Source organism: Diadema setosum, chromosome 5 (assembly GCF_964275005.1).
Source record: "Diadema setosum chromosome 5, eeDiaSeto1, whole genome shotgun sequence".
Taxonomy (NCBI): domain Eukaryota; kingdom Metazoa; phylum Echinodermata; class Echinoidea; order Diadematoida; family Diadematidae; genus Diadema; species Diadema setosum.
Window position 1 is genome coordinate 40,377,079 of NC_092689.1, and position 138,909 is coordinate 40,515,987.

General features: G+C 38.2%; 4 protein-coding genes and 1 pseudogene across 4 annotated transcripts in view; 3 read left to right on the plus strand and 2 right to left on the minus strand.

Annotated features, from left to right (window-relative positions):
* Positions 1-16,025: 16,025 nt before the first annotated feature.
* On the plus strand, positions 16,026-45,645 carry LOC140228707 (G1/S-specific cyclin-D2-like). The gene is made up of 5 exons (XM_072308982.1): positions 16,026-16,532; positions 19,099-19,314; positions 26,590-26,749; positions 31,408-31,535; positions 41,358-45,645. Exons 1-5 carry the CDS (start codon positions 16,311-16,313, stop codon positions 41,562-41,564), a joined length of 933 nt encoding a protein of 310 aa, XP_072165083.1. The 5' UTR covers positions 16,026-16,310; the 3' UTR covers positions 41,565-45,645.
* Positions 41,970-109,144, plus strand: LOC140228916 (uncharacterized). The gene is made up of 11 exons (XM_072309184.1): positions 41,970-42,051; positions 66,225-66,391; positions 70,556-70,674; positions 95,982-96,135; positions 99,047-99,152; positions 101,957-102,128; positions 103,070-103,258; positions 104,004-104,245; positions 105,558-105,776; positions 107,277-107,475; positions 108,778-109,144. The coding sequence occupies exons 1-11, from the start codon at positions 41,970-41,972 to the stop codon at positions 108,944-108,946; spliced, it is 1,818 nt and encodes a 605-aa protein (XP_072165285.1). The 3' UTR covers positions 108,947-109,144.
* A 6,561-nt stretch (positions 109,145-115,705) lies between these two features.
* LOC140228278 (late histone H2B.L4-like) lies at positions 115,706-120,043 on the plus strand. The gene is made up of 4 exons (XM_072308503.1): positions 115,706-115,876; positions 116,831-116,981; positions 117,604-117,741; positions 119,433-120,043. The coding sequence occupies exons 2-4, from the start codon at positions 116,838-116,840 to the stop codon at positions 119,529-119,531; spliced, it is 381 nt and encodes a 126-aa protein (XP_072164604.1). The 5' UTR covers positions 115,706-115,876; positions 116,831-116,837; the 3' UTR covers positions 119,532-120,043.
* A 9,998-nt stretch (positions 120,044-130,041) lies between these two features.
* Positions 130,042-131,021, minus strand: LOC140228917 (uncharacterized; annotated as a pseudogene).
* A 6,574-nt stretch (positions 131,022-137,595) lies between these two features.
* Positions 137,596-138,909, minus strand: part of LOC140228279 (uncharacterized) — a 16,145-nt gene continuing 14,831 nt past the window's right edge. Inside the window, exons 11-12 of the mRNA XM_072308504.1 lie at positions 138,852-138,909; positions 137,596-137,914 (exon numbers count right to left, since the gene is read on the minus strand). The exon at positions 138,852-138,909 is cut by the window's right edge and continues 83 nt beyond it. Of these exons, the coding sequence (XP_072164605.1) occupies positions 137,846-137,914; positions 138,852-138,909 (127 nt within the window). The 3' untranslated portion in view covers positions 137,596-137,845. The remainder of the gene's footprint in view (positions 137,915-138,851) is intronic.

Below are 138,909 nucleotides of genomic sequence, written 5' to 3' on the forward strand. Positions count from 1 at the left end.
GAGTTTTGGGGAGGCGAGTTTCATCTCGCCTCCCTGCTCGAACAGACTCGGGAGAACGCGAACGTCAGTGGTCAGAGGATACCGGATGTGACATTTTTGCAGGATGACCAGACCTGGGCGATTCCTCAAAGGGGAAACAGATACAGACGATTTCCTGGTTTCAGCAAATATTTTGCATACCAAGATGGTTGTTCTAAAGATTGCCCAACATTATAATGCAAACTGATAATGAAAGAAAGTCCAAGTGTTGAATCGCGTTCTTTAGATAGGAACAGGTCATGAATAACTAATACCGCTATACTAAAACCTTGCTCTTGGCTTCACGTCGATGTAACACCGACGCTCGTTCTGCATGGTATTGTTCTATTATGACCTCCTTCAATCTCAGTGATACCATCTCGAAATGAAGAGCTAAGAGCGAGAGAACTGCATCTCAGCACTATTGTACAAATTTTATTATTCTATACTAAAAATATTGTGCACACGTTATAATTATTTATATGCAAATTATTTTCAGAATGTAAAACCTTTCTTTGATCATTTCATTTCCTTCCTCCTCAGATGGGAAATTAGGCACTCGCAGAGGATTTTGCTATACATTAGAAGAAAAGTTTCCAGCTTTGATTGTTGACCATCTGGGTATCACGTTGTGTCATATTATTTTGTTTACGGCTTATAGTATCAACGAAAACATTGTAATGCAAAGTTATATGGAAAATCTATTTGGACCCTTCCGTTATAAAAGACGACTTGCCCATAGACCTTCGACCTGACTAGAGAGAGAACAGATCAGAAAATAGATTACATCCGCTTCCCTTAGTCCAGATGAATTCCAATATACCGTTTGAAGAAGTGTAATTTGAAAACTTCAATCAAATCGCAGTGATCGCGTTCATCGTTTTACAGATCACTCGAACAGATCGGTATACTGCAGATTACTAGCATGATCTGGCTGGAAGAGAATTTGCAGGCACTGCTATATCAGGCAATCCTTCCACAAACCTTCATATTATTACACTTTGAAATACAATTACCTTTGCCAATGAAGACGATGTTATTTGAAGTCACATGTGTAAGCTGGTCTGCTCATTAGAATTCTTCAATCTCCTCTATAACCCCCCCCCCTTCTCTCCTCTAATATTTCTTGTATAAATCAAATGTCTATAATAAAACAGACAACGCCAGCTCTTCATTGATCAATGGTATACTGCATATAAATTGGTATAAAGTGGGTCTCTGCGGTCAAGCTGGAAAGCAAGGAAACGGGATGTAGCCACTTGACAATTCTGGTTCCAAACAGCCGTCATCCGCACCGACAAACTGCATTTTGAAGAGAAAAGCACCTCGATTTGATTATAGCGCTCCATGCACATTATTAGTCTGTTAAAGCGATTTCTATCATGATTGTCTCATATGAAATATGCACGTTATGTGCAGCAACTAATTCCGTTTTAGTTTTAAAGGTAAACATTACACAGTATCCATTTATGAATCACGTGCATTACTATTAGATAAGTGATCACTATAGTTGTGATACTCACAATTTGTAATCACAGTAAGTTATCGCATGGTCTGTCCGAGAAACGCGCATAAAGATATGAGCTAATCCACTCCGACCACCATTTCAGGCTCCATCGAATCAAAAAGTTTGTAGCCATTTATTTATTTCATTTTTATTTCTTTACTATTTAAGTTTCCTGGAGGTGCAATAATAAAAGGAGTAACTGAAAAAACTATGTGTTATAGTAAAACGTATAGTTATAATCATGATTCAAAGCTATCAAAACGTGATGCAAGGAAAAAATGTAAGAAAATGTAAAATTGACAATAATATTGTTAAATGAGATGATTTATTCTATACGCTTCCAATTCAATTCAATAATAATTGTGTTTTATTTCTTTTCAACAATAGGTAATATCAACCGTAGATAGGCCTGCATCGTTAACAATTTACAAAATATAAAGTTTAATACAAAATATAAACGAATGATCGATATTTGCAATGATGATTCAAAGTAAATGCATTCGATGGAAAAAAGAAATACTGAAAAGCGAAATAGTTGTAAAACGTGGATCACTTGTTAACTATATCTTGCACGAAACAAAACTGATATTAGAAAAGTTAATGGCAAAAATAACTGCTATAGATAAACATTACAAAACATAACAGAGTCAGCATCATGCCACAAAGCAGAGTATTGTGCATGGCAATTCCGTGAATGACGAGTAATATTGGTTCCAGGTTATGTGTATAATCCAAGTCCATTACCCCTTATGGGTTGTGATACGAGTGCATATAAAAACAACTTTTAAAGCTGTGAAATTTATAATTATAGGATTATGGCTGCGTTTATGTAAAAGAGAGAGAGAGAGAGAGAGAGAACCACGATCCTGTACGCATTTCCAAATGCAACCCTGTTTTCAAACACGTTTAGAAATGCCGATTTGAAATGCCATTCAAAGGGCGTTTTGAAACGCATTTGAGACCACGATCGCATTTCTGTGAGTAGGCCGTTTTAACCCATTCATACATCTCAAGGTCAAATCCCAGCTGTTTCCGGTTGTTTTCTCTGCCCATTTTGTGTGCAATAGGTAATGATGAGGCATGTTTGGTGGAACACAGTATAATTTGACCTTCTATACTTCCCGGGTCCAACGGCGCAAAGCATGCAGTTGCGCAGTGACAACACACTGCACAGGCAGGCAGGCCCGAGAATTGCGTTTCAAACCACGTTCGCAAACACCGTTCCAAACGCGTTTTGAAACGTGATTCTCTCTCTCAAGTACAAATAAACGCAGCCCATGTGACCGTCGCATGCTCCCCAAATCGCGAGAATTCACGATTTACACACACACACACATACACACAAAGGGAGAAATAAAGTGTCGACCCTGTCCTCTTTGCAGTTTTTGATATATTTAGCGCTTTTAAGACCAGGCGTCCACTAGGGCGCGGACAAGACGCGGACAAGTCCCGGAATGCAAATTTGGTATTCCGCACTCCTTCGGGAACCTGTCCGCACGTTCCTAAACGTGTCCGCTCACTGTCCTAAACATGTCCGGGCGTTTCCGCACCTTCGGGAGAGAGAAAAATTTCCGCGTCCAAATTTTGATCGAGACCAAAATTTGGACGCGGAAATGAACTTCCTGACACCTTCGGTGACTTGTCCTGACGTTGTCCTGAGGATGTCCCGCTTGTCCGGAACCCTTCCGCTCCTTCCGCACACGCTCCGGAAAGAATCCCGCGGTGTGGGGAAGCTTCCCGAACGAAAGCGGAAGACACCAGGAATGTTTTAGGACAGCGCGGAGCCGATGCGGATCTATATATGCAAGTGTCCGGAACCGATGCGGAAATTTTGTGATCCAGACACGAATGTCGACACTTTCCGCGAGCGTCATGCCAATGAAACGCAAAATGAGCAAGAAGGGAGGCGAGGCTCCCATGCAAATATCCCCATCACAGGCACACCTTTCGTCTAGTGATGAAGAACAGGTAAATCTAAGGAATTTCCGGTCCCAGAAGGCAAAGAAGAAGGTAGTAGAGACTGTGCTAAAAGCAACCAGAAAGAAGTGAAATCAGCCCCCTAACTTCCTAGTAAGTTTGTTTTGATTTGATCTTTTCAGAGATTATTTTTCATCTGAGTGACTTTCCTGGTTCCTATTACTTACTATAGTACATTTTCCTTTATGTTGTTTTCGTATTTTATTTGCAGACAAACTAGGTTGTCCCATGTGACAGCCCAGCTGAAAAATCACAAAAGTAGATGGAAGTACACTCAGAAAAAAAAAGCATAGAATTTTTGGCTAAATGTTAATGTATTGTATAAACATGAACAAGTTGTTATTCATACGTAAATGCTTTCTACTGATACAACATATTAGAACAAAAGACAAATTCATCACACTACAAAGCATGAACTCAATTGCAAAGATATGCCTGTGGTCTCATTACAACGTAATATCTTTGAAGCCCAAAATAACAATGAAAGCTATAGATGATTGAGGAAAATGAAGAATTTTCTGTCACTTCAAAACTCAAGTGAAATGAGAGAAAAAGCAATAAATCATGAACTCGAAAAAGTGTTAAATTTTTGTCTTTCTTTTGCTTTGTTTTTTGCTGAGTGTATATATTTAAGTACACATTAAGCATCACAAATCATTTCAGAAATATTCTTTACCTGAATGATTTTCGTAGTTGTTATTTCCTATTTTTTTCTTCTTTTTGTTTTAGTTGCAAACAATCTCGATGGTCCAATTTGACAGCCCAGCTGAACCCCCCCCCCCCAAAAAAAAGTAAAATAAAGTAGGTTACAAATATTTCCCCATTTTTACACTTCATTGGCAATAGGCTAGTAAGCTCTAAGCATGAAAAAAAAAATTCTCGGACTTGAAAATGTTCAAAAGTGATCAAAATAAGAGAGGGTTAGAGATGCACAAGGGTAAAAATCAGAGAAAGAAAAACAAATTTAATGATTAGGATCATTTTGGCATGCTCTACAGAAGTATCAGACAAAACATGTATATACTTCACGATGGATAAAGCACATGTCTAAAAAAAAAGGGAAAAAAGAATATATATTTATATATATACATACATATATATATATATACATATATACATTTATATATATATATATATATATATATATATATATATATATATATATATATATAGTAACAGTTAGCAATATAAGTAACAAAACTGCAACGAAGTTCATGCTGTATTCACCAACGGTTTATTTCTTGTGAAGAAATAAATCGTTTGTGAATACAGCATGAACTTTGTTGCAGTTTTGTTATAATCTTTTTATCTTGCCCACACGTGGACTACCTTCTCAACATGATTATATATATATATATATATATATATATATATATGTATATACATTTACATTTTTATGCATATTATATATATATATATATATATATATATATGGTTAATTCAAAAAGTTTGCGAATATCATCCATGTGACTGTAGGCAGAAAAAAAAATTGTTCTCCCAGATGAGACAAATCAGAAATATTAAAAAAAAATGAGTCGTCAGCCGACATGCAGACACTCCTATTCTTCGACTTTTGGTGGTCACATTTATCAAATGATATTGACCAATCATATTAATATAATATCAGCCGCTACTGCGGAAGCAAAACAAGGAGCATCAATGACGGCTAGCAGTCAAATGAGGAAAAGTCAAAGTCAGCGCCAAATTTATACCTTTCCATTTTCCTGGTATTGTCCGCAGTTTGTCCGCATGCCTAACTTTTGTTGTCCGGAAGGCATCCTGATTGTCCGCGTTCATTCCTGGTGTAATCCTGAATGTTTCCGCGCTGCCCGGCTACAATTAGCATATTCCGAGGTATTTCGCGCTCTTCCGGAGTGATTCCTAGGAATGTCCGCAGTCAGTCCGCGGACAGTCCGCGGACAGTCCGCGGACAGTCCTAGGAATGTCCCAGGACAAGCCGATTCACAAAGTTATTCCGCGTTTGTCGCGGACAGGATGCCGAAATAACAAATTTTGCTTCCGCAACCCTTCCGGAGCTTGTCCGCGCCCAAGTGGACGTCCGCCCTTACCTACAAAAGTTTACCTCAGAATGCCTGATAACGCGATGTGATCACTCTAATAGTCATTTATCGTTTCATGCCATTTTGTAGTGATAGCATTTTCGCATGTTGAGTCATTGCCGAGCTTAAGATCTGCGACGCGAACGCTAAGACGACGCTAGTATTATAATAAAAAACGATGTTCTGCACGTGTGAGACAACAGTTTTGTCACTGCTTCTACTGTCCAACACGGGAGGCTGCGTCGTCTCGGCGTTCGCGCCGCTGAGCGAGCTTCAGATAGCTTTCGCGTCGCAGATCTTTTAGTTCAGCGAGTAATGAATGAGCAGGAGTGTAGAATGAATGGTTGTGACTGGAGCCTGTCATCATGATCAAGGAATAAGTGATCCTACAGCATATTAGTGTCATTGTTATCTTGTCAAAATAGGCCTATATGTGTCCCTCGATAACAACAACAAAAAGTTTGATGTCAGTGTACAACCCATTGTCTTAACAAAGTAAAGGCACAACGCTACACATCATCTCATGGTCAACATACAAAACTCTTATTTTTTCGATTGATACCACAACATAAACATATATAGGCTCGGCACATGCCAAACACCCATCTGAACAACAGCATCACTCTTTCACCCATTATACGATCATTGATATTCAGCATCACGCCCTTCGTCGCAACGTTTTGCTGAAAATATCCTCTCATCATTATTTTCAAGACGATAATTAAAGAAACCAAAGTCTTCATGAGTGAAGGAGGCAGTTTAAGAAGAAGAATGAAGAAATGAAAATGCTATATTTACAAGAAAATTAACATAAGATTTATAGAATATTAAAGATTATTATTTTTCTTTTCTCTCAAAATGTATTTTCCTTGCTTGTGTTATTATACAATACTTTAGAAATGATTTAAGTTTGTATGCCATTGGTTGAAATTATTAAAACATATTGATAAAAAAAGAATGACTCTTGGTGCTAATCCAGTCAATGATTGTTTGATATTAATGCGCCGCATGCAAACCACATTACCGCTATAGATTTTGTTTAGTTTTGTTTACTTTGTTTATTTTCATTTCCACGGGGGCTATTATTAGACCTACAACGCGAACGTCGATTAAAATCTATTGAAACAACAACATCAACAAACATACAAGAAAGCATGGTGGGCGGGAAGGTTATATCCTTTATGAACAAGCATAATTAGACTATTATTTCACTTCGTTTCTTGACTGAATCATCCAGTTAAGGTTCCAAAGTGATTTGTTTTGCAGACTTTGATAATTATGTTGTGATCTATGTCGGGTTTGTGGTTTCTACAAAGTACGTCACTCGTGACGTTGCAACGTGGCACTTCAATCAACTCGCATGACCACAGGGGGACAAAATATGAATAAAACAGAAGAGTGCATGCCTTATTTTAAAAGAGTAAATCTGGCATTTAGCATGTGTCATTCATCCCGTCATTGTTTCGGGGGGGGGGGAGTTCCGTCCTTTCCTTTATGGTAAAACGAGAGTGCTGTAAGTAATTTTTAGAAAGACAGTTCTGATTGAATTGAATAATGTAACTCCTGATTAAAAAAAAAAAAAAGAAGAAGAAATCATCTGAACGTCCATCTGGCGTCGACTGGGTGATGCCAGTATAATAACATATATCCGTTTGAAAGGACAAGAAAAAAAAATGAGAAGTCAACTATCATTAAATGAGGATTGATTTCATTTAAAACAGACCAAAAAAAAACACCTGATACTAAGTGTCCCCATGCCACGAGATGCTATTATGACGTCATCACACGTAGAAAAATCAACAGAAGAAGAAATGTACAGAATTATTCATCTCAAACATAACTTAGAATGTGATTTAACTGCTGTACAGGGCACTGCATTTTTTTTTCTTTTTTTCTTTCTTTTTTTATTGAGGACAATCATTATAAGACAACATTTTTCCATCCATAAACCAAGTTCTCATCTGTCATTATAGACCGATTCAATTTCGATGACCTATTCACCTACCGCCGCTAGCGGCGCTATAACGGTCGCCATAACTGGGGGCCAACGGGGGCTTCCAGCGAGCTAGCTACCCAGCGAGTTGCACTTGCAGCTCAGCAGCCTAGCGTACCCATCGCGCATAGTTAGCCGGGCGCGGCCGCTGCGCCGCGGCCGGCGACTGCCGGCGCCGCGCTAATATTGTGATTGTTTACTCATTGTGGAAAAGTCATTCAGCGGCTTTTAATACCTTTCTTTTGGACAAATTGAGTGATTCAGACATATTGATCTACTTTGAAAGCTTCAAAGGAAGGATCAGGAAAACACATTATGCAGTTGTTGGGTGCACAAATAACAGAAAAAATGGAAGTGGAAGCTGCACGGCAGTGTATGAAATTCAGACACCGCTGACGCATGATAAATTAAGGCAAAATTAAAGACAATGAAGTGAAATACAACGGTATAAAAATGCACAGATTTCGAAACAAACTATGTCTACTAGATTCTCTATTTGATTAGGTTATCACTGCATATTCGTAAAATATGTTGTTCATCTTAGAAGACAAGTTTAGGTCAAAGAATTTGATAATTCACTATTTTTTTTTTTTTTTTTTTAATCCTTGGTGTCCTACTTGCCAAAGTTAGAATACACTTCCTGGATAGACTTTATTATTATGACAAACATTTTTCAGCCTACACTACGGCTAAATAAATGTTTCAAGATGCGTTAAATTCTTATATTGTTTTTCACTTCTTCAATGTTCAGCACTGAATTGACCATAGGCCTATTCAGTATTCAATTTTGACCTGGAACTCTGAATTTGACTTTTGATAAAGTGATACTTATAAATTTTAAACCATGGATGGTGGCAAACCACTTTTGTAGATTATAATATTAATTAGACGTTAGCGTGATGTTATGCAAGGTTACTTCGACCTAAAACAGTAGAAGTTTTGGTTGTAGACATCAGGCGACGTAGTCGTAACTTAAGTTTAGGCATATACGGCCTAGAAACGCCTCGAGCATAGATTTATATTCCGTCTGGTTTACTTAGTTAGGCTTGCCTGCAGTTATCGACAACCGAAAATGATATTGGATGTAGGGTTCTAGAAGTCAATAGGTCTAGATCTAGTCTGGACTCTTGCCTAGATTTCTAGACAAGATCTAACGTTAGACAGATTCTACCCTGCTGGCCCGACACTCCCGAGTAAAGGCAAAAAATCCTGCCCTAAAAAGGTTAAGTTAACTGATAGCTTGCAATTCATTGCGCCACATCTAGCTCAAGATTCTTATTCATTATTTGTATTTAATTATATCAGTTAACTTGTCAACAGCCTAGGCCTATCAGCAAGACGTCTGCCTGTGCCTAGCAATAATTCTCCCCAGCGGTTTCTATTCTCTTACACAAATGTAAATATATACGGGGCTTACACGCGAGTACCCAAGTCATCGCCAAAGAAATAGAGTCCACAAACATTCACGGATCGTACCGATATTTACCTTGAAATTCAAGTTTTGGCTACAGCCGTATGTCCTCTACCCATTCGCTCATAGTCGGTGAAAGTTGTTTAATTTTATTTATTTTTAATTAGCGAGCGAAAAAAAAATGTAGACTCTAGTTGTCACAAAGCCAGTTGCGTCGATCGCTGCCAGCGCCAGAGATAGCTAGCTGGCCGGCTGGCGCCGGGTAGTAAGAGCACTGGCTGCCGCTGGCACCCTTGCCACGCACGCAGGGCGCTTGCCGACCCGGCCTGTTTGGCCCCCAGTTATGGCGTCGCCTTAAGAGGGCGCACTTCCATGAACAGTCGCTTGAATCGGTCTATACCCGTCCTGCATGCAACTGGAGCACGATACGCATTCCGTCTATACGGGCCTATATACTATTACGTTGCTTATAGATTTACACTTTCTTTATAAGATGTATAGCCTACACTCTGCTCCATGATTATGAAATTGACTGGATAATAGATAACGTATCTAATCCAGCAGCGTGTGCAACTAACGGCTTCATTCAAAACAGACATTATAGTTTTTACACAAAGATAATACGAATACGAACACTGCACTTTGGGCGATCAATATACTGGAGCAAGATTACTGTATAACCCCTTCCCTTTCCAAATCGTTGTGCAGCATCATAACAGAACGGCTGTCACGTCACCCATTAACTTGTCTGATCTCGAGTGAGAAAGATCTAAATTCCATTTTTCCCTCTTCCTCGCAACAAAACTTACATGATATGGTGCAAACGCTTGTCTTTCAATTTGGTGTATTACTACTATAGGCCTACAAACAAAAAGTGTGATCTTACGAAGCCATAGCCACAATGACATACTAGTAATCATGTGTAGTTATATTCGTCGGCGATATGTGATTGCACACTAGTCTCTCCCCGCGAAAGTAGTTGTGTATCATTTAAGTATAGTGTCTTCCTGGAGACTTTAACGACGAATTAGACCAGAGAGAACAAAGTTTTTAAAAAAAAAGGAAAGAGAGTAGAATGGGGCTTTTTTTAATTCTTTGATTTCCTCTTCATTTATAGAAATCAAGGTAAACATAGGCTGGAGTTTCCCCCTTCAAAACCGAGCTTATAGGAACATTCAAAATTTAGTTCTTGGTAACAATGTAATGTCATGTCATAACGTGTGGTACTATAAGAGTACACCAAAGAAAACTGCTATTAGTATTAAAGACAGTGAACAATCTCATCGAGTTCCCCCCTCTCTTCCTTTCCCCCCCTTCTATAGTCGATAGTCCAAGGATGATTTCGGATGAAACTTTGGAGAACACATCGCTGAATACCAAAGTAGCATATAATGTTGGTCTTTCCATGTTCACTTTTACAAACTCAAATTGAGTGGCAAAGGTGTTATCATTACGATTTTCGTATACCGTGTGAACACGGGTAACGGCGTGATATTGAGACTACATTACACTTTTCTGTGCCTTTCCGGAGTTGGAGTTTCATCATGCGTTATGAACAATCAGCATAAACTCGAGCATGGTATAGGCCTACGAGAAGTTCGCTCCCTCTCATAATATTGCAGTTGATGCAAGTGCATGTGATAATAAGTATCCATGAATAGGCCTGCATACATTTCTTCTAAAATCACTTTTAAAAAATATATTAATGTTACGAGTAACACTCGCAGGACAACTACCCCCCCCCCCCCACACACACACACACACATCCACAGTAACGCTACAGAGGGCATGACAACAACGACAACAGCAGAGCTTACGGCTCCTCACAACAGAAAGAAGACACCCTCCCGTTCCCGCCTGCGTTGTGCCAGTGAACGAAGAGTAGGTTTCTCGCTCCCTCTGCCAGACGATCGGAGTGTACAGTGGGCGACCTTTTGGACTCTTCGTCGCATACCGTGCATTCCCACACGTAAGAGCTCTTTTTTTTTTCTCTCTCTCTCTCTCTCTCCCGTCGGTTGTTAAGGACGCCTCACCGTGACCAGAACATCCGCCATCTTTGTTGTCAACCTCAGTCGAGACGTAGTCTTTTCACCATTCGTTGGTAGACGATAATCGCACCAATTTGATGATACTTTTTTTCTTTTATTTTTTTTAACCTCGTTAATGATACGACTCGGATAATCAGCTAACTGCTGTTACAAAGCCTGCAATAAAGTATCCACGCACCAAGTTACCAACAACTAGCTTGTGCTAGACTTATTTGCAAAGGTTTGATGCGGGACATTAGCTGAGTTTTATTTGTGTTAATGGAAAGGAAATATTTTACAGAGGAAATTACTGTGCATCCAAGCAGAAGTAGGAGTAAAATCACAAAGTCAATGTGTCAAGAAGTTGCAGTGCTTTCAGTAGTTTTTTGCACCTCACAGAGATCCTAATACTTGCGGTTACCGCGGCTGAAACAAGAAATTAACCATTTAGTAGAGAGCAAGTAAAGTTGACTCAACTTTTACAGAAATTACCGAACAATTTGATGTAGTTTATTTAGTATTGCAGTCCAGTACAATTTGTGAACAGTAGGATTCACAGTTCCAGTCTGTCTCAACCCACTACATGCCTAACTCCGGTAATAGCAAACTATTAAAGAGAAGCTGATGGTCAATTATAAAGATAATGCAATAAACGTCTGACCGAGGTTTCATGTTCCGTCTCGGAAACTCTAAGATTGATTGATGTTCTGTGATATGCAATTGATAATGTTTTAAAGGCGGTATAGGCCTATATTCCAGTGGTGTATGTGTCCATAGTTAACAGCTGTTGAAATGTCAAGCTGACCACATTATTGCAGTACATTTTTTGTACGGAATCCAACCATACTGCAATGATTACACCCCTTTATTAGCCTCGAGCCTTTATTCTCTGCTTTGCAAGAAGTGTAGAGTTTACACTACCCTTTAACCTTCAAAGAACGTCATACGAATGTGTGGTGTGATGGGCGTTTTCTCGCTGGGGGAAAAAAGTCTGGACAAACGAGAGCGTATAAACCTTTATAAATAGCAACTTCTGCTAGGTAACACCGCGCTAGCAGTGAGTGCATGCATGCCACCAGCGCAGCTCAGCGCATATAACGCCGTCGTCCCAATCACAACCTGAAAGAGCGAAGGAAACCAATGCAGTTCCCACACCGATTCTCTCAATCATGAAATATGCATGCACAGCGCGGCGGGAACATAAGACTTGTGTCGTAGAGTTTTCATGCACAGACCTTTATTAACTCTGTATGCATTCAGGAATCGTGTCGAAAATGAAACCAAGCTAGGATTAATCGAAAATTTGCCAAGACCGGAAATATCAACAACAGTCCACCAGCATACTACTGTGTATATGTGTGTATGTGTGTGTGTGTGTGTGCTCTCTCAACTCCCTGCATATAGTCTATATACCAAAGAGATCATAATGTGCACATACGCGAATTCACGTGCGTTTATACGTATACAGTACACCTAGACCGTCATTATGTGCATTCATTACTAGACGTATATTCCTGTTCTTCTCTGCTACACAGCTGGTGTACGCTGTTCGATAGTCACAATCCAAGCTGCGCGTATGCCCTTTAATTTTGAAGCATATCCGACCGTCCCCACCTTCTTCACGAGGAGCCTACGCCTCTCTAAACCTAGAAAGCAATAGGGGGCGCTTGCATGCAGTTTCTTATGAGGATCGACGATGCCGATGGAACTCGACTCTCCTTGATCGTCAAAAGGACTCTAGTCTGTAAAAGCGCGCTAAAAGTTTACCCGCGTGATTTGCAGCCACTCTATTGGGTAGCAATGAAAAGGAGAGGAGGAGCACAACTATCCAGGATCCTGATCGCGAGCCAAAAGACGGGACGTCACTTCGCATACACAGTTTAGTAGTGTAGTTCTATGCTAGTAACAACACTAGAGACTGTGACAACGGGAGTTAAATACATAAAATCATGTAGGCCTATTGTATTATCATTTCCAGTTCGTTGTACGTTACTGGACATAATATTCTCTGCTTTTGTTCGCAGTATTTCAGTACTTTCGAATTCATGTTTTCGTTTTTGTTTTTAGTCTGATATGTATGTGTTTTATGTATTGTCCTGCGAGAACCCTGTATGATGATGATATCGACTTCGTACGATCTTAAACTATTGGTGTCCATTCACTTATTGCGCCGATGTAAGTTGCGTGATTTTTACGAATTTCTGCTTCTCGTGAAATAATTGTATAAATATTATGTTCTGAGAAGTGACAAAAACTACATGCACGCCAAACACCAGGATCTGTATTATGGCGCCATCAAAACCGGTAGCCTAAGGGAAAGTTCTCCAAACACACATAAGAAAGAATGGGGAAACATTCCACTTGAAAGATGAAGGAAAATTGCGCAATTCCTTCATTATACGATAATGATATTTTGTAACATCCCCTCTAGATGGAAAGGCTATAAATTGTGATATCACGGCACTGGAACGAAGAAAGACGTTGCAAAAAGAATTTCATAAATCTTGTATCATTTCTTTTTTTTTTTAAATGAATTCCCCAATAAAACCTCTCTTAGACACATTAAGGCAATATTGTCCATGCCTTCTGGGATTGTATTGAGGATCGAACGATGTCAAGTCCTCTGTTGATGTCATTCTAAATGAATTTTTGCGAAGTAATTTTCAGATTTTTCAAAAAGTCAATATATATATATATATATATATATATATATATATATATATATATATACAATAAAGTTTGCTGACTTTTTGGAAGAAAAATGAATATGGTAGAGCTTAACTGAAATGATAGAAGACGCTTCTTTCAAAACTGTCTTAAATACTATGAGCTTATAATGAATACAGCTGTACTTTAATAGACAACTGACTCTGACACGTTGTGAAGGACGAAATGAATGTATATACTAGTACTTGGTGAATTAATTCGAAGTCCATCAGTAATCAATGCTCCCATGGCTTGCATTTTATCGTTGCTAAATACTCTTGTAACATATTCATTCGGCACTGGAGTTATTCATTCCTGCTAAGAAATAACTGATTCTAAGAAATAACAGATATCATTGATAATAGAGTATTTGCTCACACGGGGAATTCCAATTCGTTAATTTAGTGGATACGATCGAGATTCCCCCTACCCCATGTTAGTGTGCGCCGTCACCAGCCATGTTTAGTACAGGTACGTACTTCCAAGGAGATACAATGTACTACTTAGTAGTCCTTGATACTTCGGACTATGATAATTGAAGGACCATGGAGTTACAACGAAGGTAGCTCCATTATCATGGTACGAGGCACCCCTACAAGGCAAGGTATTATACTCGTACCATCAATGAGGTACCTCCTTGTTACCGTGCAGCGTGTTTGAATGCAACCAAAATACAATGACTTCTGCGACATTGATTACAAGATTCAGTACACTACATGAACACAGACCGAACGGCACGCCCAGGCTGAAAGGTTTCTGTTCAAGTTGGGAAATACGTGTACATAGAAGTAGGAACCAACGCCGACTTGGCAAGCTGTCCTGTATTTGTACCAGCGTTGTAGTATCTGTCTCGTCTCTCTTATTTGATCTGTGATAATTACTCGGAACATATTTATGTTCCAAAGAAATCATTTCACAATAGGCCCTACCGGTACATTAATGCCTTTTTTCATTATTTATATCGCAGATGCATGGACTTTTGTTTCGCCATGACATTATCATCAACAATGCATGTTCGAAGAGGTATATCATTAAAAAAAAGAGAGTACCAAAGTACCAATGTACCAAAGACTAATGATACACCTTCAAGCTAGTAACTAGAACTCAATGGCTTCTCAAGTAGTGAGAGACATGTCATGACGATGTTCTCCATTAAACCCAATGAAGTAATTCTCTTCATGGTCAGGTATATTGTCCGCGTGATGCATAATATAGGTCCGCGCCCTAATTATTTCATATTTTCAAATTCACCTTTTTTTTTTAAGAGGCTGTACAAACAAAGCTTGATATCCATACTCGGCGGATCATTCTACGATAGAATGTGCAGCGACGTTAGGATTTTTTGTGGGGTTTTATTATATTATTTGGTGTGTTTGGGTTTTTTGTTTGTTTGTTTGTTTTGTTTTTGTTTTTTTTTTTGGGGGGGGGGGAGGTAAGTAAGAGAGGGGACATCGGATCGGACGTTTCTGTGATGCGCAGTCCTGCACAGTAAATATGTGGGCGCAGCAACAGATAGCAATGTTTAATATCAATTAAGTCGGTGTTTAATTTAGATGTAACGAAATTCGGGCACATTGTCATAAGAAAATGGCTGATGACAGAACCGTCCTTTTTCCACGCCACTTCCTACATTTTCTACCTTATGCATTATTCACCACTCTTGACAGTCTGCAGTCTTGAAAATGAAACACGATGCCCTCGTCAAATGTATTTGCAAAGACTAAGGGTGACAAAATAAAGAAAAGGCATACTAGTAGAAGTGGAGGTTTTTTAACGTCAGTAGAAGTGCATGTGTACATGTAATTATGTAGTTTTATATCGCAGTCATGTTTCCTAGATGATACACGAGAAAATCTCAATTAGTCTCCTTGCACTGATCAATGATTTTTGTCGTTTAGTCCCTTAGCAAGATTAGTGTGTGTGTGTGTGTGTGTGTGTGTGTGTGTGTGTGTGTGCCTGTGTTTGTTCATTTCTTTTTCTTCTTTACGCGTACGTCTTTTAGTTTCCTGACATTCTGTCCATTATTTCTTCTTTTTCTAACAAGACCTCGTGTCGTACTCCTAGCGTGGAAGATCGCAGGGAGGAATGAATGAAAATAATGAAAGAGATTGGAGGGGGCGGAGCTAGCATTTCACTGGCAACTACTTACCAATCAGGCAGCGACGTATGTAATGGTTATTCATGAGTGCCTTGCCGACGTGTAATGCTCTCTGTACGTATCGCGCTACCTACGTACCGTAATGTACTGGTGGTGGTGCGCTGTGTTTTGGAACCGCGAGGAAAGGTTGACCGAGTATCTACGGATCATTCGGCCAGGGTGAGAGGCGAGTAGCACAGGCCAAAGTGACGACCCCGCAGAGAAGGAACGAGGATCACATTTGGTGATAATAAATATATTTCGCCTCTTGTTTTGTCGTCTTGTTTTGGGTTTGGCATTGGTCTGTTGCTGTTCTACCCTTGAGCCTGGTCAAATATCGTCGATTTCTCCTTTCCTTGGCTGAGACGTGGATATCGTTGAGGATTAATATACCAACCACCTTGACAACTTGTTGCGACCAGACAAGAGATTGTCGGTGTCAGTGGAAGGGTCTCTACAGTGCTCTTTTTGATCATGGCAGATCTTTTCTGCTTTGAACATGATGATCAGTGCCTTGGGAGACCACCAAAGTCGTATGTGGACACTGTTTTACTAAAAGACAAAGTACTAGATAACTTACTGGCTGTCGAAGATAGCTATGTTCTATCCGCGGACTATTTTGGAAGACAAACCAACTACTTCCAGCAAGAGCTGCGACCGTCTATGAGAAAGCTGGTGGTAGACTGGATGTTTGAGGTGAGTGAAAACAATTTGAATTACGCTTTTTTCATCCGCTTTTACAAAAATCTATCCATATCATTCCCGAGATCAACTCTTTATCTTTCTGTTCATGTGCAAATTGTGACTTTATACCTTCTGAATTATTTATGCCGAATTTAACATGAAACCCGTCCCTTCGAACATGAACTCACTTTGAGCGAAGTTGCTACATGCATTTTCCCGTTGAACTGCGCTCTCGCTGTTACTCGTGTGGGGATTGGCGTGTTAAAGTGCTCATTAATATCACTTCTTGGAAGAAATAACAAATTGTGTTCATATGAAAACTTAGATTATTAATCATTCTTGAGCTTCATACTTTAAAAAGTGATGATTTCTCTTTATGGACAATTTTTTCGAATTTCCCCATATGACTTGTTGAAATGCGACTTTCTTCGCGGAAGGCCAAAACTCGCCCGCCCGCACTGTTGTATGTAGGGGCCTATCTCAATGGCAATTGGTATCTCCACTTCTTCGAGTGTGTGAGCTGTCGTGTGACTTCTGGGTGGTAGAAAGATAGACTGCATGCATCATGCATGGGCTGTGTACATTTTAGTCTAGCCATATAGATTTCCCTTTCTTAATCTTATTAATCTTGTTATCTTAACTTATTTGTGTGTGGGGAAATTCAGGGTCTATTTAGCAATGAGGTGATCTTTATCGATTTGAAATAATGTAGGCCTAGATGATCTATTTATTATTTTTAAAGTGAATTAGAGGTTTCTAGGTAATGTAGATTCTGAATTTAAAAAAAAAAAAAAAAATTTTAAATAACTTATATTTTAGAAATCTAGGTGACGAATCGCCGAGACTGGCCCACGCCCACTGAGACAAGCATGACACTGCGTTCTTAACTTCAAGTTCTAATTAGGCCCCAGATATTACAACGTTCTCTACCTTAGTCCTTAGATTCTAGAGCTCTAATTGTAATGACTAGACATAGGTCCTACTATTTGCCTCTGTTTGAATTTGTCAAGATGGTGTGTAGAATTTTAGAATCCTCTGAAACTTAACAAGGGGGATATTGATTGCACCGAAAAGTGATGGATGTTCCAACGCCACTATCTATTCTAGTCTACTAGTCTATGTATATGATCAGACAAGTAAATTTTGTAAGAAGGCGAGGATATTATGCTTGGCGACCGACTTTAATCTGCGGAATAGCAACGCAACGGCACAAAATCTAAAATCAACCATGTGACGGGAAAACGTGTTTAAAAATTAAATATTTTACCCATTAGGCCTACTTTTTAATTTAATTCAATGTTGGGGTGATAATAATATTCTTTTTTTTTCTGTCTTTGGCTCGCATTTCCATGTAACTTGCCAGAAACTATTTAATATTCCCATGTTCCAATCAGTCACTATTTCTATTTTACTGACTTTTGAATTTACATAAGATAAAGAGTCTAGAACCTAACTAGCTGTAGGTTTCTGATTATAGATGATATCTTCTAGTTTCAATCACAATAACTTTAACCCAAACTGAGAGCGTTTTACTTTAACAGAGGTTTTGGGAGCCCGTATAGTGTAGAATTCTATAAATCCCAGATTAAATAGAGGGCTCTAGACCTTGTATCAAGTTGTGTATTTACTAATGTTAAGCTCCACATCGACTTTGGCGTGGTTTCATCAAAAAGAAATAGAGTTTAGATATATCTAGATATATGTGTGCTGCCAAGAGTCAAAATATGAGGAAGAACTTCTTTGAACCATTTTTTTTTTCTTCTTTTTTTTTTCTTTTCTTTTTTTTTTTGGGGGGGGGGTCTATATTCAACAGGTAAAGATCTAAGCCTAGCGCAGTTTCAGTCAGTTTTACTGTAGGGACTGCGACTGTAAACCACTGACTTCCGCGGTCTCAAAATACATTAGGAGTCGAAGAGCCCTTTCTGAATAGTAGAAAGATGTCGCTTTTTTATTTTGCAGAATTGACCCGTAGGCACCCATTCATTGGATTAGAATTTTCTATAATTCTTGTTACAACCAAACTAGATCGGTGATGGCCGCAATTTTGAGTCAGTTTCTAGTAAATTCTAGACCCCAGCAGATCTACGACCTGAGACATCGAATGCAAAGGAGAAGAGATCATGAAGACTACCATAATGGGGAAAAAAAAACTGCTGAAGATTGTGCATGCAGTGGGCGTGGGGAAGTGTCCGTTTCCTAAATTTGATGATTTTTTTTTTACTGCTAAGCGGCTTTTTCCCAAGGATGTCCCCTCAAATAAGGTAGATACCCTATAATTTGGTGAAACTACTACCGCCACCGGTAAAGGACAGCGGCGCCTTGGCCGTGTTGGCGCGCTGGCTTGTGAAGTGGTTAACCCATTGTTTGTGTATTAATGTGGCATGCTTTACCTCGATTCCACATACCGAATCAGCTTGGTTTGGAGTGTGAGACCACATTAGTATAGTACGCGTAGACTGGTACTTCAGACTGCTAACCAAACCGCATGCTTATGTACTGTTAACATGAGCTTGAAGCAAATTCCCACGACATTCAAGTGATTTTTGCTCTTTTTTTCTCTCTTCCCATGTTCATACAGGTATGTGAAGAACAGCAGCGCGAAGAGGACGTGTTCTGGTGCGCAGTGAATTACATGGACAGGTTCCTTTCTATGATACGGATACGCAGATGTCAATTCCAACTCCTTGGTGCCACATGCATGTTCCTGGCCTCAAAACTCTTGGAAACCGTGCCCCTCACCTCCGAAAAACTGATCATCTACACAGATCATAGCATTACACTGGAACAATTATTAGTAAGTAGAATACCCAAGACCAAAGAAAAATAAAGAAAAGTTTGGATTGTTCCGGTGTGAGGGCATAGTTGGTTTATTATTTATAATATCGATATGGTGTATGCTTTGGTCGATTTTGAGGCGTGAAATGCATTTTTTTTTTCTTTTCTCCGCGCATTTCAGTGCAGTGGGATTGTCCGGCAGAAGCGGGAAGTATTGAGAATGGGTGGATCATGGAGCTAGCTCCATGGGTGGATCTGCAAGAAGAGCGGGAAGCTAGTGTGTGAAGCATTCATGCCATTGATTAGTGCAGTTTTTGACAAGATTTCCCTCTCATTTGAGTTGAATGACGAAAAAGGGAATCCAATACGAAATGTGTCCCCAGCCCACGTTCCGAGAGGAATCAGGTTTTTTTCTTCTTATTTTTCTTATTTATTTATTTTTTATTCGCGACTGGATTTTCGAGTCTCTTCATCAAGCGCGTGAGTACCTATTAGTTATCGATCTCTCTTTCTTTCTCTCTTTAATATTACTTCTAGTACAAGTTTTACTTTTATTTTATTTTATTTTTTCGCTTGTGGTTATTATGTTCATAATTAACTAAATGTCTATGGATTGCTTTATCTTTGTACTGTAGAATTCATGTCGGGTCCACTTTTAGAGCAATGTGTATGTTGGTAAACTTATGTAAATGGAGGCGAGGCTCCGGCTCTATTTGAACACGTTGTCGAAGATTTATAGGAACAGTTCAGAGTCGAGTTCGTGTGCAAACGTGCGCGAATGTGAGTTCGTATTTCGTTGAGCGAGAACAGTGAATACAGAACTTTGCGTGTGTTTGTGAGCTGTCCGTGGTGTGCATGTGTGGTTGGATGGTGACAGCGCGCGTTTTGTGTGAGTATAGTTACATGTACATGCATGCAGCATGTTGCTGTGTTCCCAGGTGAGAGTAGCCGAGTACACACACACACACACCGACTGTATCGTGTGACGATGGCAGCGGCATGCCAGTGCCCACGGCCAGCTAGCACGGCAAGTGGGTAGGTGAACTGCAGCTTTTGCCGGCGCGGCATGCAGCAGTTCGCCTGATCTCCCGCGTGTAGGTACGACACGGAAAAGAACTGGTGAAGCGTCTGATTGCGGAGGCGTGCGTTAATGGGTTCTGCATGCAGCATGCAGGCGGCGGGTGTGTGCATGTGTTGGAGTGTGTACTGTGTGGTGTGTCACTGCACCCTTGCTTGGTACATCAGTGGTATTCATGTGATCATCCGGGCATGATTGTGTGTGTCGGGCGCTTTGTTGTGACGGATGTGAAGGCATGCGCAATTAGGAGCTCTTCTATTGGCTGCGCCGTTCAGTTTGCCCAGGGGCCGCCAAATGCAAATTCGTTGTTGACGGTAGCTGTTGCGTTATTTCCGAAATGTATTACTTTATAGGTTCACTCATTAGAAAGTTCAACTGCTCCCGTTCACACACAATCAAAACAAGGTCACGCACGGATAGAGGTACATAGCAAGATTAGAAATGTATCATTCCGTGCGCGACTTCCTTCCGTAATTGTTTTGCTATTTACTTTTTTTTCCCTTGAGTAATGTTTGATGACTAGCACTTTGCTTTGGTATAAACTCCATACTACATGTTAAATGTAGTCCTACGGGAGGCATGTTAGAGTGTTACGAGTGTCAGATCTTAGAGTGCTCCGACTACAGGGATGATTGTACATTATTATGTACACTGTATTGTTGAATTCTTTAGATTATTTTTTAATAATTTTTGGTCGGGTTTCTGTAGCAGTACATTGCAGTTAATCAGGGTGATAAATGTGAACTTTACTTTCTTGAATCACTGCCACTGGTAAAATATACAGCAAATATAGCAAAGAAATGATTTACAGATGTAGGTTTAATTTGGGAATTAAAGTCTTACTACTTAGCTTAGATACTAAAAGTTCCTGATTGAGCAATTTCAGTTACAATGGTCACTAGATTATGTTACATATAGTTGAATGTAATTCATTTTTCCTATGCTAGTTGTCTTTTTTCCTAAGTAGCTGTCCTTTTCAATTTCCAGATCATTGTTTTTTTTTTGTTTTTTTTTTTATCCCCATACAAATAAAACATTATGCAGGTTGTTGGGTGGTGTGGTTTTTTTTTTTGGTTTTTTTTTTTGGTTTTTTTTGTTAACTAAGAGTAATTCAGGAAAACTCCCAAATTTATTAAGAAACTACTGAGGTATGTAAATAATTTTATGCGATTTGTACCTGGATTATTAGCTTATGAAAGTGCTGCAGTCCAGAAGGTTCCATACTATTTATTTTCAAATGTGGACTAATACATCAAAGAGATAGGAGTTCTTCCTTGCAGGTTGGTTTAGGTATGAGAACTAAGCTCTTTCTAAAGTTTGCCTGGCTTGACAGAAGAAAGGAAATGGCTTTTGAAAGAGCATGATTGCATCTTTCTCATGAGAATTGTTTATCTTTGTGTCTTGGATAAATGCTGATTATTGGTGTCCAGTGACTAGAATGCAGGAATGGTAAATCAATGATTACTCTGTGTGCTTGTGGTTGCTTAATTGCTTCAACTTGTAGGTGTCGATGTATGATACTGTTATTTCTTTGAGATTGTTTTGTTTCCGGTTCGTATGTGTGTGAAGTGTGAGTGATATGAACCCTACCTGTGTTTCCTGCTTCGTTGTAGCTATAGAGAACATTACACACACACACAAAAAAAAAAAATGTATATATATATGTATATATGATGCACCACGCGTTACCCCGGGGTACCGTAGTACCCCGGATTACCGCGTTGTGTAGCGCCACCTCACGTCCATTCGAAAACAGTCAGAGAAAAATGCATGCACTGTGTGCGTGTACATAGTCCTTCCCATGCCACTGCATGTTATACTATGCGTGCATGAAAGCTGCGATACCACTAGCGTGTGCTTTAGTGTAGTGCAGTGCAGTGGCTAGCGCGCGCCAGCTCCAGCACCAAAATAATTTCCTCTTTTTGGCACTCAGGGTACAACCTTTTTAAAAAAATAAATAATTCAACAAAATGGCTGATTTTTATTTGGTACCCCGGGATACCATTTATGTCATCATATGTATATATATATATATATATATATATATATATATATATATATATATTTATATAATTTCATCAAACGTGTATACTGTGGGAAAATACATTTCTGCAGAAGTCCCCCAAGCAAGTTAAAGGTTTTGAAGGCTTGTTTTACCATTTGTCATACCTGCTCTGTGAATGTTTTGCCAACATTGTGCAAAACTATTCAATTATTCATAACAGTAGGTTTGGTGGTTGTTGTTGTTGTTTTTTCAATCCCAGCAAAGAGTGTCGCATATTTCTGAAGATACTTTATCAGTAGAATTTTGTTTTGTTTTGATAAATATTTTGATTTTATTTTGATTTTGATAAATATTTACTGGTATGTAAGCTTATCAATTGCCAGCGAAGCAATGCCCAGTTTTGGATTGATTTATTAAAGGATTTGCGCAGTAAATAGATGTAATATTTGACAACTATGTACCAGGAGTCAGAATGTGTTGTGGGTTTTCCATGAACCCTTGCTGACCTGTTTGATCGATGACTGGTTTTCTACTTCAATGTAGCCTGTATTTTACGTCTGGAGTCTCTCCAAAAAGCACTTAGCATAGCATCCTCCTCTTCCCCATTGTATCTGCCCCCATAGAGAGACCCATTGATGCACCAAACAAGAGATTATGATGGCTTAGCAATCCTTAATTACTATTGAAAAAATAAAACTACAAAGCCTGAACATTCATTCAGCTGGAGTTGAACCTTCTGGTGACCACAACACCTGGCATTGCTTACTGGTCAAATGTGCTGCACCCCCCCCCCCCCTTGCCCATTCATGGCGAAGTTGAAAGCCAAGGTACAAAGACAGTTGACTCATGCAAGGAGGGCTATTATCAGCTACCTTTCATACTACTTAGATAACTTGCTTCTATTGAATAGACAAGGCTTAGCAAGGAAATCATCCAGTCTCTTCTTGTTAGGCTCATAAAGAAGGAGAGCAGACAAAAGAAGAGCAAGAGAACAACCTGATATGAAAAGAAGGTTTGCAAACGGCGAGTACACCAAATTTTTGTTGCAAAACTTAGTTGTACTGACCAGTGTTTTTTGATGGTAAGAGGCACATAACAATTAACATTGATTGTAATCAAAATAAAAATGCCTAGATTTCTTTTTATCAAGTGGACTATCATTTATCTCATTTATTGAACACTTTGATCTATAAGAATGCAAATTAAATCAGCAAGAGGAGAATGCTGTATGTGAAGAGAAATCTACCAACTTGTAGCACATACACACACACACACACACACACACCACACATATACAACCAAAGTTATGATTTACAGTCTTGTATACAACTTGCTCTCAACGCCAAAATTGACTTGTGAAGTAACCTGAAGGGGAAATATATCCTAAACTTCCCAGTGATCCCACACCGCCTGATATTCTAAGATAAAAATAACTTCATAGAACTGTATCCTGGTTAAATTTTATTTTCAGAGTGTCACATAATTATCCTGGTCTGTTCTCATATGTATTTTGTTCTCTGTTGCCTCGTGAGCCAACAGCTAAAGTCAGGCACTTTGCTGTAATTGGCAAGCACTGCCACTAAATACAAAGATTGTAATGATGCCACGTTGTATCACAGGCGTGATTGATGGCATTAGAAACAGGATGCCGGATGTGGTGGTGCACTTCGTATTCAGGTTGCTGTTTCAATTGCCGGAGATTTCCTACTTTTGTGTGCCGCCTCGTGCCAACATTATTCCTCTTGGCAAAGTCTGCATTAGAAGAAAATGGAAATATTAAATAGCATCTACAGTGTAACGCTCTGCTATACGACACAGACATTTCTTGAGGGATTGTGAAACAAAATGAGTCTTGTGTCTGGAAAGTCATTAACACGTGGTGGCTGCAGCATGCAGGATCTTCGTCTTAGTTCACCTTAGGACATTTAACTCCTACCCTCAACCATTCTGTCTCAGTCATCGGTCTCCAATTCCACGCCAGGATTTTTTTTTTTTTTTTTTTTTTTTTTTTTTGAGCAGAGACGAGAGAGCTGGCTTCCCAGAAATGCTCAGACACATTTAGAGTATGATGGAAGGATGTGTAGTAAGAATTTTGCTCCATTGCCCTATTTAAAGGAATGGTATGGTTTTGGTTGAGGTGGGGGCTTCAGGTGTCCAGTTTTCGTGACATAATAAATCTTTTACAAAATATTAAAAAGCATACAATTCTAAGAAGAATTCAATATTTATTTGATGAAAATCAGTTTTGAAATGGCTGAGATATCCGAAAAACAAAGAGCTCCTAATAAAAGGTTGGACTTGCCTTTTATTAGGACCACTATGTTTTACTTTTTTAATATGTCAGCCATTTCAAAGCCAATTTTCATAAAATAAACCTTGGATTCCTCTTAGAATTGTATCATGCTCTTTAATGTTTCATAAGTGGTTTCTAATTGTCTCACAAAAAGTTAGATTCTAAAACCCTGTCTCAAGAAAAACTGTGCCATCCCTTTAATGACCAAAGTATGTCAAGATCAATTTCATTCTTCGTCATGAAACTATCCATGAATCATATGGCCTAAATATCTTTCCATGTGTGGACTTTTGTGCCTTAAGGAGTCAATGGAGGAAATGCTAAATATACACCTTGTGTAAGTTTTCTGCCAGACACAAATAGCAGGGAACTGGTGGAGATTTTCCGAGGTCCTCTTGAAAGCTTACCTTGTCCAAAAGCATATCCAATTCAAAACTAGAAATTTGTCACGAGAAGTATTCCCGAAATTCAGAGAAATAGAGGTGCCATGGTTAGAATAAAATAGACATTTTTGCATATATGAACTCATTGTTTATCCTTTTCCATCATAACTTGGGTGTTCAGTGGCATTGTAATTTTGTTTCTGTCTTTATTTTTATTAGATATTTTAGTGGGTGTTGGAGTAATGATGTGAACTGTGATAACGCATGCACTTTGTTGTACAGTGTGATCAGTCTAAACACTGATCCCACATGACTAGACACCACAGTGTGTGTGTTGTTAGTAGGCTTGTGAACTTTGCTGTCCTTTGTGCACACTGCCTTGGTCCCTGTGTAGAGAGCGCATCTTGATACCCGTTGCCTGTGGCCGGCAATCCCTCTTCGCCTTGTCATTGTATCTGAAACACTGGACACCAAAGTACCAGTATCTGTTTGTGCTCTTCCACCCCCTCCCTCCCCCCCCCCCCCCAGCATATCAATTGAAGAAAAAAAGAAAAGAAAGTATTTACATGTATAATTGCGTACACGTATATATATATATATATATATATATATATATATATATATATATATATATATATATATATATACAGTGTTATAGTTACAAGTTTTGAGAACAATACATGCAAGTAGTTTTATGCAGGGCTGTTCCTGTGTGGCAGTGAATTTCACATTTTGCTCAAAGTCACCATGAGGTAGGCATGCAAACCTTGAGCAATGAGTGCAGCCTTCAGTTCAGAACTAAAATGTGAGAAGTAGCAGGCTTTTCATGTACGTGTGTGTATTAGGAGGTCGATCAGTGGTACATGTCAAATGTCCACAAAAAGGATACATTTATTCCTTGAACACTTAAGCAAGAGAGTTGCACCCCGAAGGGTCATGGTTGACTCATGGTCATTTTTTAATTTGTTTTTTTCAACATCATGCTTATGTATCATTGTTCTATACCTTTTTATTTCTGTTCTCTTTTCTGTACATTTGTTTAAATTCTTTTTGTCTATAGAAAACTATGAATAGTAGTAGTAGTAGTAGTAGTAATAATAATAATAATAATTATTATTATTATTATTATTATTGTTGTTATTATTATTATTATTATTATCATCATCATCATCACCATCATCATCATCATCATCATCATCATTATAGCATTTTTGTCAGTGCTTACTGGATTGGCATGATTTGAAGGTAACTGTTTTCCTCATTAGCTGCTTCCCCTCGGCTTATCTCATACACTGTACCATGAATTTTTTATTGATTATATTTTTATGATTATGTTCATCATTGTCATTGTTGGATGTCTTTTTTGTAATGCTGAACAAGTCAATTCAGTTCGATGGTCAATTTATTATGAGCTGAGAAAAGAGTATCATCAGTTGATCGGTCATGGATTGTCACTTGCCCATGTCCTGAAGCAGCATATTATTAATCTGTTTTCTTCTCTGCCTCTCTCTGCCATTTCTTCTCTTCCTTTGCAGAGTTTTGAGCAGCTAGTACTAACAAAATTAAAATGGGATCTGATGGCAATCACACCAAATGCATTTCTTGAGCACATTCTCCACCGACTTCCAGTCGACAAGGAGCAGGCCCAGCTGCTCAGGAAACATGCACAAACATTTATCGTGCTGTGCGCGACAGGTGAGTCCTTCTCTGTTATTTACCGAGTAAATGTACAGTGTACTCCCGTTATGACGAACAGGGTTGTAACGGCTGGAATTTTGATATTTATAGCAAAATAAAACTGGTGGTCCCGTTGGCTTCATTATAATGGGAGCTGCCTGTATTTGAACCCCTGCCAGAGCATTTGTCCAGTTTGAATCACATTTTGATGTTGTGGACAAGTGTATTCATATTGTAAAACAGTGCTTAATGTATTTTTCACATATTTTAAACAGGTCTTTAAGAATAAAATGAGAAGGCTAGTTGACTAGAATTACTTGGGGTCCTGTGTTGTAACATACTAGTACTTGTTTCACACAGAAATCATAGAGACTTATCTTAAAATAATTGCCAAGATGTCACTACAGCTTGCTATGAGTTGTCAGTAGCTTTGCACTCGTCTCTTTCCAAATACTGCTATTGAAATTGAAAAACCTTGTGGGCGAGACTGCTCAAATACCATGTGGCAGCAGCTTCAGCAGCAGGCTTATGACAGAGTGAACAGCTCCCTCTACTGGCAAGCCATGTCCTAGTGTGTTCAGGCAGAGCCACGGTCAGTCCATTCTTTCAGGAAGACAAGCGCTGTGGGGTCACTGCTGGCCGACCTCCCTCCCCCTTTGCTAAGCAAATCTGACAATTTGATTGAAATATCATCCCCTCAACTTCCTGTGAACTTGGAGATTTTCAGGGGCGACCACTCGCTATGTTGAAAGCTTCCTTGTTGAGCTTCTAAATTGGTGTCTGCTTATGGTGGGAACCATGTCTGCTTATAGGCAAGCCACTTGTTCATCTCTTTACAGAATAATTCCTCACTTCTTTCAACTTTCCGAGGCAAGGAAAGTCTTTTTTTTTTATTGTTATTATTATTTGTGTGTGTGTGTGTGTGTGTGTGTGTGCACACTTGTATGTCAGAATACTCGAGACAGTTATAAAATTTATTTGACAGCATCTAGTTTTGAAGCCCAATTATGCGGAGAGGAAAAAGTGGGAGGAGTGTCATAGAACAAGAGAACAGCTTGACAACCTTTAATCGTCGGCGAAGAGAACTCCAGAGCATGCTGGGAAAGTAATTGCCCAGGCGTCGATCTAGGGACAATGCCCGCCTCTGGAATTTTTGCCTTGGAAGTTTTTATACTACAGTATGTACAACTGAGGGTAGTTATAGGTGAGAACAGAGCAAGTGGGTGAAATACCAAGGGGAAATGTGCCACTTGCGTTATTATACCTCCGTCCCTGTAGTGCCTGAGGCATTATTAAGCTGTTATGGTGTGTGAGTACTTCAATTCATATTTGGTATGAGGGCAGTTGACATTAAGTGAAAGTACACTTGCATTATGATTACAAGTTATATAGCTGCTTCTGCCAAGCATATCCCACCAATAAAAATAGATACATGATTTATAAAAACATATATTTATTCATGTATTATGTTCAATTCTTTAAGTGATATAAAGGTATCATCAAATTTGTAAGCAAATTGAACATCATGTGTGTCCAGTAGTTTTTTCGGGGAAATGAGACCCAGGTTAGGCCTTCGGCTGATACCGTCAGAATGACGCGAGCCCACTGAGCGTGAGGTCCAGCCTGGGATCTCATGACATGGCCCGGGTAACTGATAGGGGCGGGTGGTCCTTTAGAAGTGTGCGCGGAAGTCCTGAACCTGGCTTCCCTCCTGCAGTCAAACTGTGCTGCAAGGCAGGAGTTTCCGGCTGCTCGTTCTCCGCTCTCCCCTCTCTCCTCCACTAGAGCTCTCCATTGGAGTGCCGCCAAACTCTAGCTGGATCCACTGAGCTCTTGGCTAAGAATTGATGACATTGTCCGTTTCTATTTGTGTGTGTGTGTGTGTGCTTTTTTTTGGGGGGGGGGGGAGGGGAGTACATTTTTAAAGCAGGGCTTAACTGTTTAAAAAAAAAAAATGATAAAAGCCTGTGGAAAATGTTGCAAATTTGGTAATAAGAACAAAGACAAAGAAATGTTCATTATGAACCATCCATGTTCACTCCAAACTACCATGGAATGACACAAACTTTTTTTTTTTTTTTTAAGGACACCATGACTTTTCTTGGATCATTGTCTCTTGAACATATCAGTGTTGCTCTTTTCTCTCATTTTTTTTTCTTACTTACAAAGTACCAGCATAAATATGATTCATGCAAGCCCACCCACGCACACACACCAACACGCACACAGAAAGAAGTTATCAATGCATAAAGTAAAAATCCCAGGACGGAAGAGGAAGTCAAGGTAGAATTCCAGCCTGTGTAGTGAAGCAGCGATGCTCCTCAGAGCCATCGACAGAGTTAGTTTTATTATTTTATGTATGAGATATGAGCATCTTCTTACTGTACAAGGGGATGTGAGAGACATTTTTTTTTTTTGTTTAATGTTTGAAGGTAATACATTATGTGATCATTAACAAGATTGTGTTTTAACAAATTCTATTTCCGTAGAACTGCTTTTCTGAAAGGCTTTCAGTGAAAAAGTAGTTGCCATGTTTTGTATGTGGAATGAGTCTGCATGGATTTTTTTCTTTTCTTTTTTTTTTTTTTTTAGATGATAAGAGCAATTGTCTCATTAGTTCTCAGCCTTTTCCCTATGAATGATTTGCCTAAAGAACTAGATAATGTTTACATTCTAAAATATCACCTCCAATCAGACTGCTCTTTGCTTGGTCCCAATGGCAACAGTACTCAAAATATTACAGCAGGAGTAGCAAATGGTGATGCCTAACTGCTCCCCCCCCCCCCAAAAAAAAAAAAAAAAAAAAAAAGAAGAAGAAGAAGATAAAAACAGCAAAAAGAACTTTTTTGTTAACTTCATCTTGTATGCAATCTGTACTGTCTTCCCTCTGGCCATCTCTCTGATGCTTTGTTCTGTTTTATTACCTTTTTGCCCATCCATCCTGCCCTTCATATCCAATTTGTTTCGGTACTCTAATGAAAGGAGCGATCCCAATGAAGAGGAGATAATAGAGCAAGTAGACAGGCCCTCTCACCTTTTCTTGTTACTGGCTATGGGCTCTCTAGCCCTTTCTCCTTTGGGCCTCTTGTACCCAAGGAAGTGGTCAAAGGGTTTAGTCCCCCCCCCCCCCCCCCTTTCAATCTTTTTGCTCTTCCTCTCTGGAGGAGATGCCATGTCACATTCCATGCCTATTCAAGTTGGCTTGTCAGCCATTCTTAAAGGAATAAAAGAGGGATCGGTGTAAGTGTGCTGTGTGCTCGATGTTGCTGGATGTTTTAGTGTTCCAATGTTGACCAGAATCAACCTGATACTGAACACTCATTTCAGGGTTCTTGTCTTCTTTTTTTTTTATTTTAGATGCCAATAATCATGAAATATTTAACTGTGGAAAAAAAGATCCAAAAACAGAATTATTTTTTCCCTTTTTCTTTTTACAAACTGCAGCCTTTTTGCTTGAATGGTTTGATTGAGGAAAGAAGAAAACGAGCTAGTGGTGCATTTCCAGCACATGCATAGTCTTTGTATGTTGCTATTTTCCTTCTTTTGTCTATCTGTACATCAATTGCATTTTTTTTTTTCATTGAAAAGACACTAAAAGAAAAAAAAAAGCTTTCGTTTTGATTTTCCCACGCTGGATGGTGGTACACCTAACATTGAAGTCAAATATTTCTTTCTTTGTGTGTACAGTATGTGTGTGTGTTTGAGTGAGCCTTTTTCTCTTCTCTGCCTGTTATATTGGTTTTCAGGGTTCAGCATAGGAATGTGGACTTTCATTTTGAATTGTGATCATTCACACACAATTTTCACGGACTGCCTGTTAAAGGCATGAAAATGCCCTGTCATCAATGATTTCCTCTTCCATTGCCATACACAGGGCTTACTTTCCCACCTCCCTGCTGAATTAAATGCTGTCATGTCCGCAGATGTTCAGGCAACATTTATGCTTGTAGATGTAAGAGTGCAGTTTATGGTAGAAAAATACTGGGACTACAGCATGTGATGTACATGTCTCAGGAAGTGCTCGAGCATCCACTTTGTGAAAACTAATATTCCATCCATACTGGTCAGAACATTTATTAAGTCTCACCTTAAAGGATGCTAGAGGCATCATTTGATTATATTCATAGCAAAAAATAAGTTACTTTGATGTGATAAGAGCATCGCCTATGTCCAGGAATGCCAGTTGTTGGATTTATTTATATCCCATGTTTAAAAGAGAGGAAATGAATTCATATTATGCCTCATTAGGCCTCCATTAGCACGTCTTAGCTATTTTGGGTGGATGGTTTTGAGTTGGGTTGGGATTTTTTTTTTTTGGGGGGGGAGATGTTGTTGATTTTTGTTAGACAGAAAGAAAATGCGCATAATAACACTTCCTTCTGATTCACTATCCAGTTTTATATAATTTGTTCCAAGTTTTAACAATTCTAACTGATTATTTGAAACTAAGTGGACATTGATGTGGATGACATTTGCTGTGTAATCTATATACTGTAAAAGTGGAAATTTGTGCAGTGTTGAAATTTTCACGCAATTCTTGCAACCGGAAACTAGCGCAAAAATAAAAGCACGCAAATATTTTTGCTTGCCATACCATGTTCCATTTAGTTTATGTCTTGATTCTGTTGTGCCAGTGGTTTTTGAAAATGTGTCTTTCGCATGTCTCTCCTGTACAGACTATAGCTTTGCAATGCAACCACCATCACTGATTGCGGCTAGCAGTGTGGCGGCCGCTGCCAATGGTTTACGGATGCTCATCCCAAAAGTCATGGACAGACTGCATAGGATAACAAAGACTGAAACCGTAAGTACCAATCTCTTGGTTATCTTCAGTCGAATGTGCTTCTAGAAAAAAAAAAAATGAAGAAAAAAAGTGATTTCTGAATGCTGTGGTTCAAGATCAGTAGATATATGTATATAATATATGACAAAGAGCAAAGTTAAATGAGCATTATTTTGAATGAAATGTCTGCGCTAGAATTCTTTCCCTGTGAACAATTGCTTCTTTTATTTTGAACATTTGGAAGGATTGGGCAGAGAAGTATGGACTTCTTGTGATCAGGGTTTTTACTGATGGAGAACTCTGATGCCTAGTGGTAATAACAAAATCCTGAAATGTATCAAGGGCAAAATTGAATGTTAATTTGTGTAGCATCATCGAATGGACAAAGATATCAACTCAAACAGCTATATCTACCCCATCCCACCCCCCAGATGGTAGAAAAAATGTGAAGAAACATTACTTAATAAACCTAATAGTTGAAATGAAAGAAAGAAATTATCTACGGTAGGAAATTGATGGAGTGATCAGCAAACAGCTGAAAGGGTCAAGAGATGATTTCATTATTCGACAATATTCCAGAAGTCTTATCTTCTGCCATGTAATTCTTTTCCAGGCAGGTTCAGGTAAACACTCTTATAAACAATGGGTTGTTACTGAAGGTATTTGTCCCCCTTTATTCATATATTTATCTCCATTTTGAAGTGATGTAACAGGGGAAGGCAGAGTGATAGAATTTGCGACATCTTGGAGTCCGAGTGAAAAAGGAAGTGTGTGTCCAGAACAAACTGACATTGTGTTCAGTCAAACATGCTCTGTCTAGGGGGACGTAAACCCCTAGCAACGAGCCTTTATCAAATGAGGCCTGAATGATGCCAAGTTAGTAAACAAAGGCAAAGGGAACCTAGTTCTTTTTCTTTTTTTCTTCTTCTTCTTTTTTTCTTCTTTTTTTTTTGGGGGGGGGGGGTTGGGATAGGGGAGTAGGAGGATGGCACAGGGCAAATTCGAGAGAAGACCATTTAAATAGGACTTTCATCAACTGTTTTAAGTCTTTAGAAATCTTGAACATGTGAGATATAAAGCATTAAAATTAAATAAGGAATACCCAGCTAAGGCTCCATTTGAAAATTAGAAAGTGATATTCAATGATTCCAACTCTTTTGTTTGCAGCGTTTGGAAATTTATGCAACAAAAGTTAACTAGTTGATTGAGATACTTCGCGAACATGGCCCCACTAGCCAGGCCTATTTGGATGTCACATGCCAATGTGGTGTTGTTAGCGAATGATTCTTGATTTTTCGTCACAAGTGAATATACAGCCGGGAAGGAACAAATCAAAGTGGAAACAACAAAAAAATGACAACCGAAGACCTCTTGTGGTAATCTGTAATCAAATAAGACCCCAATTTACAGAGCATGCCTTTCTTCTTTTTTTTTTTTTTTTTTTGTAGATTATGGTAGGACAGCTTGTACCATGATAACAATAAAAAAGAGGTGGATCACTTAAAGGATTTTTAGTCTCCAAATAAAACCAGCTACCTGGCATTGAAGCATGGTCTTCCCTCCACCTACCCAGTAATTTTTAATTGAATCGCAAACCAGGGAATTAACTAAACTGGATATGGACCCGCCTGATGGTGGCAAGCACTTGCTCCTGTTATTAGCTCTTGTTCTACACTTCCTTTCCATGTTTGTCTTCTAAACAGGAGCCTTTAAATGCCCATGTTTGCAATAGTTCTTCACAGTTGGTCGCTCTTTGTGTAGAGTGAATTGGGCTGCGTGTGAAATGTAAAGGGAGACATACTTAGTCTGGGATATACGCTACAGGAGGAAAAGTGAATGGATAGGCACACATTTGTCAATATTGCAGTGTTCCTAACACACATGTGTTCGTTTGTTTATTAATCATTTATTTATATATTTAATTATTTATTAGTTATTTATGTATTTATTTATTTGTTTACTTATCTATCTATTTATTGTTGGTTTAGGTTTATTTTGTATTCTGACTAATATTTATTTAGTCAGTAATTGTTTGTATCCATATAATTGCTTATTTTCTTCAGTGATAAGTGTGTGCATGTGAGCTGTTAAGTTGCAACAACCTCTGCCATTAGAGCAGCAGTAATGAATTGACATTGTTAATTGTAATGGGGTATTGACCGGAATGTAGGTAGCCCAAACTTACTGTATATCCAGCTGATACAAACAATTCAAATACCAATGAGTTGATATAGTGTGAATGTTTGGCTATCACGCGACATGTACAGTGTAGTGATATTGATAATAGGTTGGTTATTTTTCACTGAAGAATCAAAGCACTTCCAGTTGATATACAAACCTTTATGAAAATAGAATATGTGTTTAGGATGTATCAATTCCCAGGGCCGGTTTCCGATTCACATGTGTCAGAAAAAGAATTATTGTCCATACTAGTGGCGAAGTCTTCACAAGTATAACTGAAACAATGGCTCTCCAGAGAGAATCAAACCACTCCTCGGCTTTCAGAACCCGGACCGGCTGTACCGAGAGTTACTGGTCATGGAGTAGAAAGGAGTTCTTCAAGTAGGGGGAAATCCCGAGATTAAGGGAGAGTTCGTTAATGATGGTGTGAAACTCAAGCATGTCCATTTCCCTGAAGAAGCTGCCCTTTTTTTTCTTTTTTTTTTTTCTTTCACATTTCTCACCCAGTGCTCTTTATCCGCTGCCTAACCTCTCCCTTCCTTTCTCTGTCTCTCCCCCCCCCCCCCCTCACAGAAATGAAAAGTTTAGATCCAATAAAGCTTTTAGGATGTGGCTGGGCACTTCATGTCACATCCGATTTCTCGTCAGTGTTTGTCAGTGTTTACAGAGGATGGTGGCCTTCATGTCCTCAAATGCTGTATGAAATGAGAAAAGCTTACTAAAATCAAACGAGCAGCACAAACAAAGCATCATTTGTGCCTCTCTCTCTCTCTAAAGGAGCGAAGCAAGAGGTCAGAATTGTAGACCCCTGATGGTGTGGAATCCCATCTTTGTTTATTTAGAAATCCATATTGACTTACCACTTCCTACAGAAAGTATGCTTCAACTTCCCCTGCATTAAAAAGGGATGCAACTTAAGTCCCAAGAATCAGCGTTGGTAGCTAAACTGGTTATGTCTTCGGCAAAATTCACAGATATTTTTAGTGTTCAGTAACATCATTGTCACTTAGGTAGAGAAGGTGACGAATCCTGGAAACGGACCTATCGCTGGGTATAACCCTAAGAGAGGTAAACTCTGTCTCCTAATGTGAGCTAGTGAGTGCGACTCAGGGGAAAATTCCAGGGTGTCAACTCAAGCGCTGAAATTCTGCAGATTGTGTTGCTGTTTTTTTTTTTTCTTCAATTTTAACATTCCATTGTACTATAAGTATAGAGAAAAAATAATCTGCTCCACCACTTCCCATCCTTACCTGTGGGCAAACTCACAGAGATTGAGGAAGAGAGACGAGAAGGAATGGATGACCACACAGAAAGTCTTCCCTGGCAGTACCCAAAGCATTTTGATCTGACGCAATAGGCTCTCGGAGAAACCCCCCGTAGGCAACATGCATACAAATTGGTGTGAGACTGTGAAGTACTACTTTCAGGTGACAACCTCGGGAAGATTCCAAGAGGGTAATCTCCTATGTATGCCCTGGCCAGGATGTACAGCTTTTATAGCAGGACATCCTTTTCGTAGGTCTGCCTTACATCCACCATCTTCTTGACTCTGAGGTGGCCGCTCATGTGTATGGTGTCGTGATTTAGTACAATATACGTGGCAAACTGCTACGTTTTCTCTTGATAATGTGACAAAACTCGTATTCAGTCTAAGGAAGGCTTTTCACATGCACTCTGAAGGATATAGAGTATCTTTTTTTCTTTTTCTTTTTTAGCTGAGGAAAATGGGGAAAGATAAATGAGTTTATGAGAAGAATTTAAATACCCTCCTGCAGTCTGGGTCTCTGTGCTTGTGCGAACAGAATCTAAACCAGGAAAAAGGGGAACGGCTCTTTTGTGTGAAACTCTTGTTGCGTGAGCCGGATGGAAAATCCTTTCTGAAGCATGGGAGGGTTACCGGTCAGTGACACAAAGACGAGAGGGCAAACTAAGTGCAGGGGGTGACAGCGAGGGAGGTGCAGGTATTCCAGTTGGTTTTTGTTATTGTTGTTTTAAGTCAATACTATGGTGGTGTTAAGTAGCTTCTCTTTCTCTCGTGCGTGAGGAATAAGGACAGAAGAACAGAGTAACAGAGGATGGAGTAACGGGATGACCTGAACAAGTTTTATTAGAGGCTCTGCAGTGTCTTGTACCTTGCGCGATGTTGAGCAAAATGTGCTGGCAGTGCCCACTGTTCACATGATAAGAGTGCTACAAGGACTTTTCCTGTGGAGCAAGGAAAAAAACAGAACAGAACAAAACTTCATACTGAGTGAACTCTGCCAGTAGAGACAGATCTCTGACTCCATGCTGTGTAGACCAAACAAAAAACATTTGGGGGAAATATTATGTCCACCTGAGTGGCCCCCTAGAAAAAAATAAATAAATAAATAATAGAGGGAGCGTTCTGAGGGAGGGCATGTGATTTTTGTGGCTATTCACTGTTTTCATACTGTTCAATTTTTATCTGTCCTTGTCTGTTTTCTTCCCCCCCCCCCCCCTTCTCTTTCACTTTTCTGATTTTGTGATTGCTGTCACATTTTAATCTGTAAGAATCGCTTACATGTGTCTGGGAAGACTGCTACCCAGAGCAGTGATACATTAGAAAGTGCTTGAAGTGGGAGATATGCATCAATATTTTTGCTCAGCTTTGGCATTGGTCTTGCCTTGTAAACTGGTATTGGCAGAAAAGACCTTGTACCAGCTTTGTATGTGATGAAAAATATGCTACAAGACCTAGACTTTATACTGGGTCAAAGTCCCCTGTATTCATGATTACAAAGATATATCCTCAGAAGTTTTTTCTTTTGAAAAGGGGATGGGGGGGGGTCTGGTCTGTTCATGGGTTCACCAAAGGTTTGGCCCACGTGAATCGGGAGGACTTAGTTTAAAGGCAAAGATGACATATTTCTGCTCAAAGCATTCATAGTGGAGAGGCAGGCTTTGTCAAGTTTCCAATAATTAGAAGAAAGGAGTGCTCAGCATACTCGAGCAATCAATGGGTGTGCTTTCAATGCAGGCAGGAAATTAAGTGACAAAGCCAGGGAAGCCACACAAAGGTGACAAGTTCTTCATTCGTTTGTTGAGCTTAGAGCAGACAAAACCCCATAGCATGGACCCCAGGCCAGGGAGCCATCATTGGGTAATGGACAATGACCGTTGGCTGGCCATGTTCTCAATCCCTGTAGGCCTCATGGGACTTTCTTGCAGGAATTAGTGTCCCCTGTATTGGAGATCACAGCAATTTATTTGCACCCTACCACTACATGGCAAACGTCTCTGTGTATGCTGACCGTCTCTGCGTATGCTGACCGCATGATTTATCTTTTTTTCCTTTTTTTTTTACAATTATTCAGGAGTAAACTTCAAGCAAGTCATGAATGGTACTCTGTCTCTGTTGTGGCAGAGAATTATTCTCTTAGTTGAGGCTACCACTATAGTTGAGGCTACCACTGTCCAAACCTTTCTTTCTTGCACACATATCAAACCCAGTCCCACATATTACAGATTTAAGATGGCCTTTTGTGAGCATTAAGGATTTTGTGCAGTACCTGAGAGAGAGAGAGAGAAAAGCTACTTCATTTCATATGGACAACAGAGACATGACACCCTGCCGTGTTTTAATGCAATCTCATCTTTCATGTGTAAGAGAGAGTTTGTCTTTCGAGAGCCTATCCCAGACTCTGCAAAAGCATGTACTCGGGCTTGCATTTATCATGGAACAATGTAAATTTCTAGATCAATGATACATTGGGCCTCAAATGCCTGAAGTACGGAGGGTAGAATTAATTGCCCATTTCATTGCATTCATTCAGTCCCATGATACAATCAAGTCTGTTGGAAAGATTTGCCAGCTTATGCATGAACATTTGTAGACATAACAGTGAGTGCGCACAGGTAGAGCTTGACTTAAGCCCTCTTGATGTTTGGTTTTCTCATGGGGGGAAATTGTGTAGGTCCAAAATCCAACGAATCCTGCATATTTTCAATGGCCTTAAGGTTGAATTTATTCCCAGTTTATGATTGTGAAACAGATGATGAATACAGGGGTGGAGTATAGAATGGTTATCTCCTGAGTGATACTCTATGTCCACAAGGTAGTGTGTAGTCTGATTCCCAGGCTGTTAGCTATTTCATTCATCCACTTTTTAGTCATGCATAAAGGCTTGTCTCCTTTGTTGTATACAGCATCGTGACACCCCATTCATGACATTGAATAGAGTAGTATAGCCTTCGCTCAGAGCTTTTTCACCTTAAAATTGTAGAAAAGACAACACACAAGGCTAGCAGTCAGTGTACAATTGGTATTGCTCTAGTTGCTTTGATTTATCCTGTTATTTTTGTGTTTTCAGCATGACATGAAAGCTTCCACATTTTTTGTTGCAAAGAATGCATTTTGTTTGTGTTGTATAGGATATTATATCCATTAGAATAGAGTTGAAAAGGTGTGTCTGAATTGTGGGTTGTGTTGTAGGGCATATTCAACTAGCCAAACTGGGGAATTCATTGTGTTTTTCATCACTGTAGAGCTCACCTCCCATCCCCTTAAGTTCCTTCCAACCCCCCCCCCCCCCCCCATTTAAATCAAGAACAAAAAGAAAAAGTGCATTTGGGAGGTTGTTGAGAAAATTAAATCCACAAGTGATTGATGTGCTATGTATATTTTTCACATTTTGCACGTCCTCCTGCCTGACAAACTGTCCTTTTCATGTGGGTACCATGTACCGTCTGTCCAAGCTTCAGATTCTGTAACTGAGAAATGAAACATATCCCCTTCTCCCTGGGCTTAGCTCCCATGCACATTCCTTTCTCACTGGGGTCTTATTTCTGTAATCTATCTGAGAGGAATTAAGGCAAAAGAGGGTAGAACAAATAAGCCTGTGATTTTGTGCCCCTGAGTCGTGAATATTGTAAGTTTTTTTTTTTCCTCTTGCCTTTCAATGATCTCTTCACCCCACCCTAATCACATTTTTCTTTTGCTTTTGCCCAAAAGAGATTTTTTTTTTCTTTATGTAGGTTTGTTCTTCATCCTAGACCATTAGAAGATGATAGTGCCTACTACAATGCATTGATTACATGTAGTTACTGGTTCGTTGTTGTTGCTTTTCTTAACTTCTCTGCAGTAGAGTTTTGTCCCTAAGAATCTGGACAGTGAGCTATTGTAAGACTGTCTCACAGAATGTAGTGTTCATAGGCTCACCAAATGTTGCCTGCACAAAATAATGATGCCTTGAATGATTGTGCTTGAGAAAAAGCTGCTGTATTGACAGGAGACTATGTGATAAGAGTTCATGCCTGGGGTTTCCACACAAGGTATTGTGGGAAGGAAGGTATGCAGACAAGATTTGACCTCAGTTGCTGATTTCATTGACCTGTTGTATAGAGAAACTATGTGGAAGCATTTTGTGCTAGGGTTGTGTGGTCTACAGGCAAGGAACTACCCCCCCCCCCCCCCTTCAATCATTTCAATGTGTTGCTGCTTTAGATGCTGTGTTCTTGATAGGTTGTTTTTGTTGTTTGTGTATTTTTTCTTATGCTTTTATATTTGAGGGCCACTTGAGAATGATGCAACTGCTGCAGAAAGGAGCATGATACTGTGTCTTCATATTCTGAGCAGTCTTGTATATGTGGTTGCTACCAAAGCGGATTAGAAATAACTCATGTTACAGTGAATGCTACAGGTGCTCCTACAATTAGACTCTTACTCTACGCATGTATGAAATACACGAACAAACATTCACTGGTATGTTATGCTTGTCCATCATGATCCTGATGGGCTCTATATAACATTTGGTAATGATCAAAGTCAAACAAGACAAGAGGTATTTATCAAATGTTTGTGAACAGTGAAGAAAACCCCTGCCCCAAGCCTTTTCTTAGCAGTCAACCCTTCTGAAAAAAGATTTTTTTTTCATACTTTCCAATTTTATATTCAAGCAGAAAAATAAACCGTAAGGTGATATGATAGTAACCCAGATACATTGTTTTCCTGTTCTGTAGTGTAGGACTGATAATCAAGAGAAATAAAAATAAGTAAGGAAATTTCCTGTCGCTCCTTAAGTTCTCCTTAAGTGACTCTCAATCTTCCTGCCATAGAATATAGAGGACTGTGGAGTCAATGTTGTAGGGCCTTTCACTGTCCAACTTAGTTTAACTTTGTGTATAATACATATATGCATATTTATGTAGCCTATAGAAGATATTATATGTAGACCTATTCTTTGAATAGGGCAAAACAATCACACAACAGGAAAAAAAAAAAACAACAAACAACTTACCCCTTCAATGTCACTTACAAGTCTGGCAGAGGCTTGTGAGTAGAAAGCTATACATCTGCATATTATGGCTTTTGTTATTCCTCACCGCATCCGGGGTGCCTAGCCGGATCCGATTTCCAAAATATTTTGAATCAACTTGGTTGTCGTGTGTTTTAAGAGCAGGATGTTGTTCCCCCCACAGTTTAATTTGTGAAAGGAGAGAAGGATTCACAGCGTGGTGATTTGGAAATGATGAAACTGTTATGTGTTTTCTCATTTTCTGCAAAAACAGTGAAACTCCCAAAGATGTACTGATTTTATACAAGAAGAGGTACTTAAATCTCCCTTTACAAACCACTTTTAGTGTTCTGTTACTCTTCCTTGAGTGGTAGAATGAATCTGACACCTGGGTCAGAATGGAAACAAGAACAGACGTGTAATTGCTTGAAACCATCAAATACAACTGATGCCCGTTCGCCCTTGTTCTGGAGAGACTTTTTGGAAGACTTTAAGTGTTGCATTGTTTTGTTTTCACTTGTTTCACAAAAGATAAAGATAATAGAAAATGAAGTAGTTGGCAGAGGTGAATTAAGATGTGCCAAGTGTGCATTTGTCTTTGCTCTTACGGATGAATATGGGGGACATGTAAGCATGGGAGGAAAGGACTTGAGACCAATACCGCAAGCAGGTGGTAGAACAGGAGGTGACCAAGGTGAAATGAATGGTCTTCTGTAGAAGCTCAGTGTGTGTTGGAGCTAGGAGTTTGAAGGAGGCAGCAGTAGTCATGGCATACGTGTGTATCCAGCAGCCATCGCTCGCTCCTTTTCCCACCCCCCACCCTTCCAAAGTGTCACAAAATGTGTACTTTATTGAAGAGTAGAGCCCAGCAGTGGCACTCTGGGTCATTTCTAGGTTCCTATCGGGTGAGGAGAGAAAAGGAAAACAGAGATAATCTCATAATTTTGATAAAATTCTCACAACTGCGGTGCACTTCATGGAGATACTAGAGAAATATGACTCAGTGTGGGTCTCCGCCGAGTTTGTTGTCATCCGTTGCCATGGTGACAGCAAAGTATTGGGTTATCTTTCCCCCTGTCTGCCTCGAGGGGAAATCATTGCATCTGATTGGACGATGCATACATACTTGACCCAATGCTGACCTCAATTCAGTTCCTAGGCATACCTGCACGCACGTCAGTGGTCTGCTTAAAGGCATGCAGTGTGTGCAGTATTTCAACCTGACCCAAGTTGTGTCAATGATTTTGATATTCTTTACATGCTTCTCTCATATGCGAGAAACATGGTGCTTAAAAGCAGCAGAAGATGCTTATGATGCAATATATGTCACATTTGTGAAAGAAAGCTTTTAAAAATCTGCACCATTTTATTTTCAACATATTCTTGTCTTCTTGTCTTTTCCTCACAGGACTACCTCATATTGTGGCGTGACCGTATGGAGGCACTACTAAATAAGAACCTGGGCCCAGCAGCTCCCAAGGATGTGGACCATTCTGCTGTGACGAAGACGCACACTGTGGAGGGGGAGGCAGAGAAACCAAGCACCCCAACGGGAGTGGACGAGGTGGAGATTGTGACCAGCTCCATGGCACAGCACCACAGCCCCCTCTGTTGACGGCCGGAGTGATAGCGTGTGCCAAGAAGGCAGTTTGTCCCAAACAAACTGAGATCACAGAACATGGCAGAAGCCTCCGCATCCAAGCAACATCTGTGGCAAGCACCCAGGGAGATGCCCGGCGGTGGGATGTTTTCACCGCAGCATTTCACTTCTCATCATCCAGACAACTTCGGAGAAGACGGGGGAAAGAAGTTTCTAAGATCAGTCAGTGGCAGGCCCTTGAGGAAAGCACTGCGGCATGGGAACAGTGTCTTTGGCGAGATAGCTCATGACGATCCCTACGCTATCAGAAACATGATCTTGTCATAGGAAACGGGTACCATTGCTCCAGAAAAGTGAGCAAAAGAGGGAGGGGCCAATGTCTCGTCACCTGCATGTAGCCACACCCAAATTATCTGCAAGATGGCTGCATTCCGTCAGTCCTTTCACACCCTCTCCCCCACTGAGAGTGAGGTGGATGCAGTCTGTGACTACATTCAGCACAGTACTAATCACAAGTCTTTTTGATCTCTCAAACCTTTCTGATATCGCAAGAATCCACCCAGCAATCACCCAGAGGCCGTCATGTAGTCGACAAACCATCTGGCCCCTTCCTCACAGAGGAGAGTAATTATAATAGTGGCAGCTGAGACATATATTTCTTATAACTACTCTCAAGAATATTTGTACACAGGTGGATGCAATAAACCTACCAGAAGTCTGTGCTCCATTGTCAACATATCTTTTGAGTGAAATTGATAATATACGCTACTTTCAATGCAATTAGGAGATGAAGAAAGAGTTGGAAAGATAGATTTGCAGGCGTCCGCCTGCAGACATTGGCTCACCAATGTGCCTTGACTGTTCCATGGTTTTAAAAAGTGGTTTACTAAGGAACTGTAATGTGATAATGATGATGAGAATGCTGATTGATGTGTAATTGTGGTAGTTGTGGCAGTAGAATAGCACATCGTACATGTTACTGTTGTTGAATTTTCTTTCTTATCCATTGAAATTCGTAACAACGGTAATCAGATGCTGTTTGAATGGAGGAATGTGGAGATGTCTGGATGAAACTGTTTGTGTAAATGGATTGGATAGTTGATGATGGAGCATAAACTCTCAAAATGTCTGTGATCACTACACCTGTTCAACTTGGCAACGCAAGTACTCCTGACAGACTGTCGGTGAGGTGCTCTCTATCTCTCTTATTAAGAAAAAAAAAAAGAAAAAATGTGGTGGAATGTTGTATGCAGCCGCTGAAGTCTGAAAATTGGTGTATTCCCTTTGGAAACTAATTGACTTAGCTTTTAGTGGAAACCTCGTTTGCCTCATTTTTCTTTTTTTTTTCTAGAAAATGTATTTTATTTTTTGCAAGTCAGATCTAGGATTTTTAAATTTACTATTAAGAAAGGAAGCTGAAGTTAATATTTGTATGCATGCTTGTATGAGTGAAAGGAAATTGGTTTCATGAGTAATGGTGATATTGAGTAATAATGCACTTGTCAGAAATCTTGCTATTTTTTCTATTTTTTTCTACTACATCTCTTTAGATGTGGATGGTATGTCCCTTCATTTTGATATGAAAAGTAAAATTGCAATAACTTTTTCTTCCATGAAGCATTTCTGTTCACTGTAACAATGTGAAGGAGCATGCCAATGTTAAAGTTTTGACTGCATTGAATTTTTAAGATGTACCAATGTGCCATACTGTCATGACACTTGTTGGGTTTGTTGTTCTTTTTTTTTTACCTTGTGAAATCTTGATTATGAAGATCTTTCTGAAGGGTATAAGAGTGTCACCTCACAGATTTTTATTCCGTTATTATTATTATTATTATTTTAATATGTGTGTGTGCCAGCGCTTCAATCATTCCACACCATAAAGGGGAGCAGTCCCCATTCGCCTTCCAGTCCAGTACGCCAACACAATATCATTCCAAGTATGGTCGCTTTCAATTCCCAATGACATATGAATTAGACTTGACACAAGTAGAATGTGTTTTGTCTTGTGTTTGTTCCAAGAGGAATGAGCAAGATCCATGTTCTGTTGTGGTACACCCACCCCCTTCTTTGTCAACGGGAAGAGGAATACTATGGATGAGTATTTTGTAGTAGGTATGTAGAATAACAAAGCGTAATCGCTTTACCACTGTGCCTTAAAAGTTAAACAGCAATAATGGAGGTTATATTCCTTGTTTTCTGTAAGGAAGTTACTCCATGCTTTTGTATGCAAATAAGTGCCCAAAGATATAGTCATGCAACTGTATTAGGTCATGTGTTCTCCATTTGTTCTCTTCTTTTTTGTACGTGATGAAATTTTATGATCTGTAGCTGGATTGAGGTGTAATTAACTCAGAACCTGAACAATGCAGTACTTGTAATGTAAGAATTATCTTGAGCATCAATTGCATTTAACTTCCATTTGAAATAGACATATCATGAGTACTAGATAATGGATTTTGTGGTGTTTTGCAAAGTATTATGCTATTTGGTGTGTTTATAAATTCTTGCAGGCTTTTATAACTCAGTTTTGAACATTTCCATTTGTATGTGAGAACAACAGATCATTCAAACTTAGTTGTTACGACTCTTCTTTGTAAATCAAATTTCTCAAAATTAAGAAAAAAGCACAAAAATAATAGTTTAGTGACACTGAAGATGGTGATAGTCAAGGCATAGTTGAGTATAAGAGTTTTATTTTTAAACTAAAATCCTGTGTGCGAGATTGAGTGTGAGTGACAGAAACATATACCCTATTAAAGTTTTGCAGTGGCCTATGTTAGATTCTGTTAAAGTCTTTGTTCTTTTTTTCCCCTTTATCAAACAAAAAAAAAAAATCAAAATAGGAACTACCACTTATGAAAAATGACCTTGGCTGTGTTGTGAGTTTTGTTTTGTCCTCTAGAAAGTATTGTTCATGAGGGATTTTGTGTGTCTTACATGTATCAAAATTTATTCTATCTTGTCTGCTATGGCTCTGAATATAGTTCCTCAGGCAGTTTTGTGAGGGGTTGTCGAAAGAAACAGTAAAGAGAAAGGAGATATATTGTGACGAATTGAGTAGTACTTAAAATATATATTGCACACACACACACAAATACAAGGTAGCCATAAGATGTAATGGTGTGTTGTGAAACATGGAATGTTAATTTGTTATGATGTCCCGATTTTATCCTGTACGTCTTGTAATTGTTTAATTATGCATTCCATCTATATTGAATGTTTATAATTTTCTAACATGACTATAACACTCAAAATGCTAAAAGCAGAAATGGATCCCATTTTAAATTCCTTTAAGTTATTTTTATATGTGTTATTTTTTCACCAGAATTTTGTTAAGTACCGGTGGTTCAGTTGTAATTGTACTACATGTATGAATAGTAGGACCAATTGAATGGATGCTTTCGAAACAATTTAATCACAAAATTGACTGTGTTCTATATGCATGGGTACTATCAGCTATCTACTTTCTCTTACATGTGAGTCTAAAATACTCTTATATCTTATTTCACTTTTCTTTTGTCTCATCACCTCACTCTCCTTTTATCTTTTCTCTTACATTATTGAATTAGGTGGAATTCACCAGAACTTTTTCTTTCCTACCAAAATAATTTTGGTTGGAAGATTATTTTGATCAAATTTTTGTCTTTTAAGTTTTTGTTCTTTTCCCGTCTCTTTTATTTTTCTCTTCAATTTTTTTTTCTTCCTTTTTTTTTTCGCTGAATTTAACCATCCTATCATTTTTTTTTTTTTTTTGTTCGTTTGATGATACTGGAGTGCAGTTTTTCTTTTTGTGAAATGTCTTCAGAGAGACTAAGACAGAGTCGAAATGAGTTTACATCCAAGAGAAAACAATTCTGTATGTATGGTTGCCATGATACTTTATGTGCAGAATGTTAAATCTGCGAGAAAGTTTTTATGTTTCATTTGTCCTTCTATGTCTTTTATTATCATGGCAACCATAACATCTTAACTGGATTGAAAATTTCAGGATGTGATGGTATTGGAAACAAATGTGTGCAGAGTTTTTATATTAATATGTGGTTATTACTTGTGAGGCCTTTTGAGTGAGAATTAAAATAAAAGAAAAAAAAAACAAATATGCAGATTGACTTATGATTTGTTATTAAGCATTGTGACACTGAAAGTAATGATGGGATGAATATGTAAAAATTATTCGCTTCATTCGTTACGATAATTATGATGATGATGTTTGGTAGTGTTGCTTGGTGTGAGTTTGATGGTGATGGCCTTAAAGGCATTTTACACAACATTTTTTCCAGAGGTTTTTTTTTTTTTTATAATCTGAGCTAAGGAAATTTTAGACAGCTTCGTCTGTGAGATTTCGTCATTCTAAATTGCAAGTAGACAGATTATTTTCACAAAGGAAAATGCCCCCTAAATAAACATGAAGAAAGAAAACGCTCAGTGTACTAGTACGGTCATGTAGTTTGAAAACAGAACAAAGCAGTATAGACAGCATCATACAATGTGAGAACACACATAATATGTGTATGTGTATGTTATATATATGTATATATATATGTGTGTGTGTGTGTGTATGTGTGTGTGTTGTGTGTGTTCACAACAGTAATGATTAAAAAACTCCATGAAAGACGAATTTTTGCCCATAGGGTTTTGTCAAGTGAATGGCAAGCTGTATTTTGAAGATAGTATGAATCAAAATAAAAGATGCTGTTATTCATATATATTTATATTATATATACAGTATAAATATATATATATATATGTATATATATATATATATATATATATGTGTGTGTGTGTGTGTGTGTGTGTGTGTGTGTATATATGTCTGTAATGTCTGAACAATACAAAAACAGTAGGCTTACACACAAAATGATAGATAGTGAGAAACACGCAGGTACACACACATTAAATTACTTCTTGATTAATCTATTTGTATACAATATGTATTGTTTATACATCTTTCTATGCAGTGTATAATATACACTTAGATTAATGATTTATTATATAAATGATGCACAGGACAGAGTGGATCGGTGAGAAATGGATGCACGAGTTTAATTTTGGAACTGTTTAAATCCACGAGTGCAGCGAGTGGGTTTTAGACCATTCCAAAGTTAAACGAGAGCATCCAATTCTCACTGATCCACGAAATAGGCCTGTGCATCATTTGTGTTATAAAATGGGGCCGTTTATTCATGAAATACAACCATTTTCCCCATCATGCGTCCGGTACACCTACAACACTGTACAAGACTTGAGCCATGCGTTCGGTTTTTACCGGACGCAAGGGCATGCGTTCGAATTTTACCGGACGTTTGGCTCAGTGTGGATCAGTAAAATCAGTAAAAATCAATGCATGACAATTGACCTACTAGTATCAGATTGCAGAGATTCTAAAGCCCATTTCATAATCATAGTTTTATACACTGCTCGGGTTAGGGTGACTTTATCGAAATCTCTGTCATACCATTTATGTCTTCATTTGCTTCGGTACCTAGAAAAACAACAGTCATCCCGACAGGTTAGCAATAGCATTTTGAGCAGTAAGTGCTTTTTGAACATACAGTGTACATTTTTTTTTTATTGTACACACAACTTTCAAATTTCGTCAAAGTGGTAAAAGTGTTATTTTGTGAAAGAGCATGGAACGGCACAATCATTTTGTCCGATATCTATCATTTTTTGTCCCTTTCGTAGCAGAAGTTCTTTTTGCATATAGCATCATGGATTTGATTCAAACAGAAGTAGACTCATTCCAATACGATGCGCGTACGAAACAGTTTCTTGACATGAACCGAGGATTGACTCAAACATGAAATTAGGAAGTAGAATCGAAACTCAACAGGCATGATCATTTCTTAACGACGAATTGAATGAGAGCTCCATCAGACAGCCTTTTTGCCATTTCCCTTTTTTCTTAATATGATAAAGCATTAGAAATGGGGTTATTCAAATGCTATTACACATGGATTTTAGACCGTCACTATGATGCCTTTGTCATTTTTTTAATTGTCATCGCTACATATCCACTTCAAGCATTTTCGCGATGTGCGCCAACACTTATCACTATTATTATCGTCTTCTCGCTGACATGACTAGATAGAGACAGCCATACCAGGTTTTGTGTTGTCCGGATGTCTTCAAACAGAAGGAGATAAATCAACTTGTTACTGTTCTCTGTCCTCTTGTACTGTGAATATTGTAACTACATGATTTTTATGTACATTTCCACTAAAAATGTCAGCAATCATTTCAAACCCAGGAATGATTCTATTTCTGTTAGGTCACGAGACTTCTCTCTCTCCCGTTCTTTCTCATTGCCTGCGGCGTTTCTCACCGACAAAACTATAGTTGCGGCATGCCTGAAGTATAGAGAGCAAGAGGAATTCCGTAGTGGGAGGTGTATTCGCGAGGAAGTGCGGAGTACGCGAAGCGCATCGATGCGCAGCGTGTCAGAACGCCGCTGCGCATCGACATTCAGCGATTCACACAGGCGACAATAGCGACTGTTATCGTTTTCCTTTTCTCCTTCTTTACGGCAAACAGGAGCATGGTGGTTGCCCCTTTGATATATCGGCGACGGAATGTTTGATCACGATTAAAGGTAAATTGGGCATATAAAAGTATAGTCTACAGAATTTCATGTAAGCTCTCGCCAGGAGACATCAGTGAAACAATTAATAGCTGGTGATAATAATACAGATCCCACACAGGTACATTACACAAGGGGTTAGGATCGGTCACTTCCATATTCAAATCGACTAAAGACCTACACCCCTGCCTCTCCCGCAAATCAGCAATCGTAATCACCTCTTACAATGACAAAAAAAGAATAGCCCCTATTTCCTAAATAAGGTCGTTTTCTTGCCCACGTTTTGAGACTACTTAAGTCTGAACTTGATATCATTTTCATTAATATCTTCGCTTGCACAGAAGCCGTTGAGTCACGATGATGAGAAAGTATAAATGACATTCTACTCCACTCTTTCAAGACTGGGAAGCAGTTTGATACATTATTCATTTTCTTCATTTTAAAATGAAGTCATAAACAGTCTTGCAAACTGTTCCCACCGTCTCTCATGGCCTAATAAAGACTTGTACACGCATGGATCCCCTTACGACAACACCCACCCTCTACCCCACCCCAACCCCTCAAACACACAACCTGTATAAAAAAAATGTATGGAAACACCTTGGTCAATGTGTTCTGCTTGTTACACATTATCGCACCATAATGTGAGGGAATAATTTCCACTCGGATGCAGGCTGAGTTATGAATACAGCAAACTGTAACAAAAAAGATTGGTAGAAGTTTTTGTTATACAAGATTGGACAAAATGGAATCAGAGTTTGATCCCTGAAGCGAAAATGGCGTCATAATCTCGTCTAATTTGCTCTGTATTGTGACTACTGTCAGTTTCAAGAACATTGAGCTATGAAATCTTGAAATTCAATTACTGCCTTATTCTATGTCTGATGTTAAAAACTGCCATTGGTCTTTAGGTTTTTTTTTTCTCTCATAATTAAACTTTTACGTCAACGTGGACGTACCGTAATATATATATATATATATATATATATATATATATATATATATATATATACATATATATTATACATATGTAACTTATATATAGGTATATATATATATAATTACATATATATATCTTATATATATATATAAGATATATATATATATATATATATATATAATTATATATATATATACCTATATATAAGTTATATACATAATTATATAGATACCTATATATATTAGTTACATATGTATTTTATATATATATATATATATATATATATATATATATATATATATATATATAGTATATGAAATAATTATATTTATATATAACTTATATATGGGTATATATATAATTATATATTATATATATCATATGGCCATTTTACATCTTCATCATTCTTTATCGCTTTTCTGAGACAACATAAAAACTTTGAAATCTGAACAGCAGGTTGCACGACGTAAAGAGGGGGACCTGATTTTCAGATGATCGTCCATCACTGACGTTCATACCAGCATGACATGATTGTGTATGTATGGGAGGAGAAGATAGATCATAATGGATAAGACTTTGAAAAGCAAATAATGGGAATAGCTCACAGTGACTATAATGAGTCCTAATAATATTGAGCTACAGATGTGAAAACCAGATAGTAACTCAAATGCAATCTCCTCATGGTGTTATTTTGAGATTTTATCGATTAGTGCATGTGGGATTATCCATATCGAGATCAGTAAAGGAGTTTTCTTCGCTCCAGATATCTTGTGTGAAGTTGTTGACAATGGGAACCAAACCATACCCATTAGGGGCGGAGTCATACTTCTCATGATAAAGACGGCATGAGGAAAGGGGCAGGGTTAAGTGTAATCTGCCGATGATCAGACAATAACTGCGCTTTTTATTGGACGAACTTAAGTACAGACACAGTGAACTGCAAATCGTTACCGACTCGTTGCCTGGATGATAATGACAACGCAGGTATACATTGTTTGAAGTGGCATTCATGTGACGTATATGGCTTCTTTCTCTAGCATCAAACGTTAGACTAAAACTTAAGTTATAGATACAACTTTGCGAAGGACCACAGTCGTTCGCTATGAATTTGACTTCTCACACAGATGCCATGAGATAGAAAAAAAAAAAAAAACCAGAGAAATGCGGCTGAATCTAATCTGACTAATATCATCTTACACAACAACGTTATTTACCAAAGTAATTATTTTTCATTATGAGAATTATTGCTTCCATAAAAACATCTAACGATGATGTTCATTTCATGAAGGACTATATTCTATCTGTTATACTTATAGGGACCTGGTCAACAGATCTCAAACGGTATGATAAAGAGCTTCTGTCTGTTTCGGCATTAGTTATTGTAGTCCTGTCTTTTTATACAGGTTTTATTTTGCATGACTGTTTTCATGACGATTGTTATACAAATTTAACGCTGCCCCCGTGCGGATGATCTTTGTTGGGCATTGTGTAACGATGATTGTTTATTTGCACTGATCTCGTTCAATGGACAGAATGTTATGAGCAATTCATTGAGTAAATATTTGATATCGAAAGTCAAAATTTGAAAGTCAGTTATGTTTTCCCCACATTACCAGGTAAATGTTCTTTGGCACATTATAGCCATTGTTCGAACTTTAAATAGTGTTTAAAGGATGATGATTATCTTTGATTTGTGTGTATAAGCACCGGAAGGGAAAGCGAGCTTTGAGCATAAACAACAAATTCTTTCTGAAAAGCGGCATGAATAGACATTGGTACATGCGTTTCATGTGGGTAGTCATGAGGATAGTATCCAGACATTCAACAAGCACAATGATACGCCTGATGGTAAAAACTAAACACCATCCAACGTTTTCCAAATTCATAATAAAAAGAGGAGAAACGCATTAATACGGAATGACGACACAAGCACTACTCTGGCTCCTTTATTGTTCGTTGTTTCAGTTTTCGGTATAGTCAATTTCATACTTCTCATAGTATATCAATATTACATCAAGAATATTAGTACAAATTCTTGTATCTTGTCAATAATAAACAAACAAAAGGATATACATGATGATATCCTGTATAGTAATTATAATGATATCGGGGCCCTGTTTCATAAAGCTGTAAAGTTAACAAGCGACTGGTGATCAGTTCTTGTGCTGAATTATTGAAATTCTGTTAAGTATAGCACATCAAACTGATCACCAGTCGCTCGTAAGTTGTTCGTAATTTTACGAACAGCTTTATGAAACAGGGCCCAGGTTGTACAAAGAGAAGTATGAGATATGAGTTGTTATTGTCATGTACATGTCCACAAAATTTTGAGCCCGTTTCCAAAATTCCTCTCATTAGGCGTATCAAACCCCTCTCCGGACTTCAATCTCCATATAAATGCTTTAAAATTTCTCAAAGAAACATGTTGTCAGTCGTTGGGTCAGAGTGGAACACTGAAAATCGCAGCCCCACATGCTGCACAAAGCAAAATCCATCGCAGATCCCGATGAAGGGATATTAATATGGTCACGCTTCATTCCACAGACAGGCTGCAGCAGTTTCGTGATCTGCAGGAGAACGAGTGGGGGATCTGATTTACTATGGGGAGTATATTGGTGTCGGAGACGCTGAAACACGTGTAATTTCAATATTATTCAATTGCGGCTGTGCTACCACGAGAGTTATCTCAAAGAGTGATAGTCTTTGCTCATAAGACACAAGAAAATAGAAGACAACTGAGAAAGATGAGAAAAGTTATCCCGATTTATTTACCTATATTAAGAGATAGTACAAAGTTTGATCGATCATTCAACAGCATCTCGGCTGCTTCGTTAGAATTGTCGTTTGTGTAATACTTAATAATCGATATCATCAATAATCTAATGTTATGGATATTCTTGTCAGGTAATTACCGATAAACTTGGAGGGTTGGAAAGACAGTTTTCGTCACCATCTCTCGGCGAAGATGATTATTCCATATAATATTTGGACGACTATTACATGAATTATTATAAGATGACGTCAGGAGTATACATGATTATATGCCTGTATGTTTCCAACAGGCACCATGCAGTTTCGAAAATTTACTGATGTTCGTTTGCAAAGTTTTATTAACAAATCAAAAAGAACCAACAAAAGAATTTGTTCTACAAATACACATCGACGAAATATTTGTTCCACAAATACATATCGCCAGAACAGCCTCATTTAATCTTCCTCGTCCAATTCCTGAAAGAAAACCGAGGACAAAATATAAAGTATCTGTGGATTTCTATTATATTGAGACTTTCTTCATCTGAGTCTAGCGAGCTGACGAATAAATCGCCCTACACCATGTGCAACCTTCGCAGTTGTTTCGATAGTGACACTTGAGTAAAGACTAGACAAAATTGTCTGCTATGACGCCACAGAATCTATTGATTAAGGGGGAAGAGAGACAAGAGAGTGTCGGAGTAAAGGAACAAATAGTCGCTGAATGGGCTCACGGTCCAGGGGATGAGCGCGTTTGATGATCTGTGAAAAAGGTTTATAAAAAAGGTGCTTTATTGAATATGTAGCATTTTTACCATTTCTGTGGAGAGATCAATGAGTTTAAAAGGATCACAAACTCGGCATGAGATCGTCTCCCAAGGTGTAAAGTTATTGGTATATATGCCACTGGCGTCCCTTCAGGGAATATCGACCCCCAATAGAGGAATACTGGTCTTTACAATGAAATCGTCAAGGAAAGGTGTCATTGAGGGGAATAAGTGAACAACCTGTATTTGTTAAGGTATAATCATCAGAGTTCGTATGATCCTCAGCTTTTTCATCCTATTAATTCCCTGACTTTGACGTCACGTATTTTACCCCCATCTCTGTCACAAATCTCTTTATTTTCACGGAGACCAACAGAAAGAAAGACGGATAAACAGATGGAGAGAAATATTTGACTCTGAGTGATAGCTGGCTATAACAATGATTAATATGCTTAATAGATAGATAGATAGATAGATAGAAAGGCAGCTATGATAGAAAGTAATTATCTTTAGTGAGATAATTTTTGATTGTTAATTACGACATTAAAATAAGAAAGAAATTAAATTTAAAGTATATACCAGACAGATATTGGAATAATGGATTAACAATTTGAGATCTAAGAAATGAAAAGAGAGTGTGAATAAGGTTTTCAGTAAGCAAAAGCCCACATCACCATCCACACACACACATAAACACACATATACACACAAAATATATACGTTATATATTTATATTCAATTATTGTTATAAGTGCAGTTCCCCTGCAAGCATAACAGCTAAAATGTCCACACTCGATTTTGCTGTCACTTTTGTAACTACATTGTTACGGCGCAATATTGTACTGTGGCATGGTTTCTAAAACGAGTGTATATCAATATTTTGAATGTGTCCATCAGTGCCTTGTGCTCAATTATCCAAACACAATTATGATATGCCTATAAATGGCCCTCGTATCCGTAAACATTTCGAAAATTTTACTTTTCTTTTGCACATTATATAGTTACAGTGTTTACACTCAAAATCTATACACAAAGCTCAAGAGCTTCTCCCTCACAGGTCAACCCAAGCCACTCGTGTATACACCTGTATCACAGGACAATGAAACGGAAAAAAAAATAATATGACTTATAATTACTGATCATTCTTTGTCACGTTTTGTTTCATTTTGACTTTCCCTGCTTTGTTTGGTTTGTTCTCATTCACTGACAGTACCTTCTGCTCCAATGGCTAGAATCGCTTTGCTAGCATACACTATACCTATTACACCGTTTTGCATATTCCTTGAGCTCGTATCCACCTATGTTGAAGTAGTTGAAGGTACATAAAGTGAATGTTTTCTTTGAACATGTGCGATAACGCATGAGGAGAGGTGGTGGTCCCACGTCACTGTTCTTCCCCGAATTATGACTGCAACGTAAGCAAGTATATTTCCATTCGTGAAACCAATACCCATCAATATGTAAACCCACAATGAAATATCATCTTACAATAACGTTATCAAAATCATTATTTTAAGATATCATGCAGTATGCGCTTGTACAACAAGGCGAGCATGCAAGACGAATAAATCGTTTGCAACCGGCTCAGCTATACATTATGATCATTGGCCTCAAAAACATGGTATATAGCCACCAGATTTTTATGGATTTAATGTCCTGAGATGATATGAGCATTTTAGGATACAAAGCCCTTTTTTTCACTTATGGAAATTAGACACTGATCCACCACTCAAATGTCAGGAGCCTTTAATAATATTAGAAGTATAGTAGTAGTATAGTAGCAGTAGTAATAATAATAATAATGAATAATGAACGAGGCGATATGCTCATTTTCTTTTAACCCATTCTGGTAGGCAAGGTAACCAATCAATAAGAAGCAAGTTGTTTTTAGAATTTTAACCCATTTTAGTTTGCTGGGGGGGGGGGGTTCTATGCAAATCATGACAAGGAAAAGTCACCAAACTGGCTCATTTCTATTTCTATAAAAAATGCATTTAGGCACAGAATCAGTGCTCAGATAAAAAAATATTATTGCTTGGTTTTCGTTGTTTTCATTTCCAACGTCTATTTAAGTTAATATTTTGATAAGAAAGAACACATTTTGATTTTCACATCGTTTGTGAAAGAAATATTTCACATATTTTTTGAGACCATAGAGAACAGGAATGTGAATCACATAAAAACCACACGAGTTCAAAGGATCGTATAGTTTTGGTTGAGACCTAGTTTCAAGTTTTTGGTGAGATAATGAGAAACATCTTATGAAAATCAAAAGCGCACGTAATTCTATGAGGAATTCAACGTTTATTTTTTTGATGAAAATTGGTTTTGAAATGGCTGAGATATCCAAAAAAGAGCGATTCTAATAAAGTGTGGGACCCACACTTTATTACGATCGCTTTGTTTTAATTTGGTTTTGGATGTTTCAGTCTTTCCAAACCCGATTTTCATCAAATAAACTTTGAATTCCTCTTAGAATGGTATGCTCTGTACTATATCATAAGTGTTTTCTTGGTATCTCGCAAAAAGTTAAAAGCCTAATTATTCTCATCTCCACCAATACTGTACCATCCCTAAGATCTAGCTCTCTGTTGTCCAGCATTTAAATTCTCTTTCTCAATGGATCTCACCATCACTCTCCATAAGTAGAGAACGTCCATTTATTATTATCATGGAATACGTTGACCAGAGTATGGAATAACAAAGTGGTCAGTACTTACGTTGACCTTTACCAGTTTGGAATTATAAGTGGTGATAGATTTGAATATCTTCCCGTTTGCCTATATCAATAATATTCATTGAATCTACATGGCACACCATGTTCCTTTCTCTGTTCTTTGTTGTTGCTGTATTTTTTTTTTCAGTCATAAACCTCACTTCCTATGATGTCGATTGAGTTTGCATGTTACAAGCACGGTTCTTTCGATCTAATCTGTCTGACATGTCTTGCACGTCACGACCTTGAAATTATACAGGTATAAGTGCTGCCTATGGAAAAATACTTGTTCTGCATTCCCTTAAATCGTTTATTTAACGGGATGTGTCCCATTTTTGGACAAAGTTCGTTCGTCAACTTACGCAAATGAAATCTCTATCGTCACAAAAGTTAACCTTCGTGAGAGCACATGTAGCATGGCAATTTAACGCATGAAAATAATTCATTTTGAGGACATGCATAATTGTGTTGATACTGCGCGAGTGTGGCACGGCCTTATACTGTGAAGAAAGTACGTGGTGAACATGATTGTTTAAAAACTGTTCCAACATCGTCTCAATTAATGTAGCAACAGTGTAAGCAACTCCTTTCCTTGTCTATTATAGCATCATAAAGCCGTGATACGTGCACAGACGAGCACAGACTTATCATTTTGTGATACGTAGATAGGGGCCTGGTTGATTAAATCAGGAGAAATATTAAAACTGCACACAATATTGATATGACACCATGACGACAAGGGAATTAACCCCATGCAGAGAATGATAATTGTGTAAATAAAAATGTATGCGTTTTATATACATTACACAGATGGCGCCTGCGTTAGACACAGAAGGGCCAAGGTACAGACCCAAGGGAACCGCTGCTGCAGGTGGGGTGGGGTGGTTACTTGAAACACCCCAGCATGCATATAGGCCTATAACATAAAACTTGCAAACCATGTATAGTATACTTCGCATGCTAGGAGTAGGGGCCATACAGAACCGTTAGGAAATGATTAAACCAAACCGAGTAGATTGTATAATATATATTCTTACTCTTTACATGATATTCAATAGACATTATTGTTCTTGTTGTTTTAGATCTATTCGCAGCTAAGTAGGCATATTCGCAATTAACTTCTATTACTAACTTTGTAAAGCGGTATGAAACTACATTGTATTATTTCAGTATTAAGACTAACAACGGTATGATTATCATTTTCCTCCATAACACAATAGAGGACGACTAACAAGCCGCAATGACCCAAGCCCCATTCCATTAGATAAATACTGTAGATAGATAGATAGATAGATAGATAGATAGATAGATAGATAGATAGATAGATACAAAGTGTGTAGATAGATAGATAATAGATAGATAGAGATAGATAGATAGATAAAGACTCTGTGAGCAAGTAATTTAAAAAATGGGTTCTAAAATTAAAAATTACATTATGTTCATGTTCAAACAAGGAAGCTATATAGGATTGCAGTTTCACACGTTTCTTGTGTAATAGTAACTTTATCATAACCACGCACGCGCAATGGAAGACTTGTGTGGCATTGAATTTTAACACCATCATCGCATCTATAATTATTTGTGATTATGCCAATCATTGTTCGAGAAAATTATTTGAAACTTTGAATTTCCATAACTTTTTTATTCTATACGTCCTAATTTACTAAAAGCTCCTGTGGCTCTACTGCGTTGTTTAACTGTATTAATTCAATTCAACTTTAGATTGGGATTTGAATTCAATTTGAGTTGAATAGTACATGACTGTGACTTGGTCATCGTTGTGTCTTGTTTGTCACTCGTATTTACATCTCCTGTTCCTCTTCGGTTAGCATTTTCATTTTCAGTTGTTTTGCAATCTATGAATATAGGCCTAGATTGGAAAGAGATAACCAAATTATATTTCTAATTCGTATTTTCCTCCATATATACAGACAGGCAGTACACCATCCAGTGTGAAACAAAGCGCCAGAATGGTTATTGTTCCGGAACGTTACACGCTCCATAGTAGTTGGTTTTTATAGTTTGAAGTGGTTAAGTGACGTCAAGAAATCTCTCTGAGTGGACTCTAATATACTATTACCTCCTAATAAATGCCTCCTGTTCAGCAGCATGTGATAATCTGCAATAAATGACCAAGAAGTTCTGCTCACGAACAAAATTGGATAGGGCCTAAGCTACTGTACCAAACAACGAAGCGAAAATTAAGCTCTAAGAGAGAGAGAGAGAGAGAGAGAGAGAGAGAAAGAAAGAAAGAAACAAACAAACAAACAAACAAACAAAGTTGAAGAGGAAAAGGTGAGTGGAAAAAGAAAGATGCAAGGAACGGGAAAAGAGGGGGAGACAGCGAAAGGAAACGAAATTGCTGATATTTATGATCGTATAGGGCGACATACGAGGTGTATGTGAGCTCACATTAGGCAATTAATGTTCTCAGAATGCGAATGCGAATTTCATGCTGTTTTGTAAAGTCGAGTCATGTGAGTACCGAGGACATGTCTTGTCGATCTTCCTTCGATGATTGAAAAGGCGTCTCGTGAACGGAAACGGAAGGGAAACGATTTTTTTTTTATTTGAAACCGAATAAAATTACGAACAACAGCGATATCCCTTTCATTACTTGATTTTCTTAAAGACTGACCATCAGAAAGATCATTTCCCATTGTTGGGTAAAGTTTCCAATCGTCTTGGATGTTCTATGGTCAGTAGATCAATACGATATTGATGGAGTGGAATCATCACTAAAAATATTGTCTACTTTGCGGTAAGTCGCTGTTTTGTCCGCTAAAGAGATTATGAATGGTGACCCCGAGTAGCGAGGTTATTTTGCAGGAATTAAAATAGGCTAACTGAGAGAGCGAGGGGAAATCAAAGGTGCAAAGAAAAATCACCATAAAACGCAACGATTTCTGTTATCAAAGGGATCGTATAGTTATGGTTGAGACCAGGTTTCTAACATTTTTGGAGAGATAATGAGAAACCTCTGACTATGAAAGAGCATGTAATTCCAAGATGAATTCAATTTTATATGATGAAAATTTTTTTTTTGAGTACTGAGATATCCAAAACAGAGCGATCCTAATGAAAGGTGGGACCCACCTTTTACTACGATGGCTTTGTTTTACTTTTTTTGGATGTCTCAGCAATTCCAAAACCGATTTTTATCAAATAAACTTTGAATTCCTCTTAGAATGGTATGCTCTGTACCATTTCCAAAGTGTTTTCTTGATATCTCGCAAAAAGTCAATAGCTCAATCCTCATCTCCACCAATATTATACAATGTACCAGCCCTTTAAGCGCCCTCTATTGTCGTGGCTGTATCAGCACATCGTATCGCTCTGAAAAAAGAAAATATAATATATTTTCTTTTATATACTAGTAACCAGAACCTCGACTAATGTCTTCATTGCAAGCAAATTATGATTTCTTCCTTAGTGTCCAACCTGTTCGGAGAAGCTTATGTGACGTCAATGTGACGTCAGGGGTGTCATGTGATCTTCGTTCAAAGTTTCCATATTCATATTTTATGATTGATATATTTTGTTGGAAATGAAATAAACAAAATGAAATAAAATGAAAAGATCTATGAAATATCGTTTAAAAATGGATATGACTATTTTTAAAAGATAGGCCTATATCAATATTGCTTATAAATGCATGTTTTGTGTGCTTTCTTTTATGATTATTTGCAAGATAAGAAACTTCCGACATTACTTCCCATTCTGAAATCTGATAATGTATACAAAATAATGTGCATATCAGTATTGTGCATAACTCTCTCCCTTGCAGAATATTTATAACTGTGCTGATTTGGTTGTGTAAAGTATAGTACACTGTCTACCTCCAAATGCATCATGAACTGGTGACGATAATTATACTCTGATGATCTAGAATACAGGTTCATTAATAATTATTAACAATTCATCTTTGTTATCATGCGCTTATTGTCGGAGCAGTCAAAAAATGCAAAGGGCATACGCAGTGTCTGTGCAATTAACAACCCTGCATAATTCCATCGGTCGAAACCCGGAAGTTGAGAGAGAAAACACAATCACAACATGCCCGTCCAAGTACAGCATTCCACACGAGTCGAATTTAGAAAAAGATAGATAGAGAGAGAGAGAATCCCAATCTAGTTCATGCACTCTTTTGCATGTGTCTTATGCCAAGAACAGAGTACAAAATGCGTCTTGATTAAGTTTGCTGAATAATGATAATCATAATTATATTGCGAATAGCTCATGAACAAAATCAATGCAGGTTCATAGGCCTATACACTACCCATGTCTTTGAGAATACGTTTCATAATATCAGCTAAGAAGTTCTTGCCTCTACAGGGAAAGTATATCATAGCGACAAAGATATAGATATACCCCAGTAATTTGCAAATGACTTGGCGTGGTCACGTAGATCACCACAAGTCTGACTTTTATCTCGTGTTTTTGATTGGTATGCAAGACTTGGTTCTTCAGAGTAATGGTACAAAATAAAATGTGATCTTCACACATCTATTCACATGGCATATCATTTGTTTTTGTTCTCAACTGGATGTGATATTATTCAGAAGCCACTAAACAAAAACAAAGAAACAAAGAAAAAACCTCAAATTTTTCCCCTTCTCATCTTACGGAATACTGCAGTGGACGTCCGTAGCGACAAAAGTTAATCTACGGCTCCGCCTTATGAGGGCGCTAGTGCTCGTTCATGAACAGTGCCGTATATTAAGAGAGTCTGGCCAACTCGGTTTTTGGCTTATGTGTTTTGAAGCCTGTGATTGGTCAAAAGCTGGTCCCGTGATCTACAGGCGCCATGTTGTTACCAAAGTCAATCACGCGGGCGCGAGCAAAGCTCATACGCAGTGCCCATTGTTCATTACGCGCAGCTACGCGCTAATTTTGTTTGCCTTTGGGAAATCCCCAATATCAGTCACGGTGCAGTGGGGATAATGAATTGTCATTGCCGTTGTCTACTTTATTGAAGTAGAAGGTATATAATATATCATTTTAAAGTTATTTTGATATGTTTCTGCGAAAAACTGAAGATTTGTCATGCCTAAATTCCTGCCCAGCATGGCGTTGCTTGAACCACCTGACTCATGTGTAATGATGCACCGCTTTCCGACAGATCCAAAACGAAGGAAAAAAAAAAAAAAAAAAAGGTGAGAAATCAGTGTGCGACGGGAAAACTGTATGATATGTTTTCTTTGGATTCCTCACGGTGTCTTTCAGACTATCCAAGTTTTGATTTACATTTGTATGCCACCGCCATAACGTACGAAGTGTAGCCTGAGGCATCTGTTTTGGTCGTCCGTCCGTCCTTCTGTCTGTCCTTCATTCCGTAATCATTTTTTGGACACCGTTTGTAATGAAACTGTTTGACATAAGATGCATATGTGTGAGTGGACGAAGTTTTGTCTTTAGCTTATAAACTTTTGTGTGAAAGTGAAAGGTCAAAATCATGTACATAATGGTTAAATTCTTAAAACAATATTACTATTTCCCACATATCTACATGCAATTTTTGAAGGTGAGTACATGTATTTCCAGACAAAACTTACTGCGGCGACTATGATTCTCTTGTGATTTATTTATTTATTCATTTGTTGGGGCGGGTAGGGGTGGGGTCATGGGAGGGGGCCAAAGGTCAAGGATCAATGTCAGGTAAAATGTTAAAATTCTAGTATCTATTGTTAGGATATTATTACCCAGTTCCTCCGTACCTTAGAGATTACCCAATGCAAAAACTTAAAACCAAACACGGGTATTCGCATGCCATCATTACTACACAGTATTTATAGGGAAAGATTTTGGCCATGATGGTCAGAGGTCAAGTGAAAATAGTAAAATGACAAGATTTTCCACATATTTTTAAAATAACCACTCAAGGTATTGCCATGAAGTATAGATAGGTCAACTGACGAGTAAAAAATGCTCAAATTCCTTAATACTTGCTCTCTTAAACAATAAAAGTCATCCATTCACACTTAGTTCAAGGAAAGTAAACACTCGACGTATTATATCTTATGACAAACATGTCATTTTTTTTCTGTCAATTATATGAAACTGACGTGTAACATTGTCAAGACGTACTCTACCGTATGTACCAAAAAAAAAAAAATTACAACGGGACTCTCCGCATTGATATCTTTAAAAATAGTAAATCAATCTATTACCAAATTCATGGTATGAAACTATAACTCATTGCCCACATTATTTACAGAAAACCCCATTCGATTTGCTTCAGTGGTCAAAGAAAAATTAGGGGTTTTGTAGAAGATGTCAGAAATCTCTTCCCTCCAAGTTCTGTATATTGTATTCTCACACAAGAGCATCGTAAGAATTAGACTCATGACATGCTTTACAACAATCCACTTTTCTCTGTGACCGCTTTACCAAATTGAGAGCTAAGATATTGTATTTCAAGACTCTGAAGTAGCATTTAAACAGTTTAATCCTATTGGGTGTTATCAATGCGAAAATCTGATTGTAATTTTTTTTTTTTTTTTTTTTTGGGGGGGGGGGGGACATACTATACACCTGCTAAGAGAACAATGTAATATGGCTGAGGTATACGCCGGTAGCCACTTGGACAATTTTATTTGTTTTTAAACTATATCTATATTAAATGATCCTGAACGTGTAGTTTATATTTGGTACGGATGTCGCTGAGGATATCCCTAATCATCATATGTTATCCAGGTATTTGTGCTTTCGTTCAATTACAGGTCTTTTTAAAAACTATTTCTAAACAATTTGCGATCATTTTACATACCTTTAAGGTATATGAAATGATCTCAAATAATAAGCACTTGCCGATGACGTTTCATGTTGTACATTGTACATAGGCGTTTTCCTTTTGGATTACCTAGAAGGCCTTCATGTCTGTTTCATACATAACTATATGGTACTAAATAGGATGGTAATTGAGGGTTATTTACGTGCTAAACAGTAATACGTTAATAACTGTGGAATTCGTCTATTGCCTGTGCACTGCTAGAATTGTAAATGTATTTATCATGTTGTACAATATTCTTGTTCCCTGGACAGCTTGCTAATACAATATAGCATACAGTCTAGTGAAAGTGTATGACACGGCATACTGTGAATTCTTCTTTTATTTTTACAGCAAAAAAAAAAAATATATATTTATATTCAAGAATTATGTCCTTTAGACAGCTTCCCTATACCTGGGCGCTTGTGTCTGCAATGGTCTATTCAAATGTGTAAAATGATTGACGATTGTTGTCTTTGTTCAACATGGATGGAATGAAAGAGTGTCCTTCCCCCAATCTACACCCTTTCTCTCTCTGTGTCTCTCCCTCTCTCTCTATAATAAAAAAAAAAAAGTCAAGCAATACAGTGCCTTGCGCCTTTGGGACGCCTGCGCGTAACGCTAACCCCCAAGCGCACACGCTAAAGCCTTAAGCGCACTGTACGCTGGGTAACGACATGGCGTCCAATTTATGAGTTGGCCAGACTCTCTTAATATACGGCACTGTTCATGAATAACGTGAAACGGGTTTTCGGCTGACAAGCGACACAGAACTTCAGCCCCGACTTTGGTTTCTACAGATACCCGCGCACATCGATGTTACTCGGTGTTGGTCGGTATGTCAGGCAGTAAGTTGTTGCTGTTGGTGGGATGTTGTGATTGCTGTTTTGTCGTTTGATGACAGAATGAACAGCGTAGCAACGTAAATGGTGGATACGATGTCACCCACATGCACTCTTACATCTGGCTTGACTGATTTTCTCTCCCTCCTCCCGGCTCTTACATAATACTTGCACGTGTCATTTTAACCGCCCGTTTCATGTCACTCAAATCATAGAGTTTTAAGAAAACGAACCAGTAGTATGTATATTATTATAATTGAGATAAAAAGGTGATGAGACAAAAAGATATTATTCCACTGCTGGAAAATGGAAGCAAACATCCAAAAATCGATTCGCCACCTTGGTCCAATCATCTCGAATTCATTGTGCCCAGCATTCGACAGTCACAAACAAATTAAGAGCGTTTAAAACAATAAATTGAAAATATTACTCCTCGTAAAATATTAGTTTCAGTTAATTTCACACTTTTAATCCAACACCTATGATTAACCGTCCCATCAGAATTGCAATTTGTTCCATTCCTTTTTTCTTCCGATCAGGACTATGATCCCATCATTGCAAGCCCCTGAGGCTTTTACGGAACGCTTTTTTCGTTCAGGTTATTACACTTCTCATTTCTTTCCTTTTTCTTCTTCTTCTTCTTCTTCTTCTTCTTCTTCTTCTTCTTCTTCTTCTTCTTCAGCTGACTCGTTTACCACTTTGGTATGATGGCTTAGGTCATCCCTATGTTAATATTGTGTGATGTACGCTTCATTTCATTTTAATTGTACAATATTAAAATGATATAAAAGAATGCTACAAAGGAGAGGTCTGTGTTCTCAGTCACACATAATAATGTATAGTGAATGATAAGTGGATTGATAGATAGATTGATAGATCGATAGAAAGACAGAGATGATTTTTCTTTTAATGGAAAATTTGCATCTTCTTTCAGATGAGAAATTTGCTCAACATGAGCTGACGGCGGTTCACTATTATTTCCAATAAGTTGTCTTCGTTGACTTTAAGCACTTATTGCGTATGAATTATGTATCCCAAATTTTATGTGTAGATTCAGTGCTTGCGGCAATTTTAGCAGAACACATCAATTAAGTTTTTGGGAAACTCGGACATTGCGTTCAAACGTTACGATTTTTTAAAGCTAAGGTGCCGACATCGCTGGATAAGAATTCTACAGCAGTGACTGATGTCAAAGTATATAGTGGAATGATTATAGGGAAAACAACGGTCATCTTACAATGTTTAAAGTTCCACATATTTTCATTTGTCTAACATACCGAAAGAGCACTTACCTCTTTCAGAAGGCAGGGGGAGCAATAGTACCGTTAATATGTGTCATTGTAAAATGGCAAAGTTTGTGTAATTTTCTTCATATTATTTTCTTTATACCGTTCCACTTCTCAATCTGTGACATCACGGATTGTTTAAGTGTTTAAGCCTTTTATCAAGCGATGGCGGCATATGGATGTAATCAAAACTTTGAAAATGAATGAATTTTGAAGGGATTGTTCGATTTTCGTGTGACGTGTTCTTTTACTATCTGCATTCACTCAATTCATTACTTGGGGTTTAAAAAAAAAAAAATCTCCTATATGCGACACTGTACCATCACCGAGTAGATGGCGCTATTGCATTTCTGCTCAATCCTCAGTGCTGCATTTTCACTGCTGGTAGTAAGTACCCGTATAGTACGTAAATAATATATGAAATTGTAAAGTGGCCAATGGAAACAGATGGGGACCGATTGTGCCCAAACTTGGCGCGCCGGTGTCCCATCATGTATTTTACAAGAATGCAGTGTCAAATTTTATTCTTGCCATCTATTGGTATTTTCAATTGTGTAAAGTTTTCTCGAAATTCTGAATTATCGCATTTTGGTTACCACGTCAGGGTGTAAACTTTTCTTTACTTGTAAAATAAAGACAGGTGATGTTTAATGTATATGTTTTGACATGAATAGGCCTTTATTACTGGACAGCTGGAAATGCTTAATGATATTGACTAATAAGTAAAGTATTCATTTCAACTTATTGACAAATTGCCCTTCATCGACGTAAATAAGCACTGAATAAACCATTCATCAGTGTTTTGGCAGTAACCATGATATTTAAAAAAAAATCATGGGCGTACATACTCGAGTATCAGTTGCAATGAAAACATCTCGAGAGAAGAATTTCATGAATTTGTAAAAGTATTCATTTGCACCAAGAAAGTAAAGATTTCTTGTGTCTCTCACGCATTTCTTTGTTTTATTGAAGATGAATTTTTGTACTCAGATTGTTTTGCAAACTTATTAAGTTCGTTTTATTTTGTATTGCAATGTTAATCTATGCACTCTAATTTCTGTTTAAAAATACGTTTTTGTTGGAAATGGGAAGAATAAATGAATGAATTAATTTCTTTGTTTTTAAATTTTTCGTTTCGTATTGCTTTGTTATCTGGCATAGTTCATAATATATGCAAAAGAAATGTTTTCTTAGTGAGGAAAAGCAGAAAAAACACGACAATTCAAGATCGTAAAACCCGTACACTCCACTGTACACACAAAAATCACGGGAAGCCGCCATTTTTGGTGACATTGGTCTGGGAAATGTGATTTATCTCTGCAAGCGTATTATAATACCCCGATTTTCGCAATAGGTTCTTAAAAAATGTGTAGGAGATATGAAAGAAAAAAGGCATATTAATGTCAGCATGAAATCTTTATGCGTTCAAGACTATCGCGAAAATGTCGGGGTGGGGTGGGGACGATTTTAGCCATCTCCCCGGGATAGTGAGGACTAAAGGAGTAGACTTTTATGAAACGAGCATGAACAAAATTATGCTAGCAAACTATTTAGTCTATAACTACTAAATCCCCATCACATTGACCAGATCTAGTGTTAAACATGATTATACAATACGACCAGCCCTTTGCTATAGCTTCTATAGACGAACGTCTCAAGCAGCGACAACATCGAGTACTTGCCTCTTCAAATAAATTGTTGTGTTTCTCTCTTTGCAAATGATTCAAAAAGGGGAAAAGGGGGGGGGGTCTATTAGAGGTTTGATGTTTTTATGAGGAACACCCTATCACACCTTTAGAAGGCCAAATCGTGACTATGAATGGCTCCTGCCAATAACACTGAGAGAGTGGAGTGCATCATGCACGGTATATAAAACTATTGCGCGCCACCTAGCGTTGAGGGTGCCAGCCATCCGTTACCTCCATCTCAAAGTCACGCAGTAGTTGCAAACGGTTGTCTGCGGAAACATTTCATTGCCACCAAAAAAGACAAGATATTCGTTGCTTTCTCGACCTTCTCAGGTCTCAAAACGAGAAGGCGAGATCCGAGATCTCGTCTTCTCGGCTTCTCGGCTTCGAGAAGGCGAGTTGTGAAATCTCGCCTTCTCGTCTGCTCAGATCAGCTTCTCGGCTTCGCGCGAGAAGGCGAGTTGGGAGATCTCGGCTTCTCGGCTTTGAGAAGGCGAGTTGTGAGATCTCGTCTCTTTTAAGTCATATTTCATGAATAGCGGAAGAAATATCACATAGAGAGATTTAAATAATGAGAGGGGGAGGGGAGGCTTCCGAAACTACAATAAGCCATTTACGACTGACAGACTGACACTAGATATGGCTGACAGACGGAAAGGCAGCAACTTATGTCTGAAAGCCAGCAAGGAAGAACTGCGAAAGGAAAGACACCATAGGGGGATGCATCCGAATGTGGATGTGAAATAGTGCAAAAAAAGAAGTGTTTTAAAATTATGAAATTGTGCACAAGTTTCTGTATTTTCTTGTTATATTGGTCAGTCCAGTGCGATAGAGTGAAAGGTTCTGCCGTATATAGTTATTATCATCTCAAGCACAAGGCACAGATGAAAGGTGAGGGCAGACAGGATGGGGCAAAGAGTTCGAGTAACGGTGATAGAAGAGGGTTTCATCAATGGTCCCTATTAAAGGCCGTGTCACACCAGGGAGGTGTGTGAGAGAGACTCTCACACCTCCCTGGTCACACCCTTTCGGGCAAGCCTTGCGTGACCTGTGACCTGTGCGCTAGACGCGTGGGGGCTGACAACTCAGAGAAGGAATTCCTCTGAAGGAATGGCAGAAGTCCCACAGAATGTCATTATCTTGGGGGCATACGGGGACTGCGAAGTTCTTGCGTGGGAGTTGCCTGCGAGGTGCTGCCGCTAAGGGCCTCCATCTGGCGTTTGGCGTGGACCTCTGCGGGCAATCCCCGCGATTCCCCCGGAAAAAGTTTTGGTCATGCTCAAAAATTGGCTGCGGGTAAATCGGACTTGCGTGCGCACCTCCGATCAACTACGGGCGAGATACGCGCTGGGTACTGTCAGGTGCGGACCAACTGCGGAGAGATCCGGGTAGCAAATTTGTTTCCCAGCAAGTCAACCCGCAAAACTTCCCCAGATACAGTATGACAAGGCCTTGAGCATGCTCAAAACTTGTTCCGAGTGAGTCGTGGGGTTCACTCGCAGAGGTACACGCAGAACACCAGTAGGAGACCCTTACCGGCAGCACCTCGCAGGCAACTCCAACGCAGGTATTTCGCAGTACCCGTTAAGTCGCTCATAACAGAAAACGGATCGGTTTCAAAGCTCTCACGCAGGTCACACGGAATACACGCAAGTAGAAGTAGTAGCACGCACCTAGCAGGTAAGATACAAGTGCGAAACTCGCAAACATTCTTGTCCGCTCGCGGAAAATTCTCCTGCGTGCTGGAAAATACCTACTCGCAACAAGCCCGCGCAGCTTACCCGGAATGGATGACGCGGTCTTAAGCCATTATAGTCCATGGGCCAGGCCAGATATTGGTACCATCTGAGATGTCAAAACCTTTTTGGTGTCATTTTTCTTTGTCGGGCATAGATATGCTTATCAAGCTATGATAGCATTTCCAAATGAGTAGCTTAGTCCTAATAAATGAATTTTTGACCCGTTTGGTTTCGCTGTTATATCCCTTTACTTCTGAATCGAAACTAACCGCTATAGAAAGAAGAGCACTGTCTTCTGTATGTCCACAGGTGTTCTGTTGTAAACGCGGTGCGCTTAGTCTTTATTCAAGGCAGCGAAGGGAATATCCAAGGGTTATGTTGTTGTTGTTGTTGTTGTTATTTGAGCTTATTTGGCGTTTATCATTCCTCGAGGAATATTTACGCCAAATCTATATTCATAGAATTTCTATAAATTTCCAAATTTTACCCTATATTAGTTTCATTTTATTGCAAATAATTCAAAATTAAAAATCATATCACATCAAATAAATCTCCCTCACTGGCCTCGGTTCGAGTTGCCCAATCGACCGTCGTATTTTCTGGCCAGTCCGGCTCGGTACCTTGAGCAGACTTCTCGGCAAGGAGGGGGCCGTGATTGGCTGATTGGTTATGATGTCCACAGCGCTTAGTCTTTATTCAAGACGGCGAAGGGAATATCCAAAGCTAATGATACAGTGTATATCCCTTTATCTAAAAAGCTTTATCTAAAAAACAATTCCTAGTGGATTTTGCCGTATTTTTTCAATTATTCATCATTTCCGGTGAAAACGCTACGGTGAAAACGCTAATGTCACGCCACTGTCGCTTTATTTCCATCCAACAATGAAAGATAATGCAGAAACAATGTACCAGTACACTACAATACATTATAATAAATAATATTGTACATGAGCAGAGTGATTTTTGTTTAAAACTGATGTATTTGTTGAAAGGGTAGTGTAAAAACAGTATATATAATCCCTTTTATTAGGAACTATCCACGAGGAATTGCTTTTTTGTTTGTTTTTTAGGTAAAGGGATATACACTGTATCATAGGCTTTGGATATTCCCTTCGCCGTCTTGAATAAAGACTAAACGCACCGCGTTTAGCTCTGGACAGCATCACCCTTTGGATATTCCCTTCGCCGCCTTGAATAATACTAAGCGCACCGCGTTTACAACAGAACACCTGTGGACATACCATGAGCTCCATGGACATACAGAAGACCGTGCTCTTGTTTCTATAGCGGCTAGCCTCGATTCAGAAGTATAGGGATATAAAAACGAGACCAAATTGGTTAAAAATTCATTTATTAGGACTAAGCTACTCATTTGGAAATGCTATCATAGCTTGATAAGCATATCTATGCCCAACAAACAAAATGACACCAAAAAGGTATTGCCACCTGAGATGGTACCAATAACCAATTTTTCGCCTCTTGGCCCATGGACTAATACCCTTTGCCGCAACTCAACGGCTCAACTCTCATAGGTATTCGCCAACTGCGCCTGTTTTATTAAGTCTCACACGCAATTATATCTACAGACTTTATTTAACAAACACACGCATGACATGAATTAACTCCCACCATTTGGAACAAACTTGAAAGAGATGATCACATGGATACTAGCCTTAATGAATTCTTTGAATTCAATTTTAGTTAAGTATCAGGATTGAGTGAAAATACGTTGCATGGTGTACCAAAGTTGCTTTGCACCTTGTTGTGGATGGCGGTTGTAGTTGCTGTAAGAACATTTTTAAAAGCTCATGGGAAACTTTGTAGGCAGCTAATTTTGATTGACACGTGGGGAGTAAAAGAGCCCCAGTGATGGCAATGATTAACACGACTGGAATTAATGTTTGCATCAGATTTCACACCCTTCACATGCATTTCTGAATCTGATTGACGCGTTAGTAATATGTCTCACAAGGTCACCCGCGCCTTTTCTTTCAATGTGAGATTCTATTGTTTCTATAAAGCCTTGCAATGGTTCTTTTCGACTCTTTGTTCTTTCTTTTATTTCCCGTCTTTCACGCAACGATGAGCGGTATGAGTGGAAGTGACTGACTTCATTTTGATGCCCAGTCTGTAAAATCAGCGAGAGACAGCAAACAATGTATACGTGCCTGGAGAAACAAGGAATTAACGAGTATACAGACTGTACAATCTGTTCTTCTTCTTCACAATCTATAGTTCGTTGCTTTGTACACATTGGCCCGACATTCAATGAAATCAGTGTCATCATTGTTCCAAACTGTTGGTGACCTTTTGCAAATACAGGCATTTCAGCCATGACTGTGACGCTGTAGATTGAACACACTATAAAAAAAGAACACACACAACAAAAACAATAGCAAAGAGGTTTCTATGAGCCGTGTTTTGTATTGTAAAGGAAACAATAGAGTGTTTTGCGTATTACTGTATTTGCATATACAATGTATTCGCTTGGGGTTGAGCACATATACATGTGGTTGTGTCAAACTGCATCATTGATAAATTTGACAGTCGCTCCCACTCATAGACCCATGCCAATGTGGGACCGTGTCAACATAGTGGACATAGATCTTGCCACGACATATTTTGGGAAGTTCACTTGGCAAAATGATTTAATTCTCCATTACGACATCAAATTAGCTTGGCAATATAATTTTTCTTACCATAATGACATTACTTTTCGGTGAGTCATCTTGACAAGAAAAGCTATGTCACAATAACTTTTTTTTGTGTGTGTGAAATCAACTTTGCAAGATCGTGTATTTTGGTATGTATGTCCACTAAAGAAAATTGATAAGTTGACTTGACCAGAATTATGGGAGAGCGTGTGTCTGTGTCACAGCATGGAGGTGTATATAATGTGTTTTAACCTTTTTGAAAATTCCTCAGATCACTATGGACACCTGCGATCTAATTCCCCCTCCTGCCATGGGGCCCCTGAACGAGCACCGCTATAAAAGTGAGGCGAATGGTCACTGTACCATTACCAAGCTGTTGACATCCTGGAAGTAGGTTACTCATATTAAAAAATAGCAGAAACAAACAGCACAAAAGTAAAATAAACAGACTTTTAATAATTATGCTCGATTGGTTACCTTTTCAACCATGACTCCGTGTGCGAACGGAGTCGTTGTTAGACGGCACAGTGCTATATGAGCCAAAACTCACGTTCTCACCTTATTCAGCAATATTCGTGGTGCTTAGCCAGACGTTTCTGGTGTGTTCAAGGAGATCTGACCTCCTTGGTCTGTTCTAATGCTAGCTGTTGGCAACCTCAAGCCCTCTTCAGCTGTCCCTGGTCCAAGTCCCCGGTCCAAGTCGAGCTCGCGAAATTTCATTTTCCCCGTTTTCGTTTCTTTCCTTCCCCTTCTGTCAGTATCTGGTACTTTTGTGAGTCTTACGACGGTCTATAGACAGGAAGTTAATTTCAGTCAAGAAGGGTCTCGCTGATGGAAAGGCTCTCTTACCGTAAGTTCTCAGTGAGACCGCCACTGCGCAGTCCTGTCGGAGATCGAGGCGCCGCGCTCTTGGGTCTACTTCTCGTCAAAACACTGTCTGCAGCAAGGATATCTTGTGTAACGACTCAAAGATATAAAAACTGAAGGTAAGGTGAGCTTAGCTAAATTTAGGTATAGAACATTTCTTTCACGTTGAATTCAGTGGTAATTTAATCACTATATACAGTATAGTCACAAAGAAATAGGATACATCGGTGATAATGGGATCTTTTATACAAAGGGATGCGCTGTTGTGAATAAAAATGTATAGATTCCATCCAGTTATGGTTGTAAGATTAAGGCAAATTGGGAAAAAGAAGGTAGGTTCTCGGAAAGAAAAAGAAATATTTAATATCACTGTTTCAATTTTCTATGCAAACCGTCTTTGCCCCTATAATGATATCTTTAGATACATGCTAATTTTCTGGCGAGATTTATACGTATTTTGTTACGATCACTGAATCTGTTCGTCGCAACTTGCCCTTGTCTGTGAAGGATACATTTCTGGTCAAACTTGCAGCCGTTTTCTACAGCTCGATGTCAAAACAGCATCGCAGCAATTGAAGCAGTATACCATGGAGACGAGAAACATATAAATACTATAATAATTGCCTTATCACATATTCTTGCGAATAGAGCTACTTTCGCTTCATCCAATAGCGAATATAGCGTCATTCTCTTGTGTCTGATAATCTATCCATGTCTCTCTCTGTCTTCTTCTGTCTATGGTACAATCTTTTTTTTTTATTCACGCCTTTATTAATATTCATAATAATTACTTAACAGAAATATATACGATCAGAAATCACAGTATTCCATAATAATACTTTAAAAAAGGGGGAGAGAAGAGAAGAAAGTAAAGGGGGTACAATTTAAAAAAAAAAATAAAAAAGGGCTGGGCACAAGTAACATTATGGTTCTTCAGGACAATATCAAGCAATTATATATAAGCAATTATATATAACCAACAAGGTCATGATAAAAACAGTTTTGAGATGATGATGTTTCACAACATTCAAAACATCATACATGTAGATAATATAGGTGGGGTAATCCAGGGTAGTACTAGGAAACCAAAAGGCTTAGAGGTCAAATTTCCATTTTCTAAAATAAATAGAAAGCTTGTTTCTATTTTTAGCAACAAAATATTCAGTTTCTTTAATTGTTTAAAAAAAAAAAGATCGAAAGGCTATGAAGTTTGGAGAAATATTTCTAAATTTACATGTATGAATATGATATTTCAACACCCCAAAATTAAAAGGCTAAAAATGTGTCATCAGGAATCCGAAACATTTCTTTTAAAATTGGATAAATCAAAAGCCATTATCATCTTTTTCATGGAATATAAATTACGTAACTATGGTTCATCCTTTCACGTAGAAAGGATTATTTTCATTTCTGATTTCTGTATGTTGCAACCAGCTTCTACACACATAAAGAGTGACCCTTATTTACCTCCATCATTATTTCTTTTCTGTCTTTTTTTTCCGCTGCAGTCCTTGCACACAAAATATAGGGCGGCCTTGTCTTGACATCATTATTTTCATTTTATTATTTTCATTTCAACGCGTTTGCTAGGTGCGGCGGAGTCGAGTCTGTTTTGACACTACATGTATTTGTTATATTCTAGATATAGCTACCATTCAATTTTTCTTTCAGTGGTGCGTTGGTGTGTGTGTGTGTGTGTGTGTGCGTGTGTGTGTGTGTGTGTGTGTGTTATGTGAGTTTCACTTCCATCTTCTCACATTCTCATCTTCCCACGCAGTTGGGTCTTTTTTCGATGAACTTCAGCAGGTTGTGTTATTATCGTTATTTTGTGAATCTACGTTTGACAGAATAGAACATTCTTACTGTTTGAACACGGCATGATGTTTGGACATTGTCCCAATACTGCACTGTCACAGCAGAAGTATTCTTGTCACTTGAATAGATCCTGGTTGAGATTTTCAGGTTGACATGAAATAGCGTGCGAGATACATTGTGGGAGATACATTTCGTGCCATTATGTGTAGATCACATGCAATGCACACACACACGCACACACACTCACACACACACACACACACATGCAAACATTATACAACACAACGTGTAACTTTTCTTGACTTAGACATCAGTATTTGTGAGTCCCTAACACCCGATATGTAACTAACCTTGCACTTGTTAATAATCCTCATCGCGTGTAGCATAGTCTCTAGATAGATTCGTGAAATCTCAAAGCATCTGATTTCCTGATTGCGCTTTTAATGCCAGCCAATATTGTCTCATGCTGTATCGAAATGACGCAGAACGAGGGTAGATCGAGGTATATGGCCTCATTCTATAGTAGAGAATTCTATAATTTCAATCTACCTACAAAAGCTATATAGATGCTCTCTACGAGCCCCCTGATGACATCAAGGTTCATGGTTTCTTGTTACTCTTATATAGGCGTTTTCACATCATCCCGATGTTTCGAAATAGCGCGCTATTTTCTGACTTGAAAATTTTCCCGATAGAGAAATAGCGCGCTATTTGATAATGTGAACACAAATTAGCCCGCTAATTGTATCGCTCTGATCGAGAAAATTTCTCGACTCCAACTCGGGAAATTTCTGAAATAGCGGGATAGTAGAGCGCTATTTGATAATGTGAAAACGACTCGAGAAATTAGCGCGATGAATCCCATCATCCCTAGCATGTGTGACCCGATCGATCGAGGCAAACTGCACACAAATCATGAGGAATTTTTGAGAGGGCACACACATTACTGATGCTATTTGCACATACTCAGCTGTCGAATTAGCTCGAAAAAAAAATGCGGACTAATTCTCTTCGGGCTGATGTGAATAAGAAATGAAATAGCGCTGTAATTCGCAATCGCGAAAAATATTTCGAGCTTGGATTTTTATCGGGCTGATGTGAAAACGCCTGTTGACTACTTTTTTTTTTTTGTAAACCATTATTCTCATTGGAAGGTTTCTTTGGAAAGTTGAAAGGCCTTTCTTGAGGATGACGAAGAAGCAATATTTGACAGGGAGTATTGGAACAGTATCAAATCATCACACATCTTAAAGGGATCGTAAAGTTTGGGTTGAGACCTATAACGTCAGGTTTCTGTAATTTTTCGGTGAGATGATGTGAAACCTCTTACAAAATATGAAAGAGCATGTCATTTCAAGAGGAATTCACCGTATTTTATGAAAATCGGTTTTAAAATGGCTAAGATACCCAAAAAGAGCAATCCTGACAAAAGGTGGGACCAACCTTTTATTACGATCGTTTTGTTTTACACTATTTTTTTGATGTTTCAGCCATTCCAAAACCGATTTCCATCAAATAAACTCTTTAAAATGGTTGTATATTCCATAAGTGGTTTCTTGGTATCTCACAAAAGTTAAACGCTCAATCCTCATCTCCGCCAATATTACATTTCAGACGTATAGGAAGTATCAGGCCGCCTTTTTTTCAGTTCCATTAATTTTGATTGATTGATTGATTGATCGATTTTATTTCTGCATTTTTTTTCATACATCTATAAATGCAACGCAAAGTCAATTGAACAAACTAATTGAGTACAATATTGTTTGAATCTAACAGTTGAAACATGTGATTAATTCAAGTATATACATTATTCCATGATAATACAAAATGAAAACGAGCAGGTTTTATTCTATGCATTTTTATTATTAGCAAGCTTAACGATTTTGTATACATGCCGTTCAAAACACAACTTAACAACTCTGAAATAACAGAAATACAGGAGATCATCATCATGATTATAAACAAACGCTTGTCGAGGATAATGGCCTCAGAAATAATTGCATATATACCACTCAGTTAGTGGAGATAGAGAGAGAGACAGACAGAAGAAATGAAGACAAAAAAGTGCAACTGTACGTAGCTCTCAAAATTAAATGTGAAGTGCTTGTGAGTACAGGAGTTGTGCTTTCGTGATAATGAATGTGTCTTTTATTTTCATGTTTGTTGTGTATATTCAGTTTGAGGCTCTTCCTTGAATGATAGCAGTGGATACAGAAGAAAAAAAAACACAGATGAATAGCAACATGCCCTTTTTATGATCAGACATAATGATTAAACATCACATCTTTAAGCTGTTTTTTTTTATGTAAATAAATGAATCTACATTGTTTAAGGTTGTCATGACCTTGAAGACAAAAAGTGCAGCGGTGCACATAATGACTTCTGTATACAGAATGTGAAGTGTTTGTTACTGTGTGAATGAGTTGTGATTTAGTGATAATGAATGTGTCTTTTATGTTCATGCTTCTTGTGTATGTTCAGTTCGGGGCCCTTACATTGCTCGAATGATAGCAGTGAATAGAGAAGGAAAAAAAAAACAGATGAATAGCAGCATGTCCTATTTCTGATCAGACATAATGATCAAACATCACGTCTTTATGCTGTTTTTGTTTTTGTTTTGTTTTGTTTTGTTTTGTTTTGTTTTGTTTTGTTTTGTTGTTTTTTTTTTTTTTTTTTTTAGATGTGTAATGGATCTACATTGTTTATAAGGTTATCAGGTAAATGATTCCGGACATCGGGGCCATGATGTTTTTAAAGATTTGTTTGTGTGTGTGTGCTTGGGTTTTCAAGATGATGATCAGATGAACGAGCGGCTAATTGGGTACGAATGAATATTGGGATAAGGGATTAAAAAGTCATTGAATACCGAGGGAAGTTGGTTGAACGTGTATTTGTGCACAAAAAAAAAAAGATGTCGTTTGGAAAGTATGAATATCACTAACTGCTAATGTTTTTAATTGAGATAAAGCAATGGGTCAGAGAGAGAGATAAACAGTGGGAGTTCGTAATCAGCCGCGTTCACTGCTCGTTTATTTGTTGTTGTTTTTTTGTAAGAGTAATGTAGAGTTTGTTTAAGTTAAACCACTATTTCCCCTCACGATGTTTTATATATGTATATTATATATATATATATATATATATATATATATATATATATATATATATATATATATATATATATATGTATATATATATATATATATATACATATATATAATACTCGTGCATTCATCATGCAGGTGAGCTCGAACCCTCTCCGATCACGAGCGAGTTAATATCATGCATCCAGTTATGACGTCATGAACTGACCGGTGATTCGCGAGGTTTAAACTAGAATGTATTGGATCATGACGACGATTTCAGCGTAACTGTGACGGGAGCGGTTGACAGTCGTATAAAATGCTGTTGCTGAAGATGACATAACCCATAATCACTATACCTTCATGCCCGTCCAAGGGGATCAATGAGGCATCTATACATTCCAAGATGGAACTCATTTAGAAAAGATTCTGTAGTAACCTTATGTATATACTATGAAGTTAGGCACAAAGATTTCAAAAGGAGAAATGTTATGATAAATTCATCCAGTCCTTCTGATTAAAATATTTCATACATTTTTTTTTTAAGTGACTGTACGATAATGGATGAAATAATAATGCGGGATGCCAGCTTTAAATCGTCAGTCTAGCATTAACCGTGTTAACAGTGTAACTGCCTGATGACTGATGCTTAGTATTACTTGAACATAATTATATTATCATAATAGATCGATACCGAGAGTCCCCATTCAAAGCAGAATTAGTGTTCCTAATCCATATCGCTTCTCTGGCCTTCCTTGGCCAAAAGAATGATTTTGAGTCATACTTTGAGAGAAGCCATGCGGATCAGAAAGACTCGTGATCCACGACGTCTCCACTGCGTCTCCTGAATACTAGCCTGGTCTCTCGGAGACATTGCGGCGATCGCATCGCGATGCGACGTCGCCTCAACTTCCCGGTGAAAAGTTGTCACTTTTTTTGGAGACGTATCGGAAGTCCTTGATTGGCCGACATGATGAGAGCGCACGCCACTTTCTGGTCTCTCGAGTTGCACGAGTCGCTGCAGTCGCGGCGACGCGACGCCGTCTCCCCCGGTGAAATAGGCCTGTTGCAAGCGCTATAAATTCTTCAGAATTTATCATATCGATTCTGTTAATAACTGGCAAGTTAGTGCACACCCACTGGAAACGACGAATTGTACCCTCTCTTTCCGTGTCAATGTTGAGAAGACAGAAGACTATATCCAATACATCACCGTATAGTCATACACATCAGCAGATACTGCTCTTTCTCCGCTATAGATTTTGAGATCTATATTAGTCAGTGTCTGCTTTGTCCTCCTTGTGTAAAGGAACATTATATAATGTTGAGCATTGTTCATGGAATTTCCTGACCTGAGAGGTCATTGCTCTCATTTGATTAATGCGAGTAAAATGAAATCACTCATTATGCCATGCACTGAAACTGAGACAGCTTATTATATTACCAACCAAAAAAAAAAAAAGATTATCATTGTCCTGTAAAATGATCACATTTTTCTTATACCTAAATTATTGTTGTGCTCTTCCGACATTCCAGCTTACCATGAGATTTACATGAAGCAAAACCAATACTGTTATTGTTACCTGTATACAACGCTGAATATTGTCCTGATCTCATATAAGCCGTGTTTGTTGAGGTATATGGGCAGTTCTCATGCAAGCGTCACGCGGATGCTGCTATTGTTGGTGTGTTTTCATCCACCAAATCACGCCGTTCACAGTTTCAAGATCGCAGACGTCTTACCATCAAAGCACATCGTCTGTTCCTTCTTAATTCTAACCCCACGGCGGTCACATGCCTCTTGGTTTAAAATGATTGATTGCGTCTAGTCAGCGGCATCTTCAGGCTGTGGATCTTAGAGGATAAGTTACTGAAAAGTCCAACAGGATATACACGGGATTAACACAATGGCCGCTCTGTTCACTACAGTGTGACAAAGTTTTCTTACTTTGTTGCACTTGTTGTACAGAGGAGCTGGTATACATCAGTCGTTACAGCCACGTACCGGTATTCTCAATCTTTTAAGGTATTATTTACCATTTGCAGATGAAACAAAACCCATGATCCTCAGTACTTCATAACAGTTTCAAAATGTGAGTTAGGGATAGAAACAACAAATGTGAAAATATTAATCAGTATAATCTATGTTAAATATTGTTACATAATTTGAATAAAATATACGATAAATCGTCAACAATAACTTTATGGTTTACTGAGAAAAATGGTGATATCTCCTTGTAAATTATAGGCTCTAAAATTGTGAAATGTTTATATATGGTATAGGATGTTTTGTGATACAACTGACCTATACACAGTCATAATGCATCAATGTGATAACTCGAACATTTTTTTAATCACTGCTCCCTGTTTCGAGTTCGTTGACATCAGGAGCAAGGCCCTCATAGGCAGCACACATCATTTTCCAGCCGCCGTCTATGGTCCTTCGAATAAGATTTAAGCCATTGGTCTCGTGGTTAATTGCCTATAACTTTCTTCATGCTACTACTGTATAGCCACGTGAGATGAATCCAAGCTTAAAGATTATTGGTGTTTGTTTCACCATGTGGTTTTACAGAGTGAACAAAGTATAGCGCTGACTTGTTTTTCATGTAATTCTACGAGACCATAGCGGCAAAATGGCTGTGAAAAACACAGTCTGCCTTAGGTGCAAACCTGTTTCATTTGCTTGTAGGTAAGAATAATGTGGACGAAACTACAATCATTGCATTGCACGATTTTCAGCTGTACTCGAGCTGGGTGGAATCGCATTGATATCGTAGATGACGTGACCTGTATCGATATGTCTATATAGCTTTTGCAATTCACGATATCATGTGCGCATTTTAATCGCTCTGCAGTGCAAAAGGCTGTGTCAATAATATGGCAAAGGAATGTCCTTTTATGATAATCGAGCTGTATAAATGATATTCCTATAACATTCTTCAATGTTTTCAAGTCCTCCCATCCCATCATGTGAGAGAGAGAAAGAACGAAAATGCCTGAGAATAAAGATTAGGTCTTTAGAGGAAAAAGACTGGCGAAAATGAGGTTACAAGTTCAGCTGAGTTGAGTACAGCTGAGTTGAGTAATATAATGTGCCTGAGCTTTCGATCCCAGCAGAATCTGTGTCAGAGGCAAAATGGCAAACATAAGATGATGGGCAAACAGACATTTCTATGGACTGCAGACATGGGTACATAACATGCACTGTATATCTTGGAGAGGCTGATGGGGATGCAAAACGATGGGGGGGGGGGGGAAAGATGGGTTGGGTGTCATAATAAGCAGGGAGCCAATGAGGTATATGAATAGGGATTAAAGTAGTAGAGTGAGCAAACCAAATGGACAGGGTATAACAAAAACAGGACCAGTGATGATTCCTAAGCTCATAACTCGGGGTGAGCAATCTGTGAAGCAGAATGATCAAAGAAGATCATGATCTGGTTTGATGTTGCAAAACATAAAGCGTATATAAAATACGTATCTAATAAACGAAGTGTACAGTGTTCATTTAAGAAGAATAGAGACATATTTATTATATGCAAAATAATTATTATATAAAATACATCTGCCCATTGTTCATTTTTTTCACACCAAAGTTATTTTGTAAAAGAACATTTTTTTTTATTACCATGGCTTATGGTCCCAAAATGACTGAATTTTTTCTCCTTGGAATTAACGCAGGAACTTCCATGAAAACCAAAATTGCTTTACGAGAATCCGCCCTATTATACATGACTTATGAAAATTCATTTATGAAAGGTTGATCTATAAGGACTTTAAAAAAATATGAAACGGTAATGTGCAAGGGATGGGATAAGGTGGGATTAAACGCTTACCTCTTAAGGACTGACATATCAAGTAGATAAGTTAAAGGTAGATCAGGTATAGATAAGAGAAAATTTTCCAATTGGCGTATAGGGTAGCACTGAACAGTAAATCGTATAGCGTGCTCAGTTACATTATTTTGGTTGATTATTGGTTTTACCAACTGAATAAGTGATTGATTATTTTCATGTTGTTGTTGTTGTTGTTTGTCAAAAATTTGATAACTCATATGTTCAGTATTGCGTCAAGGTTTTCTCTAGTTTTTCTTTTAAAATGGCACACTTTGCCGCAAATCAGGGAGAGCGTTCATTAAGGGATGCCGATGATGTTAAAGGTCCTATTTACCTTTGGGAACAGTGATTTTAAAAGAAAATTCAAGATATGACATTAATTTTAATGCATATGTGTAGGTCTGTTGCACTACAAAACATCCTACCATATAAAATTTTCGCGATAAAGCCTAAAAAATAAGAAGATATCTATATTTTTCTCAGTAAACCGTAACTGTAGACGGTTTAGTCTGAAAGCTTTTTTATTATATCTATTGTTCACATTTTGTATATTTAACAATACTAAACATCGAATTTACCAATTCAAATTTTTACAGTGGTTGTTTCTATCCCTAACTCACATTTTAAAGCACTAATGCTGGGTTTTTGTTTAATCTGCAAATGGTAAAGTATGCCTTTAAGGAGATTCATGAGCATAAGAGTACGGGTAGGTTAAGAGTGGAAGTTCCTCTGTGTGTGTGTGTGTGTGTGTGTGTGTGTGTGTGTGTGTGTGTGTGTGTGTGGAAGTGTGGTGTGTGTGATAATTGCGACGTGACGGAGATTGAAGCCAGCGGACGTGGCGTCGTGGTTCACTTTCAGTGCTTGCCTAACTATGTCTCCATCGTTTTAACAGTCTTTGTCATTACTCTAAAGATTAAAAAATAACAAAAAGGAATCAAAACAATGCAACGTAACTATAGAACAGAAAGTCATAGTAAAACAAAAACTGCAATATGACACTATTCGCAATAGGACAGCAAATTATGGCATAAATCGCATGAATCAACAGCACATCAATGTTCGAAGATCGATATATCCCCCTCCACACCCCACTACCCCCTCTTTCTGCATTCAATATCCCTGTCCTTTCCATTCACTCCACAGACGCCCGACACTGCACAACCAAACGATACGTCTTCCCAACTCCGTAATCAAGGTAACCGGTTTGTTCTAATTGCATAAAGTCATTCGATCATTTTAATTTCGTTGTCTTACTTTGAATGACTTTGAAATGCTAATACCGCTATGTCGTTGGTGTGCATGTTTATCCATGTCATATTGCTGTCCTGTTGCGAATATCGCCACATTTTCGAAGTGCATACGTCATATTGCTGGGTTTTTTCTAACCATGACTGTTCTAATTTCATCACAGTTGGTTGCTTTTCGTTATGATATGTCCATTCGCAGTTACATTATCATGATGTAGCGCCCATCACGATACGTGGCCAGAACAATTTTCGCTAAATTGTATATATACAATATCAAGAAAATAGACTTGAGGCGGACGTTGCTCTCGATCTTGTTGTCCCTTTCAATCGAGCTTTCGGCCTGTCACCAGGATCTACCAACAGAACACACATTACCATAATTATCTGGATGGCGTAACGTGCGATGATAGCGCGATGTCGTATAATATATTCATAATCTTCTAAGCTATTACCTTATACACGAATCAATGATTTACTTCAACACAAAACTGCAACCTAAAAATCATCTCATCAACAGAAACATAAATATTATGTATAAAGAATGAAAACACAAATTCAATTCCTGTATCAAACTTCTGAAAAACAATAATCATACTTTGCCAACATTTTAAGCATAATGATTAAAAACGTAATAGAAATACATGAGTATACACACATGCATATAGGCATAAATATTGCTAATAATAACGTCTACATTCATTGCACACACGTCATAATTATGCATACATACACACTCATCGCGAACGTTTGGGAAAGGAACAATCTCTCTCACACACACACTCTCTCCCTCTTTCTCTCTCTCTCTCTCTTATATATATTATATATATATATATATATATATATATATATATATATATATATATATTATGTGTGGGGGATATGTAGGCCTACGTGTATAGATATATATTTACACAGTCTGCTGCGGTAGAAGCCTCATCGGTAATCAATTATACAGTTTCTTGCTTTCCAGCATAAGATAGGCATATAGCTCAGGACAGGTGCTGTCAAGGAAGGAAATAAAAGATACAATGTATACGTGGCTATACTGTATAACGGCTACATAGGGTTGATATACTGACACTGACCGTCATGCATGGGCTTAAGAGGCTTAACCTGGAGCCAGGAGAGTTTGTAGTGATTCTACTTCATCACACATTGGGGGGGGGGGGATTAACCGTGGTGTGCATGCGAGTTAAAAACTTTTTTTCTTTTATTCTTTAATTCTGCTCTTGAGTTCAAATTGTCGGTTTCTTGGCCTTTTATGATGTAGTATTTCTCCCACAGGCACAGGTTGCACATCAGGTTTGTTTTGGGCGAGTATGGTTGTGCTTGTCTTACTATTCTCCATGTGAGTGAGTAGGGTGTACCTTCATCCTTCAGTCCCCACACTATGTTCTTGTTGAGCTAAAATTTCTTGTTGCAAGAGGTCTCTATACCTTGACTTCATAAATTTTGATCAAATTCTGAGTATTATTTCTCAGGAAAAGAAAGACACTTTTATAATGGGAGATTTTAATATTGATCTTTTAAATAATTCTGATAATCATACAATGCAGTTGCTAAGTTTATTGGCAACTTTCTCATTTCAACCACATATCAACAACCCAACAAGAATTTCTAGTACATCAAAAACTCTTATTGATAATATATTTTCAAATGTAATAAACACAGAATTCACAAATGGTATATTTTATTATGATATATCCGATCATTTACCTGTTTTTACCATCAACAATAGTTCTTTGCAAACAAAACAATATTTTGAAAATAAAAAATCTCAAATGTATTATAGGGAAACAGAAAGTAATATAAATTCTTTGATATTTGATTTAGCGCAGGAAGAATGGGGCGATGTATTTGATGAAAGCAATGCTGATACTGCTTATGAAAAATTTATCAGCAGATTATTATATTATTATCAGAAAAATATTCCTTTGGTTAAACGGAAACCTTTAAAGAAAAATAGACAACCCTGGATTACCAAAGGTATTATGCGGTCTATATCAACCCGTAATAAGTTATATAAGCAAGCAATAAAGAATCAAAGTAATAACTCATTTATGAAGTACCGGAAATATAGAAATCAATTAACATCAGTAATAAGATTGTCCCGAAAATTGTATTATTCAACTAATATAGAAAAAAATAAGGATAATCTTTTTTCATTGTGGAAAACTGTCAATGCTCTTATGGGAAAGACGGTAAAAGAAACTACCAACTCTATCATCATTGACAATGAGGAAATTACTGACTTTACCACAATTGCCAATTCATTTAATGATTATTTTATAAATATTGGTCCTAGTTTAGCATCTAATATGAATTCATGTAATACACATTTTACTGACTATTTACCCAATCCTTGTGAAAACTCCTTCTTTCTCACGCCTACCAATAATCATGAAATAATCAATATTGTTCAGAATCTGAAAACAACTAAATCGAGTGGGCGTGATGGTCTTAGTGTTCATTTATTGAAACAAATAATTTTTACATTGCAAGCCCCCTAACTCACGTATTTAATATGTCTCTTTCAACAGGCATTTTTCCGAACTCATTCAAACTTGCAAAAGTTATTCCCATTCATAAAAAAGATGACTTTAAATTAATGAGTAATTATAGACCAATTTCATTATTACCAAGTATATCCAAAGTTCTTGAAAAAATTGTGTATAAAAGGTTATATCAGTTTTTACAAACCAATAATTTATTGATACCCAATCAATTTGGATTTTTTTTTTTATTCATGTTCCATATTCCACATTTCATACAAGTTATATATTCCATTTGATTTGAAGCAGAAATGTTTTACACACAATGGTCAGTTTGAACCAATAATGCACAAATGTATAAGGACATATAATTGGCGTGTAATATTATGAGGAACCCACTAAAAAGCAAAGCTTGTAGGATGTGGGCTCCAAAAATATAACATAGGTTTTAGTACAGTATATCAATGTCAGAAGTGACGTAACATGCAAAATTCAAAATATCGAGAATATTACAATGTTTACGGGATGTACAAGGTATAGTATATAATGTTTATGATTAACTTATGGTATAAATGCTAAGAAAAGTAGCAAGTTGATCAAACTAATGAAGTCATCCGAGCGAGGCATCATTTGAGTATATGCAAAAAAAAAAAAAAAAAATTAAAGTGATTACGGCAAAATAATTAAACATAGGATTTTAGAAAATTTTAGAAGTGGATATTCTACTGACTATGCAATTGCTCACATGTGTGATAAAATGATTGAAGCTTTTGCTGATAAAAAGCATGTTATAGGTATATACATGGATTTGTCGAAAGCATTCGACACCATCGACCATGAAGTATTGATACATAAACTTAATACGTATGGAATACGAGGTCACGCTCTGCTCTGGTTTATAAATTATTTGCAAAACCGTCAACAGTATGTTAGTTTTCAGTCTTATGAATCACACAAACTTGATATTAAATGTGGGGTACCTCAAGGCTCCATTTTAGGGCCTCTGTTGTTTAACATTTATATAAATGATATTATAGGTTCTTCTCCATCTCCATGCTGATGATACATCCATTATTACATCAGATTATGATATAGGGACACTTGTTAATCGTTTGAACACTGAATTATTGAATATATTGAATTGGTTTAAATCAAACAAGTTATCTTTGAATGTTAATAAGACAAATTTTGTTCATTTTAGAAAACCCTACCCACAGGATCTTAATGTCAACATATCAATTGATGGGTTTTCTCTTTGCGAGAAACAGGTTATTAGATTTTTAGGCATTACAATCGATTCTCATTTGACATGGAACGAACATATATCCTGTTTACAAAGGACCCTATCAAGAAATATTGGTGTACTCTGGAAGTTGAAAGATCTCTTATCAGAACGATCCCTGATTATTTTATATAATTCTTTAATTTTGCCTCACATATTGTATTCAAATATTGTATGGGGAAATTGTAGTATTACTAAACTGAATTCATTGTATTTACTCCAAAAGCGTGCTATTCGTATTATTACTAATTCCACATATTTATCTCATACAGATCCTTTATTTCATCGTTTGCATACTTTGAAGCTTCAGGACATCCACATCTTACAAACAGGTATATTTATGTACAAGTATGCAACAAATCAACTTCCCTCTTTATTTCATAATATTTTTCACTTAAATTCGAATATACACACATATCCAACTCGCCGTTCGACAGATTTTCACCTTGTAAACCCCAAAACTGTTTTAGCTCAGAAATCAATTAGACATTACGGTCCCGATGTCTGGAATAACCTACCTGATCAATTAAAGCAGTGTACTTCACTGTTTTCCTTTAAAGCTCATTTAAAAAAGTATTTATTATTGAAATATGTTTCCAGTTAGTAGTCTTTGATCAATGTATTTTTTCTTTTTTTTTGAAGTCTCAGTCAGCCCTGATCCATGCAAAGTGGTTTTTTTTTTCATTCCCTCCCGTTCCTTTCTTTGATAATGATATTGCATACATTCATTAAAGCGTATACCTTACCCCCAAAATAGGCATGCTACAGCCTTTATTCTCTCTTGCACTGTCACCTGCACACACGACGCACTGTCACTCGCACACACCTACACTTTTATTGTCTACTATACCATGCAGCAGTCAATGGTGCTGCGTGCTGTTTTTTTTTTTTCTTGTTCTAAAGCGCCAAGTCACTATTTTTCTTTTCTGTTTTTTTTTTCTGTAGCAAAATGTGTTTTGTGTATTAAGATTAAGAGTTTTATGAGTACATATATAATTGGTGTTGTATTACATTGGTATCACATATTCAGATAGGGCCTCATCCACGTCAAGCTCTGCTTATGATGACGGTCCCCTGTATTGATTTCTCCTTTGTTAATAGATACAGTATGCCTTGATATGTTATTTTGATTCATAATTATGCCACTTCAGACTGAATGTTGTTACGCAAATGATTTTTCTTTGTATTGATTTGTATGTATCTGTATCATTTTGTTTTCATTTGCAATTGTATTCGGAGAAAGAAAATGCAGAAATAAACCAAACAAACAAACAAACAAACAAATTATGTAATTCTTGGTCGTGCATTTACCAAGGATCTGGCAATCCTCCTTCTTTCTGCTGTTGCAGGAGTCCTTTGCTTGGTCTGGAACAGTATCTTCTTGTGGGCCTTTGTTACAGTGTCCGTATTACCCATGCAGCTAGTTGACTTTTGAGGTGTTCCCGTTGCGGACCTTGTCAAGCTGGTGTTCTTTTGGGAAGTGCTGTTCAACATTGGCTAAGAACTTTCTTCCGATATTCGTTCTGACATAAATTATTTGCTGTATGGATGGTTAAACAATAATGTTTCGTTTCCTTTGATGTCGACTTTCCGTACTGCAGCAGTTGATGCCTTTGGATGTGTAGCGATGTCAGTCTGGGTTTGTGTTCAGGCTCGCGAAGCGCTTTCTCCTATAGGTGCTGCTTAAGCACCTGTACGAGAAAGCGCTTTCTCGTTTGGTGCTGCTGAAGATTTCTTCGCTACTGGGCTTGGATGAACTGTGGTATTTCCTAGTGACGGTTGGTGGATACAATATTGGATTCTGTATGCACTAGGTGTGAGTCTTTTGATTTTGATTATGGTTTGAATTCTTTCTTGGTGAGGTCGAATGACAAATCCAGGAAGTCGACGATGGTTGCGTTGTTGCTGGCTGTTTCTGGACCCCAAAGTCTTTGATTTTTTTTTTCGCAGAGTCTCTTTTTGGTGATTCCACTTGCACAATAAATTGCCAAGTCATCGCCTCGATAGAGCCCAATGCTCTTTTCGCAGTCTCTTTTTGGTGATTCCACTTGCACAGTTGCCAAGTCATCGCCTCGGTAGAGCCCAATGCTCTTTTCGCAGAGTCTCTTTTTGGTGATTCCACTTGCACAATTGCCAAGTCAACGCCTCGGTAGAGCCCAATGCTCTTTTCGCAGAGTCTCTTTTTGGTGATTCCACTTGCACAGTTGCCAAGTCAACGCCTCGGTAGAGCCCACTGCTCTTTTCGCAGAGTCTCTTTTTGGTGATTCCACTTGCACAGTTGCCAAGTCATCGCCTCGGTAGAGCCCAATGCTTTCTTTGCGGATCACGATGGATTCACGACAATGGCCTTGACTGTCTACGGTCACTCTATCATCATCGTGTATTCCGGGACTTCCAACAACCTTATACTGCTTATTAATGGAAACCTTCAGGCAAAATGTCATTCATGTCAATTAATGGATGAAGAAATCAATTACATTTAAGCTGATCTCCTCCTGTATAATTCCTACACTAATTGGTGTCTATACGAATTAATGATAACGCATTATATACTGCAAATAAATGAATCATCTTTGTGGTAACAATATTGAACGGAAAGCAGGCCTTTCGGCAAAATATTATAGAAGGTAGTTCCAGCCTATGATTTACAAAACTGTTTAGTGTCTTTGATAATATATGTACAAAACTATTGAAAAACTATAGCTAATTTATTGTAATAAATCAAGGATTATAGCTAAGTGTATGATCAATAGAAAGTGTGTGGACATTTGTTTTATTATTCAACGGCGCTTTTAAAGAACTCGCTGGACGCACTGCTCCAAAGCTTTTATGTGTTATTCATATTTGAATGGTTAATGGTTATACCGGTATCTAATTTTACAGCACACCTGCCGAATGTAACAACATAAGCACGACTCATCCGATACCAGGCTTAAGCTTTCTTCATTCTAGCTACAATGGAAATGTCTATTTGCACCAAATTTTGATACATACACAAGGCAGACAGAATGTGATATTAACGTACCGAAGTATTCGAATGACTTTCAGGAAATAAAACCTTGATGCAGATAACAGGATTAAGGTTTGTCGTGCTACGACATTATGCGGAGGCCCCAGATGCTGCAAAACCACCGTGGAGTCGCGTAGGCTACGTGCGTTTAAAGAGCTACTAAATCAACAATAGATTCATTAGTGCTTCTGTTGTTGTGTATGAGCTTAGACATCACAAAATCATTAACTTCTATAGGTCTAATGTGTATCATAATATATTTGTGCTTTTTAAATTTTTTTCTTTACTGCACCAAGCCCTGCCTTCTAAACTTCTACCAGGTTTTCTCTGGCCTGTTGTGATGTCACGGAAGGCAAAAAATAAAAAATAAATAAATAAATAAAATAAATATAGTATAATATTACACAACATTGTACGCACCTTGCGATAACTACATGTACGCGCACATCTCTAATACTTTTACAATTTGAAAAGTTGTGAGGTAGCATCGTACGAAAGCATCTGATAGGTATGGGGGCTTTGCACACTACAAAACAAAAATGAAAGACAATTTTTGTCAAATACATGATACACAGATCTGGCAGTTCATTATTATTTTTTTTTTTATGTCTAGACTCATATTCAATAGAAGTCTTATGTTCATTCGATCACGCTTTAAAAGCCCATTCATCCATAAGTATTAATAATATCATCAAAATAGAGTCCATGTTCTGCAGTTTCGCCTAGATGAGTTCTTCTTTGAGCTCGAAGTTAGACCTTTTAGGATACGTTCCGACACGAGTATAGATTCCTATCTGCACGTGCTGTTCTGTTACCAGTCGCCAGTCATTTTGTCAACAAACTTGCCTCTTTATTGGAAACTCAAAGAAGAAATCCACTCCAAAATTTAATCGATTTCATAAAAAAGAGAAAAACATTCCTTGCAGAACAATGCAAAAATGACCATAATCGGATAAGAAATAAGGAAGTTATGACACTCTCAAATTGCTAATTCTTTTCGGAAAGCACTTTTTTACCAGTCCTCATGAATATTCAAATCAGCAAGTTGATGAAGTCATGCTCTCACAATTTCCTATTCATTTCATATACAGAAATATAAAACAAATCTCATATTTCAGCTGTATTAATATAAACTTGCCTTAAAGCCACCCAAAATAAAAAAGACCAAATGTTATCTCTGATATGATATTATCTGAGTATGGAAATATGCTTATACATGTATCACTCGAATTAGCTAAAATGGCATTTTCCTTTCGAATTTCATAATGCCGTACATGAAAATTGTGAGAGTGTGACTTCATCAACTCGCTCATTTGAATATTCATAAGGACTGGTCAAGAAGTGTTTTCTGAAAAAATGTGAAATTTCAAATGTCATATCTTCCTTATTTCCTATCCACTTTTTGTCATTTTTGGAACGTTCCGTATGGATTTTTTCTTTTTCTTTTGGAGTTTATTGGGGTGGATTTCCTCTTTAATTGGACCATAATGGGACAATCGGATTAATTCTATGTGTGATGTGTCAAAGCAGCTTCCTGTCTGAGGACTTTATAGTTGCTCCGGACGCTCACTCCCATCATGTGCTTAACCCAGGTGGGTGGACGTTTGCCTATGCAGGAGGAAAGCATGGCTGATTACTCTCGAGGCTTTCCTGGCTTTCCTGGCTTAAGAAGACCGTACTTCTATGAGCATAATTATTCTTTCATCTTTGCCACAATTAATAGCATTGATCTCATCGGGCGCAGTAACTCTAGTCAACAGGGTTTTAGCTAAAACCAATGTACTGTGAACATCATCTATTTCAGCTTTCCGTGAAAATATCATGCAAGTTCAAATGTGGGTCAAGAAATACTTCGTAAAAACTGAATGTTTGTCTATATACCTGACCTGACTTAGGCTCTTATTGAGTGTTCTATCATTATATGTGTATATACCGATCGATGTTTGCAAATACACTCAAATCTTGTGGTTTCTTCCCCTATGGGCATCCACGACCATGTTACCAATCTGAAATTACAGTGGTGTCGTATAGGTGCCGCATACATTGTAACTCGGCGGTATGACAACCTATGGTAGAATTGGTTTCATATTGATTGAACCCAAGAGTCTTGATGCCGCCATATAGGCCTAATCAATCAAGGTAAATTTTGATGAACGTAACCTCGTCGCTGCAGATGATACACCCTGCGCGAAATTTATCTAGCAATGTCGCCCAAAGTTCATTTTGATATAGAAAGAGAGAGAGAGAAGAGAGAGAGAGAGAGAGAGAGAGTAAAAACAAAGGATTAGAATGGGTATGTGCTTAGACCATACAGACAAAATAAGAAAGTAACCACATGTCAAAGTTTCTCATACTTTGAGGAAACATTGACATTAAGTATCTCAACCACATTATACAAATTAAAAGAGGCTAAGCTAAGATGCACTATGAATAATCTTCACACAGCTCTCTTTTTGGACTGCTTAAAAAATGTTGAATATTCATGTAGTTATATACTTTCTCTCTCTCTCTCTCTCTCTATCTATCTTTTTTTATGTCCCATTTTAGATGAATTATGCTGTTCTGTTTGATTGACTTGCTGTACTCCTTTAAGTCTTTACCTATGAAGCCATTGCATTCCAACGTAAGATTTTCCAGCCGAATATTAACCTCAACTCCATGACATTTTTTTAGAGCCCCTCATATTTTAACTTTTTGTTTTGCTTAAGAGTCCCTGTATACTGACTTTGCTTTAGCATGGACTCGAAGCCAAGCCGATGAGATCATAGCAAAATCTGCGATTGCAATAATAATAATGCTGAGCCTGTGAAACGCACGCACCACTTCATTGAAGAAAAAGTTTCAAAGTTTCCACCTTCCTGCTTCGACCAATAAACCACTGCTCAATTCGTGACAGACGAAGGTGCACGAGTCTTGACGGCGCTCCGTCGATTGGTTCTAATATTTGCTACCCATTCCTGGTACCACTGGGTAAATCAAAGGCGCAAGTTCAGAAATGTACTCTGACCTCCAACGAAATGCCCTTTTTCTGGGTCTTGCTATAGGGGTTCGACTATTCTCGTGTAGTTAACGACCAAAAGCTGGTTGTAATTTCTGTGGTAACAACATTCTTTTTCTTCTGCTGCTTAAGTCAAAGCAGTCCACATGGAGAACCTTTGACAAGGGTTACCCTCATCTGCAAATTTTGCTACATTCAGTTCCACAGCCGTCTTCATGTTAGCGGGGAGTTGACATAATGTTCCGCTTGGTCGGTACACAGGGCGCCAAGAGTAAGTTGATCAATATCTTGACATCTGCAAGGGCTCTTATAGTGTAAACTGCGATACGATATGCTGGAGGATATCACCCTTGGGATGGATTACTTGTATTAACACCCACTTTCACTGGTAGGATTTCACCCTACAACTGCGAAGTTGAATTGTAATACCCAAAGAGTAGCGCTATAGCTTCTATACTCTTTGGTTGAAAGTTGAAAGTTGAAAGTTGAAAGTTTATTTACTCACAACCCAAACTCTGGGTATCGGAGTCCAATAAAAAACACATAGCACATTATAATATCAATAAATAATAATTGCAAATAACTCTGAAAAGTGTACAAAACAACTATAACAAACAAAATAAGAATGAAATGCGATGTAATACAGTATCTTTTACCAAGTTAGATCCGTGAAATCTCAGCATTCGTGAAGTACGCGCACATGCGCACACACAAATACACCGACACTTCCAACACACATTAGGCGCTGTAACGGGTGAACAAGGTTTACAAGTCGGAGTGCAGATGACAGCATTGTATTGGTCAAAGGTGGCGTCTTTCCCAATACAGCCCTCAGTACACGGGCATAATCGGTCTTTAGCCTGTCGCCAGGATCATGCGATGGCAATTTCAACGAAGCTCTCATTCGGACTGTGTCTGTGGCAACTACCGTAATAGTCATCCTCGTATTCTGTGACATGTTTTATCAGAGTCTCGCTCTCCTGTTGGTAGTGTTTGAGGGCAAACGTAAGTACAATATTGTAGGTAAGTCAGAACTTCGTAATTTATTCGGTCACCAATAGCCTCTTACCCTCGAGGTATAATGTATGTGAGACATGTAAATCTATTGTCACAATACACTTACTACTCCATGAATATTATTGAGCTCAGTTTCCGATGATTAATCATAAGTAACAGGGGCCACGGAACGCTTCCCCCCCCCCCCCCCAATTTGGGGACTGGGTGGGTGGGGGAGGGCTGTAAGCCCCCCTGTCCCCTAGACAGGTGGAATCTAAAGACGAAACCTTCGGAAAGTCCTGTGTTACTATTTCTTTTATCCGATTGTTTTTTTTTTCTTTAAAAATTACACCCCTGTTCCGCGGCCCCTGTGTAAGTATGTAAGTCGCATAGTAAAAAATGACTGTAGAGTTGGCTTATTTCCACCGCTCTACTTAGTTGCTTCCACATTCCCCAAAACTAATTGCCGTTTTTTTCATATCTGACTATACGTAATCTGCACGAATTATATTGATGCTTACCACCACCCCCCCCCCCACACACACACACACAAATCGAACCTGAAAGTAATTACGAGTCCCAAGGATTGTCTTAAGTCGTGTACTTGGGATTTTATCATTAAAATCTGAGTAATCCCAAGTCCTTTGATATAGGGATAGTGCTAATAGGGACTCTTTCCCCTATAGATCGCAGCTTTAGTGATAATGTGTTGAGGTTGAGGTTAGGGTTTATTTTGTGAGTTTGCGGTGCATGCGGAACTCTCTGCGTGTAAGGTGATACTGGTATAGTGATAACGACATAATTTTCCCCATACGGTTTCCCCCATACATTCCTCCTCTGCACACCATATGGCACAGGCGGCAGCATACACACAGTTCCCGTTATTATGACGCCAATTCCAATCTCTGCAGCGGGAAGTATACATTGCAAGTTTCGCCATGTACACGGTGGAAGTTATTTAGCAGAATCCTGATATCACATAAACGGTTCATAGTCGAAAAGAAGTACTCTGGTGCAAGGTGTACCAAGGAGGTTCTAGAGAATGGAGTCACAACCGTCTTATTTCCTTTGCTAGATGTTCGAAGCCGCCGCTCAAAAATATTTGAAGCCATGTGGCAAACTGGATCTGCCGCTCAGATAGGAAGACAATTCACTCGTGTCTCATTGCACAATCACCAGCCACTTTCAAAGGAAGATAATTCTTTGTGATGGTAATTACTTTTCGCTATCCCTTCTTATAAAAGGTAGATGGTACAGACTCGAGGATGCGCGAATAGAAATTGAGCAAAAATGCTGAAATAAAGATGAAAATTACTCGACTGGGCATACCCGGGCACTAATCTGATATATCTATCAATAAAGAATTATACTTGAAGATTATTCCATATCAGTTTCATTTGTGGAAATTAAGCGGAAAAGTGATAAAAGCAGCTTTCCAGGATGGTACAGTTTTAAACATTTTCACATAATACAGCTCTGATTTACACTTTTGCGCAAATTTCTGGACGGAATTGACTTTTGTTTTACATGCTTTATCATTACGTAAAATTTCATTTCATTTAATAAATAAATAAGCAAAATATGGCCAACATTATGATAACGTTCAAAATGAATCTTCAGATTGCTCAGCAAGACGGCGGCTTGGAACATCGATCATCAAAGGCACAATAGTGCACCTGTGGAATTCTTTTGTACATCAATAGAAATCTGATAACTGTTTGAATAATTGCAGCCAGTTGGAACTCCAATGTATTAAACCTCCTTGGGTGTACTAACAATATTCAGTATTCAGTACTCATGGACATTTTTTTTTTCCTCCGCGAGAACCCAGTAACGAAAGTTTGCATTCACCTGCATGCTCCGACAAATTTATTATTAAACACAATACCTGGAATTCCGGTCGAATGTTTGAGCTGTTGCCATGTCTGGAAACATTTTTCAATCCTCGTACATGGTCGTCAGGAACAACTTGACGCCTTGGAGGTATGCGAAAAACAAAATGATAAAAATGTGTTTGTAAACCGGTCTCTTTCGATCGATACGTTTTGATTCTCAGTGTAATTATACAACGTTTGGAAAAAAACAAACAAACACGATAATATTTTCGTAATTTCCACAATGTCTCCGTCTTTTGGAAGGAAAGAAATGTTGGATGTAAAGAAAGGAGTGGTAGAGGAGTGTAAACAAAAATTCTGATTAACAATGTGATTACGAAAGCGCGTATTATCTGGATTGAATCAGAATGTTGACAGTTTCCTTGTCAGTTTGTGTAATCCTTGGTTGCATCATTCACTCAGGGAGGTGTAAGAAAAGGAGAGACAACTCGTTCGTAATTCATGCAAACACATGTTTGGTTTCAAAGCGTTACAATGGGATGTCTAGCATTCCACTATACGCTTTGAAGTCATGCTCTGCACCGCTCTTGTTGTAAGGCGAAGTTCAGAGAAGAAGAACGCATTTCACCTTTCGTTGAATTACAAACTTTATTCCCCCGTAAAATTTTAAATGAAATACTCGAATTGATTAAGAGTAGTTTAGGAAAGAATTCAATATTATAAACAGGTATTTCTAGTTTCTTCGTAATGCGCAAATCGAAATGAAATGAAAATTAGGCCCTCTTAAAAACCTAATAGTTTTCTATAATGCGCACATTTCCGCATGTTAGTTTTCTATCCTTTAATCTGGGATATTTTGATCTTTCAAATAAAGTACTTCGCTAAAGCGTGCACCAGCGTGCTTTTAAACTATTTGCTATTAAAATTGTCAGTTTTACACTGCATTTTGATTCGCTGCTCTAATTCAAGGTACACAAATTCATTGTTGACATCACATTGAAAGAGAGAGAGCGAAATGCAGTGGGGGCAAGTATTTCTAGATGTGAGAGCGCTTGTCCCGATTATTGATGCTCTCTTTTGTCAAAGCACCTGATTTCCACCTGTAGTTAAGCGCATAGCTTCTCGGCGGTGCTGCGCATCCTTCAAAGGAGAGCAGGAGTTGTCTCTCCTTTTCTTACACCTCCCTGATTCACTTTAACCAGTTTTTACCTAGAGTGAGTGACGCACACGGTCCGGTATTTCTGACTTGTCGGGTATTTATTCGTGGAATCCTTATCTCTATCTTCCAACGGGCGACAGTAATGTTGTTTTGTTTTTGTTTGTTTGTTTTTCCGTAATTTGTACTCTCGTGACAAGAATACACAAGACCTCGCATTTTCCATTCGTCACGCGTAGTTGTTTTGAATATCGGCTTAACTTTTCCGGTGGCTTGGCACATCCAGTGTGATAAATAGGACCAAATACCTGATCTATGCCTTCTTTCAATCTATATCAGAATGATTATGTCAACAATATGTTGATACAGTGTGTATTTCAAATCACCTTAATACCTGATAGATAAAGCAAAAAATTACACGTAATTGGTATAATAGCGCATCGTAATTGTAAGTCACATGGTGACCTGCTCTATTCGAGTAGCTATCATGCCACCTATACTAACGTCTATATAGGCATAAGGTGTGACCTACGCACACACACTCACACACACACACACACACACACACACACACACACAAATAAAAGCGTTTGAGCTGGAGGACATGAAGAAAATGTGATAACAAAAAATGTTCGTAACCATTAAAAGAGAATGGAGATATCTGTGCCACGCCTATGAGATACAATATATCGCAAAATTGACATAGTCTACGAAGCTGCAGCATTAATGGCGCACACACCCACCCACGTATCCACACACCACACACACACAATATATATATATATATATATATATATATATATATATATATATATATATATATATAATCAATGCTCGACACTAACTTTTTCTTTAGGTGGCCCGATCGGGCCGCCAAAATATATCTTTTCTTTACCAAAAGTGGTGGCCCGACATCTATTTCTGGTTGCCATCACAAAAATGTCGCACTTGTAGCATACATGTGAGTGTACGTAATTTTTGTGTATAATACAGTGAGGTTGATACACTCGTAGATATTTTGTGTCTCTGTTTGCATCACGTGCGAGTTTAAATCTGAACTCATTAACTTTCTCTTCACAGATTTCAGAGTTCAAGCACATTCCGGGTCATGGCGACCGCTGCAGAGCCCGTCCCGGACTATCCTCTGATGGAGAGAAAGAAGTCGTACGGCGCGCAGGCCAGCGCGGACCAAGCTTCGGCCTCGCACATAGAGAAAACGATCACGCATTCGGCAGTAAGTTGGCATTATGCTTTGATGAAAATAACAGGTACATAATAATACTCCACAAACTAAGATTTGGACCGATCATATAAGTATACTTGTTAATTTTGTTTAGCACCAATTTGCCAAATAGGCATGCGAACGCATTCTGCTTTCTGGATATTTTTCATGACTAGTAGTATAAACGGCGATTTAAAAAAAAAAAAAAACAAAAAAACAAAAAAACATACATCTACACAATGTTTTTCTTTTCTTATCAGTTTTTTTTTTCATTGTGGAGTTTTGAACTTAACTTGTACCTTGCTTATTTCTTTTTCTTCTTTTCAATTCTGCTTTTTGTATTTGTGTATTTGTGTGTATGTGTGTGTGTATGTGTGAGTGTGTGTGTGTGTGTGTGTGTGTGTGTGTGTGTGTGTAGGCCTACATAATTCTTGTATCATTCCTTTCACGCTGTTATGTAGAGGTCATCCTCACGCAAGTTACCTGTTAATGTAACTTCTCGAAACATGTCTTCATCAGATCTCTGTATAGCTGTCATGACTTCTTTGACTTAAAGGGAAGGTAAACCCAAAGAGCAATGTGGATTGAGTGAAAGCAGCAACATTAGTAGAACACATCAGTGAAAGTTTGAGAAAAATCGGACAATCGATGCAAAAGTTATGAATTTTTAAAGTTTTGGTGTTGGAACCGCTGGATGAGGAGACTACTAGAGGATATGACGTATGAGTGGACAACAATACAAAGAAAATATAAAGGATATTCAACAAAAATTCACTTTTCTAGAATTATGAAAGAGCAGTGGACCGACCGCTTTCAGAAAGCAGGGGGAATAATTGCTACCCTTAACATATGTCAATATCAAGTTGATGGAATTTGTAATTTTCATGAAAAATGGATTTTTGTAGTAATTTCTTTATATTTTCTCGATATTGTAGTCCACTCATACGTCATAACCTCTAGTAGTCTCCTCGTCCAGCGGTTCCAACACCAAAACTTTAAAAATTCATAACTTTTGCATCGATTGTCCGATTTTCTTCAAACTTTCACTGATGTGTTCTACTAATGTTGCTGCTTTCACTCAATCCACATTGTTCTTGGGGTTTATCTTCCCTTTAAAGGCGTAGGACGGTGTGTCCCTTTGCACTCCTCCGGGTGAGCTCACTCCAACCTCTCCTGTCCTTTGCCTAGTGTTCAAGGCTCAGTAGGGTTGATCCCGTATCACCGCGAAGTTGGTCTCTCCATCTGAGGGGAGGACGACCAGGTGGTCGTGCTGTGTGGAAGTCATTATAGTAAGCTTCACGTGGCAGCCGATTCTCTGGCATGCGGATGACATGCCCAAACTATTTCATTCTGCGTGAGGTGATTTCTTGGCTGATGGATCTTGTGGCGTTCAGAGACTTCCTGATGTCCTCATTCCTGATGCGGTCTAGAAGTTGAACGCCTGCAATGGTCCTGAGGCATCTCATTTCAAAGGATTCCAGTCTGCTTGTGTCTGCCTTCCTTAGGGTCCATGTTTCAGCACCATAAGTGGCGATTGGTCGGATGAGAGCTTTATTTATTCTCACTTTTAAGGTTCTCGAGATGTTTTGGTTTGACCATATTGTTCCTTTGAGACGGCCGAAAGCCCAGGCTGCAAGGGTGGTCCTTCGTTTAACATCATTTGTAACTGATGGGACAGTGCTGCCAAGGAAGACAAATTTGTCTGTCTTTTCTATCGCTTCATCATCTATTATGATGTCACCTTGTTCACTTGACATTATACGGCACTTTGAGATGTTAATTTTCATTCCCATGCTTTACATGCTTCTTCCAGTTTTTGTGTAGAAATCTGTAGCTTATCAAATACCAGGTCTAACAGCGTGGTGTCGTCGGCATAACGTATGTTATCGATATTCATTCTGCCCATGTGGATTCCACCATCTGATGTCTTGATGTCATCCATTACAAATTCGAGAAAGAGGTTGAAAAAGCTGGGGGAGAGGAGACATTCCTGCCTTACACCTGTGAGGACATCAAACCATTCAGTGATCTTTCCATTCACAAGTACTGCACATTTCGATTGAGAGTAAATACTTTCAATCAGGTCCACCAATACACTGTCAACTCCAATGGAACGGAGACACTTCCACAATAGCTGTCGTGTTCCATGTAAATGTATCTTTGTGATTGATCTCACCTAAATGGAATAATGTATAGTTGAATTGAAATTGAATTTGCAAAGAACCTAGGGATTTAATCCACCTGCTCCCATGATTTTTTTTTTTCAACATTAGATTCCAAATAATGACATGTTTCAGTATAGCTGCTTTGTTAGTCAAACCTCAGTCAAAATGATTGACAGGGATCAACTTCCCTGTACTTGACGAAAGAATATGTAACAAACCGACATCTTTTGTCATATATGCCAAGTATATCGGATCACCAGAATTTACTTGTTGCTATGTAGGAGCAAGACTCAGGCCTGAGAAACCATTGTGGACTCACGTCACTCTGTATATATGCGCGTCAGATTTTTATGCAGAGGTGAACAGGTCTATTTGTATCTTCACAAAATTCGACAGAAAGAGTCGGTGATACCGACTACATCATGTTATCTTCCTTTCCAGCTTTCATTTATGCACGCATATACTAACTTTGAGCGTCAAGCAGACCTCGAGTACATGTACCTCGGGTAATTGCCCGATAACATAATAACATGATGTATCACCGATCCTTTCTGTCGTATTGTGTTAAGATAAGTATGCTGTGAAGTCGTCATGCAGATAGGAAATTTTATAACACTGTTCAATAATCCAGTGTACAGGGGAATTTGAACTTGGTGGACAAGTTCAAATTCAAATTGCATGCATGCTGTGAGACTATTTTTTATTACTGTGAAGTTTACTTTGTTGTTTCATGTCTTAATTGTCTGTTTGTCTTTCAGCATTTCAGTCATGACGGGTTATCTATCATGACCGCTACGTCACTAATAAGCGGAAAGGTTGTCGGTCTAGGGATCCAGATATTACCGGGAGCTGTAGCACGAACAGGTATTAAAATTATTTTGGATAATGTGTATTCAAGTGAAATGACAATGCGTGTTTTAAAACTGATTAAAGAAACAGAGTATGAATCAGACGCGAACAGAAATTTCGTAATCTTGAGACCTCCCCTTCCCCCCCCCCCTCCCCCCCCCCCAAAAAAAGAGAAATGTTTAAGTTATAGAATCTTGATTTTTATGAAACGAAATATCGGTCGTTACCACATAACTTTGCAAAATGGATGGATGAGGCGATAAAAGTCATCAACGCACAAATCTGCCTTTGGTTTGCATCTATAGGTAACGGAGCAACTATAGCATCTGCTTCTATGTAGAATCCCACTGCACACAATACGATTGTTCATCCATCATGAATGTAACGTATTTGATATTGATTTCTATTGATTTTGTGTCATGTAAATGTTATCATCGTCTTTATATTCTGAACTTATAATTTATGTGTTACTTTACATTGTCATGGATGTATGTTGCAAATACAACACTGTATAACTTGTGTAAAAACTTAATAAATGAAATGAAATGAAAATACAACTGCTCCTTTAAAATGATCCTTGCTAATTCATAGAAATTCTTTACAGTAACTGAACAATCTATCCTCTTCTCCTAAACACAAAACAAAGCAAAACAAGGGAAATTATAGTGAAGGGTTCTGTGTAGGTAAATTGTGAGACAAGAACTTCATTACCTCATCAGATTTGCATAGAACAAAATCGTCATCAATACCACTGTTTCATGATGATATCCCATGACACTTGAAAATCCCAATGATTTATCATTTCACATCCGATTGGAAATTGGGTGGAAATTCTACCCTTCTGCCATGTTGGTTTCATTTTACCCTCTATTATTATGACTCATGTGTCTCTTTCTTTTCCCACACGGGGTGCTTATGGAATGTGTAGTTCCGTCGACATCTCCCCACCCTCGCACAAGAAAACGAGAATGAATAAATTATGTTGCCAGCATTAATACAATATTGCCAGGTGTAATCAGCATTACAGATTCTTTACATTTTTTTTTCTAATACAAGAAAGGCAAAAGTGATTTCATTTTCACTTTCGTGTATAATTTTGTTCTGTTGCAGACAGCGCTCAATAAGTGTCATTAATCTAACAAAATCACTACACCCGTGTTGAGTCTGTCGCATCTTTAAGTATCAGCTAACCACTCGAATGATGATTGTAATATTAACAACCATCCATTTAAAGCTGTAGACAATTTGTTCCCATGGTGATACAAAAGTTGCAGGTTGGTTCGCTAGGGGAAGTGCGGGCAGTTCACATGCTCTGTGCTGTTTTAGTTGTTTTTATGCTAATGAATATTTAACCTTCATTGAGCCACCCCTGTTATACGTGGCCAGCTCAGTCTTATAACTCTTTAGATATTATTCAGACAATACTGTCTTGTACTTGTGCTGTCTCTAATTCTGCGTCAAATTAGAGCGAACGCATGAATAGTGCACATTACACTTGTACGGTAAACGTGTGTAATCAAAACGTCCTACTGAACATCAAAGCATTTCGCGCTACAAAACATTTGATTTATATCAGAATTGTTATATGACAATAATCTGTTATACTGTAATTCAAATAATGATAGAATTAATGTTAATCAACATTGCTTCCATCTTGAAATGGTATCAAGTAAGATTCTTCGGAAATCTTTGGATGTAGACGTCGATCCGGATCACCGCCAAAACTTTTTTCCCTTTTCCAATTTCTGTATACTAGTATTGATTCAGTCAACTTTTTTTTTGTGCGTGAAGTTGCTGACAGACAAGTGAACAAACGAACCAACACGGACAACACGACGTTATGTTATAATCTGTAATGCGGCTGAGATGATTAGAGTTAAGCGGCATCAAGAAAAGAAATAACTTCAACAAATCTGAAAACCTAAAGTATGACATGTAGATGTGTGACCAGAAGATTAAACGTTATCAATAATTCTTCAATTCAATTCAATTCAATTCAATTCAATTCAATGCAATTTATTTCACATCTTTCAAAAAATCACAAAAATAGACATATGTATAAAATGTACAGAACAGAACACAGAAATATACACAAAACAGAGCATTAGCAGTACAAGGACAGTTACAGTGAAATATAAACACAGTAAAAACAGTAAGAACTGCAGCAGATGTGTGGGAATGACAAAAGACCATTGGCCTGTCAAAGGTCAAACCCTTGATGGACTGCATCTTACAAATTTGCATTTTAAAAATTGTGTTTAAATTACAGAACATAAACAGAGACAAAAAGAAAGACAGTAAAGAACATGGCAAGAATAAGATTAAGAGAAGCACTGACAAGATTCACAGGTAATAAACTCAGAAGACAAATACAAACAAGCTAATGAGCTACAACAACAATAACAAACAATATATGAACAAATAACAGGCAATCAATAAAACTTAAAGATACCTCATAATATATTGCATATTATTCTTTCTGTAATACTGTAATACTTCTGTAATTCTTTACAGACAATCGCGTCGTCTTTGACCTTGTTCTGTTGTATAAAACTATACTTAACCTTGATAGTGTTCTCTCAAATGCTGGTAACATGCATTATCATAGGAAATTTTGGGAACTTACTGAACTAACTGAAGCGCCACACATCCATCTTGGCAGTGTACCAGAGTAGATTGTATTACGGCAAGGGTGAGGGGCTAGTCGCCCTCAGTAACCCGGAAATGCAAATAGTATACCATGATTGTGATCATGCATGTAATCATCACTCAGAAAGTGCTCTCTATGACCTCTTCTTTTCCATCTCGCCCGCGAGCAGGAGCATGGGGCTTCACCGTCGCTGTCGCAGCTCTCCTCCTCTCCGCCTTCTCCGGGACCATCCTATCTCGGAGCTGGATCCTCCTCAGACAAAGATACTCCAAATATCGGACTGAGATCAACAGATACCCGTACCCGACCCTCGCCTACGAGGCATATGGGCCATGGGGACGGTAAGTCGCCACCGTTACATTGTATACCATAATACAAACGTTAAATTGCGCATGGTATTCTTGTAATCATGTCTTTATTGATAAGTAAAAACAAAGGACATGTTGACATAAACAGGTCCATGGTCCTATTTTGGACACATGGCAGGTAATTACACACTTACAAATACACAGTGAATAAATAACAGTATAGCTGTATTCGCAGCAGATTGTGAGGTTGACAACGATTACACAAAATTGATTAATCACCGTAAATTTCCACACGCAGTACACAGACACTGTATTATAATGCTAGCACTGTGATCGATGAGATGCAGGTACTAGAAACAGAGGTATGTCCTCTTTGTCTGAAATGAATTGATTTGTCGCATAAAGATAATGAATTTTGAAAACAAAGAAAGAAAAAAGGAAGGAGATCCGTTTTCAGGTTCCCTCCTGGAGCTTGCATATTAACAATATCTAAACTGGTTTGATTATGGGCCTATCCTCGTCATACACAAAATACGCAATGTATCATTTCAGTATTCAATAATTGCAACGGCCGGACTCCCGTTATAACGAAGTCCTCGTGTCCTGCAGTTTTCTTTCGTTATAACCGAGCGTTTAAACAAGGAAAAAAAAAACACAGAGAGAGAAGATGATGTTGCGGCCTGAATTTTTATTTCGTTGTAACCGGAATTTCGTTATAACTGTGTTTGTTATTACGGGAGTGCACTGTAATATGATGTCGAAAAGTGTCGACGTTATAATAGAATCATATTAACAACAATCATATCCATAATAGACTCTTGTTGCATGGCATCCTGCGTATGAAGTGTTCGGACATGTCATTTATATTAGGATAGCGTTTTCCAGTAACGTACATGGACGAAAATGGTATATAGCCCAACAAAGAGTTATGATCGCTCCTTGTCATATTGCAATCTGTTCTTCACACCATGCAGTCGAGTGGCGTCGATTCTGCTCTACTTGTACGGCATTGCTATCTGCACCACTGGACTGCTCATCCTCGCAGACAATCTCCACATCTTACTCCAGTCGCTGGGCATTTCTCTGACAACATGCATCTATCTACCAATCATCTCCGTCTTTGTGTGCCCTCTTCTGTGGATGGGGACCCCAAAAGATTTCTGGTGAGTCTCATGCACCAGCCTTTTTGACATACGATCAGTCGTGTTTTACAATGAAAGCACATGGATGGGACGATGGACAGTACGGTTTCAGGCTGCTCATGGCTTCGGTAGTATTGCAACGTTGTGTTATGTTGGAAGCGACGGCAACTACATACATCACAAAGCCTGATCACAAATACCATAGTATGGCATTGACTCACTTTAACTTCAGTGACAATATCGCCTCAGCAGGGATCGTCTGTTTTGTTCTTGCATGGCAGAACGCTTTCATGGCAACAAATACGAAACAAAACTGTACGATATTAAATTATTGAATCATGGTATTGTGCAGCAGTCGCTTACGATCGAATTTTGTATTCTATGCAGTGTCAGACGACGGACAGACGGGAATAGTAATGACACGAGATTTTGTGATAAGTTTCGGATGTTCTCATAGTTTTGTTACTATCATAATTATGAATGATAAAAAGATGACCCTTGTTGATGACAATGTATAGAACGCTGTAATCTCAGGATTTGATGCTCTTTTAAAAAGGTCACAAGTCCCTCGATTATCACGGGACTTTTATCCTCGCTAGATAGCAGTCTAAATCCCCCAAATAAAAAGTTCCACATGTTCCCTGCCCCGCTATTCGTCGTCTATTATAAAATGCATTTGTGGTTATTGAATAATCAACCGGTAGTTTGTATAAAAGGGATCAGCTGAAGCTTGAACTTACTGATCATTATGCTTACACCTCATCAGGTTTGTGGGATATTTTGCGATTGCTACGGCTACCGCGGCGTCGATCTTCCTCTTCGTGGGTGCAAGTCTCGATCACGACAAGTACAAGATCGATCATGACCTGGAAGTGAACGTGGTCGCCTTCTTCTCTGCTATCGGCGACATCGTGTTCGCCTACGCGGGGCAGTCCGTCTATCCGACCGTACAGCACGACATGAAGAGTCCCGAGGACTTCACCAAGAGTGTCTTATGGGGTTACGGAGGTGAGTATTGGTCTCGACAGTAAAGACACTCGGGGAAAAAAGTCAAGGGACCTGTCGGACCACGAATCCTAATGTAGAGATTGAGGTACGGCCTTGATTTTATTAATGCTGCTATTTGAAGAAATACTCCTTTTTCGTATTGACTGCAAGTTTTTTCTTTCTTGGATGTCAGGTGGCCTCCTTGTATCAATGGATGTCTGTATTGTTCTAGTTGGGATCATGTGGGCCTACTACACATGTTAGATCAAGACTGAATAGGAGTTTGAATAGATCGTGAAGGTTCTATGAAATGTGTAAAGGAAGGATGGCGTCACACCGTCCCGAAATCGGCACAGGATGGCCAAACGGATATGGAATTTTCAATTCGCGCCAAGTTAGCCCCGAAAATGCTTAAAAGCTGGTCAATAGCTATAGCAAAAAGCACGACCTTTTGTTACGAGCCTGAGAAACTCCGCCGGCAGTTTTAGGATGGCTTTAAGATGTCGTAACGAATAATCCGATGTTTTTACGATCAGAGCCGAATTGGAACATTTCCTTCTTGCAGGCATCACACTGTCGCGATGTTGAGCAAAAATGGACAAACTTTAAAGGAAGTTTCCAAATTTGGCTCTGATCGTCGATTAACATCGAAATAATTCATGAGGGGATCGTAAAGCCATCACATGACCGCCGGCGGAGTTCCTCATTCGAAGCTGCTAACAAGATCGTACTTGATTTGGTTTTGAACGGCTTTAACCAACTAACTTTGCGCGAAATTGAAAATTCTATATTCGTATGGCCATGGACATTGTGTGTGTTCATCTTCGCTCAACTCCGGGGATGGTGGGACGCCTACATTATGATTGTTGTACGTGAACAACAGTGCTTCAACATTATCCGAAATAAGTCGTGTAAAATCCATTATCAAAGCGCGGTACATGCCTCCGCTGCGGATCCTGACACCAATATTATGCTGTGTTCCACGTAGAGCCTTCTGGATCTCCACGACAATTCTGTCTGGTTAACTGCTCAACTATTTGAGGACAAATTACTCACCGTGTGCCTTTGAGACACGGTTCCCGATATTTGAATTCAATCTTGAAATGTTATTTATCAGATTGATATGAATTCTGCAAGTATATGTATCGTGTTCTGGAAGTTGATTCCTTCAGGATTTCTTCTTCCCACAATGATACCAACAGGAAACACGAGCTTTGAAGGAAGGATGATATCAAATTTGATTATAAGCCTTAAAAGTTGCTCTGAATATGAGAATTATAGAAAACACTAAGTTAGCGTCTTTTTTTTTTCCTGTTTTCTCTGGTACTCGCAGTGATGGCGCTACTCTACTTTCCCACAACAATAGCATGTGTCGTCATTTATGGGGAAGCTTTCAAGGAGCAGAATCTGGACAATATCCTAGACTTGGTGACGTCCCATTTCATCCGGATTCCCTTCATTATCCTCATGATGATATACACACTACCCGTCATCATCATTACCTCCAATCCCTTTTTTCAAGATGCGGAGGATTTCTTCAATATACCATATGGTGAGGAAAAACGTGATTTGAAAAGTTCTCATAATGACATAACCTGTATGTGCATGAGTATGTGTGTGTGTGTGTGTGTGTGTGTGTGTGTGTGTGTGTGTGTGTGTTTGGGGATCCTACGCCACAAGCTCTCTACTTAAAGGGTCTGTACACCTGGTCGAGGTGAGGATTTAGCTTTAAACGTTTTGCGAGATATTCAGAAACCACTCTATTAGATGTCAGAGAGCATGCAATTTTAAGGGATATCAAAAGTTTATTTGATGAAAATCGGTTTTGAAATGGCCGAGATATCCAAAAACAAACCAATTTTCATCAAATAAATGTTGAATCCTTCTTAGAATTTCATGCTCTTTTATATTTCATAAGAGGTTTCTCATTATCTCACTTAGGAATGGTCAAAACATCAATCCCCACCTCAACCAGTACTGTACAGCCCCTTTAAAGTGACTTTGTTTTCAGTACTTGGTAACCGTAGAATTGTTCTTAGAACATGGTTGCATTTTTTGTCCTGTGACTTTAACATGTTAAATTCAAAATTAAATGTTATTGAAAAATTGCAAACCAAGGCTTCTTGCGGTTCACAGTGATAAACATATAAAACAATGTGTAAACTGATATAAAAATCATGTTTTATAGTTATGTGTGTTGATGTGCATTTTATACCGGGTGTCCCAAAAAAAGCGGAACGGTGGATTTCCAGTACCTTGCGGTCTAAAAGTGATATATTTTCTGACATCATTAGTAAGAGCATCTTCCGCAGAAGACTATGATACCAAAATCATTAAATTTGGTTCAGTACTTTTTATTCTACGCCAATTTCTGTAAATGCAGTCATTTTCAATTTTTTGCGACTTATGAGATAACAATTTGGGTGCGACACGCGTTCCATACGGTGAATTGTGTACGCTCGTTGATCCATGTCAACAAAAGATAACGCTTTCTATTGGGCGCGTACACACACACACACACACACAGACACACACACATACACAGTGTTTGTTTGTTTGTTTGTTTTTTTGTTTGTTTTTTTGTTTGTTTTTTTCTGGCCCGTGCCCAATGTGAAAGCTGTATCTTTTGTTGACATGGATCACTGAGCTTACACAATATTCACCGTATGGATCGCGTGTAGCACTCAAATTATTATCTCATAAGACGCAGAAATCCGGCGAAATTTGAAAATGACTGCATTTTCAGGAATTGCCGTAGAATAAAAAGTACCGAGCCAAATTTTATGATTTTGGTATCATTGTCTTCTGCGGAAGATTCTCTTTCTAATGATATTACAAAATATATCACTTTTAGAACGCAAGGTACTGAAAATCCACCGTTCCGCTTTTTTTGGGACACCCGGTATATACTTGTATCAAAAGAAAAGAACTGAGTCTAAAAAACAACAACAGATAATGAATATACGGAACATCGAATAAATGTGTAGAATTAAGTTATTGCTTTCTAGAGGTAATTAGTCTGGTTTCATCGTACTCTGTTCTGCTCTCGCAGAGTTCACGTGGAAGCGGCCGCTCCTGCGGTCTATCTACGTGCTCATCGTGCTCTTTATTGCCTCAACTTTTCCGCACTTCACGACTTTTCTGCCTCTGGTGGGTGGGCCACTCGTCGCTGTCGTTAACTTCATCTTGCCAAGCGTGATATACTCCAAGCTGGTCCGCATGGAACCAATGACTGTACCTCCAGATAGCATGTAAGTCGACCTATGGAGACCTCATTTATAGGCGGGGTTTGGGCACTAAGAATGGCGACGGTTATGCGAAGAGCTGCACAGAAACCTTTTTCGCGAGCAAAGCCAATATCCGACGATGACAATGAATATGGTACAAGAAAATCGCGTCAGTAAATTTGAATGAGATTACAAACGACTTGGCAGCTACAGTAAAGTGTCCCCTCGTTTTTGTTTTATATATTTACACAGCGTTCATACGAAACTCAAGCATCAGCTAAAATGAACAGAAAATAATATGATCGTTGCAACATACCACGTGAACAACTATTATGGATTCATTAATCATTTGTGCAGGACGGAACATTGGGGAAATAAACGGAGTTTTCAGTTGGGCTCTGTTAAAAAAAAAAAAAACACTCACATGCTTGAACGAAAAAACTGTAAGGAGCCTTTTTTTAGTTTAAAATTCTCGCTAGTAATCTGAATTTACACATTAAATGAAAATGTATACATGTCATGCTATCGACATTTTCTTTACATTAATTACATTTTTTTTCTTTAAAGATAAGAATCCATCAACGAATAGTTGTTCCTTCCGATATTCACTTTGACATGACTAAGTGTGCAGCTGTACCAGGCAGACGACCCAGTGACCCAGTCGATTCTTGTGGGGTTATCGAATGTTGTTTGGACTTGTAAATTAAGTTATTGTGCGTCCTGTCTTTATCAAGCAAGTACAGCAAAATAACTCGTTTGATATGACAGTAAATGACAGTAAATAAAAGACTCTAAATGCCTTGATACCGACTCAGATGTTTGGTCTCTGTAAGCATACAGGACAAGTAAACATAGAGGGGAAAAACTATTTCCTTATGTGAGAATATGAAACAACTAAGGTAGATCTTCACGTTGTAACAGATTGTTATCCTTTACACATCAGATAAAATGTACATAGGGGATCCCAGAACCAAGCATGTGAAATATAGTTAATACCGTAACCACTTCATAATTAAAATGTACGGATTTCGTGTGGAAAACTGAATATGATTGTATTTTTGCTGAGCGCGAAATGATCTGGTCTGGATGGGTGCACTCTTGCATTTCAAGTGTCGTCTCGATCTCCGTAATTAGGAAAAAATTTGTGTACTCTGATAATTTGTGTGAAGGAGAGCTTGACAGGGATACGTAAAAACATAGCAAGTCACATTTACAAAAGGATGGCGTTGTATTGATGGGAGATTGTTTAAAATGCAAAAGGACTGACACCAAAGCATTATGGCTTTGTAAAGAAATCCATTTTTTTTTTTTTGCATCTTTCTGCAGAATTCCCATCTGCCTTACCAACACCGTCCACGTTGTCATCGTGATCGTTGCTCTGCTGGCTGCTCTCATGTCGTCGGGTACAGCGATCTACAGCTTCGTCAACGGCAGCGGTGTCGTCGACCTACCTTGCTACGTTTTCACCAGGAAAAACCAGACGGTCGGCGGTTAGCTTTCTATCTATAACAAACCATACGCTGCTGTTTGTTTTGCATGTCATCGTCACCGCGAAAAAAGAAAGACTGGGTTATTTGATCATTACAACGTCCTGGTGCATAACGCTGTATTACAATCAGCCCGGAAAAGGGATGTATATTTGCAATGCAGAACTCAACTTTGGCATAGCCATAGACATCTGGAAGAAGTCAATACTTACTGAAAGATGTTAGAACTTACTGAATGTAATCGGTATACGGACACTCTGCGATATGGATTCCTACGAGAGCAGTGCCCGTGGGTTGTCTTTTCTCCGGACACTGCGAATGACCGAGGTGTCCAGTGGACAGCCTGCCAAAACTCAAGCTCTGACATCGTCTAGTCTAGACGAGGGACCCTAAGAGCAGCGGGGGTGATACATCTTGGTCAGCCACATTATTGGACATTTATCAGATTTTAAAAAAGGCCAAAATATATGTTTTGTACCCATAGCAGTCAGTGGTCAAATTACACAATGACGATGACCATCATTAAGGTATGAAGGACTGGAACATGAATGTAAAAGTTTCTGGAATGTATGGTGAGAACCTGGATATAAGCCACAGTCAGTTATGTTTGAGGATTCATGTGCTGTATATTGTAGAACCCTCTCTTATTTTGTTTTCAACAGGTGGGTTTGGTGAGAGTATAGTTTATTATCGGAAAGGGCGAAGTATCAGTGTACAACGTAATATATGACTAATGTAATGCCATGACATACATTTGTGTTTATTTATTGTGGATTTTTGTATCCCTTCTCCCGGAACGTGCAATACTTATCGAAGTTCCTCCTAATTTTCCAGGACATCCCATCCCTGAGCACCCCACTGTGTGCAGTGTCATGTTCACAGATAGATTATTTCACTGGTGCGGAAGGCGGAGTAGGAAAGGATAATAACGTGGCTAGTTTATATATATTTATAAGACGAAGACGATGAGACGCTAGTAACTACTATTTGAAGACTAGATGACTTTCGGGCTGTTGTTGGTTTTTATGCCTCCGCCACGAAGTGGTGCCGGAGGCATTATGTTTTCGGGTTGTCCGTCCGTCCGTCCGTCCGTCCGTCCGTCCTTCCGTCCGTCCGTCCGTCCTTCCGTCCGTCCGTCCTTCCGTCCGTCCGTAATGAATTTTGTGAACAGGGTAACTACCAAAACCTTTTGAGGTATCCTAATGAAACTTGGCATGTATGTGTATTAGGGGGTGAAGTTGTGCCTATCAACTTTTGGGTGCACATGCTCAAGGTCAAAGGTCAAAAGGTCAAGGTCAAATGCTTAAAATTTTACTATTTCCCCCATATCTATGCCATGCCTGAAGATATTTTCTTGAAACTTAGTGTATACATGTATTACTCAATCAAGATTCTCTAGTGAAAGTTTGGGATCATGCGGTCAAAGGTCAAAGGTCAAAAGGTCAAGTAAAAAATGTGAAATTTAACTTTTTTCTCCGTATCTTGGAAATAGTTCAAGGTATCTTCATGGAACATAGTATATATGCATGTACTGACTGGCAGTGATTAGCTAGGGAAATTGGGGTTCATGGGGTCAAAGGTCAAGGGCAACACTTCAAAATTTTACTATTTCCCTCATATTTGTGCAATGCCAGCAGGATTTTTTTTTAACTGCATTTTTAACCTGATAGTGATTCTCTAGAAAGTTTTGTTTTTGTTTTTGTTTTTTGTTTTTTGCCAAAAAGGTCAAAAGGACAAAGATCAAGTGAAAGTGCTGAACTTACTACTTCCTCCATATCTCGGAAGTGGCTCAAGTTATCATGAAACTTAGTACATATTTATGCATGTTCTGCCTGACAGTAATTCTCTTATGAGTTTTAGGGTCAATGGCCAGATGAAAATGGTAACAATTTACTATTCAATACAGAAATTGCATTTTTTTTTCTCCACACCTTGAAACTTACTCAAGGCATAAACTTATGAGAGGGTCAAAGTCAAGTTAAAGTCCTTCAATCCCCAAATACGTGCTCTCCTATTCGTCCAATTAAACCTATGTCAAGGAAGGTGAACATTCAACACTTTTGTGACAAACATGTCATTTTGATATTTTGCCAGTTTTGTGAAAATGTAATCACACATTGTCCACACGTACTATAGACCTATTAGGAGAATCATGCATTATGGCGGAGGCATACCAGTCGCCATAGCGACATTTCTAGTTTATTATTATTTTAAGGTTCATGAGCTTACTATGATGTGAGATACTGTTGCATTTTACTGTATTCATGTTGTATATCACTTTTTTAACGTGCAGCAACGTGCTATTCTTTAATTCAAGAAAAATATAAAATCTACATTTTCTTTCTTTCACAGGAAAGTATTGTATCATTATATGATGGCTTTTAGTTGGTCCGTTTCGTTGGTATACAAAAACACATATTTAACTAAAAGTGCGAGACATTTCAAACCAAGTTAGAAATCTTATCTTTCATATGCTTGTAAAATTTAAGTCATTCTTATTCTTAGTAATACGATTTGTTTGAGAAGCTGCTCTACAGCTCCTTACTATTTTTCGACATCTATACATGTATAGTAATGCCAAGATGCATTCCAAGTTGCAGCTGAAATAGGCCGATGTGTGTTCGATTTCTCTGCCCTCAGCCAGTGGTATACAACTCTCTCTTTCCTTATTTCCGCCCCCCCCCCCCGCCCAATTTTCGATGAGGGGGGGGGGGGGATGTGACTCGCAAAAAGTCATGAGTTTCCTTGTGGTTTTTGTTTTGGATTTTCTCCGTTTTTGTTAAAGCATTTTTTTAACCAAAAGTTCCGAGACTCCTTGCTCAAAAGTTGGATCTGAAATATTTGACAATATACCTTTCATGAAGGCTAGAACATCATTGTCTAATGCGTAGTCACAAATCCTGCTCCTTTCAGAAACATTTGAAGAATGGCTCTTAACTGAGTGAAAACTGCTGAAAGAACATTACGGACAATCGTTATGTACAGACTAAGAAATACGGGTTCAAATTTGAACCCCAAAATTGTCCCTATACAACCACCCAAATGGGTGCAACTTTGCACTGCAATAAGCAATTTGCACCCTTTGAGGTGCAATATGCTGAATTTTGAACCTGCAGGGGTGCGCATTTGCACCCTCAGTTTTGCGCTAATCAAGGGTGCAAACATGCACCATAAACATTAATGCATTGTCAATTAAACATTTGGACCACGAGTACCAAGGTTTTACTCGTAAGATCAAACTTACACTCTAATGGATATGTCCGCATCTTTTTAGGTACGAATATAAATATTAAAAAAAGATTTAATTTTCTACTTGCATAATAAAAGGTACAAATGTGCACCCCAGGGTGCTGGTATAGGGACAAATAGGGTGCAAATTTGAACCTTTATTTTTTAGTGTGTATATAGTCACTTAGACCAACAGGGATATCTTAATCTGTCCATGATATGAGATGTATTTAGTAACTTACTATGGCTTTAGGCCTGTGATATTTCTCCCTTCGTGTCATCTTTTTCAGCTCAATAGAGACAAAGGATCAAGTGAGCTATTGCGATCAATCGTCCGGCGGGTGCTGTCTCTTGGGTGATAGAATGAATTTTGTACAAATGGGCACCTTTCCTCATCTGGGGGCCCCTGAAGTACAGCCAGGGGGGGAGGGGGACAGACAAAACTTCCACAGGAAGGAATGTTTACAAATCTTTCAAAAATTAAGTAATAGGCTAAGTTTGTGTTATGAGTTATGAGTTATCAAGACTGATAGAATATAATCTGCGCAAATGTGCTCATTCCCATACGTGGGCCCCGCATGGGGCACGATGCCTCTGGAAGGGGGAGGAAAAGGCCCCAAATTTAAGAATTTTTTATGAATCTTCTGTAGAACCAGAAGGGATAAGCTAAGTTAGTGCTATGATTAAGTAAATTGGTTGCTGGAGTTTGTGAAGTTTGTTTATAGCAGATCGGGCGGGGACCGGGGAGTTGGATCAGAAAATTATTCATATTTTAGGCATGTAAATTTTGTGCACAAAAGTTGCCTTTAACAACCACATTGCCCTTTTACTTTGCAACCACTAAATGAATTCCTGCGTATGGAAGTTAATGGGGGGGGGGGGCGGGGAGCAGGTGAATGAAATACTTCGTTACTACTACTAGGCTGTAGGAAAAGAAACATCGAAAAATTGTAATAGATTACAGAAACGGTCTATTGGGAGCAAGTTTTTACATTTTTACCTTTTTCTTTTTTTAATTCAAAGTCAAATTGTCTAAATACAGCGTAATTGGGAGGTATTTGGTGAGCGCGAGATCCCGGGTCTCTTGTTTTGTTTTGTTTTGTTTTGTTTTTCTTGATCTCTTCTTGTCAGGTATCTCTTAAGTTTCACTTCTTACTTTGACTCCTTTCCTGTGTGTCTTGTCCACTGAAAGATAGAAGCGGGACTCCACGTTATTCTGTATTTTGTCACAAGAAAAACTCTTGGCTAAAAATGATAAGAACGATGGGCGACGTCTCTTGGGTCTCATCCTCCACACTGGACGTCCGAGACGATAAGACAGGCCGAATTGGAGATGTATTTAAACTGATTACTTCTGCTCAGACTTGCCGTGAGCTTTATGTAAGAACAGGTTCTTGAATACTGTATAATTATTTTGTTATGTATAACGTGTGCACGGACTTTCGTTGTATTCTGTTCATGTTCTTCATGTACATGAATATTGACAGTCATTAATGGTGTATATTACAAGCTACAATCATGACGTTTGTATTGAATTGGTATATCTATTTTCGAATGAATAAACGTCGCTATTCAAAGACACCTGAGGATCGTTCTGCTGATTCTTCAGAGTAAGATACTTTCGAGTTCAGTTACATGAGATGAAACACAATAATAAAAGCACAGCCTGCGTGTGTGTGCGTGTGCTCGCGTGTATGTGGATGTGGAAATGTTTCCCATGCGGACATTTCCGTTTGCCGAAATCTGAAATTCTTATATAGTTCTGAATAACGGTGAAAAATTGAAAAGAAATCATTCTAACCTATTTTGGGAGTCCGAATCTGAATGTAGATGGTGCAACTCTTCCATTCCCATGAATTTTGACACATTCATTTTTTTTTTTTTTTGACACAGTCAAAAATCTAAATTCTCCTATTTTTTTTATATTATATATTACGGTGAATAACTGAAAAGATTTGATGTTATACCCTATTTCGAGGGTGCTAAACCCGAATCTGGTTGACGTAACTCTTGCATCCTTGAGGGTTTTGAGAAATCCAAGATTTTTGATGGCGATTTGAGATGCTATCTTGAGTATCTCCAAAACGTCAAGTCTGCAAAAGTTGTAACATCCAGATTCGAATTGAACACCCTTAAAATAGGGTAAAACCTTTTAAAAAGCATTGAGCGGACGGTAAGACAAGGTTCAGCTCTGGCAACCAGAATAATATAGAGTTGTAACCTCTTTCTTCCTCTACCCTGCAAGTTAACGTTGATTAGTTGGGGCACTGTGGCATAGTGGATAAGATTTTCGACTTTCAGTGGCACGTCCCAAGTTCGAATCCCGCGATACAAGCGTCTATACGTCCTTGGACAAGATATGTGTGTCCCTCGACCAAGGTACATGGTACATGGGTCTAAGACAACGCTAGGGCAGAGCCCTAATGGCAGAGCCCTGTGGTAGAGCAGTGGCTACACTAAATATGCTATCCTGCATAAAAATGATCATATTAATAATAGTAGTAATAATAATGATGATGATTATAATAAGTACTGTTCTCATTTATTGTTTGTATTAGCATCAGTATTAGCATCAGCGTTGTTATCTAATTGAATGACGGTATACCTTTGTGTACGTATAACATTTTCATAACGTTTTACTCAACTTATTGAAGATGATTGACGAGCATCAGCATAAAGTGATTTTGAATAACGAGTTGACACGCCCATATCAAGTTTCCCCTTGAATAATATCTTAAAGAAGAGAACAAAATCTCGAAAGCAATAGGGCCTACTTTCAAGCAAAGCGTTCAGCATTAAATCTTTGGTTTTATTATGATAGTTCCTTGAAACTATAAATTTGTCAGTTCCTTACCAGCGTGTTCGTCGCTTCAAATAAAACGGACAATCAAAAAGATGCAAGTAAATTTAGCTGTAGTCATGTGCGAAATCCACACTCAACTTTCAGTCACAGGTGTGTCCTGAGCGGGAAAAGACTTGTCAATGGCTTATCTGACATAACAGCTTATGAATGCAAAACAAATTCCATGCATAGAAATGTGGTATGTAGAGACAGCTGAACTGAATAGCTTGTTATGCGGTCCGCGAGGAGAGTTATCAAACAGTCTGAATACATGCTCATTACGTATGCAAGCTCAGGTAATGACCTTAATGAAGAATTTGTATGGTGCCGACTGTATGTGAGCATGCTTGGAAGAAAACAATGCGATTCAACTTGGGTCATTCCACGTCAGTCATGATGGCTCAATGTCTTCTATAATGAAAGCACCGATATTGATAGATAATACAGCTGATTGAAATACATAATCAGCAGTATTTCGAACTTGATTGTTTAAATGCCTACTTGACAATATTACACATAAAGCAAGCTTGCTACTATGTGTTATCTAGAGAAAGAATATGTGCATGGAGATCGACTTCTGGCTGTGGAAATCAAATACTCCCCCTTTTTGGCTCTTTTGGTATCGTCTAATCTACATGTTACAGCTGAACAGTTATGAACGGTGTCAGACGAACTGCGTTTCGGCGGGAATTGGATTCTTTGAGTCACTTGCCGCGAAGCCACTGCCAAGCTCAGCCCCAGATTTGAGAACTAGTAAATTCATCCTTCCACTTCGGTTGTAACGACGGACACTTCCAAATCTTCTTAGAGAGCCTGATTATTCTGAATCTGATTCGTCTCTTCATCTTCCTGGGTTCAGTTGTTAAAGGTAATAACCTTTTAGCCATTTCATTTTTACTTTCCGTAATGTGAAAACTGATCTTCAGTGAATGTTGAGAGATTTGACTTGCTTTTTAGACTATTGTTAATTCTCATGTCCGCTCATTCTTTTTTTTTTTTCACCTGTAAATCTATGCATCATCCTGATCCATAGTATGTTTAAATCGGGTTCCAACAAGTGACCGTGACAAACATACAGGGGGTATTCTGATCTTCCACTGATCAGTCAGCGAACATGGTCTGCCACGTGTGCCTAAAAAAAGGAGTCTTACTTAAACCGCGTGATCCCCTCCAGCAGGTTTTGCAGGTATTCGAAAGAAGAATAAATCAGTATTGGATGTTATCTTTAATCTGTGTGCAACTACCGACGTGACTGAGCTTCCATAAGATGTTGAATTACCTTTTTGGGTCCTTTACTTGGATGCATCGTATGAAATTTAGGCAGTGACCAACTCCGCAAAAAAAAAAAAAAATAAATAAATAAATAACTCGGTTCTATACCCATGTAGAGTGTTCTAGACATATAAATTTATGTCTAGGTCTAGTATGAATTTAATGCTTGATTTTTAAACTGTTTCCCCTCTTGTAGATTTCGGTGTTTTCTTTCACGGGACAATTATCGTTACAACATTATAAATCATTGCACGCTTATGCAGATCTATCCCCGAGATTTCAGGTGTGTCTCATCCCTGTAGCTACACGAGTAATGGGGGGGGGGTGTAAACGTTAAACGTGTAAATTTAATCGTCTTAGTGCATTGTCAGAGTCTTCGTCAAGCTAGAGCCTTTTACGTGAAAAGAAAAATCTGGCAGCTTTTACTTAAGAATGAACAGTTATATAGATCTATATCTGCAAAATAATCGAGATTATAAGGGAACAGAATACTAAGTTATCGTACATTTTGTACAAAATGTGCATGTCGATGAAATTTTCCTCCCGACAGTTTGATAATGGCACCAAAGGGGGCAGTAAGTAAAGGTGAGAAGAAAGCCGGGAAGGCGAAGGCTCTGGCTTCAGCCGTGTCCGCGGGAAAGAAGAGGAGGCGTCGCCGTATGGAATCCTACAATATCTACATCTACAAAGTCCTGAAACAGGTATGGCTTCAATAAATACCGATACGCAGAGAATGTGAACAAATCGTCAAGTCTCGAGAATAAACGGACTCTGCATTTGGTGATATACGTGTCTGGACATTGTTAATATTTGTCTAGCCTGACTTCTTCGAAATAAAGGCAAACCCATATCTTACAAAATTCTCATATTTTAGTTTAAAACGTACTGCAATGAATGACGCACGGAAACAAGAGTTGCCCAATTTCAAGATGAATTTAGTTGCTTCTCACGTTCGGGGTAGAAAGTATCAATTTGCTCATAATTAAAACAAATGAGGAATTTTCCATGTGGACACCGGTGTAGATTAAGCATCAGAAAATATGCATTATTTCCAGCATTATACTAAGAGATCAGGTGCATCCCTTCTACCAGAGTCCAACGAACCGCTCGGAAAAAAGTTCCAGAACTTGGAAGGTTTCGAGCAGGTTAATTGCTAGTGTTTACAGGATTTGTGCGTGTGTGCGTGGGTTCCGTTTTGTTTTTGTTCTTGCTTGTTTTTGTTTGTTTTGCTTGTTTTTTTTTTTTCGTTTTGAACCTTGACGGTGTGAAATCTGCCCGTGTTAAAGTGAATTGAATGACATTTTCTTTATTTGACTGTGACAGGTCCATCCTGATACCGGCATCTCCAGCAAAGCCATGTCGATCATGAACAGCTTTGTGAATGACATCTTCGAGCGGATCGCCTCAGAGTCCTCTCGCCTGGCACAGTACAACAAGAAGAACACCATTAGCAGTCGCGAGGTGAGCACCTCTTTCCTCTGGCTATCGCTCAATTAACCCCACTGCCACAAGAAATGGCAACCTCCAATAAATTGGAACCTCCAGTACATCGAATTCAGGGTGTATAGATCTGGTTCTCAAAAGCAGCGAGTTACTCGGAATTCACGAACCAGTCGGCGAATCGTTGAATTTTAGAAAACTACTATTGACTGTTATGACAAGACGTTTTGCCCTTGACAGCCTCATTAGGTGTGTTTTCACTGCTCATCCCGAGTACGATTGTGTCATTGTTACGCCAATATCACAAGGCACCCATGTTCATATCTGGGTTAGATGGGTTGCGCAACTTACCAAACGATGTAAGCATCTAAAATGATTCGAACTCGGGAACTCTCTTTTGAGAGTACATAATGTTTTATCAAAGTTAATATGGATCCTAATCGAATGGTTAGGTTAGTGAGAACTCTCACGTGTCAAGTCTTTAATTTCTTTTTCTTTTTAATACTCTTGAAGACCCATTTTTTATTTTAATCGAGCGTTAGTAAACTAAAACACCTACAAACGACTGAGCTCGGCTGCATTGCTTAGGGGCATTGAATGGGGCTAGTGCTGGCATGCGAATCCTGCAAAAATGGCTGCCACGGAATGAAGATTATATCAAACATTTTTATAAAACAAATAAGGCACATTTCTTGAACGCGCACTGGTAAAATTATCAGATGATTCCGAAACACTCGGCTTTGCCTCGTGCTTTTCTGACCGTTCAAAGGTTGATAATTTGGCGGAAAGTTAGCCTGACTAACGCCATAGTAATGTGCATTATTATCCCTCAATTCAATAAACCTTTTAAAACATTTTAAATGGTGTCGTTAATTGACGCAGTCGAACGGCGTTTGCTTTCATTATGGGCGTGCCATCCAATGTTTTCAGTTGCTCACGCAGAAGTGCAGAGTTCTAAAAGTAATTTCCATGAAAGATTATGTCTGTGCCCAATTATGAAATGGCAAAATTTAGGATAATGTTTGGTGCTTGGTGTTCGGTAATTGATATTGCTTAGTTGTTACAGTCAGACAATTTCAAAGTAAAAGGTTGAAAATTCCACCTCGAGAACTTTTCTGACCTGCCCGGCAATGATGTCCAGTTGGAGTGACCATCTGACTAGTGTCTCTTACATTAATGCAGTCAGGAACGTGCAGCTACACATCGCCAATATAATAACCATCATTAGAAAAGAAAACTTATCTTGTGAAAAGAAACTAATCTCTCAAGCATAATATTAGACGACAATAGTGGTCCCAAGTTAACGGAGCATCACAACATTTATTTCACTTTTAGATATCCGAGTTGACAAATACGGCTTTCATGTCTTAATTCTGCTGCATGGATATTTTTCAACTTATTAGATAATAAGTACGCGTTTTAGTTTCTTTGTTTTTGTTTTGTTTTTGTTTTGTTTTTGTTTGGATTTCTTGGTGTGTGTGTGTGTGTGTGTGCGCGCGTCGGATTCTATTTTGTTTTGTTTTTCAGGATGGTTCTTACTCATTCTTTTGAGCGCTTACTATGAAGATAAAATTACATAATTATTGCAGCACGCCAGTAGGTACTATTTCGGGAGCCATCTGGCCTTTTTATGAATGTATTGTCGATTTGGTCAATAAAATTTGTTCCCTGATTAATTAGATGCTCCTACTTCCCTGCTGCATTCACTCTAGGTCCAGACGGCAGTCCGTCTTCTCCTCCCGGGAGAGCTGGCCAAGCACGCCGTCTCAGAGGGCACCAAGGCAGTCACCAAGTACACCACGTCACGGTAAAAAGACTTCATTGGACCAAGGGGATAAAGTTTGCGGCTTGTGATGGTCCATTTTTTAAACTCAAATCGCGATTTTGAGATCGAAAGCGATACGAACTGTTTCATGAACAGTGTGACCGGAGAACTCGGAATAATCAAGGAGATGAATGTCCTCTTCTATCCATACATATGGAGGACATGAAGATCATGGACTAGCGAACAAGCCTATGCTAGATTGAAATGTTCCTCACGGAGAGATAGAAAGTCATTGGTGATGTACTTGGCAAGTTCTGCGACACGTTCTTATTCACAAGTGATCTAAGCAAAATGTCATTAGTCCGTCCTCGGGTGAAATTCGGTTAACAGGGTCACCAATACACGATCTCGGGGAAAGATATAGCAGGATCATCCGGGATGTAGGGTTGGACATAGGCCTACATCAGTATTACAAGGAAAAGGTGGATATTTTCATAGCTGCAGGAAAATTATTAATTTCATTGGTCCGACGACGTGATTGTCTCTGGGAGATGGACAGAAGAACTACCCGCAACGTGAACCTTTATCGTTAGAAAACTCGTTTGTCGACAAGCTTAGATATTATTAGAAAAATGTCGATGTGTTTTTCATACCTAACTGCGAGGAAAATGGCATACTAATCTGCACTTGTTGTATAGAGCAGGAGTTAGATGATTTAAACAGCGCCACATAAAAATAGTAATTTTCACGTTTGCCTAACGAAGACTTCGGAAGAGCGCATTTTGATAATATGGGATTACTGCATCATTATCTGATTTTTTTTTTCTCCAACAATGTAAAATTCTATCAATTCTTGTACATGATGACTGTCTTTGCTCAGCTAGTTTCAATTCGTAAATGATTCATGAAAGAAAAAGAAAACTAGAAGCGTTCTAACACGATTTAAACAGTGTACATCGAAATTCGGCATCCGGCCATGGATAACACTTTGTCACTTTTCATACTTTTACATGGTCTTCTAATGTTGTCTCTTTGTTGACAAAAATTGGTTTCCTGTTTCTGAAACTTTCGTGGGTAGAAAGCAATTTCATCGGTATGTTTGAACCATTTTTTTTCTAGTCATAAAACATTTTGAAATTCATGCGGTGCTCGACATCATCTCAGTACGTGCCATATGAGGATAAGATATGAGGATAAGTATGGATAAATGAGGATAAGTATTTCATTGTTTGTTTTTACTTTTTGCTTTACTCAAGTTCTATTCATATTGACCCCTGAAAGACGAAAAAGTTAAGAGAACTCGTATTCATTTGATATTCCCCAATAAACATGTAGTCCAGGATATTACTTTAAGCATAAAGACTACTATGTAAAATCTTGGGAACAGGCTCACCAATAATTTGTTCTTATAATTTTTCAAATCCCTTAACTGACAAAATGTCTTGCCCACCAGGTTTTGTAGATTGCCTGAAAATAGAACATTGCGTCGACATAGGTAACAAAAGTGTGTTTTGTAGATTCACCGTCTTGCCAAGGAGGAAAAGTGTCGCCATTGGTCATTTCTCTTGCATATTATGCAACCAGCGAAGATACATCTTCGTAAGAAATTGTCCGTAACGGAATTAAGGCATTGAAAACGCAGAAATAGGAAAGTGATGTCAAATCTTGTTGAAAGCTTGCCCCTAAATTGAATGTATGTATCTCTGAAATGGCCGACATGCCGCATTTTTTCGTCTACTCCTCCTCCGGGTAAGTACACTGAAAGTACGTGACAAAGGTATACATGGCTTTCTCCATGCTAACTTCAAAAAGTTTCTAATTTCTAGTTTTTGTTATTAGTTCAGTGCGTGTATGAAAAGAAAAATGTATGGTTGTTGATATATTCGTTTGCATCGGGAAATGTTCAATTTCGTTGATTTATGTGTGTTTTTGATGTATTGTAAATAAAAGTTGACAATCTGGTAAACAGTCTGTTTTTCTACGTATGTTTCATGTGTCTTCGTGCCCAAGGTCTATAATGTGCATTACACATAATGCAATGGCGTGATTGCAGGTAGGCCTACTCATGGTGCATATACAGACCCCCAAATAACAACATTGACAAACGCGAGAGTTAGCATCTTGTTTTCCCGATTTCTGTGAGCATACCTTTGTGTATATCTCCTTGTGTGTGCATTGTACAGAAGAAACTCGATCGTTGTGGAACACCGAGTGTCTGTTTCCATGTTTCGTTTGTGATTCATCAAAGCATGTTTATACACAGTGTTTTGTTTTTCTTCGTATGCGCATCTACAAATCCTGTGTCCATCGAAGTCGACGGCTACAGTCATTCCGTCATATAAAAGACAACTCATAACACCATCATAGAGGTAAAGATCTATCAATTTGATAAGAAAAAAACAAAACAAAAACTAAGTCCTAACTGGGAAAAGCACAATGTTGAACTAAAGACAACTATATACTCGGCCCATCATCCCACTATGAACACAAATCACTTTACTTTATGCAACAAGAAATAAACAATATTCAAAATGCACATGTATAAGTAATTTTAAGTCTGTTGTAAGTGCTGATGTGACAGACAATCTTTCCAGGACAACCATTTTGAATTACTGTTTTGATTATGCTCCCAATGTTTTTAATGTGTGTCTGAGTGTGAAGTGTGTCCGTGTCCGCGGCATTGTTAACATAACGAGACGAGGCTCAGTGAAAAGACCTAGGTTGCACATTTCTTTCGACCCCAACCCTGGTCCTTATGGAAGCTTTGCATAAAAGCACCAACTTTGGCGGAGTTTCTTAGAAATTAAGAAGATGGTCACGCAGATTTAGCTCTTAACTAATCGCAGCACCCAGTTTGATATATGGAAGATACTGCAAATGTTGCACCCTCGTTACAGCCAACGCGGCGGCTGCTATAACGAAAATCTGGTTTTAACGAAGTCCAAATCCATGTATCAAAATTCTTTATATACATTACGATTCGGTTATAACAAAATTTTGATATAACGAAATTTCGACATACCAAAAGAAAATTGCCCGTCCCGAGTGCTTAGTTATAACGGGAGTCGCATGTACTGTGCGAGCTAATCAGAGAAATGAGGCAAAGACTGGAACATGAAGGTAATTACATTTACATTCCCTCATTGCATAACCAATGAGCTTTTTGCAGAGATCATCACTGCGCATGCGGTCGAATACACTATAACGGCACAATCGTGTTATATCTGCATCACCCTCAACTAAAATGCAATCGGCAGCAAAGGGAAGTAGCATGACGACATAAACAAAAAGTCATACTGAAATACATCACTCAGTGTTCCGTTGAAAACTTCCAATTTTATTGTACATCTTGCCAATGATGGCTTTGCATAATGCCCCAACACGCTGTATCAAAATAACAGAAAATATTTTCTACCACCGAGACTCGATATTCTGCGGAGTGCTAGTCTTGTCCATGTTACAAATCAGTCATTAATGAAATATCATTAAGGGCAAGAAGATATCTCAAACACCACAGAGGAATGCTTCCACTGTCCAATTATTCAGAATTTAAAAAAAAAAAAAAAAAAAAAAACGAACTGTGAGAAAAAGCAACAAAATCAGTGCAATAATGATGTGCAAAATAAATGATCACGACATTGTGTCCATGCATCTGCAAAATAGTAATTTTTCGTGGACGGGGTTTCAAATTGACATCTATGTCGAGTAGCTGTGGCATTGTCCTTTGTATGCATTCAGAAGACTTCTACATGTAATACTCACATGGGCATCGACTTGTTCTGTCCCAGACTATACATATTTTCACATCAATATCATTTTGAACTGAGTTTTTATGATTCAGTGCCACAATTTGTTTGAATTGCATGGTGTAAAATGTAGCGACCAGGATAGCAGAAGTCTCATTAATTAAAATCAAACCTGAAATGAGAAAGATAAGTACATTCATGTATATTTCTAAAGATCAAACATGGAATGAGATACATTCATGTATACATATTTCTAAAACTCAAACATGGAATGAGAACGATATGATATTTTCACCTTTCCCCATTTTCACCAAAAAGTGATATTGGTCACAACCACGAAACACCTAAACTAGAAGAGGCAATGACGTCATGGCTTCACAAATCTCCCATTGACCTAGTATTAAAAATATGATCTCAGCTGATAACTTAGCAGCTACATCCTCTTTCTCCTTAGAACGAACATCATCTTTGCTGGGTTATTTACAAGTCATCAGTAAGTTGATGTTAGGGATACAACTTATTTTTATTGATTTCATGTCAAAAATAAAATATTAAAGGGCGGGTCTTTTAATTTTATAATGCATGATCATATGAAAATACTGTGTCAATACTATTAGAAATCACATATACTTTTCTTCAAAGAGATCTGTGAACTTCAAAAAACTCAGTTGAAATCGCCTAAATCGCTCATTTTTCGGGTAGTCGGGAACGCCCCCAGAAAAAGCAAGGACCGGTCACGTGCCTTGTCAGGTGACACTGTGACGCACCAACAGGAACTCATAGTGCGACTGTCTCGCCTAAACTGTACTTCACAGTGCAGAGATCTTGTGTACCGGGGTATTTGTAGGAAAGTTGGAGAAAGTATTTCAAGAAAATGCCGAGGAAGTGTGCCGTCATCACCGCAGCAAAGACACAAAAGATGGGGTGTAAGTCTGCACAACTTCCCTAAAGATGACGCTACTCGAAAAAATTGGGTTCGTTGAGAATCATTTGCTGACGCGAGCCCAGTGGGATAGATGGTCCCTTCTACTACGATGTACATTACTACGCACTAGGTTGTACAGCCTCGTATGGAGTGATCGCTTGTAGTGGAGCTAAGTAGTGCTGTATACTCGGCTAGGATTTGCGCCCAAAAAGAGGATCCTGGAGCCCATAGCTATCCCTGTTATCAAGCTGGGAAATGGAAGCCAAACTCATCGTCAGAGAGCTGAAAAACAAAGCGGATCAGCAGTTCTGAAGCTGGATCAGAGAAAGCGGGTATGTTTTGCCACTGTGTAGACGACTCTTATTATACAGTAGCTATCGTACATGTACCGTAACTATACACAGCCCAGTCGCTGCAATAATCGCGACAGGGTTCGCACGGCGTCTGGTCGGCCTATAATTGCTGTATCACTACTAACAGTTTCACGGTTTCGATAGGTTGATAAGCTCCGTCTGTAGCGTTTTGAGTGGAACATCACTCAATGTCAGTAAAATTAAGATCATGGAGGGATTTTAATGTACTAGTAGTCAAGTTGTGTGCTCATTAAATCGTACTATACTATGAAGTGAACACCTCTATAACGTTACATTACTAGACCTAAAATTTATCGAAGATTAGTAAGACATTCACTACAACACAGTTACATCGGTACCTGCGTGTGGCTATCGATTCTAGATACCACGTAGTACTTGTATGGGCATATGGGGTCAACAGTTACCAACTGAGACCGCATGTACCAGCCAGCCAGCCGGGCTGGCTGGCTCTGTATATTTTCATCGCTGCTACATTAGAAGGCTTATCAATCATACATATTCAGTAACAGTTAATTCTATGACTCTGACTTCTGCTATGACAGCCTTGCTTCCCCATTGAGCTCTAAAACTTGTAGCCGAATGGTTGGATGGTGTGTTCCAAAACATATTATTAGATTGTAATTGATCCAGGACTGGCCATTATTGTTTGTCTTCACTTGCCCATTAGGCAAGTGAAATCTTCAATGTCCATTTTTTTTTCTTGCCCCAAAATGTTGCCTATATTAGTTGACTAATGTAATGCGATTTCATATTTTACATGTGGAAAAAAAAAAGTCACTTTCCTATCAGACAAGGAACTTTCTGCAGTCAGTTATTTTCAGTTGTCATCATTACAATTTCACTTGCCCTGGTTATGTGGGGAGGTACCGGTACTAATGGCAGTCATTATTTGTGATTACCGGTATTTGTTTTTCCCAAGAGTTCCTACATGCATCTAGTTAACCACATTCTTGCAGGCCTACATAAACAATTTAAAAAAAAAATTCAATTCCTCTCTGTGCCATTATTACATGTACTGACAGGGTTCATCTGGCAGCATTGCACTACAGTGTACTACACAAATTCTGACAGACAGTGAGCTCGATAAGAGGTGCAACAGGAGATCTGCTCTACCGGATTGTGAAGACGAACAATCCTGGCTCTTCTAGCGTGAAGGTTCGTAAAGAACAGCGTAGATATTTTATGCAATATTGGAAGAAAATGAATTCACATTACTCAGAGGAAAATATTAGAATGGCACAATTTGTGAACTACACATCTTGTTATTTGTTTGTCTCTGTAGAAGCATGGCTTTCTTGACCACTGAGTACACATAAAATGATCAATTTTAAAAGGTCTAGACATACGTTTTCTCTTTTTTTTTGGGGGGGGGGGCAGGTCTTATGCCTGTTCCACTAATCAGAAGTCATAGAAGGGAGGCAGTCAGTTGTCCATTCTGAAGACCAACACTCCACCTGCCATGCTATATGACCAATGGCTACTTGTGCATTCTCAAGTCAAGTCTTTGCATTGAGGAGGGCAAACCCCAATTTTTATATGAATTTGCAAAGATTTTTGATGTCATTATCAAAGTGGTGGTGTCTGTTCATGACACCTCAAGAAATGTGTTGCTAAAAACCAGTGCTATCAACTTAATTCCATCTATTTTGTGTGTCTCTTTGTTTCTTTCTGTTGAATTTTCTACAGCACAGGTTATGATGTCCTTTCTGCTGTTGTGGAGTACAATGACAAAACTCCTGCACCCTGCCAGCCTTCAACGCCTCCCCTTGTGAATGCCTTTGAGTATCATCCAAGGGAGGAAGTTATTGAACATCAAAGGAGACAATTTGCACAGTCTGACAAATGATCTGATGGGTTCAGGAATCCTTGCAGTTGAGATTGAAGTTCATACAATGTATTCAATACTTGATACTGTGCAAATAGTGTTTAATTGTTGCGGAATGATGTTTCAGAAGACTATTTTCATCTGTTCTTATGTCAGATGGTAGATACAAACACTCAAAATTTTGTTACACATACCCTGCATTCTTATACCTTCTATTCATGAGTGATCACTGTTGTATTGTGTCTGTATAACGTGTATGTTGCATTTCATCACAAACAATATGATGCCAATTTGATATAGTGTTTCAAAGATCATTTATTTGCCAGTTGAATATTGTCCTTTTAATAGCAAAATCACAATTCATTTACAATACAACAGTCATGTGGATACAAAAGGAAAACTGTATTTTTTTTTTGTTGATGTTTGAAGCATACATGGCCATTTTTATGGACAGATGAGCTTGCATGCTAACACAATTCTCTAGAGATATTCAGTGTTGTAATGGTAAGTTTAGAAGATTTCTACATGAATGCTGTCCCACACTATGATTTTACCATTGAATGTTTGCTGTTAAGATTAGAGCTCACTCTTATGATCAAATATTAATATCTTTGACAAGGTAATTTAGAATAAAATGTGTATGCATTATAGAACACAACACACTCAAAAAGAGATGGAGAAAAATATTGTAGTTTTGGGAAGGAATGCAATAATTTACTCTTGGTATATGATTCACAAATTTATGAAAAAGGAGCACAAGATGTGTGTCTGTAAGGCATTAGCATTTTATATAATCTTCATCTGACATGTTGAAGCAGACTGGGGCCCTGTTACTCAAGTTCTGAGACTTGGAATGCCTCCACAAGGGGGGGGGGGGACCAAATTCATAATGCAATGCTAAGTCTAGTTGGGGAATTATTCTGTTGATTTCTATAATGGTTCTCCATACATAATCATTGAAGTCAAGCATTAAAAGTTAAATAAGCATTGTTTTTTTATGAATATGGTGTCAGGTCTCTTTATGAAAGAACAGTTTCAAGGTCACTCAGTTTAAGAAAATTTGGTATGAATTGATCTTGCTATGACTGGGACTCAGACATTCATAATCATTCATATCACATCTGCATGCAGAGGTACTTTTGAAAACGTGCACACAAGCAAACACCCACATGCACATATGCTCACATATACATTCACACATTTTTACACATTTTAAAATATTGTGTGAAAGATTGAATAACATCACTCACCTGTACTGTTTTGTATATTTACACGTGCAACACATGTATTATGTTATCCTGAATTTGAGTTCTGTAATGTCACTGATAAGATTTATGTATGAGGAAAAAAAATCACAAAGCTTTTGATTTAATGTTACATGAGAATGTCTCATAGTATTGATATGAAATATACAGTATGTACATATATGTGCAAAAGATAACTCTTCTGGGCTGATTTGATTTCAAATGTGGATGTCACTCATGCATGCTTGACTGATCAGCTGTCATTATGTGGAATAAATCCCATTTTGTTCCAACATTAGGATATGGAGATAACACACTGGTAGGGTTTTACAATCTCATTCCTGTAAGTACACTCCCCCATCTTTTCCTCATTCCCTGTGACTAATTTTCTTTAGTCTCCTATCTATACACACATCAACACACACACACACACACACACACACACACACACCCTTTGCCATACTACATACATACCCACAAATACTTTCAATCAGGCATCATTGGAACACTCCCACCAATATCAAATTGCATACAGCTAGATGTACAATTCCATAGAAATCTTACTTAAATACATTGTATGTGCATATCTATGAGGGGATATATCTATCCATTCTATGAAGGGGGCATCAGACAAACATAGGGCAAATATATCAATGATATATTAGTCCTATGTGTGTCTGATGTTGGTGTGTGTTTGTGCATGTTTGTATCTGATATGCCAGGCCTGGATATGCATCAGTGTACTGAGGGTGTGTGTATATGTGTATGTTTTTGCATTTCCATGGGTCTGTATGAAGCTAATCCATTTCTTTTTGTATATAAGGATAACCAATTTACACTACCGGTACATGTACTGTATTACTACAACTACAAATGTATGTATAGAAAACACAACACACTTTTTTTTCCATTTGCTCACAAAATATAATTAGTGTAATCAGCTGGAAGGAATGTTTGACAAATGTATACTGGTTCATGACAGAACATTACTATATGAGCCAGTTATATTCCAGTTCAATGAGTTCGTAACTAGACTTGGTCCTGTTCTCTAAATAGAGGCTGTGAAGCTATTGCCGGAAAGGCCACAGTATCTTAATTGTATCAGATCATTATCTATTTCTTCTGACCATGACTGACAACATAGCTGTTCAACGTGTCAATTCTACACAATCAAAATTATCTTCACTTGTATGGTTGTGAAAGTGTGATTTTCCAATTGCTAAAACATGCAGTAGGCCTACATTACAAAAGAGAGAGGGAGAGCATAGCAAGAGTAAGAATTGAGACAAGAGTGCATTTGACATGCAGCCGAACCTTGTTATAATGAGGGTCAATGGGACCAGAGATATCACCCCTATATATAAGATCTTGTTATTACTACAGTTTGTCATATCAGTGCTTATAATATTGAGGTTCCACTGAACATGCATCAATAAATTACAACAAAATAATACATGATCATTTGTACAGAGAGGCTGAAGTCCAACAGCATGTTTCCCAGTTGTGTGCCTTGATGAGTGGGTGTTGGAAGCTGCATATCATCAGTATGACCACATAATGGACAAGGTGTCTGACAAAGTATGCATGTGACTTTCGCAATGTACAAACTTATCTGATGCATTTCTACAACCATGTTCCCGTTAAGCAGATCGCAATGTGACAAGTCACATTCTACACCCAATATCAGTGCTGCATATACAGTCTTATTACAGCCTATGCAAAATGAAAACGTGTCACTCTTTCTGATGGATAAGTTTATCACATTTTCCTCACAGCAGACGATGGCAGTAGGACTCTCACATTTTGGCCCACAAATTTCCAGCATCATCTCACCAGTTGCCAGTGTATGCAACATGTCTTGATCACCTGATATAGAAACAAAAGTGAAACGAAATGGAATGCAAAAGGAGTAAAATTTGATAATCCTTTTATATGACATCATGTGTTCATCTAGAAATTTATCTTGAGAATAGGATTTAAATTAGACAATGTGAATGGGACCCATGGAGTATGGTAGTCATTATTTTGGGTACCTGGTACAACTGTATAATGGCAGCATAAAATAATAATAATAATAATAATAATAATAATAATAATAATAATAATAACAATAATAATAGTGTAATAATTGAGAGTGCTTATACAGCGCATAACACAAAGTGATAATGTCCCTATGCACTCAAGAAATAAAAAATGAAAAGATTATACAAATATATCCTACAAGGCTACATGTACTTTTGCATTATCTACGAAGACAGGTCCAATATATTTGAATAAATTACTGGAGTGCAGGACTGAAATCACACATGGTGAATTAGATATTGCATTCTTTTGATGGGTGCAATTGCAAATTGGCAGTATAAACAGCATATTGTCAAGGGAATAAAAAATGGCAAATTTGCATTATTTCAGAAGAAAAATTGAAAAATTTGACAAACAAACTCACTCATTATCTGTGGCATCCGTTTTGGTTCTGGCACCTTCTCCATACTGTTGAGCATATTGGTGATAAGCAGCTTCCAACACCCATTCACCAAGGCAAACGGTGGAAAATCCTGGGTGTGCTGTTATACAGTTTATTTGAGCATCTGCATGTCGGCCGGTCGTTGTACTGCTCGACCTCCTCTAAGACCGGGTCAGCCTTGTGACAGCACAATGACTCCCGTGTTGTAGGCATTGGCACACAGTTCCCACATTGGCACCTGAAGAAAGAAATACAGGTAAATTCAGGTTTACTTGTTGTGTAACTTAATTAGTTTTAGTCATGTAGTACTGAGCTGCCACACAATGATAAATTGAGACCAATCCTTCAAGTTCAACATGCCAACTATTGCCACAGAGATTTACATCTACACCAGCCTCTTCAGTACTTTAGTCTTTAGTGACTTTACTGTCTTGTCCACACATTCCAAATAGCAGTAAGTCAATAAGCAGTAACTAACTGTGGCATTGGTAAAAACCTGTACATTGTAGAGAGTCTAGAGTATTATTACAACTTACAAGCAGCAGTTTTGTACTTCCAACATTTGTGACTTATACTTTTTTCTGGCCTATACAGATATACTACTGTTATTACTACTACTACTGTTACTAAGGTTATATAGAATATAGACTCTCAAGTAGATAATTACCAATTGTTATTCCCCAATCTTGCGGGCTCGTTGTCATCACCCCGTCCCCTGAGCTTCCTCACCGCCGACTGCTCCGGGGGCGGGAGGTGCAGCGTCTGGTTCATACTATACGGGAGTAAACCCAATCGCTGTTGAGGCCGACCAACGCCAACGGCTGCTTCTCCTGCTTGATCGGGGATCTTCGTCCTCACCATCTCGCTCGACATCCGACTCTGACTCCCTCTCTGACTCACTCGAAACGGTAGCGGGGCATGAAATGGGCGACTCGATCTCGTCGTCTGAATCCATCATTTATTCACACGTATTTTAGAACTAAAGCTACACAGGTCAGCGACAGAGCTACTAGCTAGAGCTAAGCTGAGGCGAGCGCTAGCGCTATAAGATACTCACGATCGATATAACATTCTAACATCTACCTACCTTGGATCGAGATATCGATATAAATTTAGACTGTTAACCAGTGTCCCGTAACAATATGTCGTTACGACCTGCACACGCACTCACCAGTTGCAATGTACATTCAGCAGTTAAGAGGCTGTCACACACGCCTACTTGTCTTGTTTCCTGAAGGAAATGTTTAGTTTTTTCTAAAATGTAAACATGACCCGAAATGACAAATTATTATAGGTAAAATACTTGAAAAATGTCCGAGTCGCCATTAAGTCGCTTCTGGAATATATAAACAACATATTTAAATCCTTTCTTGGGATGTGCTACTTGCAAAAATTGTGTATTTTGTGATTCAAAAGTAGAAAATCTATCTATCATTGACACGCTAGGGCAATGGTGAGAACTTCTTGCCTTCGCGGGGGGCTTCCTGTTGGTACGTCAAATCGCACTAGCCAATCAGCGGACAATTTTAGGGGGCGTTCCCACATTTGGGTGGTTTTAGAGCGATTTCTGACTACTGGTTACTTTTTAAAATCTAAAAATGTCGAAATCGTGTTAGTGGACCTGTATAGAGTCTTTGTAGCCCCAATGTTCACCCTAAAAGACCCGCCCTTTAAATGAGAGAGAGAGCTACCATCTATGTTTCATTTAACCATGTGAAATTTAAACATTCTATGACTCTCCTATTTTGTTTCCATTTTAATAAATGTTTGATTCAAGTCAAATTAGTCATATTGAAACAAATCGAAGATGATTTGGAATTGCACCTTAGTTGTACAAACATGGGAGGAGAGAGATGACATTAAAATCACCATATTATAAAATATGCCACTTCCTAATGTTCCTACAGGCGTTATTTACTTCATGCCATGTAAACCTTACGATCAAATCATGACCACTGACCTTATGAGAAATTCTTGGCTACTGAAATATTTTGTCAACACAGCTTCACACCAAAACTGCATTAGAACACAAACACTGGCAAATCCAGCCATTTTTCACCCTCTACTTGAAAGCACAATACTTTGAATATTCCAGTAAAACACACTATGTACGGCATTACACCAAGTTTAATGCATCACCATCGGTACTGGATAAATTATCTTTGCATGACATGTCCGGAACACTTTAAAAAGCCACATAAAACTGGACTTCCAGGCAAGGTTACAATCACTCTACACACACAGCACATTATTTCAGAGTAAAACAAGGTTGAAGGCCAATGACCTCCAAAAGACCTTATTGTGACATCAGCATTTACAGAAATGAAATACATGTAGTGAAATATTTCACTCCTCTTGAACCCAATGGGTTGTGAGGACATATCACTTATCTTATTATTTTTTCCAGTCATCATAAAGAAACGATACCAATCAACAGTTCAAAAAACGGGTCAAGAGCACTCTACATGGTTCTCTTGTTCTGAGCTGTAATATGAATCCACTAACAGCCCTTAAATGGTTGCAGTAGGTTAAGACAGGGGATGACCTCCCTGGTTAAGATCCCTTTCTCATGGTCTCATGGATGTCCTCTTTGCTACATCCAATTGCTTGAGCCCTAACTGTGCTGATCAAATCATCCTTATTAATGATAATAATACAGGGTATTTATAATTCCTACTTCTTTTCTGAAGCAGAATGGTAGCTTCTTTTTTTTTTTTTTTTTTCCTGCTATGAGCATGATTAAGGCTTTCGGACAAAATTAGTGCCAGAAAAACATAAAACATACACAATTTACGCTCTCCTGTCACAAGATCACAATACAGCTGCACCACAAAAAGTTCTTGAAAAGTTGCTTGACTGCCTCAACAAACTAGAATGGACTGCAGACCAACCAATCGGATAAGTGCAAATACAATGCTTTCACTTTGGGTTGATACACTGGCATGTCAACTTCTTGTCAAACTACGTAATACCCTGTGTATCAACACTACAAAAGAAATGTAAATCGATAAAGAGTGTTTGTTCAATGTCTAGACAAAACTTCGGTTTATTCCAACAGTTACTCTGAAAAATCTACTTACATATTTGCTATATTTGCTACCTACATGGCATAATAAAAAGGCAAGTATTATAAAAATGCCTTTGATCTCTTTTCTGGTAGTACTGAATATCAACAATAGTACATGTACAAAAGTTTTAAAAAACAACATTCACAGCAAAATGTTGTGATATTATTCTCCACAGGAGCATGTAAATCCTCACTTTTCTTTTTATTTACATCATCCATCATTTTCTAGTCCTTTGAAATCATTTTTGTTTTTCTATCAACAAACATCATATCAGGATAACCTTGTCAATCAATTAGTATGATAACTTGGAAAATGAAAGCACACCTGTGCTGAAACCACAACCCAGACATCTCAACTCTGAATTGTTTTTTCTTTTCTTTCAAAGAAAAGGCCTCATGTCAAAATTATGTCATTGTCCCAATATTCATGGTAATGGAAAGCTGGTTAAAATATGCATGCATACATTTTTCTTTAAATCTCATACACTGTACATACTGCAAATGGATAATTCTGATAGATAGAATAACCTCTTCAATTAAAAATGTAGAATGAAACTTGATGATATTGATAATATTGCTGAAATATACCTCTTTAGAAAACTCTTTAGGAAAACTCTATCTCAGGACGGAATCAAACATACTATATTTACAACTAGAAATGTCGCTACGGCGACTGATGCCTCCGCCATAATGCATGATTCTCCCAATAGGTGTATAGTACAATGTCTTCACAATGTGTGATGACAGTTTCACATAACTGGCAAAATATCGAAATAACAGGTTTATCAGAAATATCTTGAATGTTCACTTTCAACGAACTGGGTTTGCTATAATTGTCTATTAAAGAGTACAGGTACACATATTTGGGGAATTGAAAATTTTTACTTGACTCCTGACCGACCTTATTATAAGTTTATGCATTGAGTATAATTTTCAAGGTATGAAGGAAGAGTGTAATTAAAGTACAAAATATATCTTTTTTTTCATTTAAACCTAACCTTTGACCCTTAACCTTTGACCTTTGACCTTCTGGCTGGAAACTTCCAAGAGAATCTCCATTCAGTAATACATGTACATATATTAAATTTTAAAACTAATAATGCAATTATTGCATATACTAGTATATGAGGGAAATAGTAACATTTTGAGGAGTTGACCTTGACCTTTGACCCCTGACTATTGACCCATGACCCCTAAATTCCCTAGATAATCCCTGCCAGTCAGTACATGCATATGTACCAAGTTCCATGAAGATACATTGAACCATTTGTGAGAAATGTGATATTGCAACATTTTCACCTAACCTTTGACCTTTTGACCTTTGACCTTATGACATGAAACTCTCTCTGGAGAATCTTTATGCAGTAGTACATGTCTACACTAAGTTTCAAGAAAATAACTGCGGGCATTGCATAGATATGGGGGAAATAGCAACATTTTTAGCATTTGACCTTGACCTTTTGACCTTTGACCTCATGTCAATGTCACTAAAATCTACTCAACTAATTTTCCCATCATACATCATCCTTGGACCAAGTTTGGTGAAAGCTGCTTCATCCAGTTTTGAGTTATCACGTAAACAGATAAATTTTAGGATTTGACCTTGATCTTTGACCTTTGACCTCTGTCCGATTTCACTGAAAAACTAAGCAAGTAATTGTCCCATCATACATCATCCTCCAACAAAGTTTGGTGAAATTTGCTCCATGCAGTCTTGAGTTATCGCGTAAACGGATAAATTTCATGATTTGACCTTGACCTTTGACCTTTGACCTTTTGCCGATTTCACCCAAAATCTAATCAAATCATTGCCCCATAATACTTCATACTTGGACCAAGTTTGGTAAAATTCCAGTAAATATTACTCAAGTTATCGCGTAAACGAAAGCGGACGGACGTACGTACGGACGTACGTACGGACGTACGTACGGACGTACGGACGTACGGACGTACGGACGGACGGACGGACAACCCGAAAACATAATGCCTCCGGCACCACTACGTGGCGGAGGCATAAAAATACTTCATACCTCTTTACAAATACATCTTTAGGAAAACTATAACAGGATGGAATAGAACATACTGTATTCACTTTAAAAAATCCACAAGTACATAAACTTTCTGACTATGTACCCCATGTCTTTCAAAATAAATACTCCATTACCTGTGATAAGGACGGACGTTAATACAAATGAACAGTGTATAATTTTTGACGAACCTATGAAGCATTTGGCAGCCACATCCAGAATGACAGTAAGACACATGTAATATACAATATAAGTTCAGTGAGACATGTATGGATGGATTTTATGCATTGTGCTGCCTTTCAAGATGCACAATCTTATGAAATATACATGCTAGCATTTTCATGTAAGATCAACTACAGTTGAACCTCTCTTATCCGGCCTCCCTTTATCCGGATCTCTCTATTATACGGACGCAATCTCGCCGTGATTTTTTTTTTTTTTTTTATAATTACGGGAGGAAAGGGGGATTCCCAACTCCTTGAGAACTCCTACACAAACACACATGAATTACATATTACTTCCAACATTAACATACACCTCTATTTTGGGGTCAGTTACTGAGTGTAACAATGAAAAGGTTGCAGTATACACATTACTACATGTGGTACTACAATGGGCTACATCAGTACATGTGTATGTATATGTACATGTATAAAGCATTGAGTCTCCCGTATCCGGCCAAATCCCTTATCCGGATGAGCCCCGGTCCCGACTTGTCCGGATACGAGAGGTTCAACTGTACAATGTAATACAAGTGTTGACAGATGATAGTGCAGTAATATCGGAGAAAGAAACTGGAAATACCTGAAAAATTATGGCACATTTTGTTCACTTTATGTCATCAACACTGCAGCTCAAACATATATAATAATGATGTTTCATACAGAATATTTGACTGAATATTCTGCTATCTCATGGAATTTCGGTGCTGAAGAAGCTTATGATAGTCTTTCATAACTCTTGTGACCTGAAAAAAAAATGATGACCTGATTATTTAACTACAATCACTAATAAAAATAAGCTCCCAGCAGATTTGTTTGACTTCCTCGTATGGTATTCAAAAAATTGTGTGACAGATCACGTCCTTTTGACCACAACAGTTAATTTTTCAGTACTATGTCATATATCATATAAATTATAAGTAACCATTTCATTTTACTTAAAATTGCTAGACTGATATTGAGCATAGATTAACTAACTGATTTTGAGCATGAACAGATATCTTAGAAAGGTTGCAGTAATATATATGTCAGAACAATTAAAACATAAGGATGCAAGCAGCAGTCCTAAATGGGTTGTTTAGGGACTTGATTAAAGACTAATCATCAATGAACTATACTTTTATGGAACAGGTTCAAAATCACAATGAACCCATGCTGCCTTGTGGGACTCAACAAAAATGAAATGTTGCACGACGATGCTGCACAGCAGTGATACGCCATAACTTTTACAGCCTGCAGTTGAATTCAAGTCATCATCTGGCATCTTTATGAGCTTGTTTGGTGGTTCGGGAGAACACTACTATTTGATTTGATTTGATTTGATTTGATTTATTTCTGCATTTGTCACAAAATATATACAACTTAACAAACAATTTTCCAATACTAATCACAATATATCTAACACATAATCAATATAAATAAAATCATATATAATGTACCAATGATGAAATATTGTATCGATGAATTATAATCATACAAAAACAATTGGATAATAATTTAATGCAAACAAAAATGTAGGAGACTGTACTCTTAAGCTGAAGCTTGAATTTGATGATGGCCTCGGGAAAAGCATATGGCTTATACTTCATTACAAATCATTTAATACATAGTATTACATTTCATGAGCAACCGAGGGCAACAAAGCAATGGATTATCTTTGGTCTACTGCCACAAGCTAGATGTGATTTTATTTCTAATTTGACCTAACAGATTTAAGAATGCATCCAAATATCTGTGTGTATTCAGATATTACATATCTGTGAATTAATTGTAACATACACTCGGGACGGCGGTCATGCAGGATACTCACACGCAAATCAGCACCACAATTGACAGCAAAGCACGAGTTGATCACAACATGTGTATATTATACATAAATTTTACAGGGCCATGGTGCACATTGAATATTTCCATAGTGAATACAAAACAAGCAATGTGAACAGTTCTATTTGTGAGTGTGGGGTGGATGTGGGACACTTAGCTGAACATTATTCTGAGTGAACACTGAATTGATACTAATGCTTCCTATAAATATAAGTCATGGAAGATATAAAGGGTTTAACCATATTAACAGAGTGAAAATCTCTATATGGTAGACCAGACTTTAAAGAAAAATATGCTCAGTTCTCAATTTTTAATATTGAGGGAATACAGCTCACTTGACTGGTATACTACACCAGTGTCAAAAAAACTTCACAAGGTGCTATACACTCAGCCTGGCATTGCACACAAATAAAAACATGCATGTAAACATTTCCTGCACTCATAACTGTGGATATACAAAGGTCCTCCTTCTAAGGCATCATTTCATTCAACTCTTCAAGGTTTCCATTGGCGTCCTAGACACAGTTCATCTATTTCCATTCTGAACTCTGATAGATCCGTCCACCAGGAGAGCAGTCCTGTTAGATGGAGGGCCCTCTCATCTCCTGGAGCTTAGAGGCCCTCATGACAGCTGGAATCCATCTCACTTGTAAGTCAGGAAGTATGGAATGCCAACAAGGTACTCCACTTTGTCGACCGAGAGTGATCCACTCTGAAACCAACAAAGAAGCATTTGCGTCAGAAATCTTTTATCTAGTATAACTGCAATTTCGGGTACTCTATACCAGGCTTCAGCAAGACAAATGAAAAAAAAAAATGTTTGTAATTTGTTTCTTCCCTAAATGTTACGTTGACTTCACACCCACTCAAGAAATTCAAATCGCATATTTATTCCTTTAGTGTTTACCCCTACATATCATTAAGCTTAGTCACTGGACCAAAACACAGGGGAATCACAACTGAGTGCAGGGCTGTAAACAAGCTGCAGCAAGCCAAATTCAGTGATAATACAGTTCAGTGAGGAATAAGTTTCAGTTCACCTAAACACTTTTAATCAGTTGATAGTGTATTTCGTTTAGTTTTCATTCCTACCTTAAAAGTTTTCACGACCTTGATTCTGTGCTTCATATACTGAAGCTCTCATAATCAAAGGCTAGTTGTTGTTATGTTATATCATGTTTTGTTTTTGTTTTTGCTTTTTTTTTTTGGGGGGGGGGTGCATTGTCTCCCATACTTTCATGCAAAAGGACATACAAACATATTTCACACAATCATGTTTGGACAACATATGAGTGGATCACACCAGACAGATGCCCAACTGCCCGTGTATCCTTTCTGAAAATAAGGGAAATGCACATTGTTGTCTCCTTTCTGCAGCATTGTATTGGACAAATGTGATTGACAAGAAATTACTGTAAACCATGATGTTTAAGATATCAATCTGTGCAGGCTGAAGATGTTTTTCAGTACTACATGTATCATCAATACATTAATTATGCTTCATGTCTGTCAGCAATAGGTAAATAAGATAAATACATTTGTCGCATGTTCATTTTTATATAGAAGGTTTGTGTGTCTTTCCATCACCATTTTATGTACACAAACACATCACAATGTCAGAAAAAAAAAACCTGTATTTCTCATCTTACCTTGCCCATGCCGTCAATGACGCTATTAAAGAGGCTGGTGCTGGAGGCTATGTCCTTT

Excerpts from the sequence above, each read along its gene's own strand:
- LOC140228707 (XM_072308982.1), top strand. The coding sequence starts at position 16,311 with ATGGCAGATCTTTTCTGCTTTGAACATGATGATCAGTGCCTTGGGAGA. Across the intron at positions 16,533-19,098 it reads TGGTAGACTGGATGTTTGAG|GTATGTGAAGAACAGCAGCG; the intron begins GTGAGTGAAAAC and ends ATGTTCATACAG. Across the intron at positions 19,315-26,589 it reads TTACACTGGAACAATTATTA|AGTTTTGAGCAGCTAGTACT; the intron begins GTAAGTAGAATA and ends CTTCCTTTGCAG.
- LOC140228916 (XM_072309184.1), top strand. The coding sequence starts at position 41,970 with ATGGCTGCATTCCGTCAGTCCTTTCACACCCTCTCCCCCACTGAGAGT. Across the intron at positions 42,052-66,224 it reads CTGTGACTACATTCAGCACA|GTCTCAAAACGAGAAGGCGA; the intron begins GTACTAATCACA and ends CGACCTTCTCAG. Across the intron at positions 103,259-104,003 it reads GGGACCCCAAAAGATTTCTG|GTTTGTGGGATATTTTGCGA; the intron begins GTGAGTCTCATG and ends ACACCTCATCAG.
- LOC140228278 (XM_072308503.1), top strand. The coding sequence starts at position 116,838 with ATGGCACCAAAGGGGGCAGTAAGTAAAGGTGAGAAGAAAGCCGGGAAG. Across the intron at positions 116,982-117,603 it reads TCTACAAAGTCCTGAAACAG|GTCCATCCTGATACCGGCAT; the intron begins GTATGGCTTCAA and ends TGACTGTGACAG. Across the intron at positions 117,742-119,432 it reads ACACCATTAGCAGTCGCGAG|GTCCAGACGGCAGTCCGTCT; the intron begins GTGAGCACCTCT and ends CATTCACTCTAG.